Here is a 121896-nt window from a genome sequence, read left to right on the forward strand (position 1 = left end):
GACCCTATCAAGAAAGAAAGGAAAAAAGAAAGAAAAAAGAAAGTTGTGTTGCCTAACTGACCACTTCTGAACTTAGAGATTGTTGTTAGTCTTTTCTTGAAGAGGATCATGATATCTGGGAGATGATGCCATGACATGCAGGCGAGTTGGATTTAAGTGAGGGAGGGTTGTGTAAAATCACCAGCCTTACTTTCTCCTCCAGAGACATCTGAGCCCAGTGGCAAGATATGTACATCAATATTGTATAACAGTGGGCAACTAAATGGCTCACTAGGCTTACCCTCAAGAAGACCTGCATTAATGCAGTCACTGCATTAATCATAGTGTTTTTTTCTCTTTCTTTACAATGTTGTTTTTATTTAAATTCATCTAGTTCTATTCATTTCACTCTGCTTCAATTCATACAGATCTTTCCCACATCTCTAGCAAAATAGTTTTCCGTTATACTTTTACACCATAATTTGTTCAGTCATTCCCTAATGGATGGATAACCTCTTAGTTTCTATTTCTTTGACTCTATAAGAAGAGATGCTATTAATATGGGGTCCTTCACTTCTTAGGTCTTTTTAAAGTTTAGGTCTAAGAGTGGGTCAAAGCATAAGTACAATTTCTAAGTGGTTAGATTGATTCACAGCTTGACTAGTAGAAGTAGAATGTGCCTGATTCCATGCAACCCCCTCAACTTTTGTTTTCTTTTTTTTCTTTATCATCTTTGCCAATCTGATGGATGTAAGGGAGAACCTTAAAGCTACTTTAATTTATGTTTCTCTGATTATCAATGATTTAGAAGAATTTTTCATATGTCTGTTAAAGAATTTCTTTCTTTACAAACTATGTCCTTTAATTATACATTAATTATTCATAAATTTGAATCAGTTCCTCATATATATATATATATATATATATATATATATATATATATATATATATATATATATATATATTGGAAATGAGATGTTCATTAGAGGAACTTGCTACAAAATTTTTTCTCACTTAACTTTCCTTGCTAATTTTAACTGTATTGTTTTTGTTTTCTTTTTACTTTTAAAAACTCAAAATGGAAAACTGCATTGATCTATTAATACAAAATACAATTTATCAGCATCCATTTGTATTTGCTACAGTGGAAAGGCACCTAGCTTGAGAGTCAGAAAAAAGACATGGCTTTACATCCTGAATTTGCTAGTTCCTGATAATGTGACCTTGAACAAATGACTTAACTGTTTTACACCTCAGTTTTCATCATTAGAAAGGGGGATAAGAAGAAATAAAATAGTAATAAAAACTTTAAAAAAATTTTAGGTAATCAAAATGGCCATTTTATCTTCTGCATTTTTTTTTTTTTTGGCATCTCTCTTATCTGGTCATAAACTCATCTCTTATTCATTGCTCTGAAAGGTTTTTTTCCTTGTTCCCTTTGTTTATGATGTGATCATTTCTGTCTTGGTGTATGGTACGAATATTGATATAACCTAATCTCTGCCAGACTGGCAATACTTTTCAGTTTTTGACAAATAGTGAATCCTTACCATTCTAGGTGGGTACTTTAGGTTTACCAAACACTGTAGGCTATATGGTTTATTTGATTTTGTATGTTCTAATTTGTTTCAGTGGTCAGACTTTATTTTAAAATTTAAACCAAATCATTTAGATGATTACTGCTTTGTATTATAGTTTAAGATTTTGTACTACTAGACCCCCTAACTTCCTTTTTTTTTTCATTATTTCCTTTGAGATTCTTAATCTTTTGTTTCTCCAGTTAAATTTATTTTTTTTTTCATTTAGTTCTATAAAATATTCTTTTGGTAGTGTCATTGGTATTATATTGAATTGAGTAATTTAGGTAGTATTGTTATTTTTGTCATATTAGCTATATCAGATATAGATTTATATTTTTGTAAAGAGTGTTTGCAGCCTACTAGACAACTACTAGAGTTTATCTTCCTTTTGCTTCCTTCCTTTTTTCCCCTTCGGTCTATAACTTCCTCATCATTCTTCCTCTGCCAGCAAAGACACCAGGAGTTGTCTCCTAGCCATCCACTGTGCTCCCTTCTTTAGGTAGCTGTAGAACCCCTCCTAGCTGCATGACTGTTCACCTCTCCCAGTTTCTTAGATGAAATGGGAACCTCCAATTCTTTTCCTTCTTAAAGAGGAAGGAGGAAGATGAGGAGCATCAGCAAGCCTTACCATCTATTCAACCAGTGTCTTCTATAGTTCTCCAGGCCTTGGCATATGCTCTACATATCCCCAAGTAGATGCTTGCTGATAAAACCTCAGTAACCCTAGGCTTTGCCATTTGACTTAACACTACACTTTTAGGACAGCCATTGTTTTTCTGTTCTCTTTATTACTGAACTATCTTTTGTATGTTGTCTCTCTCTCTTCAAGTGAGGTCTTTGGGATCAGAGATTGTCTAGCTTTTTTTTTTTTTTTTAAACTCCATCATTTAGCACAATGATTGGCACATAGTAAGTTATGATAAATGCTTTTCTTATTCATAATCCCACCAATGAGTTAATTATGTACTGACCAGAGTGCTTGCCAAAAATTTCTTTAGTCTACAGTTGGTTGATTCAGAAGCTATAACTCATTTACCTCTAAATCAGCTGCTAAATTCATGTTCTCATTTCCTGGCAATAAACAAACACTCAGCAGCAGCATCTTTTTCTAGAAATGATTATAAGACAGAGAATATTAAAAATAGTTCTTTATCAAGTTTGAGTTCCCCATAAATGTTCACAAGATGGTCAGAAAAAGCGATACAAGACACTTTCAAGGTTTCTCTTAAGAACTTTAGAACTGATTGTATGGCACTGGCACAGGATTGCCCAGCATGGCATGCTCTCATCAGAGAAAGTGTCATGGTCCGTAAAAAAAAATGCAGAATTGAATTAACTCAGAAGAAATACAAGATGCACAGTTAGACATATGTAAAATGTATGGGATTGCTTGTCATTGGGAGGAGGGTATGGAGGGAGGGGGGGATAATTTGGAAAAATGAATACAAGGGATAATATAAAAAAAATTACTCATGAATATATACTGTGGAAAAAAATTCTAAATAAAATTAAAAAAAAAAAAAAAGATGCACAGTTAGAGAATCAACCCCAAATGTTCATAGGGACTATTTGTGTCTGACCTGTGACAGAGTGTTCCAAGCTCATATTGTCCTGATCAGCCACAGTTGGATGTACTGACTTGACTTTAACATAGTGATGTCATTTTGATTCTCTATGAGAATGAAAGACAATAACCAACCAACCAACCAACAGTTTGAGTAACCTTGGGCAAAGTCTTTGATAGCTTAGAGCCTCAGGACAATTTATAATGTGGCAAATAACCATGAAGTGGATAATTTGTCTTGGTAGAAGGAATTTCCGGAATACTTTGCTAGATAAAATCACACTGATACATATCAAAAACAAAACAATAAACCTGTACAACCCAGAGGTATATATAAAGATTTTTTGTTTCTTATACTGTTTTTCAGGTTTCAATCTTTGGAAATCTAGTAATTCATGGAATTGGAATTCTGTTGATAGAGGGCCAAGAAGGGACATTGTAAAAGAAATGGAAGTAGCCATTAAAAATAAGACCAAGTTGCACTTTGGCCTGTACTACTCCCTGTTTGAATGGTTCAATCCCCTTTTCCTTAAGGATCAAGCTAATGTCTTTCAAACAAGATATTACCCATCCTCTAAGTGTCTGCCTGATCTCTATGACTTAGTGAACACATACAAACCTGAAATTCTCTGGGCAGATGGTGATGGAAATGCACCAGATACCTACTGGAACAGCACTGGCTTCCTGGCCTGGTTATATAATGACAGGTATTCTATGAACTCTTTATCATTATCTTTATTTTTAAATTGGTGACATTTTAAGTCCTAAATTCCTGTTTTATTGGTTTGTTGGTGTCAAGAGTCACTGTATATAATGTTTCCACACGATTCCTGTGTCAAAATAACTTTGTCTTTTTCTGGATCTTTTGTCCATTACCTTTAGCAGAAGGTTATTAACATGCTTCATTACAGGTCCACTGAATACATAGATGGATTAATCACAGTTTTTAAATCTCTCAGAATTATATTCCTTTACAATGCTATTGTGAAATGTTCTTGTGGTATTGCTCATTTGTCTGCATCGGTTCACATTGCCCAGAGCCCCTTGAAATTGTCTCCTTTGTCATTTCTTAAATATTTCTTTTCTTCTTTTAGGATCAGAGTTTATTTTGCTTGCAATGTAAGGTTAAATTCTCTGTATTGTCCACTGCCTTATCACCATCTTCCCTCCCCAAATCCATCTCTATTTCTGACTTTGGTATTTCTATACCAAATGTGTGTGTAGCATACTCCCTCCTTTAAGTCTCATGTATCTCACTTATAAGTAATAACAAGTTCTACTTCCTTCTTCTGCTGTATGCCTTTTACTTTCCCTTCTCATTTTCTTGAACCATTTTATCCTTTGGTAGAAAGAATTATTGTTTTAAGAGTCAGGAGAACTCTGAGCTTGATACTTCTACCACTGTAGCTATGGCATGCTATTTATATCTCTGATTATGTTTGCTTATGTGTAAAATGAGGACAAAAATAATACTGCCCTCATAAAGCTATTTTGAATGTTAATAGAATTGATGTATGTAAAATACTTTGCAAATCTTTAAATTATATATAGATGCCACTTATTATTGGGGGGTTGAGTTTTGGGGAGCATTAAAAAACAAATACTCCAAATCACTTGCTCAGGGTAGATTACAACTAGAAAATTCTTTTTATATTTATTAAAATCTTTTTATTTTTAAATTCTTGTTCTCTCCATGTGGTATTTAATCTTTTTATTTTTTTATTAATTTTATAATTATTCATTTTTTTGACAGTGTATATCCATGAGTAATTTTTTTTTTTTTTTTTTTTTTTTTTTTTTTTGAGGCTAGGGTTAAGTGACTTGCCCAGGGTCACACAGCTAGGAAGTGTTAAGTGTCTGAGACCAGATTTGAACTCAGGTCCTCCTGAATTCGAGGCTGGTGCTCTATCTACTGCGCCACCTAGCTGCCCCTATGAGTAATTTTTTTATAACATTATCCCTTGTATTCATTTTTCCAGATTTTCCCCTCCCTCCCTCTACTCCCTCCCCTAGATGACAGGCAATCTCATACATTTTACATGTGTTACAGTATAACCTAGATATAATATATGTGTGTAAATCCAATTTTCTTGTTGCACTTTAAGTATTGGATTCCGAAGGTATAAGTAACCTGGGTAGATAGACAGTAGTGCTAATATTTTACATTCAATTCCCAGTGTTCCTTCTCTGGGTGTAGTTGTTTCTGTCCATCATTGATCAGCTGGAAGTGAACAACTAGAAAAAAATAAGAGCATTGGATAATTCAGACTTACAGAAATGAATTTCTAAACTAAAATTCCCCATGATCTTTGTTGTTAAAGCATGAGTTTCTAAATCAAAATTTCTTGTGATTTTTCTTGGTATCAAAAGATATTGTAATTTTCCTTTTTAGCCCAGTTCGGGATACTGTTGTAACCAATGATCGCTGGGGCCTCAATAACATCTGCAAGCATGGTGGCTTCTATACCTGCACTGACCGTTTTAACCCTGGATATCTCTTGCCTCACAAGTGGGAAAATTGTTTGACAATAGACAAGCAATCTTGGAGTTACAGAAGGAATGCTCTACTATCTGATTATCTCACAATTGAAGAAATAGTGGAGGTATAGTATACATACTAACTACTGCTATGATAACTGTGCAGGACAGTAGCCCGAGGAATTAGGAGGTCTGGATTGTGGTATTGGCTTTTTAACTGAGGAATGTGGGGCCATGGCCAAGTCACCACCTATTCAGAGTCAGTGTGTTACACTAGATGACCACGAAGGATTCTCCAAACTTTACAATACAGCTCAAAATAGAAAACTGCATTGATCCATTAATACAAAGTAAAATTTAATTATTAGCATCTATTTTTATTTGCTGTAGTGGAAGGGCACCTTAATGTGAGAGTCAGAAGAAAAATGGGGGTTCACATCCTGATTTTGCTATTTGCTAGTAAAGTAAGGTGACAAATGATAACTGTTTTGAGCCTCAATTTTTTCATTAAAAAAGGGAGATAATAATATTTGCATTACCTACCTCAATGGATTATTGTGAAGATTAAGGAACTTATGTATGTAAAGCATTGTATAAACCTTAAATTGCACTACAAATGGCAATTAGTTGATGGATTAATACATACATGTGTGTATTATGCAAGGAATTAAAAAAACAAGAAGGAACCAAGTACAAAATTATTTTAAAGTCAAATGAGGTAATATTTGGAAGGCACTTAGCGTGGTTTCTAGAACATGATATGCATTTAAATGCTTGTTCCCATTCTATCCCTTCTCATAACAACAATAACAATAATATTACAATTGTATCCTTTAATTCTTTAGCAACTTATGCAAACAGTTTCATGTGGAGGAAACTTTTTGATGAATATTAGTCCCACAAAAGATGGCATTATTTCTCCAATATATGAAGAACGTTTGAGGCAAATAGGAAGCTGGATGCAAGTCAATGGGGAATCCATTTATGGAAGCAAACCTTGGCGAGCACAGAATGACACTATCACACCTAGAGTCTGGTAATTAAAAAAAAACATACTATGCCTTCCTTTACTGGGCCATCTCCTGGTGAGGGACTTTCTTTACTAATGCAGATGGACATCTTCTCTGCAACTTATAAGCTTAGGGGGTTGCCTGTAATCCCAGGAGTTTAAGTCACTTGCCTGCCATTGGAGGCAGAATTTGAACTCAAGTTTTCCTGATTAGTAAGACCCTTTCTCTAGCTATTATTCTATGGGTTAACTAATATAAAATACTGGGTGGAAAGGACTGCTTGATTCCTTACGTCTGTGAGGTAAGAGGAAAGGGAGAATTCTTGATTCTATGTATGTAAGAGGGTAGAAGTTTTTCTTCAGAACAGATGTACTTTTAAAATCACACAATAAACTATTGCTCTTTATTTTGGAAGAAAAATAGTCTTAAATACTCAAGAAATCTAGTTGGATGAAGGCTGACAGAAGAATTTTCATGATGAAACACACCCACACCCACACCCACACCCACATTTACATCTGGTTGTCATTACATTCCATGACTTCCCTGATTATCAGAATTCTGAAATTTTTCAGATTTTTTTATACAATAAGTGTGTGTGTGTGTGTGTATGTGTGTAAAAGAGAGACAGAGACAGAGAGAATAGGGTGGGAAAGGAGGGAGAGAAGTCTGGATTTGTGTGTATCTGTGTATGTCTTTGTTGGGAACAGGGAGATGTAAAGTCCAGATAGTATCTTCTTGGCCTTAAGATACTGTCAAGTATTTATTTGAAGGGCTTCCTGTAAATGAGATTAACTTATTTTTCTTGACTACATAGGGAGAAATGGATAGAAATTGCAGAGAGACAGACTGCAAACTGGAAGACTAGAATTTGTCGCATATAGAGAAAATGTGTTTTGAGAGAGATTAAAATGAAAAAAATAACACTTTTGAGTTAAAATATGATTTTCAGAGAATTAAAAACATTTAAAAATTGCTGGTTTCTCTTTATTATCTTTTTTAAAAAATTCAAAATCACTTATGTCTGCACTAGGCAGTTGCCAATCTGTAATGAAATCTGCCCACATCTTAAAATGCCATTAAAATAGATTGGATTTCTGTATATAAGCCTGTATTAAAAAAAGATAAAGAAGCACAATAGTTATATAGAATATGGTAAATTCAGCATGCCTAATCTCAACAGGAATAACTGGAACATAAAGTGGAGTGTGAGTCATTACATTAGCCTAATGTTTAATCTCTGTTCTTATTTATTGTGTGCCTAATACATAATTATCCATACTAATGGAGAGAAGCCAAAAGAAGGAGAGCATACAATTAAAGATAATTTAAAAATAATTTGGAATATTTTTTATTTGCATTTGAACACAGCAAATAAGATGTTCTGAAAATTAATCTTTGAATAAGGATCAAGATTTACCATGAAGATTTATCTTAGGAGACAGTGGCAAGCTTTCAGTGTACTATATTCAGCTACCCTTTTTCCTGCTATCCACTTAAAGTTTATGAAAAATATAAATTTAGGCAAAGACAAATTATATAAGGATAATTATTTTTAAATTTAAAAAATTTTTTAAATTTCAAAGAGAAGTAAAAGTGCAGATCTACCCTACTATTACATACCTAATGTAATTGATATGGTATTCTATAATTAATATAGCCAATTCTATGAAAAACATTCAGGAAAAAGCAGTATTATAGGGAATAGTGAGTGACATAGGAACAAGCTGGGATGTGAAGGATGTAGATATGTAGCTATTTTGTATGTGCATGTGTGTGTGCACGTGCATGCGCGCGTGCATGCTAAAGCAGTTGGGATTAAGTGACTTGCCCAGGGTCACACAGCTAGGGAATGTTAAGTGTCTGAGGTCAGATTTGAACTCAGGTCTTTTTGACTTCAGGACTGATGCTCTATCTAGTGTGCCACCTAGCTGCCCTTAATGTAGCTAATTCTTAAGACTGCAGTAAACTATTCATGTCTTTAAAAAGTGTTTTGATAAAATATGTCTAGACTCAATTCATAACTAGGATGAAGGAATTATTTTTAGATGTTTAAACTTTTAATGGTTTCTTCTTCCTGTTTGTTTGTTTATTTTTTTTATTTTAAAATAGGTATACATCGAAACCTAAAGAAAATCTGGTCTATGCTATGTTCCTTCAGTGGCCATCGTCAAGGATACTGGTACTTGGCCAGCCCACAGCAACTTTTAGGGCAATAGAAGTAAGAAAGAATTTCATTAACCTTTCTATTTCTGGAAATTTACTGTCTGGCATTTTCTGACATATACATATATATATGTATATGTATATATATATATATATATATACATGTATATATGTATATGTATATATGTATATATATATGTATATGTATGTATATATATATATATATATACACACACACAATTTCTGGTTTTAATTTAATTTTATACAAAAGAAATATCTAATAATTTTATAGTGACTATGTATTAGCATTTATTAAATACTCTATGCCAGACATTTTTCTAAGTGTTGTGGAGATATGAAAAAAGGCAGAAACACAGTTCTCAATTCTAAAGAAAGAGAAAAATATGCACAAAATTGTACATAAAAATTTATACAATCTAAATGGAAATTATTCTCAGGAAAAAGAAACTAGCAAATAAGGATTGGGGAAAGATGGGAATGTGAGAATATGTAATTGCCTCTTAGTGGAAGAATCTAAGTCTGGAAAACTGTGAAGCCCAGAGACAGAGGCTGGGGAGTGGTATTGTAGGCTTGGGGAACTGGGAAAAGGCACAACATCAGAAGATGGAGTATAATATTCAAGGAAAAGCAAAGCTAAGGGTAGCTGAACTGCTGAACAAGTTAGAGGGTAGTAAAGTGTAAGAAGACAGGAAAGGTTGGAAGAAGTCAGATTGTAAATAGCAAACAGAAGATTTTTATATGTCATCTTGATAAAGAAGAATGATATGATAAGACTTGTTTTTTGGAAGAATACTTTGGCAGTTGAGCGCAATGGAACAGGGAGAGACCTGAGGTAGGAAGATGGACCAGAAGACTACAGAAGTTAAGTAATGAGGGCCTGCATTAAGAGTGACAGCTGTATGAATAGTGAAATAAGGATGTGTATAACAAGATAAAAACAATAAGACTTAGCAACAGATTGCCTTTGTTAACTAAGTCTATGTAAGGATTTAGCAACTAAGTAATCATACAAGTAAGAAGCCTTTAAAAATTTGAGCTAAAAAATTGAGTTCAATTTCAAAAAAAAGCTAAAATTTTAAAAACAACCATATTCCCATGAATACAAAATGTCTAGATGCTGCTTTTGCTTTGCAATATAATTAACCATTAAGATTCCTTTAGATCTTTTCTCATTTTTTCTAATTTTGTGGGTATGTGGTGACTACCTAAATTCATTTTAATTTTCATTTCTTCTTTTGAAAACTTTTACCTCATATCCTTTTGACCATTTATTTATGAGAAATTGTTCTTGGACATACATGTGTGGAGGAATTCCCTAGATATCTTTGATGTATTTTTATTATATGCTTGTTAGAAATTATTTTTTGGACTGTTCATCTTTTAGCTATATACTAACAAGCTGGGGGTTGAAGCTATTATTCAAACCAAGACAGGCGAATTATTATTTAAAAAGGATTAATGATTCCCCTGTCCTGCTTAATACTGACATAAAAGATTGCTCTTTTTTGTTTTCTCTGATTAGTACACACCTCATTTAATGAATTTAGGATGCCATAAAAAGCCACTAATATGAATTCACCAGATGCTATCACCAGATACATAATGCTTACCTCAGGTGGATGGGAGAATTGTCATTCTTTTGTCAGTAACTGTGATTTTTTTTTTTTTTTAAGAAAAAAGTAAAATAAAGATAACAAAACAGAAAATGGATGAATTAAAGGGATGCATTTTGGTGATTTTTTTTTTCAAATTTAATTGCAGGTGAAATTACTGGGTTATGAACATCCACTTAAATGGACTTCTTTGCCGAATCATGGAATAGTGGTGGAACTTCCACAGCTAACTCTTGATGAACTGCCATGTAAATGGGGTTGGTCTCTAGAAATGAAAAATGTAAACTGAAGGATGCAAATTCATTCTCAAGTTACAGATTTACCTGTATTCTGCTATTTTGCAGAAGCAAAACATGCTACAAAGGAATCTTAGACAGAATCCTTTCTCATTCAATACATAAACAAAACCAAAGAGTAGAAGTAATTATTTGGTTGATAAAAGTTTGTTTTGAGCCTGAATTGCCCAGCTAATTGCTTCAGTTTTCTAATATGCTGGTCATAAGAGATTAGTATGTGTGTTTGTGTGTGTATAATCACTTTAGATGTGACATTTGTTTTCTCATGATCAGGCAGATGATATTCTATAATTAGGTGATTGTAATTATATAGATGTAATTTATTTTGCTTTTCACCATTTTTTCTCTGCTTTAATCTAAGGTTAATTTAAAGACCATTTTCTGACCTAAGCAGAAAGGCTATTTTTTTCTGATCCTGTGATCGGGGAAAAAATGTACTTAATTCTAACATAGATTCATATTGAGTCAAGAAAAAAGTTAAGGATTTTACTGTCCACTGGAGTAAAAACAGATACAACTTCTATTTTGAATATTAGATATTTTCACTTTGCTCCTATCAATCAAATCAGCTACTGGCAACTTTACAATTTATTATAATAATAATAATAATAAAAACCCACCTCATTGTTGTGTACCATTGTTTTTTGGAATTTCTTTTCCTTAAATTAATTTATGCTTTAGGCATAATTAAAACATTCTAGTATAACATGCTGCTTTTTAGTTTAAGAATGAAAATATTTTCAGGGTTTTACAAACAACCAGTAATTATAAGACCATATCAAAAAAAAAAAAAAAAAAAAGCAGCCAAGAATTAGAAGTACATTTTGTCATATACTTTAAAAATACTTGTAAGGGTTAAAAAGCCTCTAGAAACAAGGAATGCAGTTCAAGGCATGTGGGAGGACCTGAGAGATGAGAGGTTCAGAGGCACAGGTGAGTCCTACGTGGAGGTGGGACATAGCCTCAAGAGGCGGTGTCTGATTCCAGGTACCCGCTTCTCTCCTTAGTGCTCTCAAAGCCTAGCATGCCTCCCTCCTTCTTCTCGAGCCAATCCCATTATGCCAGGTTCCTAGGTGACTCCTCCTTCCCCCATATCATCAGGAGGGTATAAATATGTGCAATCTAAGAATAAAAGTTCTCTTTCACTTCACCCCCTACCTCCTGGTGGTCTGTCTCTATGGGATCCAGGTTGGTGCCCTAAGACAGGTAAGTGTGGCCTAGCCATGCCATTGATGGACGGGCATTAAGAGTAGCTCTCAGGGGATCTACCAGGTTGGAGTAGTCCATAGGGGTGTAACAAGTGGAGCCCAATGTGGGGCGATTTTGGCTAGGACCTCACCTTGTAGCAGGCCTACCGGTGGGAAGAGAGACAGAACTTGCTCTCAAGTGAGTAGAAAGTTAGGAAAATGGGACAGGTTATTGTGAGGGTCCCAGACAAGAAGGTACCAGGGAAAGAAGCTTCTAGAATAGTAAAGCAAGTAGAATTAGAAATGGATTTTAAAAAGTGGGAAGTAGTAGGTAATCAGATGGCTTCCTATGATAAGGAAACTCCGGGAGCCATCCCAGAATGGCATCAAGTGATTGGGGGCATTTTAAGAGGTACAAGCCGCAATCCATTAAAAGTAGATAATGAAATGCAAACGGAAAGTCATAAAACAAATGAGGGTCGTAAACCGGCACTCACCGGGACCAGCCGTGCCCATAAAATGGAGCCAGCGGAAGTTAGCTGTGGAGAAGAAACAGGAAATAAACAGGAAGATGAAGGAGGTGGATGTGATGTGAAAGAAGGAAGAGGTAGTAAGGAAGAAGCAGGAAGTGGATATGACGGAACAGGAGGGGGCAGGGATAAGATGAGTAATGAGAAAATGAACAGACATATGACCTTGAAGTAAAGGACGGTGATAAGGGAGGAGAAAGGGAACAGAGGGAAGGTCACCTCCATCTCGGAGGCATGGCCATCCCCCTCGTCCCCTGCCCTCCCTGAGGAGATACGTCTCCCGTCCGCTCCCTCTGAGCCCGCTTGTGAAGGCTTTGCAGATTCCCAGACAAGTTCAGGACAAATAATACAGAAAGCTGGAAAATATAAAAGAAATGAGGATCAAATCCAATATGATGCAGAGAGTCTATGCAGCTGTGTCTCAATGTGCCGAGCATTTAGCAAAATTCAAGCTTCTGGACAGCAGAAGCCCTCAATGACTAGGATTAAACAGGGCCCAGATGAAACTTTTCCTGATTTTGTGGCCCACTTACAGGTGGCTATTCAGAGGTCTGTGGGTAGAGGAGAAGCCTCCAGCCTTTTTATGCAGAAATTGGCAATGAAGAATGCTAATACTAACTGCCAGAGGGCCATGCCTACTATAGATGGGGAGGCTGGCCTGGAAGAGATGATAAAGAGATGTGAGAATGTTGGCTCCAGTGCCTTTCAAATGGATGCCCTCGCAACTGCTATATCTAAAGAGATTGCAGCAGAAGACCTGCCCTGGCAGTTTGCAGGGGATAGTCAACCCTGGTGGTTGCAAGTTTCAGATACAATCTATGGGGCAGGGACATATTGAAGGCTTGTGGGGCCTTAATCTATATACTACCCCCACAGGATTTTTAATTGGGGTCATTGGGTATTTGGTGTTTCATATCATGCCCACACCATTAACATGGAAATTTAGCACCCTGGTTTGGGCACCCCAATGGCCTTTCTCAGTTTATAAAACCCAAACCTTATGTGAAATTATAAAACAACAGTTGGAGGCTGGACATACAGGATCAATGTCCAGCCCATGGAATAGCCTTGTATTTATTAAAAAGAGAAAATCTGGAAAATTCAGAATGCTAGTGGACCTTAGGGCCTTTAATGCTACTATTGAACCTAAGGGAGCCCTACAGACTGGAATGCCATCTCCTAATCTAGTACCCACTGGCTGGCTAGTTACAGTAATAGACAAACAAGATAGTTTCTTCTCCATTCCTCTGAACACAGAGGATAAGAAAAGATTTGCTTTTACCATTGCCTCTATGAACAATATAGGACTTGATTTGCACTACCAATGGAAAGTTCACCCCCAAGGGATTTGTTATAGTCCCACCTTATGTCAGGTGTACGTAGTACAAGTACTAGAGCCAATTTGGAAGGCATGGCTTCATGCCATGATACTGCCTTATATGGATAATATACTGTTATCAATGAGCAGTGGGAAAGATCTGTCTGCCCTGCTTAAAGAGACCATGAGCATTCTTGTTCCACACGGACTGGTGGTAGCCCCAGAAAGATCCCACATAAGTATCCTATCATTTACCTGAGACTCTGCATGGGGACTTCTGCAGTTACTAATCAGGTACCTAACTTACAATTAGACAAGGTGAATACTCTGAACCTATTTCAGAAACTAGCTGGACAAATTCAATGGTTAAGGGCTCATGTCCTTATTCCTATGTCTTTGAAGAAGCCTTTATATGACATCTTGAAAGGATGTAAGAGATACCCAGAGCCCATTAACATCATATCAGACAGCTTATATGCTGTCCAAGTGCTCAAAAGCATTGACGATACAGTCCTACAGCCTCAGAATTCTTCAATTGCTAACCTTGATGAATTGCAGCTGATTTTACAGACTAGGAAACATCCCATTTACATCCTGCATGTATATTCTCACCAATGCTGTGCAGGAGACATATTTGTTGGCAATGAAGTGGTGGACCATGCTTTACAATGCTTCCTTCTCATGGTCACCACATCCCCTAAATGTGCCCATGATTTTCTCCACTTACCCGCTAATTCTCTACATAGCCTTTATGGCCTCATCTGGGAACAAGCCCAACAGATAGGGAAGCAGTGTGCTCAGTTTCTCCCTCCTCCACCTAGTAAAGGAGTTAATCCCAGGAGTTTATTCCCCAATGATTTGTGGCAAATGGATGTGACACATGTAGGCCGTGTGGCGATCCACGTCTGTATTGACACTTATTCTAGATTCCTTTGGGCCACAGTGGCTTCCTGTGAGAACACTCCTTCAGTCATTAAACATTTGTATAGTTGCTTCTCCTCTCACAGAGTTCCTAATACCATAAAGACCAACAATGGACCAGATTATACCTCTAAGCAGATGGCCATCTTCTTTGCCACATTCGCCATTAAGCATGCTACAGGGATTTCCTATAATCCACAGGGTCAGGCCCTGGTGGAACAGGGCCATCATACACTGAAGGCCATCCTTGTTAAACAGAAAAGGGGAGTAAATAGACAGAATCCACGATGGTCCACACAGGTAGACATGGATAAAACTTTATATACTTACAATTTTTTGTGCCTGGATAGGGATATCAGCCTCTTTCCAGAAATGATACATTTGGCACAATCTTATAGACAGGATAGAAAACTAAGCTCCATAAAAACTGCGCTTCAAGTGCTAGAGAACATTCAAAATGTCCTTTGGAAGGACAAAGAAGGATGTTGGCAAGGTCCATCCTTAGTTCTTTGGAGAGGGCTGGGATATTTATGTCTTACAGATCCTTATGGGGAAGGCCATTGGATTCCAGAAAGAAGGACAAGGAGAGTTGCCCCTATTAAAACAGGGGCTGAAGAAGAAGAGGATGACTCAAGAAACACCTGTAACAGCGCCATAGCAGAGAGATGACCACCCTTGCTGCAGTGGTTTAGTGATTAGATCCAACATATTTCCCATTCCCATCCCCTTATATTGTATACCATGGGCTCTATGTAGCCATTTTTGTATTGTTGCTTCTTTTGCTTTTGCCTACTTTGCTAGAATGCTTTATATGTATTCTTAAAAAAAATTCTTTAGAAGTGCTTATGGAAGAGCTTCTCATTTGTCAACATGAGAACATTTGGTCTTATTAATAAAAAAGGGGGAGATGTAAGGGTTAAAAAGCCTGTAGAAGCAAGGAATGCAGTTCAAGGAATGTGGGAGGACCTGAGGGATGAAAGGTTCTGAGGCACAGGCGAGTCCTATGTGGAAGTGGGGCATATCTTCAAGAGGCGGTGTCTGATTCCAGGTATCACGCCTCCCTCCTTAGTGCTCTCAAAGCCTCGCATGCCTCCCTCCTTCTTCTTGGGCCAATCCCATTATGCCAGGTTCCTAGAGGACCCCCCTTCCCTCATATCATCAGGGGGTATAAATATGTGCTATCTAAGAATAAAGTTCTCTTTTGCTTCACCCCTACCTCCTGCTGGTCTGTCTCTATGGGATCCGGGTTGGTGCTGGAAGACGGGTAAGTGTGGCCTAGCCGTGCCGTTGACGGACGGGCATTAAGAGTAGCTCTAAGGGGAACTATCAGATTAGAGTAGTCCATAGGAGTGTAACAAATACTAATTTGTTTTCCCTCAAATTCTTATAACAGTATTTTCCTTATAGTAAATACCATACAAATATAGGAGATAATACAAATGCTTTGCCAGGGAAGAAACTAGTGCTGACAGGGGGTCCACTTATAAAAAAGTTGCTGATTTTTTATTTGACAGGGAATCTTCTAGACAAAAAGAGAAATGATGATGTTTATTCTTAGTTTTCTTTTTGAGGTGTATAAGACAATAAGAAGCTTAAAATTTTTTAGATATTTACAAATGCTTGTCTTTTGGCCAGACATTCTTTTTGGTGAATAACCCAGAGAAAACAATAAAATTAACTGTTCATTTAAATACCTGAAAGATAAATCCTCCTGAAAAACAATTTTTTATTGTAATAACTTAACTATATATAGCACTTTTATTCAGAAAAGTTACATGAAACTTTTATACTAAGTTATTGCCTCATTTCCCCTCAACTAGTCCTTAGTTTCTTGTTGTGAAGTTAGGAGAGACAGCCATGTTGAAGGAAATAGTCAATTAATATTTATTAAGCACTGACTAATATGCCAGACACTGTGCTAAGCACTGGAGATATAAAAGGAGGACAAAAGACCCTATTCTTAAGAAGCTCAGAATTTAATGGAGATAATATACACACAATTTTATATTAACATATCATATACAGGATAAGTAAGTCAGAGTAATCAATAGAGAGAAGACCCTAGAATTGAAGGGAAGTCTTTTATATTTGATCCTAGACGGAGTAGGACGCTCTTGGAGTTACTCGGAGCATAGTCAGACTTGTACTTCAGGAAGCAGCTGAGTGGATGATGGAGAGAATGAGGGTGAGGAGATTTGGTGGGAGGAGGGTTAGGAGCTGAAGATAACACCTAAACTGTAAGCCTGAGTGGGAAGAATGGTCACATCCTCAGCAGTAACAGGGAAGTTAGGAAGGAAGGGAAGCTTTAGAGGCAAGCAAGTTCCATTCTGGACTTGTTGACTTGAAGGTGACTACAGGAAATTCCAGTTTGAGATGTCCAATAAATAGGCAGCTAGAGATGTGAATCTGGAGTTCAGCAGAGGTAGGAGCTGGGTAAGTAAATTTGTAAGTTATAGAAGGTCACAGACAGTGAGGGAATTCTGGGTGAGGTATAAGACTCTTCAGCCCAGAGATGTCTGGCTTGGCTCCCTGTATCCCCTAAAGGTTCTAGTTCTTCCTGAGAAGTCAGGGGGCAGTGACAACCTGTATTGTGATTGAAGCAGCATGATACTGATGAGAGTTAGGTAAGGGTTTGGCGTAAGGATACATAGTTAAATGCAGTCTAGTGACGGTGTAGAGTCCCCTGTAAAGGAGTTTACAAGCCTGAAAACCTAGATTGATAAAAAAGGTTTATTGTAGGGGTTTGGAAGTAAGAGTAAAGGTAGAAAGATGCCAGGGCCAGAGCTGGTTGCCAGGTGGACAGGAAACCTTGGCATGGCTGATATCAGAATGACATGTTTGGGCTCCTGGAAAGAATGGGCTCCAGGGTTCCCCCTTTTATAATGGGGTTGTGGGGATTGGGGAAACCTCAGATCTGGTGGGGGCTGGGAAAGCCCAAGTTAACTCAGTTCTGGTGGGGGCTGGGAAAGCCCGGGTATCATTGGAATTCAAAAGGGTGGTTTTGGTGATCTTGAAGGTGGGTAGAGTCCCAGATTGGCCTCTGGCTCCAGCTTCAGCCAGGGTTAGAATTGAATAAAATTCAATTCGTTTTTAGATAAGGAGGAAGCTGTTTGTGGGGGTTAAGAATCAGAAAGGAATCTTAAAGGGACCTCAACCCACATCAATATCAAGTGGCAAACCACATATAAGAGCAAGTTGTTTATGTTTATTATATACTTGGCTCCTGCCCAGTGTTTTGGTTACATAAGGGTAATAGGTTATAAAAAGGGGAAAGAACTGGGAATAAATGGACTCCATTTTTCCACCATCATCCCGAGTCCTGCCTCTCACTTCTCCACTAAGACGGTATATTTTAATCACCCTAGCATGGGGGCTCTAGAAAGCACAGTACGTTTTGCCACCCTAACTTGGGGATTCTAGGTGCCTAACTGTGGGGCTTTAGGTGAGCCCCACATCAGCTGGACTGATCCAATTGGCTGAGTTCAGTGTTGAAGTGCCTGTGACCCAGTATAGGGTAAGTATAAAAATAGGCAAGCTGGAAGAATTGGTAAGGGATAATTAGTCACTTTTGTTTTTCAGCTGAAATGAGGCAAATACAAAGAAAAAAGCCTCCCCCAGGGAAGTATGAAACATTCTTATTTAGGTTAACAGAGAAGCAAGGTTTGTTTGTTGGTAACTCAGAAGCAGATCACTGGGTTCTCAGAGGCTCTGGAGTGCATTTCTCCCCTAGATTTGTAAGAAGTTTGGAGCTAGAGATGTGGAAGTTAGTGGGAGAACAACTAACTCAATACAATGGAGTAAAATATTTTAAGGAATCCTACAAGTTTTAAAACAAGGAAAGATTTTAACTTGGGTGGTCAAACCAGGAAGTATGAGGAGAAAAACAAGCAGAGGTTTGGTGTCCATAGCCCCAGAGGGTACAGCTTATTGGACAGAGTTAAAGAAATATTTTTTAGTATTTTACTGCTTTATATAGCTTGTTTTTGCTCTAGGAGGTTTGCAGGGTATGGCCAGTTAGTACAGAAAAGAGTTTAAGTATCTTAGTATCTTAAGTATCAAGGCCAGTTGGGCAGGAAAGGAATTAAGTACCTTAAGTACCTTGCTGATGAGCTTGTTTTAAATCTTCAAAGTTCATTTGCAATCATGGGTGTGTCGCAAGCAATAAAAAACAGATAATGGACCTGCATATGCTTCTAAACATTTTGCACACTTTTGTACACAGTATCAGATTTTACACACCATTGGCATACCTTTTAATCTTCAAGGACAGGCAATAGTAAGGAGGAGAAAGAGACATCACAATGCTCCTCCAAAAACAAAAGAAAGGGGGAGCCACAGGTAACCCTAGAAAACTTTTAAACTTAACTCTATATATTAAAATTTTGAATTTTGCTGGAGATTCACTGCCTTTAGCAGACAGATTTCATAACCCATTGGAAGGTCAGTGGCCAATGTGAGCAACTCCAATATCTTTAAATAATTGTCAGGTGATGTGAAGAGATCCAGAAAGTGGTGAATGGAAGGGACCTATAGATAAGTTAACTGCTTGGAGGAGAGGGTTTGCTTGTATCTCAACAGATGGAGAAGGAACCCAATGGGTGCCAATGAACCGTATCTGCCTTATCCATCAGAGAGAGATGGAAAAGGAGAAGACCCTCAAAATGAGGGAGATTCAAAAAACATCAGGTGGTTCTATCGCTGATTGTGCTGACCACTGAAAGAGCCTAGCGGTTCACCCTATGTATATGGCAACTAACTGATGAACATCAAAATAGTTCTCAATGAGACTGATGTAGGACTTCAAAACCTGCAGGAATCATTGGATTCCGTAACATATGAAGTGATGGACAATAGATTGGTTTTGACTATCTCTTGGCTGCTGAAGGAAGTATATGTGTGGTTGTGAATTTATAGTTATTTTCTACACTTTCCTTTTGGGACTCATGGAAATCTTTTATGGTATTTTATTTATTCATATTGTTTGTTGTATTACTACTTGCTTGTATGATATAAAACTTGCCTGTGTGATTCCTCCCGTGGTGATGGATTTAACTGATATATACCTACTTCAATTAAAACAAAAGAAAGAGCATGATGTGCAGAGTCACAGAGAGTGGGGGAACTCTGGGTGAGATATAAGACCCTTCAGCCCAGAGGGAACCTGCTAACAATGTCTGGTTCAGCTCCCCTTCTCCCCTAAGGGCTTACTTAGCCTTCCTGAGAAGTCAGAGAGTGGTGACAACCTGTGTTGTAATTGAAGCAGAGTGTTACCAGGTGGCAAACTACGTACAATAGCAAGTTGTTTATGTGGTCCCACATGTGCAGTATATACTTGGCACATGCCCAGTGTTGTTTTGATTACATAAGGGTATTAGGGCATATAAAGGGGAAAGAACTGGGAATAAACGGACTCCATTTTTCCACCATCCTCAGGAGTTCCACCTCATCACTTCTCCACTAAGACAGTATATTTTAATCACCCCAGCATGAGGGCTCTAGAAAGTACTGTACATTTTGTCACCCCAATTTGGGGGCTCTAGAAAGCACACAACACCCTGGTGTGGGGGCTCTAAAAAGCATGGTATACTTTGTCACCCCAATTGGGGTTCTAGAAAGCAGGACACAATAGGGAATCATTAGCATGAGGATGGTAATTGAATTTATGGGAGCTGATAAGATCACCAAATGAGAAATTATATAGGTAGAAGAGAGCACTCTAAGAAAGGTGTTTTATTTTTTTTAATGAAAACAAAACCAAAAAGGCTAGATGCTGATAACATGGAGATAATTAGTGATTTTATATCAGTTCAATTTTTTTACACCTTTAAAAAATTTTTAGTTTTTGTTTAATTTATTTTTGTAAGTGAAGATACTGTTTGTCACAAGTTAGAAATTTACCAGACTTCCAGTTTCCTTGTATTTTCAGTCTCTTCATATTTAAGTGGATCCTTTTGTAACATAGGTAGCATATTAGTATGATGGAATTTTAAATTGAGCTAGTGGAATCACTGTACAAGAATCAATGATCTTGGAAGTCAGGGAGGCTTGAGTCAACTATACACTCACATGTATTAAATGTATATCCTTAATAGTTATTTATTTTCTTAGAGTCATAATTTCCTCATCTGTAAAAGGTAATAATAAAATTATTTTCTATTTCACAGAATGGTGAGGATAGACCCAAGAATTCTGGAGTCAGTAATACTTCTCTTTCTGAGTTTAAATTTCATCTCAGACATTTAGTAGCTGTGTGACCCTTGACTAGTCACTTTACTCTGTTTCCCTTATTTCCTCATCTGTAAAATACACTGGAGAGGAGAATGGCAAACAACTCCAGTACCTTTGCTAAGAAAATCCCAAATGGGGTCACGAAGAATCAGACACAAATGAAAAATGACTGAGCAAAATACTTAGAAAACATAGTGGCATGTATATAGCCTCTGCTATTGAGTCTGTGGATGGGCGATTACTTGAATTTGGGATCTGAGTTCCAGGAGTAAAGCCAAGAGGATCTCTACACTAAGTCTGATACTTACATAGTGAGTTCCCAGGACTGGAGGGCCACTGATTGAGGGGCAAACTAGCATAGATCAGACAAATAAAGGTTAAAGATTCTACACTGAATAATATTGAGAATGATCCCATGAGTGGTTGCTACACTTAACAACCTAGATGAGATAGGAAGATTTGCTTCCACACACCTTTTTTAAAAAACATATTTTAAAGCTAAAGTTAGTTAATCTCAAGCTTATCCCTTTTAAACTAGTTGGCTTCTCTATAGATGGCACTATTCCAGATGATTTTTGATCCAGTTATCAGTCCTATATTCTTATTGATCGACATCTCTATTTAGTGTTTCATACGATCTCCAGATGCTAAATCATATATGTACTACTTAGTTGTCCACAAAATATAGGGATTCATAGCCATTATTTTATATGTATATATATATATATACACACACATATATATGTATATATATATATATATATATATATATATATATATATATATATATATATATATATATATATATATATATATATATATATATATATATACTTGGCTCTACTCTAAAATAATTCTGCCTTCACTCTCAGAAACCTCTGAAGTCAAAGAGAACTGAGTTTAAATACCACTTCAGAAAAGTCATATAATCTCTTCAATTCCTCAGCCATTTTTCTAAAAATCTAAATTGCAGAGCAGTTGCAAATCTGTTGATAGAGGAAACTTTCTCATGGAGAGTAAGCTCTATGCATGAAATTAAAGTTCAAGACACATACTGGTAGAGTTGTATAGGTCTTTGACAGCTGATAGAAGGTTATCTTTATCTTTGATGGTTCCTAGTTATTTTAAATATAATTTTATATTCTTCAATTATCAAGCATTTTTTCCTTCCTAACATCTACCCCCCTTCAGAAAAATAAAACCTTTGTAAAAAATAAATATAGTCAAACAAAACAACTTCCCACATTGACTAGGACCATAATCACCCCTGTCAGAAAATAGGTAACATTTTTCATCATCAGGGCATAACCTCTTAAATTTTTTTTTTCAATAAACAAAAAGTTCTACTTCCCACCTTACCCCTCTACTTTCCCCAATGGGGGAAAAACCCATAACAAAATCCTTGCAACAAAGATGTATAGACCAGCCATGATTAAAAAAAATTTCACTTTATATTGAGTCCATTACCTCTGTCAGGAGATCAGAAGCATGTTTCTTTGTGAATCCTCTGGTTATTTAATTTAAGAGATTATGCCCTGAGTTTTTTCACTACTGCCCAAGATAACATATCCCACTTTTAGATCCCTCTAATTAAAAAGTGTTTTCCTAACAAAAAGCCTAGATTTATTTATGTTTCATATTTCACCTGTTACCCTTCAAACACCTGTAGACAGTTATGATGCTTCCCACCTTGAGTCTTCTACAAGCTAAAAATCTACATTTATTTCACCCAGTTCTCATTTGGTATGAACTTAAGTCTCTTCACTGTTCTGGATGCCCTCTTTGGATACTTTTCAGTTTATCATTGTTTGTTCTAAAAGGGTGGCACCCAAAACGGGACAGAAGGAAACAAGAATTTATTAAGTACCTGCTATGTGACAGGCAAAAATGAAACAGCTCCTGCTCTCAAGAAGCTTACATTTTTATTATATAGGAATGATGCCTACACACGTGAACAAAATATGTAATAATTTTATTCAAAGTAATTTTGTGGAAGGGCACTGGCAGTTGGGTGAATAAGGGTAGGTCTCATAAAGGAGATGACATTCAAGCCAAGATCGGCAATGTGGATTCTCTCGAGGTGGGGGGGGGGGGGGCAGTGGACTAGAAGAAAGGAGTGACTGGGTGTAATGACAGAAATACAACACTTATATGGGGAATATTGATGATTTTTACCCAAATTATTTATAAACATTTTAAATAACACAAGGCCAAACACAGACTTCTGAGGCACTCCACAGTATTAAAGTGATTTGAAATGATTTATTTATGACTTCAAAGTCCAACTTTTCAAGCATACCAGAATTGAATTTCTACCTATGGTTAATCATCTATACTTCCTTAAAGAGATGGAAGGACATACTAATGACACCTCACAATTATATATTACTTGAAGGTTTGCAGAGCTCTTCCATCACAATAATCCTGTGAGATAAGTAGTCCAAATAACAGAATCCCTTTTTAATGGATAAGGAAGCTAAGACTTTGAAAAGTTAAGTTTTGTAGCTTTAAAAACAAAGCTAGTAAGCTTTGGAAAAAAGATATTCTTCTAGTTTCAAGTTCATAGCTCCTTTCATGAGGCTGCCATCAACCAGAATAAGAATAATGAATGTTATTAAGAGACTTCAGTTTGCATCATGTCATATAAAACCCAGCTCATTTATTATTACTTTATCTCTAAATAAAGAACTATAAACATGCTTGCACAATGCATTTATTGAAAAATTTGTTCTTTGAGCAATAGCTAAAATTGTCTAGCATTTACACTACTTCAGCTGGCTATTTAAAGTATTAAAGCTTAAAGCTGTACTAACACTTTTGGAAGACAATATGTATTACACTTAAAAATTTGTAAAGCATTATACATGTTATCTCATTTATCCTCTCAACAAATTTGTGAGATAAGTTCTATTATCACCCCCGATTTACAGATGAGGAAATAGGCTGAGACGGGTTAAGTCATTTGTCCAAGGTCATGCCCAATTAATAAGTATTTGAAAGTGGTATTTGAACTCAGATCTTTCTGATTCAAAATCCAATACTTTCTCATTATGCCACCTAGGAAAGAAAAGGTAGTAATCAGATTGCCAGTCAAAAGGAAGCTAAATTGAATTTATAAAATCTAGTCTCCAAAAGCAACTTTGCTCGTAATACTATGAAATAAACAGAACAAGAATGGAAAAGATTAACTCAAAACAAAACACATTTTACATTAAAATACTTTATTGCAATACAGACATTCACAGGGTTCAAAAATCAATACAAAGTAAATTAATAAGAATGTTTACAAATAAGTTTACAACAATTGTGTAAAACAAGAGCTGTTAGTAAACAGCATCAACACAATTTTAACCTCTAATAATTCAATATAATTTTCTAAGGCTTGATAGACAGAGAAAACCTAACATTTTAGTCAGGTATATCTGATAAATAGCTAAAATTCACTGATTTTCATATAAAGGAGAAAAGTCCTCTACCAGTGCATTTTTTGAGGCTGAGTAGTTTACCTTTTTTCAATGTTAACTTGGGGGAAAAAGGTTGACCCATTCCTGTTTATTATAGCTTGCACAATTCTTTAAAAAAAATTAAATAGCAAATGTTTCTAGACTCTACTATTTCCAACCCCACTGTTTATTTTCCAAACAAAAATTCCTTGGTATTAACATTAAAGTATACTGTATTTCACATATTATAAAAATAACTAAACTAATTGTTTAGTAGATTTGAGACTAATAACCATGGTATATTCAACTCTTAATAAGAGCAATTTTAAAAGGATATCAATGGTGAAAGGATAAAAATGATATTTCCACTGTGTGTACAGTAAGCACACAGAAATGTCAACAACTGGTGCAGTTGGATGTTTTTTCCAAATGAACACTTTTAACCAGCCAAATATTCTATTATGAAATAATATTTTGATTAATAATTTTAATGGGAATTTCAGTAACAAATCATTGCACCGTAAATACTTGATCTGTATGCAGTGTACTATGTGTTTTCCACTCAAGTGGACATCATTGGAATTTATCTGGAAGAAGAGAATTACTTCTCTAGTTGCTGAGGAGTACTAAAAGCTTCATACACATTAGCAGCAAAGTCTTTCACTTGTTCCATCATCAATAGGTCCTAATAGAGATGACAATGCAGTGTTAAAATCTTACTCAATTTATATATAGCACTTAACAAATTCTTAAGAAAACAAACCCACAAAATTTAAATGGATTTTCAGTAAACTGATTTTAAAATCACATCATGGGGTTTTGAGCTATCTGTAAAATTTGACTTCTTAAAATATATAAAATGATTTGAGAACAATGTTTTTTTTGAAATTAAGTTATTGATACAAAGAAATGGGGTTCTCCCTTATTTCAATGTACTTGCAATTTTTAATGTTGATTTTTCCATGTTACTTTTTGCATCATAATAGCACAAAATACATTTCCTATCTTGTAATTTTTCTATATCTCTTTGATGTTGGATTAGCTGCTGTAATTCATAAGGCTTGATTTTTCAGTAAATGAATAAAGTTTTCTGAGTTAAAAAATCCCACAAAAACTATTCCATATTAACAAAGATTATAAGTTATAAATACTAAACCTCTGAATTTATTTATAGTAATTTCTAATAACATTTTAAAATAAATGATTTAGTATATTCATTTATAGAAATCACAACTGAAAAAAAAAAGATGGATTAACAAACACATTAGAGATTACTTGGTTGCTCTGGATTTAGATTTCTTAACCTTTTTTTGGGGGGGAGGGTTAATCAGGGATTCCTTTTCAGAATGTTTTTATATGCATAAAATACAATACACAATCATAAAGGAAACCAATTATGTTGAAATAAAAAGTATCAAAAACTTAAAAAAAAATACACTATTTGTAGATTCAAAGTAAAGGAGTCCTTTACAGGAATTTAATGTAAATATAGGCAGTCAGAATTTTCCTTTAAAATGAACACTAATATTAATTTTGTTAGCTAGGGTGTTGTGAGAAAAGACCTCTGAAAACAGTAAAAGTTACACATAAGTTATTAATGATCTCTTCCAATGATGATATTCCACTGACCATTGTTATGATACAATGAATTCAATCTGTATTCCAATAGGATATTCTAGAGAAACATGATAAGACTCATTTCTAAATTTCACAAGTTAGCTAGAATAATACCAACAGTTTATCTCTCAAGTGCTATTTATAGCTTTTCAAAAACATAAAAGAGAAATACAGTTCATATATATGAATCCAGTATTAACAATCCCAAGTTACTTGTACTCTCTTATTTCATGGTGTCAAGAAAATGTGCCTCTTACCTGAACAAAGTGACTAGGGGTCTCACTGCAAACTGAATGGATCTGTCCATTTATTATTGGAATTATCTTAGCTAATGGCAGGCTGACACTGGAGAGACTGTGGAAAACCACAAGGAGAATTATTTGGTGTGGTCATCTTTCAAGACAGGAAAAAACAGAATATAGTGTCCTCCTCATTAAAAACATTGTGCTAGGTGCTGAGAATATAAAAAAAGTTATGATAGGTGCATTACTTTCAAGAGATTCATAATGTCACTGGAGAAAAGACGTGGATATAAAAGAATGAACAAGGTAACATACACTAAATTCCCAATAGGCAATAATTATTAAGTCCCTGCTCTAGGCAAGCTCTGGAGATACAAGAACAAAGAATGGCATATATTGAGTGCACAGGAGTTTAGACCCTAAATGGGAGTGATAATATGTGATAAATAGAAGTGATATAAAAATATACCATGCTGCAATACTACTACTTAAATACAAACACAGATCAAATGATTAAATACAAAATTGTTTGGGAAAGAAGGCACTAGCAACTGGGGCCATTAAGAAAGGCTTCATGTGGAAGATGGTGCCTGAGCTGCATTTTAAAGGGAAATTTGTAAAGATAGTGAATTTTAGGCACAGGGAAAAGCCAGTGCAAAGGCCAGGAGATGGGAGAAAGTGAATTTGTAAGAAACAGAGAGAAGGTCAGTTTTGTTTTTTTTTGTTTTTTTGTTTTTTTGAGGCTGGGGTTAAGTGACTTGCCCAGGGTCACACAGCTAGGAAGTGTTAAGTGTCTTTGACCACATTTGAACTCGGGTCCTCCTGAATTCAAGGCTGGTGCTCTATCCACTGCGCCACCTAGCTGCCCTGAGAAGGTCAGTTTTGTCAGATTTCAGAGTGCAAGAGGAAAAGGAATGTTTACTGAAACTGCAACAAATTATGGAAATACTATCTATCCCTGTAGTAGAGGAATAAAGTATACATTCAAAGAAAAATATAATTTTAAAAAGCACAAAAGAAGAGAGAGGATGTTTAAAAAAAAAAAGAAGAAGCCGCCTGTTAGGAGCATTTGCATAATACACAGAAGAACTTGGCTAAAACAAAATACAAGTTTGAATATGGGAGTAGTGTGTGATAAAGTAAAAGAGGGAGTTAGTAGGAGACTTGATTACATATAAACAAGCTTGGAACCAGTTTATGAATTGGAACTTTATATATAATTTCATTTTATCTGAATTTTCATAAAGGTAGTCAATTTGCATTTAAGCAACAAAATCCCATAGTGAAATGGCATCATTATCATCATATTGAGATTTGGATTTTCTAAAATTATAAGTAACAAAAGAGTTTCATTCATATATTAGTTTTAAAAACTTTTCTGATGCTACGTCTGATAATGAAAGATATAAGATATTTCTCAGATAGCATTTATTCCTCTTGAAATCAATACTTATTTAGAGTCTACTACGTGCAGATTATTATTCTAGGTACTATGGAGAATACAAAAGTGTAAAACAGTTCTTACTTTAAAGAATATAACTTAATGGCAAAAACCCCAGTTTTTCTGGAAAGAATACAACTAGATGATCTATAGACAAATAAATGATATAGGTAAGTTCATTTAATTGTCATGCCTACAATGTGCTTCTCAAAGAGATAATTGGAAAATAACTCATAGAAAGTAAATATACTTATAGAAAGTAAATTATACTTACATAAAGTAGATATAGTAAATAACTGTACTTCCTAACCATTTATTATCTTACAGAAAAACTTCTTTGGGCGAAATACAAATATTATCCTTAATCCATATAGAAATTTTTGCAAATGAACTCTAGAATTTGGCTTAGCAGAATTAAATCTTACTGAAGGAATACTTCTCTAATTTTATATATGATATTTATATATTATTTATATATGATATATTCCTTAGTACCTTAAGATGGAATAAAACTTTTACATAATAAATTTATGTTCAAAGCATTTATCTTACTGTGATTATTAAACTCTTTTTAAAATATATGATCTTACCTATTCATGGAATCACTGTGATTTAGATCTTGTTCAGTAGGTCTAAAAAATTCAGCCATATTGTCCAGAAGTCGACTGAAACCTCTGTTTAAGCAGGTATTCAAAACCGTACTAAAGTCTGGACTGTAAAATTAAAAAAAAAAAAAAAAAAAAAAAAAAAAGGGCAATATTTATTTATTTTATAGAAGAAAATTTTAAAAAATTGGCCCCCAAATGGTCATAATCAAAGTTAACATTAACAATTTCAAATATATAGTGACTTCAGTTAAAACTGTATATTAATACCCATAGAAATCAAATGTTATTTTAATAAATGCAAAATAAAAAATTTTAAAAAATGTATTAGGCACAGAAAAGAAACTTGCATATCTTTTTTTATGCTATACACTGATTTACAGAATTTAGTTTGCCATTACAGTGTCAATGTTGTTTACTTCAGAAAATTCTTCTGCTTTATTAGATTTATTGTTTGATTAATGCTGAATAAAGACATTTATATTACATAAACTTTAACTAGTAATGTGTACTAAAATCTCAAGAAAAACAATGGTTAAATAGGCCATTATAACCAGTAAAAGATGCCTACTTACTTTGCTTTTATTTCTGATATCTCCATTTAAAAGAGGGAGAAATAAATTGAAACTAGAAAAGTTTAAAAAAGCAGAGTAATTTAAAAAAATGATAATTGGGACCTAGGGACAATAGTTAATGAAGTGGGTTTAAGTCTAGAGAATGACTGGTAGTTAACTCTCTATTATGGCATCATCATTCAACTTCTCTCTCATGTATGGAAACTGAGTATTTTATCTGACTCTTCTTTCTCTAACCAAGTTTTCATAGCCAATCAATTACCAAGTCCTGTCTTCTATCATAATCTTAGGTATCTTTGCTTTATGATCTTTAAGATTATAATCTTAGAAAGCACAGTACATATATGGAAAATAGTTTAGTTACAGCAAAGAGTACATGGAGTACAGAAGGATTGCAAGACAAAGCCTTTGAATGCTAGGTGAACTTTATTCAATTGACAGTAAAGAGATACTGGAAAAGTCTGAGTAGAAATAAATAATGACTAAATCTATGTATAAGGAGTTGAATTTGGTTGTGAAAAAAAATGACAGACAGATAAGCAAGTGAAAGCAAGATGATATTTTGGGTGGCTGTTCAGATTTTTAAGAATCAAGAAGACTTAAGTTTAGATTCCATCTCAAATACTAGCTATATAATCCTGAGCAAATTATTTAAGCTTCTTCAGTTTTAGTTTCTATGTACAAAAAAGGTATAATATTATAGACTAATTCATCTCACAAAGTTTCTATGAAGATAAAAAGAGCTATTTAGTCAGACACGTAACTGCACAGGCACCATAAGGCTCACAATACTCCTAAATGTGGTCTAAACTAGATTAAGATATAATTGAGAAATATTTAACAAAATAAAAACAAAACAAAAAAAATTAAATAATAGAATAGAGATAATGTTAATATGTTAATAAGAGGAGGCTCTCAAGCATCTTTACATATGGCTTAATGGCCCTATTTCCATTTGAATTTAATACATCAGGCCTAAGTACTATATATAGATGTCAGTAGAGATAATTATTACTTTGCTAAATATGGAAATATTTATGATAAATGAAATCAGAAGATAAGAAGATTATGTGGGGGAAGAGCCTACAGATTGCCCTAGACAGCTAAAAAAAGAATCTGGCCTTTTATACCAAGTAATACCACTACTGGTTCTGTATCCTAAAGAGATTAAAAAACAAAAAAAGGAAAAGGACTTATATGTACAGAAATATTTATAACAGGTCTTTCTATTGTGGCAAAGAATCAGAAATTTAGGGGATGCCCAACAACTGGGAAATGGCTGATCAAGTTATGGTACATGACTTTGATGGAATATTATTGTGCTACCATAAGAAATGATGAGCAGGATGATCTCAGAGAAACTTGAAAAGACTTATTTGAACTAATACAAAGTGAACAGTGTACAGAATAGAACAGTATACAAATAACAGCAATACTTTATTATTATCAGGGATGAATGACTTAGCTATTCTCAGCCATACAATGATCCAAGACAATTTTGAAGAACTTATGACAAAAAATACTATCCATCTCCAAAGAAATAACTGATGAAATCTGAATGCAAACTGATGCACACTTTTTGTTTTAACTTTCTTTGATTTAAAAAATTTTAAATCTGTGTTTTCTTTTACAATACAACTAATATGGAAGTATGTTTTACATGACTGCACATATATAACTCATAACAAATTGTTCGCTTTCTCAATGAATCAGGGGGATAAGGAGACAGGGAGAGAGAATTTGGAACTCAAAATTTTAAAAAGTATTAAAAACTTTTTACATGTAACTGGGGAAATACACACACACATACATATGTATGTATGTGTATAAAGTAAGAAGCTGGCACAATTGGTTTCATTATGTGTCCAAAGGCAATAAGAATGATCATTTCATGGAATTCTTGATCACTTCAAACTGCAGGGTTGATAATGAATGCAACTTAAGTTTAATATCCACTGAAAAGGATATAGAGATCATGAACTTGGCATAAACTTTCAAAACAAGCCAGTACAAAATTGTTGCTTAGTAACTTCAGTGCAAAGGTGGGAACAGATCAAAGTACAGACTATTCATAAGCCTCACATTTCTCTATTATGAATGTTTTCTTAGAGAAGAGTCAGAAGCTTCTAGATATGACAAGCAATGGACAGACAACATTACAAAAAGTAAATTTGACCATATGCATCTTATGAGACAGGAAATAACTAGTTACTTACGTGGGAGTCAGAATTAGCTGTTGGTGTATAACCATATCAGCCACAAGTTAAAACAAAGATCAAAATAAAAATCACACTTGAAAAAAAGACAAAATATAAGATGACACTATGACAATTACAATAGCTTCAACCAATGTAAATGAGCCATCAATGTATTTAAAAAAGAGACAGAAAAGTCCAACATTTTGAGTTTGATGATCACCATTTCTTGTACAAGTTTAATTGATGAAGTCTGAAAATTGTCTTGACTGGATCTCCCATGCCCTGAAGATAGATATGGCACCTAAGGCTGATTTAAAATATAAATGAATATATAAAATACTATGGAGTAGTACAGAGGATACTAATATCACAAAACATTAATACTAATACTATCCTAGAGCTCACATTGAACATTGAAGAGCAATGAAAGGAAAAGTCTTTAGAAAGTACCAAGTGAAGGACATTCCAAGGACATTATCAGATTATGGACATATCTAGAGACACACATACATATATACATACATCCTCACATTCACATTAAGGAGGCAACTTTTTGGGTGGGCTATTTGTGTTCTTTGCTCTTTAGCATGGAGCTCTGGAAGTCTCTTTCTGCTTTGTTCCTTATGCTCTCTTATATATCTTTCACTTGTTCTTTGGACCAAGATTCAGAAATTCTTTTGCTTTTTCTGCCTTCGCAAGGGCTTCACTACATGTTAACAAGAAGAGTCTAATGGGGTCCTGAGAAAGGTATGAATCATTTATTCCCTCTTTCCTAAGATATTTTCATTGTTTATATTTTAATTCTCAAATTCTACTTTTATGTATGTCTTCTCTTCTCAATAACCCTGGCCTTGTGTATTCTTAGGCAGTTATATAAAACTCACTTCAAGAAATTAAAGTTAAATTCAAAATGCAAAATAATCAACTGAATGAACTAATTATGATGTTGATGAGCAATTATTTATGTTCTTGTTTCTGTGCCAAAGTTTTCCCAATATTATCAAAATATGTAATATTTTAACATCCTTATGGTATGATATTTTTTTCCAATTTTATTTTCAGTTCCAAATTCTTCCCTTCCTTCCCCTTTGAGAAGGCAAGAAAAACAAATCTCATTACAAACATGTTTAGTCATATGTAAGAAATAGTCATACTACCTATATAAAAAAGAAAGGAAAGAAGAACATATGCTTCAATCTGTACTTATCCTGAGTTCTTTGAAATTAGGATTAATCACTGGGTTGCTTAGAACCTTTAATTCTTTCAGAGTTGAGTGACTTTATGATATTGTTGCTGTTGTATAAATTGTTCTCCTGATTCTGCTCATTTTATTCTGCAACAGTTCATAGTGCCTTTTCCAGGTTTTTCTAAAATTAGCTGCTTTCATAATTTCATATATATATATGAATATATATGAGTTTTCAATCCCAATTATAATTTGTTCAGCTATTCCCCAATTGATGAACATTCTCTGTTTCTAATTCTTTGCAACCACAAAGAGACTGCTACAAATATTTTTGTACATATGGATCCTTTTCTTCTTTGATCCCTTTAGAACATAATTCTAGTAGTGAAATGTATGGATCAATAGTTTAAAAGCTTTTTAGGCATAGTTCTTGTTCCCAACTTCATAAATAGTGCTTAGAGAACACAATCCCTCTAACATTTGTCATTTTCCTCCCCCCCCCCAATTTAGTAAATCTTATGGGTATGAAGAAGAACCTCAGAGTTGCTTTAATATGTATTTCTCTAATTATTAGGGATTTAAAATATTTTTTCATATGGCTATTACTGATAGCTTGATTTTCTCTTCTGAAAACTGCCAAGTCATATCCTTTGACCATTTATCAATTAGGGAATGACCTTTATTCTTAGAAATTTGACTCAAGTCCTTATATATCTTAGAAATGAAACCACTGTCAGAGAAACCTACTGCAAATATTTTTCCCCAATTTCCTGCTTTTCTTCTAATTTTAGCTTTATTGGTTTGGTTTGAACAATCCCTTTTTAATTTTATGTAATTCAAAGTTTCCATTTTATTTGCTGCAGATCATTCTATTTATTTGATGATGGACTCTTCTCCAAAGATTTCACTGATAATTTCTTTCATATTCCTCTTGCATATAATGTCCAAGTCATGTGCCCTTTTGGCATTTATCTTGGTTTAAGATGTAAGATATTATAAAGGCTTACTTCTGCACATTTTGAACTTAAATCTTTTCCACTGACCAACCTTCATTTCTTATTGTGTCAAGTTATTTTGACACAGACATTTTAAGTATAGTTTGAAATTGGGTACTGATAGGCCACTTTTTACACTTTCCAAAAACTGATTTCCCTGACATTTTTGACATTTTATGCCTTCAGTTAATTTTGTTTCCATTTTGCTAGATCTGTAAAGTAGTCCTTTGATAGTTTGATTAGCATAGCATTGAATAAATGAATCAATCTAAGTAGTAGTATTGTCATTTTCATTATATTGGCTAAGTGTATCCATATGTAATTATTAAACTTCTAATTTTATATATTTGCCTTTATGTAAAGAATGTTTTATGATTATGTTAATAAAATTTTATGTATGTCTTTGCAAGTAGACCTCCAAGTATTTTATACTATCTGTGATTATTTTAAAGAGAATCTCTCTATATCTTCCTGCTACATTTTATTGGTAATATACAGAAAAGTGGAAGATTTCTGTGGATATCATTGCTGAAGTTGTTTCAGTTAAGTTATTTAGTTGACATTCTCTAAGTAAACAATCACATTAGCTATAAAAAAGTGTTAGTTAAATTTCCTTTATTCCTATATTTGCTTATGTTTAGTCCTTTAGTTTCTTTTTCTCATTGCTATGCTTAGCATTTCTAATATATTATTGAATAGTAAATGGTAACGAACATCCTTGATTCACCCTGATCATACTGGACACGCTGCTAGATTGTTTCCATTACAGATAATGCTATGGATTTTAAGTTTATTGATTTTAAATATACTTATTAAAGGAAAGATTCATTTATTCCTATGCTTTCTTGTGTTCTCAACAAGAATTAGTATTTAATTTTATCAAAAGCTTTTTTTTTGCCTCTAAAATAATAATAATTGTTGTGGGATTTAAAAAATTCTTTTTACTAATATGGGCAATTAGTCTTACAATTTTCCTAATATTGCACTAGATTTGCATTCTTGGTATAAATTCAGCCTAGTTATAGTATATGATTTTTTGTGATATATTGCAACAATGTTCATGAGAGAAACAGGTCTAAAGTTTTCTTTCTTTTTTTCCCCTGTTTTGACTCTCCCTTGTTTAGATATCAAGACCATATTTATGTCAAAGAAAGAATGTAGTAAGACTTCTTTGTCTAGTTTTCAAATAGTTTGTATAATATTATAATTAATTGTTCTTTAAATGTTTCATTTTAAATGTTTATTATCAATGTGTTGGAAGAAAACAAGCTTATAACTCTAGATGACTATAATGAAAGAGTAGCTACAGACTACCAGACATGGCAGGGAGTTCTTGGGAGGAAGGGCATTGGAAAAAAAGCAATGGGTACTTATTACTGAAGAATTGTGTATCTTATGATCTCATTACCAACAATTATCTTCTGTTTTCCTAAACACAATAAAATTTAACAAATGCACCCTTGTAGCAAATGCTGGCATTTAATAGACCATGTCATTATAAGGAGAAGAAGCAGACTAGAAGAGTGACAAAGGCTATATGTGACAAGAGGCTATATGTGACAAGATCCTGGAATGATCACAGACATGCTCTCTAAGCTAAATATTTGCATTCAACAAAAGTGGTGGCCCATACCAGAAGACTTAAAGCCAACAGATTAGAATGCTTGCTTACTCGGAGGGAAAGCTGATCCAATATAAGGCTGACAATAATGGAATAGAAAAGGCAGTTTTCAGAGATTTGCTATACAGCACTACATTTATTTAATTGGGTTAAAACATTCATAAAGTATTTAGACTAATTTGACAAAAATTATGGGAAAATTAAGAAACTGCTTTAATAAAAACCGCGAACTACATTGGATTTACCAGCAGGATAGTTCATCTATCCTTTAAGAAGGCAGAATTTAACTCCATCAAAGGTAAAGGGGAAATAAAGTTTAGAGACACATAGAATTCTTGGCTCAGTAAAAAAAAGGCAGAGGAAATTCGATTTCATACTAACAGTAACAATTCAAAGAGTTTTTATGATGCCCTGAAGGTTATTTATTAAGCCTAAGACCTATCATGCCTTTTAGCTAGTCAGTGCTAATAGAGCCTCATTGATCAGTGATAAGAATATAATCTTGAAGAGATGAGCTGAATACTTTCATAGTGTTTTGAACACAGAGTTATCAAATAATATTAAGGACATTGACTATTTACTCCAGGCTGAAGTCAATCACTCTTTAGCCAAATTTCCAATTGAAGAAGAGGATTTACATGCTATTAGATTCTTCTCATTTGGCAAAGTGCCTAGTGCTGATTCTATTTAGCTGAGATGTATAAGCTAGGGGACCACTGCTCATATAAAGCTGACTGAATTTGAGTTATATCACAAGAGGAGGCAATCCCCTTGGAGATAAAGGATGCCTCCACTGTCCATTTTCTATAAAGGTAAAGGAAATATATTACCCTGTGACAATCACAGAGAGTTCTGTGGACACTCTGTGGAAACTATGCTAGTACATGGACATGTACTAGTGTAAGATGAGAAGGTAGATTGTGATTTGGTACTGATGGAGAAAATGCCCACAATGAAATATGAAGAGTCCACTGTTTGTAGACTTAAATAAGTGATTTAGATGAAAGAAGAATTTTCAGACGAAGAATGACTAAGTATGAAACAAATTAGTTAAGTATGGCATAGAATCTCTATGGCTGAAAACATTAAAGAATACGTCCATCTCCAATGTTTAAGTGATATTATGCCTGTAGTTAGTAAACAGAGAATTTATATCTTTATACTTTTTGGATCCTATGATTCAATCTTGGAAGTCAACATGAAAATCCAATTCAATTTATACTATTTTTTGGACCTTTAAAGTATATAAAAATTCAATAATTTATTTTTTAATATGCACATATTAAATAACACATACCTTTCCAACATATCTCTTGTTTCATTAAGTAGTTTAATAGTAGTAATATCTCCTGCTGTGAGACCACAAGCCTAAAAAATAAAAGGCCATATTTTAGGTTTTAAAAAGCTAATCAAATTATCAGATTTTAGAATTTAGAACTGTCAAAGAAAATTTGTCAATGGCAAACCAATGTTTAGAGAAGAAATTATTTACATACACATTCAAGTCTAATGTATGTAGATTTACAAACCATAACTAAAAGATACAGAATCAAAGCTTTTAAAATGTGGCTCATACCTTACAGATCTCCAATTTATTCTCTTATTCAAGGTGGTTATACAAAAAAACAAAAAACAAAAAACTTTATTAGCCCATAACTTGAAGTATTCTTCATATTGCCTAGCAGCTTAGTTAACAATAAAAACATTAGATCTTTTCAGTAAGTACAGTTTTTTCATCACCTATATTTTTGGACATAACAATCTTTGAGAAAGCTATATGGTAATAAAATCCAGAATCTGGCATCATATGGATGGACTTATCAGCCTGGCGGATTTTTCTACATAATATAAACTTTACAACCACATTTTTTTTCTTTTTATTAATTCTAAGAAGGACAACAAGAAGCAGAAGATAGAAAAGTATATTCAAAACAAAGAAAACATGGATATAAGATGTGATATAATGGCAGTGTGTGATCCTGGGCCAGTCACTTAATTTCTCAGAGTTCTAGGCAATTCTCTTATAAGTTGAAAGGGAGCTGAATTGTTAGATGTTTCCTCACCTGAGAGTTACCTAAACCTATGAAATCATAGGTCAAATTCCTACCCTTAGTCATCTTGCAAAACACAGACTCTGAAGCATAGGAATGTAGCAGCAAATTACCAGGTTAAACCCTATGAGAATCAAAGGCTGTCATAATATTTACACAAAGAAACTTATACAGAAAATTGGCTGAATGGGTGGTAGGATTTTCTCTATTAAGAATTAAATTTGATGTCCCGACATCTGGAAGCACATTCTTTACTGTACATCTATCCCAACTTCTACCAGTCCTTGGGGCAAGTTTTAGGTACATTACTAGGTATGAAAGGTTAAGGCAGTAGGGCTCCTGCAAGGACTATTTGAATCATTAGCGCCATCTGGAGGCAGGGATTAAAAGCCTCCAGAATAACAAGACCAGTTTGGGGGGAAGTAATTTCAGGTTAGGAAAAAAAATTAACCCCTTGACTTCTTGCATTTTTGGTTCTCAAGCTTTGGCAGAGCTCTTGGCCATGGAATCAGACTGGCATAAGTTTCTTATTAGTCTCAGACCAGAAAAAAGCACATCTTTATTCTTTTGATTTTGCTTAATCTGAGGCTATCTTTGTTTTCTTCTCATCTAAATAAATACTTTGCCAATTCTGCCCTAGATTTAAGCCAATTCTCCCATTCCTCCTGAGATTTTTTTAATTAACACTGTTTGGGACAAAAAGACCTACCCAAATTGACTACTACAGAGATCACTCATAGAAAGCAGAATTATTTATTAGAATCTTGAGAAGTGGACCCCATCTTGGTCTGTGAGTCAAATTCACAGCAGGAGAGAGCAAACATTGAAAATGTTCACAGTTTTTATACATTTCAGACAAAAAACTCCAAAATCCCACCCTCTATATGTTGTGATTGGTTACATAAGTCTGTATTCCCCTACTTGGTCAGTAGAATGTAGTAGACAAGGTGATATACAGTTTCTTTGGTCACATATATGTTTTTAATCCCTTCTTTGGACAATGTAATGTAGTCCAGGCCTTATCTAAAATCACATGACTCCAGAGAAGCTGAAACTGAGGCCTACAGGCTTGATCTACTTTAGCTAACAGTCTCTGATCAATATGTGCTTAACCTGCAATTTTTTCACCTTTCCAACACTAATCTTGCCAATAGCAGAATCTAGGAATACCTCTTAAGATTATACCACTAGGAAGTTATATATTGTTCTATTTCTATACTCAGTCTTTTGATTGTATAGATTTGGTCTCTTGAGCAGATTTTCATAACTGGAAGGAATACCTTCTGCAAATAGTGCTTACTATACTCTAGACATTATGCTAATCACTTTACAATTATTATCTCATTTGATCCTTACAACAATCCTGTGAGGTAAGTACTATTATTATTATTATTCCTATTTTACAGTTAAGGAAAATTGAGCCACAGAAGTTAAATGACTTGCTGAGACAATGACTTGCATACCACTAGTGTATAAGATCAGATGTGAATACAAATTTTTACTCTAGGTCCAGTATTCTATCAAGCTTCCCTTGACAATCCATGTACTCAAGAAGCTTACAATCTAATGAAGAAGTTTATAGTTTAATGGATATTATATCATTTTATTCTCATAATAGCCCTGCAAAGTAAATGCTTTTATCGCTATTTTGCAGTCTAAAGTCATAGAGCCAGTGTCTGAGGCTGGATTGAATTCAGGTCTTCCTAACTTTACAGTGAGTGCTTTAAGCTACACCACCACCTAGTTGTCTAACTAATATTGGTTAGCATATAAGTAATAGCATCTGCACCTTCCTAATGAATTAGGTCTCTGAGTGGGCTTATATCTATAGGTATCAATTCTTGTGCTAAGCACATCATTAACATTTTGATTTATGAAGTATTTTATTGCAAATTTGCATGAATTTTTTTTCCCCAGAGCTTGATCACTTCTAAAAAAGTCCATAGATATGGCTACTCTGAGGTTCTGCCATTTCCTATGTCATAGAATTATAGATCTAGAACTAGAAGTGACCATGTGGTACATAGCTCTCATACACCAAGTCAGAAAAATAAGCCCTGAGAGTTAAATCAGAAATAATAAACAAAAGACAGGATTTGAACTCATGCCCTGAATTTCTATTTTTAATTTTTTTCCCCACTATTATCATGTTGCTTTCATTTATTCTCCACTTTTAATGGAAGGAAGATTTATTTCATTTTCTTCTTTGTCACAACACAATTCTTTTATTCCATTCAAAATACTTATAAAAGTTTTGTTTCAAGGCGGGGAGGGGAGAATATTTTTAAGACTAGTGACACATTCCTAAAATGCATATAAAGATGTTTTTGAAGAATCTCTACCTAGAATTGTCTTTTGGATATTTTCCCAGCAAAAACACTAAGAAAGGCAGTATATGATTACCATCAATCAATCATCAACTAGATAGCTAGATACTACAGTGGATAAAATGCTGGACTTCAAGTTAGGAAGACTTGAAGCCAAATTCCTGCCTTAGATAAGTATCTTAGCTGTGTGAACCTGGGCAAGTCACAATCTCTCTAAAGCCTCAGTTACTTTAACTATATAACATGTAATTAGTAATAACTTCAAAGGATTATTCAAAGGATTGAGATAATATATATAGCAAGATAAGATCAAGATAAATAAGGAATCTCCTGTCACATTACTCTTATTAAATAAAGTTCTAGAAATGCTAGCTATTGCAATAAGACATGATAACAAAACTGAGGCAATAAGCACAGGTAAAGAAGAAAAACAAAATTATTATGATTTGCATACAAATTACTTATAGAATATTATAAATTCAGCTAAAAAGAAACTGAAACAATTAATCTACATTAATATTAAATATAAATGGAATATATGTTATGTTGTAATATATTTATAATAAAAAATAAACCCAAAGAAATAACCAGTTTTTCTGTATATATTTAACAATTTTGTTGTTGTTTAATCTTTCAGTTGTGTGTTACTTTACATGATCTCATGGACAGCAAAGATATTGGAGTGGTTTGCCATTTCCTTCTCCAAACAAAACAATAGCTGATAAGTTCCATTAAAATAATTAAAAATATATAAAATACCTGAGAGTCAATATACCAAAATGTACTTAGAATTTACATAAATAAAACTATAAAATACTCTTCAGGGAAATGAAAATATAAACAGTTAAAGAGATTAGGTAAAGCCATGCTAATATAAGAAAAATGCTATTTAAATTAATTTACAGATTAAGTACCATACCAAACTATCAAAGATACCAAACAAAATTTTTTCAGCATTGATTTTTGTAAAATTTTGTATTCTAAATTTCTCTCTCTCCCTCACTTACCTCCCTCCTCCCCAAGACACCAAGCAATCTGATATAGATTAAACATGGGCAATTCTTTTAAATATATTTGCATACTTTTCATGTTGAACAAGAAAAATAGGATCAAAAGGGACAAAACCATGAGAAAGAAAGAAAAAAAAACACAAGTAAACAATAGCAACAAAGAAAAAAATATAATGCTTTTGATCCACATTCAGTTTCCCTAGTTCTCTCTCTCTCTGAATATACAAGGCCTTTTTTATCCCAAATCTATTGGATTTGCCTTGAATCAGCACAATGTTGAAAAGGGCCAAGTTCGTCACAGTTGATCATCACATAATCTTGTTGTCACTGTGTACAATGTTCTCTTGGTTCTGCTCACTTCACTGAGTATCAATTTATGTAAGTCTTTCTAGGCCTTTATGAAATATGCCTGCTCACCATTTCTTAAAGAATAATAATATTCTATGACATTCTATGTCATAACTTATTCAGTCATTTCCCAACTAATGGGCATCCAGTCAATTTCCAGTTCCTTGTCATCACAAAAAGGGCTAGTACTAACACTTTTGTGAACATGTGGATCCCTTTCCCTTTTTTATGATCTCTTTGGGATACAGACTCAATAGAGATACTGCTGGATCAAAGAGTATGCACAGTTTTAGTTTTATAGCTTGTTGGGTACAGTTCAACACTGCTTTCCAGAATGGTTGGATCATTTCACAACTATGCCAACAATGTATTAGTATGCCAGTTTTCCCAAATCCCCTCCAATATTTATCATTATCCCTTCCTTTCATCTTAGTCAGTCTGAGAGGTGTGAAGTGGTAACTCAGAGTTGAAACAAAATTAAAAAAAAAATTCATCTGAAGGAATAAAATTCAAGAATTTCAAGATAAATAATGGGAAAAAAACATAGAAAAGAAGGAGGCCTGGTAGTATCAGATCTCACACTACATTACAAAATAATAATTATCAAAATTATTTGGTACTGACTGACAAACATAAAAGAAAGAACATATTAGACAGAAAAATTCCAGAAGTAATGACCATAGTAGTATAATATTTAATAAGCCCAAGGATACACACTATTATAGTAAGGGCAAAACCTACTGAACAATCTCTAAAGCTGTTCCCCAGAAATTAGGTTTAGACCAATATATCATATTATATAGAACATAGACTCCAAATAGAATATGACTTAGATATACAAGAGAGAGAAGAAAAAGAGATACCTTTCCTTTGTCCAGAAGGAGAGTACTTAAGTATATATAGATATGATCATAGGTAATAAAGTAGATAATTTCAGTCACATAACATTCAAAAAAAAGCTTTTGCACAAATTCATATCAGAATTAGCAGGAAAGTAATTACCTGAGGGGAAATCTTAGTGGCAAATTTCTTTGCTAAGACATATATGAAACTGATGCAAATATATAAGACTAAAAGCCTTCTCCAATTAATAAGTGGTCAAAGGATATGAACAATTTCTAAATGAACTAATACAAACCCTCAATAGCCATATGAAAAATACATCAAAATACTAAGAATAACAAAAATACATATTTAAACTACTCTTGAGGTTTCACTTCACTTCATTGTGATTAGCAAAAATGATGAAAGATAAATGTGGAAGTTTGGGGATGGGATTTGGGAAGATAAGCACATTAATTCACTAGAATGAAACTGTGAAATGGTCCAACCATTCTGAGAAAAATGTGCAAATATATCCTCTAAGTTATTAAAAATTCTCCCTCAGTTAGTTTACATGTCAGATCTCTGGAGAAGGGAAGAACTTATGACAAGCAGAAATAGAGAAAATATTGAAATACAAAATCAATATTTTAGATTACATTAAATTAAAAAGGTTTTGCACAAACATATTACAGCCAATATTAGAAAGGAAACAGAAAGCTGGGAAATAATTTTATAACTAGGGTTTTTGATAAAGGCCTCATTTCTGAAAAATATAGAGAACTGAGTCAAATTTATAAGAATACAGGTCATTCCTCAGTTGATAAATGGTCAAAGGATATGAACAATTTTCAGATGAAGAAATTAAAGTCATCTATCATCATATAAAAATGTGGTCTAAATCACTATTGATTAGAGAAATGTAAATTAAAACAACTCTGAGATATGCCCTCACATCTATCAGATTGGCTAAGATTGGAAAAAATAATGTTAAATGTTGGAGGGAATATGGGAAAACAGACACTAATGCATTGTTGGTGAAGTTGTAAACTGATCCAGCCATTCTGCAGAGAAATTTGAAACTGTTCAAAAGGCAACCAAATTATGCATATTTTGTGATCTAGCAGTATCATTGTATCCCAAAGAGATCTTTCAAGAGGGAATGGATCCACATATGGAAAAATATCTGTAGAGCTCTTTTTGTGGTGCATGGAAATCAAATTGATGCCTATCAATTGGAAAATGGCTAAATAAATTATGGTATATGAATGTAATGGAATATTACTATTCTATAAATGATGAGCAGGGTGATTTCAAAAAATTCTGAACTTACATGAACTGATGCTGAGTAAAGTAAGCAGAACCAGAATAACATTGCACAGTAACAGCAAGATTATGTGATTATCAACTCTGATAGACTTAGCTCTTCTCAGCAATACAGTGATCCAAAACAATTCCAATAGATTTCAGATGGAAAATGCTTTTAGAGAGAGAAAGAACTATGAGACTGAATGCAGATTGAAGCATAATAGTTTCACTTTTTGTTGGTTGTTTCTTCTTCCTCATGGTTTTTCCCTTGTGTTCTGATTTTTCTTCCACAACATGACTAATATGGTAATATATTTAAAATGATTATACATGTATAACCTTTATCAAATAGCTTGCTACTTTGGAGTGGGAGGACATAAAAAAGAAAGGGGAAAAATTTGGAACTCAAAATCTTACAAAAATGAATGTTAAAAATTATCTTTACATGTCACTGGAAAAATAAAATACCAATAAAAAAGAAATAATTATTTTTCTAGTTATAAAAGATTTATGATTCTTCTTAGGTCATGTATTCATTTGGAATTTATTGTGGTTATATGATGTAAGATATATGGGGTTACTCCTAATTTGAATAAGTCCCTAATTCCCAGTTGTCCCACAAAATTACGTGAAATAAGAGTCCTTATTTCATTAAAAAATAAAAATTCCCCCTCAAAACAATTTGTAACTATACTTTACATCTTACTAATTATGTTCCATGTTGTACTTAAATATTTATAACAGTACTTTTTTTGTTTTAACAAATTACCAGAAACAAACTTATGTTCATCAACTAAAGAAAGACTAAAAAATGGCATATGAATATAGTGGAATATCATTCCACCACATAAAATTATGAGTAAGATGAATTCAGAGGAAGCTGGAAAAATTTGTATGAATTTATACAGATTGAAATGAAGAAAACTGGGAGAATAGTTTACATGATGACAATAAGGATGTGAAGAAAGAATTTTGGATCAATGTAGTAGCCAATCATAACTTGAGAAAACAAGAAATGTGGCAGCTATCATTTGGCAGAAAGATGCATGAGAAATGCAGAATGAGACATATTTTTGGACTTGGCCAATGTTTTGAGTTATTTTTCTTGACAAAGGAAGGCTTCTGTTTATGTGCTAAGAGGAGTCAGTGGACAATGATATAGATATTAAAAAAAAAAAAAGAAAGAAAAAGAACATCAACAAAACATTTAATAAGAACACAGAGAGGGGAAGCTAGGTGGCACAGTGCATAGAACACTGGCTCTGAAGTCAGGAAGGCCCGAGTTCAAATCTGGGCTTAGATGCTTGACATTTCCTAGCTATATTATACTCAGGCAAGTCACTTAACCCTGATTGCCTCAAAAATAAATAAATAAATAAAAAAAGACAACACTGAAGGCAACAGAAAAATCTTTAAGGGAACCCAAATGGCCAATTTTAGTAGTAAATTAAATTTAACATAGTCTTAAAAGCAAAAGTAGCATGTACACAAAAATAGCACGTACAATCTCATAAACAATCTTATTTATTTAGCTTTGTAAACTGAAATGTTCATGTTTAATAACTATGTTCAAAATTAAATAATGTAAAACAAAAAATTAAGTGTGAAGACATAAATAAACCAACATGAATATGCAGAAACCTTTTAAAGACTCATTGTTATTTAATAAATATTCTCCATGGATATATATATATATATGTATATATACACATATACAATGCATAAAATAGGATGGCATGCTCTCTATAAAGAAACATTTAAAGAGATAGATAAAATAAAATATTATTTTCTGATACTCATTTTTTTCCTCAAAAGATGAAATATGCCATAATTAATATTTATTAACCAATTTGATACCTTATTCTCAAATGAGAACATAAAACGATTTCAATGTTAAGATCCTATATTTCAATTTTTGAAGGATCAGTGTTCTCATTTTTTCCTTCCATTGATGCATAGTATAAGTTATCTAAATTTTTAGTTTCCAAAGCTGAAAAAAAATTCATCACCTTGAAGCCAACCTATATTAAAGTATCTCTCCAAATATGAGGTTATCTAAATTTTAAGTTTCCAAAGCTGAAAAAAAATTCATCACCTTGAAGCCAACCTATATTAAAGTATCTCTCCAAATATGAGGGTGGTGGCTCGATAACGAATACAGTCTGTTGTTGGGTTCATAATCAAAATGTTCCCAGCTTGATGGGCAGTCAGAATTTGTATTCCCTGGTATAGCTTTTGAAAACCCAAGATTATTTACATTCTATAATCAAGCATTAAAGTATTATTTTGTAGACAACAATTACAGTAATTATCAATCTACAATATTTTAAATGAGTCTGCTTTCATTCCCTTCAGAGTTTTGATTTCCAAATTAATGAACTCTAATAGTACCATCTTTAGATGATTAAAAAATCCATACATTTGAATTTTAAGAGGTTGAAAAAGAAAACAAATTTGAATCAACATTTTATTTGAAAAAAAAAATCAGGGCAAAAATCAGTACAGTTAAAAGGGCAATGAAACAAGTACCTGAATTGCTAATGGAGTTTCTTCATCTGGCATCATATACTGACATAGTAAAGATTTGGATCCAGTCTTATCAGTCCATGATGAAGATGCATGCTGTTCAGTTATTTTTCTGATTTCTTTTAGTTTCTGCTCCAACTCCAAAAGGGACAAAGAATGTTTAAGGGAAACACTGGGAATAAAGAAAAGGTAAGTGGGGTAAAGCAAACTAAATACATTTACATACTTTTCTTCAACCTACTTGCTAGCTGGAGGGGTGGGAAACAAAACTAAACAAAACACTTTAAAAGATGGGATTCAAGCAGTCAGGCCATGAATAGAGCAGAGATTTTAATAAAGTAGTGCTCTTAGGGATTTCACAATAAAAGTTCTGTGGTAATTACAGATATTATTGGTATGTGAAATAATTCTGTCTGCTGGGCTTATATAAAAAAGCCCTAGTGACACATTACCCTAAAAATGAAAAAGTTTTGAATATAATAAAACATTTGCCTTAATAAGAAAGAGCTATAAGGAATAGGAAGGATTCACCTAAATATTATAGGTAATAGTTACCTGAATTACTATTTGTTAAGTTGACTCTCTCACCAAATTGATTTTCATTAATTTTTTTTAATCTCTCAGTATTCTAGAAATACAAAGGGAAAAAAAAAGTATAAGTTCACCAAGCTAAGTCTTACCTTCCCAAAATTTTTTGTACAGCTTGTTTAACAACAGTGATCAATTCAGTCAGACCTATGGATAAAAAACAAAAACAAAAACTCAAGGAATTTCTTTAGTAATTTGTCATTACTACAAATTGAAATTAGTTACTTCTCAGATAAGCATCTTAGCATCTTACCATCTCCTAGCAGGTGCTGAATACTTGATAAATACTGCTGTTGGACTTCAGGAGGAGCAAGAAGTGTCTACAAAAGTGAAAAATAGAGTTGAGTCAAAATGATTCACAAAGATCTTAATTTTCTTACTATATTTCATTATATTTAGTAACATTTCTTATTATAATTTCCCTGGTCTAGATGCTACAGACCCAATTCTCCAAAATGGGCAAAGAACAATATCATTTAATATATAATAAAACTGGAAATGCAAATATTAAAGATCATAATCTTCTACCTAAGTTCATCATCTGAAATACAGACACAGAGACATGCTATAAGAATATTTTTATGCAACATATGCATTTACAGAGCTTCTTGAAAGAAAGGGAGATAGATATATAGTTAATGTGATAAACTTACTGTGCCATTTTTGCCAACTGCTGCATTATCCAGATATATGTATCCGCCAATAATATTTAATTGGACCCGCAAAAGGACAACAAGCATGCAAGTACTATATACAGCAACAATACTTCTTGTGAAACCTTCAAAGGGAAAAGAAAATAATTTAAACTAAAATACATGCATGTACAACAAAACTACATTATCCCAGGATTTTACCCATTCACAGGATTAATTACTTTTAAAAATATACATAATACTGTCTTGCAATTATAATAAGTATAGAAATTTGTAGTCCAAAAAATTTTAAACTGAATAACAAAGGAACAAAAAGTAGCAAAATTAGCAAAGAAAAAAAATGGTGATATTCACTATATCAAGTGATTAATTTTTCAGTTACCTACTATTAAAGAAATCTAGTTTCTTAATTAAAATAACAACAAAAATAGTTTTAGTAATAGTTTTACAATAATATCTAATTGAATAAAACCTCTATCTAACTTGAATAAAATGAAATTTCTATTCACTTTAATATGAGATATATAGAAGCCAAACACCTATTGTGGGCTACTTTAAATGTTATGGGACCATATTTTATAAGAATTAACACAAAACAATGTACTAAAACTGACAGTAAAAATATTAGCAACAAACATTTATGTTTTAGAATTTTAAATCATGTTAGTTACAATTTAGCATACACACACAAAATATGCAAGCTTACTTATTATCTTTAGATCTTCCCATATTTCTAACTTGTTTGAAGGCCTAAGAGGAAAAAAATTACAATACTTAAATTCAAAAAATGATTAATTTATAGAATCTAAAATAAAAAAATGGCTTTTATAGAACATGCTATTAAAACCAACATATTAATTATTAAGAAACAGATTGTCTATCTTCATCATATAGTTACTATATGTTTGTCATGTGCAAGAATAACAAAAGCATAATGCAACATAGTATGTTTCTGAAATGGATCTTTCAAATAAATGGAAAGGAAAACCTAAATCTATTGTTTGATTTTCTTGTTATAAAGAAAACCAGAAGAAGGAAATGCAGTTAAATGGAAAGATGGGTCATATTTTGCCTTTAAGAGGCAAAGAAAAGAATGTGTGATATTGATTTTATTGTATATCCAAAGACAAAAAAGAAGCATTATTTTATGGTATAGTTGGTCATCTTGTCATAGTAATAATGATAAGTATTTGCAAAAAGACCATCATGAAAATAATTGCACCAATTTTAGCTATTAAGGAAAGAGATAACCTCTATACAGGGTTTAATAAAATCTTCCATTTTAAATCAACATGCTCACTGATGACTTAAATTCAACGGTGGGAAAAGATGAGGATAAGGAGAAATATATGAAAAAATAGCTTGGGTGGGGGAAATAAGAGAGACTAAGAACAGATTATACAGAAGCGTCATTTTGTTACATTGTGAACATTTTCTCAAGAAAGGATTTTGTAGGATTTGGACATAGTAAGCACCTGTTATGTTACCAAAAATTAAAATAAATTATATTTTAACAAACATGAAAAGATATTATTAATGTGGAAATTATATTATAATACTATAGATTTAGAATTAGTAGAAGGAATATGAGATATCATATAGTATAATTTTCTCTTTTTCTAGATGAGGAAAAAGAATTACAGAGATGTAAAGAGACTTGTCCAACATCCCACAAGTAATAAATGTCAGAAATGGAATCTGAAACCAAGTGACTACAAATATCCTGATTTTCCCACTCTCTTATCCCTATAAAGTTGCTTATGTAAATATGGACTACTGATTTGTTAAGGCAATAATCAAAACTCGTTAAAAGTACATGAGAAAAATATGGGTAGTAATTTTATCCTGAGTTTTTAACAATTAATTAATAATGTAAAATAAGAAAGTCAATAGATAACACCAATATAATAACCACACAAAAATCTAAGCATTGTAAATCTATTGCCTCAACAAGAAGACCAAAAGATCCAAGAACTTGGCATCATGATAAAAATGGAATGCTTTACTTAGATGACTTGTTTTCTAGTTTTAAGTTTCTAGTATTTATACTTTGTAGTTTCTATTACCTCTGGGATAAAATACAAAATTCTTAGTCTATCATGTAAGGCATTTCATACTGTATTTTCAATCCACATCATCCTCTTTTATACACTCTATATTTCAGTCAAACTGGATAAAAGATATTTCCCCATATTTTATATGTCATATGGCACATTTCCATACATCATCTCTAGTTGCTCATGGTTACTCTGTTTTCTTTTCTAGCCTCTTGGAATTCTCATTTTCCTTCTTTTCTATCTATATCTTCTTCTAATTTCCTCAGATAAAAAATGTTTGTTTGGTTTTTTTTCTCCTTTTGTAAATACTCTAGAGTATTTTACCTTGATTCTTATTTCACTGTCTTACTCCCAACTTTGAATTTTCTTATCTGTTATGTATATCTTATTAGTTGCAATAGGAGACAGGTTCTTTGAGGGCAAGGGTTTTTATCTCTAGTACATAAAACAATACTTTTCACTTAAATATTCAGCAAAATGGATTTAATAAGCTCCTACTATGTTCCAGAAATTTGCAAAACAAGAAATATAAAGAAGCAAAAGATAAGAGTTTGCTTTTAAGGAGTTTACAATCTAATGGGGTTTAGAGTCTAAATATTTGCTGAACTTAATTTGTTTTATTATTTTAAAATAACATTTATTTTATATTGGTGAATTTTTACTTTATCTTAAATTGTTATATATCTCAGATGTTTACCTTATTCCAAAAACAAGTTAGCAGACAAACTATGGGCACATTCAATAGTAATCAAATAATATATTTGATCTTGGATGTTCTTTCTTCAGCTACAAGAAATTGGAATATTTATATATCTAATTACTCTAGCATTCTAATGGAGGAGACCACACTTATAGAAGGTTTCAGCTTTAAGTCAGAGAAAAGCTTCATGGTCCTTAGGGTGCAATGGCAAAGCAAATAATAATATCTTTTCTTTAATGTCATTTTCACTAATAAATTATACCACTTTTAATTACTGAACTATTGGATAATTCTAAGAACTTCAGTGGTAAGAATTTTATTTTTTTGTCTTCAGTAGCTGTTAACTGTAGAACCTACAGGAGCAGTTGATAGATTGCATCTTTGCAGGGAGTTGCTTCCAAGGATGATGGTTGAAGATATTTGGGATCCTCTTTGGAGGCTCTTGAGATTAGGATTATAGCCTGTCTCTATGGGGGCTTAAGGGAAAATGGTGGACAAGGTGATAGTGGTGATGATGATGGTGGTCAAGTCTGACCTGGCACATATTATATCTTATCTCTCCCTTAGGAGGCCCCTGCTGCTTCAGTTAAGCTAGATAGCCTGCTTTGTAAGTGATAGATGACTGAGTTAATTATATAATATATGGTTATATATATTACCACAGAATTCTGAAAGCTCAACATTGTAGTATTACAGCATCATAAATTTGAAGCTGAAAGGACCAGAGTGGTCATTTAGGCCATAGTTTGATAATGAATAAAATTGAAGCCAAGAAAGGTTAATGTGTCTTCTTTAAGGTCACTCAGATAATAAATGGCAGAGCCAGTATTTGAACTTTACTCAATACACTGACTTCAAACCTATTGTTCCTTCTATTGTATCATGTAAATAATTTGTCTGTCACGGAAAATCCAAAGTCAGTAATACTCCATCTAACTCCCATCTTTTAGAAAAAATTGACTACTTTTTAAACATTCTTTTCTTTTCAAATTTTGAGTTCCACATTATGAAATATAAAATGAGTAATTTTGAATACATTAATTTTTTGCACAAAGTCAATGCAATGAGATTGATATTAGAAACAATTTTTATAGATAGTATTTCTGATTAAGGCCTGATTTCAAACTTATAAGAATACAAATCATTCCCCAACTGATAAATGGTCAAAGGATATGAACAGGCAATTTTCAGACCAAAAAAAAACATTTATAGCCATATAAAATACTCTATATCACAATTGATTATAGAGAATTATAAATTAAAACAATTCTGAGATACATTTCACACTTATCAGATTGGCTAAGATGACAGGAAAAGATAAAGATAAATGTTGGCTGTGGGAAACTGGAGACCCTAATGCACTGTTGGTAGAGTTGTGAATGGATAAAGCCATTCTGGAGAGAAATTTGGAACTATATGCAAAGCCAATCAAACTGTACATACTCTTTGATCCAGCAGTATCACTACTGGGTCTGGATCCCAAAAAAATCATAGAAGAGGAAAAAAGGATCCATCTGTGCAAAAATGTTTGTAGCAGCCCTTTTTGTGGTGGCATGGAATTGGAAATCAAGTCGATGCCCTTCAACTAAACAAGTCATGGTATGTAAATGTAATAGAATACTATTGTTCTGTGAGAAATGATGAATAGAGAAGCCTCAGAAAAACCTAGAAAGATTTGTATGAACTGATGCTGAGTAAAGTGAGCAGAACTTGGAGAACATTGTACCCAGTAACGACAACATTCTACAATGATCAAATTTTGATAGATTTAGCTCTTCTCAGAAATACAATGATCTAAAACAATTCCAAAAGATTTATGATGGAAAGTGCTATCCACATCCAGAGAAAGAACTATGGAGTCTGAATGCAGACTGAAATATATTATTTTCCTATCGATTATATATGTAAAATCATGCAAAAATGCATATTAGCCATACTGCAAAAAAGTTTGAAAATTATATTTCTTATACTCAAGAGTTCATCAATTCTCTCTGGAGGTAGATAGCAATTTTTCCTCCTAGGTCCTTCGGAATTGTCTCAGATTATCATATTGATTAGTGTACTTAAGTCTTTCAGAGATGACCATCTAACATTGCTATCACTGTGCACAATGATTTCCCTATTTTTCTCACTTCACTTTGTATCAATTCATATAAGTACCAAAGACAATGTTTATTATTTTATTAAAAACTCTTTTTAAAACAAAACAAGAACTAGATCAATGTAACTAAAAATAGAAAGAACTAGAGAGCTGCAAGAGGGGGAAAGATGAGGCAAATACATAATTACAATCTCACTCAAATGCAATAACATAGTTTACATTTATATAACACTTTATAATTTATAAATATATGTATGTATACACATACACATATACATGTACTTACAATTGATCCTTATGACAATCTTGTAAGCTGGGAAGGATAAATGGTATTATTCCCATACAAATGGCTAAACAAATTGAGTATAGGGTTAAGTGAAAAAGCTGGGACTAACACCTATGACTGTGTTCTTTCCAGACAATATGCTTCTGTCCTCAGAAGAAGGATTAGTAGATTGGCAGCCAAAGAATTTGGGGTTTGGAGCAATTAAGTTTAATGTTCATATAGAGGGACTGGGAAAAGTGAAAGGACAGGATATGACTAGTGATCAAGAACATTTAAGCTATATTAATTAAAATAACCTCTGCGAAACTATTTACCAATCCTAACTAAAACTCTTAACCTCATAAATTTTCCCATATTAATAAATAAAACTCTTATGAAACTTCATAATCCTAACTTAAAGTATTCCCGTGTACTAGAAAGATAATGTCTATCAATCTGTAAATTTGGGAGTATGTAGATTTATTAAATACATTTTTCTTGTATTTACCTGTTCTTCAGGAGAGCTGTGAGGTTCTCAGAATTTAACTGCTGCATTAAGGCATCTCTCAATGTGGGAAGCATTGATAGCACTGTAATTCAAACAAAAAATATCTGTAAAAATACTAGAAGTTATCTAAGTATCTTAAGTGAACAATATGAAAGTCTTAAACTATTTCGTAATACAACAAATTTGACTGGTTGGCAAAGAAAGTGAAGAATGGAAATTCAAATTAGTGTTTCTTTTTACTTACAGCTTCTGTGCTAATTTAATGGGAAAGGACATATTAAAATACAAAAAGAGAAAAATAGTTATACATTTTGGTAAAAAGAACACTTGACTAGTCAGAGAATCAGAGTCCTAGTTTTATTTCATTGAGTGAATTATTGTACATCTCTGTATGACTGAATTATTTTCATCCTTACCTCACAGGAATGCTATAAAAATGTAATGCAATTCTATGTGAAAAAATGCTTTGGAAACAATGCAGTAGGTACTAGCAATGTACAGATTATTAACTCACTTACTAACACTAACAATAACCTAAGAAACTCCAAATAAATATACAAATATAAATAAAAATTAATTTCTGATATTTGTTTATAGCTTAAAATTACAAAATTAGAAAAAGTAAATACAAAACAAAGTTATTAAGCATAAATCACTAATTCTACAATGTAAATATGAAAAATAAGTGTGTATTCATTTTTTTGAATAAATATTTCTCTATTGTCTTTTAGATCAAGGCCTCTTAAACTTTTCCTACTAGCAATCTTTTTTCACGTGAGAAAATTTTACATGACTCTAGGCATATAGGTATACAAAATAGGTATGCAAATATTGATTCTTCAAAGAGTATGGTCATTTCCATTAATTACAGCTTGCCGTTGTCACTGGTAAAACTACTGATGTTAAAAAAAATGAAACTTGGAATCACTGTCAAGGTCTACTAAGACCAAAAAGACTTTATATTAGAAACAGAAAGTACAGTCAATGAGGAGAGCAAAATAACCTTTGATTTAGATTATTTAAAAGAGGTCACCTAAAAGAATATGGTGGGATGGATAGTAGCCTGGGACAATCCACCAATTCCTTCACGTAAGATTAACCCTTAGTATCTACAAAGTTGCACAAGTAAGATGATCTGCCTACATTCAAATACTTTATCAATTACTTTTCTCTTTTAAGAGTCTCCTATTTTTTCCAATTACATATAAAGAAAATATTTGACATTTTTTTTTCCTGAGACAATTGAGGTTAAGTGACTTGCCCTGGGTCACACAAATTGTGTCTGAGACCAGATTTAAACTCAGGTCCTCCTGACTTCAGGGCTGATGCTCTATTCACTACACCTTTGAGTTCCAAATTTTTGCCTCCTTCCCCTCACCCTCTTCCTAAGATGGTAAGCAATTTTGATATGTTTATACACACACACACACACACACACACACACACACACACACACACTCTCATGTAAAACACATTTCTTTGTTAGTCCTGTTATGAAAGAATAAAGAGGAAAAAAAAGGTGTGCCTAAGTTCTTTTTCATCAATAGATTCCAAAATATTTTATACTATTAACAGTTATTTTAAATGGAATTTCTCTTTGTATCTCTTACTATTGGATTTTGTCAGTGTTGTATAAAAATGTTGATAATTTATGTGGATTTATTTTGTATCCTGCAACTTTGCTAAAGTTGTGGATTATTTCTAATAATTTCTAAGTCTTTTGGAATTGTCTTGGATCACTGTTTTGTTTGTTTTTTGGAAAAAATAAATTTATTTTCTTTTTTTCAATTATAGCTTTTTATTGACAAAACACATGCATGGCACGGCATTGACCCTTACAAAAACTTCTGTTCCAACTTTTCCCCTTCTTCCCTCCACTTCCTTCCCTAGATGGCAGGCAGTCCCATACATATTAAATATGTTAATGTATATGTTAAATTCAATATATGTATACATATTTATACAGTTGTCTTTCTATACAAGAAAAATCAGATTTAGAAAGAAGGTAAAAATAACCTGAGGAAAAAAACAAAAATGTAAGCAAACAATAACAGAAAGTGTAAATGCTACATTGTGCTCCACACTCATTTCCCAGTGTTCTTTCACTGGATGTAGCTAGTTCTGTTCATTACTGATCAAATGGAACTGATTTAGATCCTCTCATTGTTGAAGATAGCCACTTCCATCAGAACTGATTCTCATATAGTATTATTGTTGAAGTGTATAATGATCTCCTGGTTCTGCTCATTTCACTTAGCATCAGTTCATATAAGTCTCTCCAAGCCTCTCTGTATTCATCCTGCTAGTTATTTCTTACAGAATAAGAATGTAACATAACATTCATACAACATAATTTACTCAGTCATTCTCCAATTGATGGTTATCCATTCAATTTCAAGTTTCTAGCCACTATGAAAAGGTCTGCCACAAACATTTTTACATATACAGGTCCCTTTCCCTTCTTTAATATCTCTTTGGGATATAAGCCCAGTAGTAACACTTCTGGATGAAAGGGTATGCACAATTTGATAACTGTTTTGAGTATAGTTCCAAATTGCTCTCCAGAATGGTTGGATCTATTCACAATTCCACCAACAATGCATCAGTGTCCCAGTTTCCCCACAGACCCTACAGCATTTATCATTGTCTTTTCCTGTTATCTTAGCCAAGCTGAGAGGTGTGTAGTGGTATCTCAGAGTTGTCTTATTTTGCATTTCTCTGATCAACAATGATTTGGAACACCTTTTCATATGGATAGAAATAGCTTTAATTTTATCATCTAAAAACTCTCTCTTCATATATATCCTTTGACTATTTATCAATTGGAGAATGGCTTGATTTCTTATAAATTTGAATCAATTCTCTATATATTTTGGAAATGAGGCCTTTATCAGAACCTTTAATTGTAAAGATGTTTTCCCAGTTTATGGCTTCCCTTCTAATATTGTCTGCATTAGTTTTGTTTGTACAAAACCTTTTTAATTTGATATAATCAAAATTTTCTATTTTTTGATCAATAATGATCTCTAGTTCTTCTTTGGTCACAAATTCCTTCCTCCTCTATAGGTCTGAGAAAGAAACTATCCTATGTTCTTCTAATTTATTTATAATCTCATTCTTTATCCCTAGATCATGAACCCATTTTGATCTTATCTTGGTATATGGGTCAATACCTAGTTTCTGCCATACTAATTTCCATTTTTCCCAGCAGTTTTTGTCTAATAGTGCATTCTTATCCCAAAAGTTGGGGTCTTTGGGTTTGTCAAACACTATATTGCTATAGTTATTGACTATTTTGTCCTATGAACCTAACCTATTCCATTGATCAACTAGTCTATTTCCTAGCCAATACCAAATGATTTTGGTGACCGCTGCTTTATAATATAGTTTTAGATCAGTACTTCTAGGCCACCTTCATTTGATTTTTTTTTTCCATTAGTTCCCTTGAATTCTTGACCTTTTGTTCATCCAGATGAATTTTGTTATTTTTTCTAGGTCATTAAAATAGTTTCTTGGGAATCTGGTTGGTTTAGCACTAAATAAATAGATTAGTTTAGGTATTGTCATCTTTATTATATTCGCGCAGCCTATCCAAGAGCACTTAATATTTTTCCAGTTGTTTAGATCTGACTTTATTTGTGTGGAAAGTGTTTTTAGTTTTGCTCATATAGTTCCTGACTTTCCCTTGGCATTTAGATTCCAAAATATTTTATAGTATCGAAAGTTATTTTAAATAAAATTTCTCTTTGTATCGCTTGCTGTTGGATTTTGTTAGTGATGTATAAAAATGCTGATGATTAATGTGGATTTATTTTGTATCCTGCAACTTTGCTAAAGTTGTGGATTATTTTTAATAGCTTTTTAGTAAAATCTCTGGGGTTCTCTAAGTATACCATCATTTCATCTGCAAAGAGTGATAATTTGGTTTCCTTATTACCTACTCTACTTCCTTTGATCTCTTTTTCATCTCTTATTGCCAAAGTTAGCATTTCTAATACAATATTGGATAGTAATGGTGATAATGGGCAACCTTGTTTCACTCCTGATTTTATTGGGAATGGTTCCAGTTTATCAACATTACATATGCTGCTTTCTGATGGTTTTAAATAGATGCTACAGACTATTTTAAGGAAAAGTCCATTTATTCCTATACTCTCTGGTGTTTTTAATAGAAATAGGTGTTGGATTTTATCAAATGCTTTTTCTGCATCTATTGAGATGATCATATGGTTTTTGCTAATTTGGTTATTGATATAGTCAATTATGTTAATAGTTTTCTTAATATTGAACCAGCCCTGCATTCCTGGTATAAATTCTACTTGGTCATCCTACTGGGTATTAACCCAGGTATGATTTTCTGTAATCTTTTTGCTAATATTTTATTTAAGATTTTTGCATCAATGTTCATTAGGGAGATTGGCCTACTGTTTTTGTTCTACCTGGTTTAGGTATCAGTACCAAACTTTAAATAATGTAAATCCAGCTGGTCCTGAGGATTTTTTCTTAGGGAGTTGATTAATAGCTTGTCCTATTTCTTTTTTTAAAAATGGGACTATTTAACCAATTTACTTCTTCCTCTGTTAATGTGGGCAACTTGTATTTTTGAAGTTATTCATCCATTTCATTTCAGTTATTAAATTTATTGGCATAAAGTTGGGTAAAGGAACTACTAATTATTGCTCTAATTTCTTCTTCATTAGTGGCAAGTTCTCCCTTTTCATTTTTAAGACTAACAATTTGATTTTCCTCTTTCCTTTTTCTAATCAAATTTACCAAGGGTTTATCTATTTTTTCAAAGAACCAACTCTCAGTTTTATTTATTAATTCAATAGTTTTTGGTTTTTTTTTTTTTTTTACTTTCAATTTTATTAATCTCTCCTTTTATTTTTAGAATGTCTAGTGTTCGATTGGGGGCTTTTAATTTGCTCTTTTTCTAGCTTTTTTAGTTGCAAGACTAATTCATTGATTTTCTCTTTCTCTATTTTATGCAAGTAGACCTCTAAAGATATAAAATTTTCCTTATTAGCGCTTTGGCTACATCCCACACATCTCATTATTGTCATTCTCTTGGGAGAAATTATTAATTGTGTCTATGATTTGCTATTTCACCCAATCATTCTTTAGGATGAGATTATTTAGTTTCCAATTACTTTTTTTCTATTTTCCCCTGTTTTTTTTAATTGAATGTAATTTTTATTGCATCATGATCTGAAAAAGGATGTATTTACTATTTCTGCCTTTTTGCATTTGAATTTGAGGTCTTTATGTCCTAACATATGGTCAGTTTTTGTATAAGTTCCATGAACTGCCAAGAAGAAAGTGTACTCCTTTTTGTCTCCATTTATTTTTCTCCAAAAATCTATCATACTTAACTTTTCTAGTGTTTATTTACCTCTTTAACTTTCTTATTTATTTTGTGGTTTGATTTATTTAGTTTTGAGAGTGCAAGGTTGAGATCTCCCACTATTATAGTTTTACTATCTATTTCTTCTTGCAGCTCTCTTTTAACTTCTCCTTTAGGAATTTAGATGCTACCTTGGTGCATATATGTTTAGTATTGATATTGCTTTATTATCTATGCTGCCCGTTAGCAAGATATAGTGCCTTTCCTTATCTCTTTTAATCAGATCAATTTTTGCTTTTGCCTTATCTGAGATCAGCATCCTATCCCTGCTTTTTTTACTTCACCTAAAGTATAGTAGGTTCTGCTCCAGCTACCTGTACTCTGTATGTATTACCCTGCTTCAAATGTGTTTCCTGTAAACAACATATTGTAGGATTTTTTTTTTTAATCTAGTCTGCTATCTGCTTCCGCTTTATGGGGGAATTTGCCCCATTCACATTTATGGTTAAAATTACTAATTCTGTATTTCTTGCCATCTTGTTAACTCTAGATTATGCTTTTTTCTTTCCTTTTCCCCTTAACTTCCTCCCCCATATTAAATTTATGAGCACCATTTGCCTCCCATAGTCCTCCCTCTTTAGGTTCCCTTCCTTCCCCTTAAGAGTCCCTCCCCTTTTATTAATCTTTCCCTTTCAATTTCTATATTCCCTTTTATTTATCCTAACCCTTCCCTTTTTCACTTTTCCCTTCCCACTTTTCAATGAGGTGGGAGAAGTTTCTCTGTAAACCAAATATGTCTAATATTTTCTCTTTGAGCCAATTCTGATGCGAGTAAGATTCACACTATGATCATCCCCCTCCCTTCTTTCCCTCAGATATAAGAGGTTTCCTTTGCCTCTTTGTGAGATGCAGTACCTTCACTTTTCCCCTTTCCATCTCTAGATGCTTTGTTATATTATAACAGTAAACCAAATTATACATGTATTCCTTATGTATACCCATAACAGAAATATAGTTCTCGAGAGTACTTTTTTACCTTTTTATGCTTCTCTGGAGTTCTATATTTGGAGGTCAAACTTTTTGTTTAGCTCTTTTTTTTTCATCAGAAATATGTTAAATTCACCAATTTCATTGAATGTCCATTTTCTTTCATGAAAGAAAATGCTTACTTTGGCTGGATAAGTTATTCTTGGCTGCATACCAAGTTCCTTTGCTTTTCGGAATATCAGATTCCAGGCCCTTCGATCCTTTAATGTGGAAGCTGCTAGATCCTGAGTGATCCTTAGTGTAGCTCCTCAGTATTTGAATTGGTTGTTTTTTTTTTTTTTTTTTCCTGGCTGCTTGTAGTATTTAACTTAGTCTGATAGTTCTGGAATTTAGCCACAATATTTCTTGGAGTTTTAATTTTGGGATCTTTTTCTGTAGGTGATCGGTGAATTCTTTCAATGTCTATTTTACCTTCTAATTCTATGATTTTACCTATGATTCTATCTGGGAAGTTCTCTTTGATGATTTCTTGAAAAATAGTGTCTAGGTTCTTTTTTTCATCATGTATTTCAGGGAGTCCATTGAATCCTTAGATTATCTCTCCTAGATTTATTTGCCAGGTTATTTGTTTTCCCCATTAGGTATTTTACATTGTTTTCTATTTTTTCATGTTTCTTTTTTTTTAGTTTTGCTTGACTATTTCTTGTTGCCTTATTGAGTCATTCATTTCTATTTGTTCAATTCTGAATTTTAGTGTTATTTTCTTCATTTACTTTTTTTTTTTTTTAACTTCTTTTTGTATTTGTCCAATTGAATTTTTGAATGAGTTGTTTTTTTTCTATGGAATTTTTTTCCATTTCACAAATTCTGTTTTTTAAGGAATTATTTTCTTTTTCCTTTTCACAAATTTTGTTTTTTAAGAAGTTATTTTCTTTTTCTGATTCACAAGTTTTGTTTTTCTGGGAGTTGCTTTCTTTTTTCCAGTTTATCTAATCTATCTTTTAATGAGTTATATGCTTTTTCCATTTCACTATGTCTATTTTATGTTGCCTTTTCCAAACTCTCTTGCAAAGCTTTCATTTCCTTTTCTCATTTTTCTTCTAGCTCTCTTTTAAGATCCTTTTAAAATTCTTCTAGGACAGCCTTGTGTAATGGAGACCAGGTTATTTAAACTTTTGGAGTTTCATCTGGAGACAATTTACCTTTAGTCTCCTCAGGGTATGAAAACTATTCTCTGCCATGTGGAGTCATCAGCAATGCCCTGGGGCTCTGTGCATCTGCTTTGGTGTTTGTGATTGGAGTCTTCTCAGTCACCCTGAGACTGCACTGCTCTGGGATTCTGAGCTACCTGCTCTGGCATTTGTGGCCAGCTGCCCAGACCCTGCTGTCTCTCTCCTTCCAATTGAAACAGATCTTCCTGGTCCACTTCCTCCCACAAACTCTCTGCCCCACAGAACCCCCACACTCACACTGTTCTACCCCTCTGCTTTGTCTGGCTGGCATTTGTAGACAGCTGTTTGTGCTTTGCTGCCTCTCTCTCCCATTTCTAATTGAAACAGATCTTTTCTGGTCTGTTTCCTCCTATAAATTCTTTGCCCCGGGACTCTGAGCTGTCTGCACTGGCATTTGTACTGGTTGCCCTGGCTGCCTCTCTTCCATTTCCAATTGAAATAGACCTTTTTTTGATGATCTTTGAAATTATCTTCTGCTAATAATTGGTTGCATTCCCAATATTTGTGGATTCTGCCCCTCCAGAGCTAATTCAGAGGCTGGATTTTGTAATTATTGTGAGGGTTGTAAAGAAGTCAGAGAGAAACCCATTGTCTCCATCATCTGGACTCTGCCCCTGGAAGTCTTAGATCATTATTTTGCTGACAAGAGCTAAATCAATCTGAGTTAATCATTGAACAATGTTGCTCTTACTGTACTGTACAATGCTTTCCTGGTTCTGCTCACTTCACTTTGTATCAGTTAATGTAAGTCTTTCCAGGCTTTTCTGAAATATCCCTGCTTGTCATATTAATTCCTTTTCTACAAGTTTACTAACTACCTCTGAATGTTAAGCTCTAGAATATTTTCTTATTAGCTAGTTTGACAAACTTATCAAAATATATAAGATTAAGTCCTGAATGATCTTTTGAAAAATGATATTTGAAATACTTTATTATGATCTAAGTAAAAAAAGAAGTCTTAATTTGAAACTCAGGGGGAAATAACTGTGGTCTAAAATGTCTAAATATGAAGGTTAAAAATAACAATACATATATTTTTTAAAACTTCCACATTCACTCTGAATTCCCTTTATATCCTTCAGTATCCCAAACATTAAGCACATGTTCTGCTTAACTATATAACATTCACAAACATACTATACTCTTGACATCATAGGACAGTTGTCTACAAAACTTTGATGTTGGGCTCTTAGTTTTATCCCCTTCCAAGTTATCCACACCATCAAGGTCTGAGCAATCTATAAGTTCTTTTTATACTGTGTTGCCAGTGCTGGGTCTATAACAACCTTTGGAGGTGCAAGAGCAGGTTTTGCAAAAATTCCAAATTAGGGTCTCCTACAATTTTTTAGCAAGTCAAAGGAAGTTACTTTTGGCATAGTGTCATAATATTGGGAACCAATTTTTGTCTTGACTTTTTTTGTCCTTAATATTCACTTTATTGCCATTTGATACTATAGGGTTATTTCCACATAGCAATACCAGATCTCTATGCCAGTTAGGTACTTTCTTGAAAGTTAACTTGATGCTACATCAAACAACATAATGGCATGTTAAGCTTGGATACAATAATTATCTCAAGAACACCAAATTTCTCTTGGTCAGTTTTATTCCATATGTTGATTTAATAGCAACTCTGTTTAATATGGAACATGAGATGATAGACCTGAACACCCAAAGCAGCTATATCTCAAATTCGCCAGTCAAATGAGTGTTTTTCCATAACCTGCATCACCAACTAATACAAAACTGAAATACACTTGAAGTTGGTTTTACTAGGATGTGATCATGGCGGTTCTTTCATAGGACTGAACGATGGAAAGATAGCAAAAAAGTAATTCCAGGATTTTCTTGGGTATTGTTGTTTTCTATGGTCTTTTTTAAGCTATTAATTTATAGCATATTTAAACACAAAAATTCAAATTTTGTTTTTCTGTGTTTTTTTTAAGCTGTTAATTTACAGCATATAAACACAAAAATTCAAATTCAATTCAATTCAACAAATATTTAGTTAACCTACATTATGTGTAAGTCACTAGAGATATAAAAATGAGAAATAACAGTTACAATTTTTAAGGGCTTCCAATGTAATTAAGGTGGGAATGGAGTAGGAAGGAGGCACTGCACTGCACATATACAAAATAAAGTAAAACATGATATATCAATATATGAGCATTTATTAAATATCCATTATTGTGTCCAACATTGTGCTATATGTTAGGGAGATCCAAAGACAAAAATGAAACAATTCTTTTTTGTTGTTGTTATTGTTGTTTTATTTTTTAAAATTCTTCACAAATTTTTTATTTTTCTTTTGTTTTTGTTTTTTAAATTTTCTATCTATCTATCTATCTATCTATCTATCTATCTATCTATCTATCTACCTACCTACCTATTTATTTATTTAACAATTCTTTTCCTTAAAGAGCTTACATTTCAAAGGGGGAACACTACATACACTTATAAGTTTATATAAAACAAATGTAGTTTAAGGAATATGAAGGTCAAACAATAGTAATCTGATTGGGGGGGGTAGGTAGAGGGCAGGAAATAAACATTTATAAAGCACTATCATGTGCCAGGCACAATTTACAAATATTGTCTTATTTGATACTTACAGAAGCTAGTATCTGAGTTCAGATCTGAATTTAAGTTTTCCTCACTTTCAGCCCAGTACTTAATCCCCTATACTATCAGTTGTCTGTGAAAACAGGCTCTCACAATGTATGAGTTAAAGGATGAAATTTAAGATCTATATTAAAGCAACACTGTGAAACATTTACTCTACCTGAAACCAACTTTTTGCACACTACATGGCCTGTTGGTATGACTTTTCCTGAATGGAGCTATATAGATTTCTGTGACTGTAACTTTCTTTTTTAATATACATTATACAATTTTGCCAGGAACTGAAGTCAACTCACTGATCTATAGTTTGCAAAATCCATTCTCTTTTTTCATGCCCTCTTTGGGGAGGAGAGAGAAGTCTGAACATTTCCTCTTCTACAATCATACTGCAACTTTCTTATTCTCCATTCTCTTTCAAAGATCACAATTGATTGAGTAATCATATTTTAAAATTCTTTAAGTACCTAAGGATACACACACATACGTGTGTGCCTAATATGTATATATCCGTCCCATCTTGATTGGATCATTATAGTTTGAAGAGGCAGCTGGTGTTCTCCTCTCTTGAATCCCTAGACTACTTTTCACTCACAGATTATGCCCAGGTAAACCTCAATTGTAGACCACTCCTACCATTCATAACACTTTCAAGCTTGCTCCAATGTTGTTGAATGAAGGTGGAAAAAATCATGCAACTGTTCTGACTGGCTCCACTACTAATTTAAGTTATATAAGTTCAACTAGGTCCTCACTGCTCCTAGACAGTGCTACCATACCTCCGTTATTGACTCACTATCCCATTCTCTGCAGCAGTTCTTCTAAATCTTTTTCATTTCCCTTTAATCCCTATTATGATTCTCCCACCACCAATACTCTTGGCTGAAAACCTTGCCTCATACTTTATGGAAAAAATTGAGGCCATTCACCATAATAACACTCTTTTCCCCTCTTCTTTATCTCCTATCACTCAGATGTCTTCTGTCATTTTCTCTTCCTTTATCCATTTTACACAATAAAATGGTCTTACTAAGGCAAACACTTCTATTTATTCAAGTGATTCTATTCTATCCTGTCTCCTTCAACACTGTTCTCTCTATCATCCCCACTCTCTTATTTTTAATCTCTCCTTCTCTACTGGCTCATTTCCTACTGCCTACAAGCATGCCCATCTCTCTCCTATCCTGAAAAAAATTTTGACTTCATTCTTCCATCCCTGCTATCTTATGTCTTTTTTACTCTTTGTAGCTAAACTCCTCAAAAAGATCATTTATAAAAGGTGTCTCTACTTTCTTTTTCTCTCACTTTATACATCTTACTATCTGATTTTTTAAAAAAAGATACACCATTAACAACTTTCATTTTGTTTGTGTGTAAGGTCATCTTTCACTAAAAAAGTAGATGTTAATGCTATTCTAAGGTGGGGGAAAAATGTAGAAATTATGGGAAGGGAAAAATCAAGCAGAATAATATTCTAAAAGTAGGGTTCTTAAATGCTAAGTATCCTTTCTCAGCCTCAAACATTCATTTTGAAAATGACCTATCAAAAAAGGCTTAGAGGGAGCAGTTTGATTATTGGTCCTTTGACATATGTAATATATTTTCAGTAGGAAGCTCATACATTTAAAACCAAATGTTGTATAACAAAAATGTCTTCTGAGGTATTTCTTCCATTTCTTTTCTTTCTCAGAGTGGCCTATACAGCCATCATCCCCCCTCCCCCAATAACAATGCCATTTCTGGAGATATTTCAAAAATGAACCTTAAATCATATTTTTCTGGAACACATACATCTTCTAAAGGGGAAATAGGAGAAACAAGAGTTTAGGTTTCTTAAATATTTTAATAAAAATCAACACTTATATAGTGCTTTAAAATTTGAAAAATGATTTACCTATGTTACCTCATTTGATCTTGAGAATAGCCATGTGAAGTAGCTGCTCTAATTATTCCCCTTTTTTTAATTAAAAAAAAAAAAAACAGATTTCTATAGCTATCCTGCTGCACTATAAAAATCAGATCAAAAGGAAAAAAATAAAAACAAAAAACAAGCAAGCAAACAACAAAGGTTAAAATATTATATTGTAATTCATATTCAGTCCCCATAATCCTTTTTTTAGAGTTCTCTCCATCACAAGCCTATTTGGAATTGACCTTAATTACCTCATTACTGAAAGGTACCAATTACAGTCAGATTTTCAAATTTACCATTCTATTGAAATCACTTTCTCCAAAGTTACTAATGGATCTTTTAGTTGACAAATTCAATGACCTTTTTCTCAATTCTTACTCTCCTTCACCTTTTCTTTAGCCTTTTGACACTTGATCATGCTCTTCTCCTTGGTATTCTCTTCTTTTTAGGTTTTCTTGATATCATTCTCTTCTGTTTTTCCTTCCATCAGACTGTTTCTTCTTTGTCTTCTTTGCTACATCCTCCTCTTGATCATGTCCTTTAACAATAAGTATCCCTCAGAATACTATCTACAACTCTCTTATATTCTCCCTCAATACTACTTCATTTCATGATTTCTTCAGCTTTTATAGATTTAATAACTATTTCTAAGCTGATGATTCTTAAATTTACCTTTTCTGCTTCAATCTCTTAGTTGACCTCTAACCTCACATCTCCAATTACCTTTGAAACATCTCCAACTGGGTATTCAATAAACATGTCAAACTTAACATGTACAAAACAGAAGCCATATTATCTCTCCCTTTAAACTCCCTCCCCCCTCCCATTACTGTAAAGGACACCACCATCCTTTCAATCTCTTAGGTTCACAACCTCGATTCCTAACTATTTGTAGCTCAAACTGTTGCCTGGGTCTGTAGAATTTGCTGTTGTAGCATCTCTCAAATCTATCCCTTTTCTTCTCTGACACTATCACCACTCTAGTGCAGATCCTCTTAACTTCATACTTTGATTAATACAATAGCCAAAAGGTGGGTCTCTCTGCCTCAACGCTTCCCACTCAGATACATTCTACATTCAGCCATATGATTCCTCTCCTAAAAAAGATCTAATCCTTCACACTTTACCCCATCCTTCCCTCAGAGCCATTAAATTTTAGTGGCTTTTTAATTGCTTCCAGGAGTAAATACAAAATGTGGTTTCACATTCAAAGCCCTTCATAACCTAGTCCCCTCCTAACTTTTCAGTCTTCTTATATCTTTCTCTCCACCAATTAGTCTTTGATCTAGCGATATTGGTCTCCCAGTGATTGTGTGAACAAGATACCCCATGTCTCGGGTTCTGGCATTTCCCCAAGCTATTTCCCATGCCTAAGAATTCTATCCCATTTCCTCTTTGACTACTGACTCTCTGGCTTCCTTTAGGTCCAAATTAAAAATCTCACTTTGTAAAGTATGTCTTCCCTAACCCACTCCTTGAAGCTCCTTGAGATAGACATGGTCTCTTGCCTTTTTTTTTTTTTTTTTTTAATCCCCACTGTTTAGTCAGTGCCTGGCATATGGTAGGCACTTAATAAATATTTATTAACTGATTGATTATTTTGGGCATCAACTGAAAGATTATTTAGTATAGTGTTTAGAGATCAGAATTTAGATTCAAGAAAATCTGGGCTCAAATACTGATGGTTGTGTGACCCCATGGGAATTCCATAACTTTTTTCAGTACCCTAGACAATTCTCTACACCAGTGGTTCTCAAAGAGTGGTCCAGAGATTCCTGTGGGGGGTGGTGGTTCTGAAACCCTTTCAGAGGGTCTAAAAATTCAAAACTGGTTTTTATTTCTAATGTGCCAAAGATCTATAAACATAACCCATGTAAACAAAAACTCTTTGGAAAGATCTGCAATGATTTTAATAGTGTTGAGGTTCAAAAGGAGACCCCAAAAGATTGGGGTTTCAAAATAGTATCACAAGGTATCTCAAAAGAATTTGCAGGCCTGAACCCATCTCCAAGTCAAGGGGCAAAGTTTATTATAACTAACACCAAATGAAGGTTAAGTTTCAAAAGAATTTAATAAAGAACTAGAAGCAAGGAGATAATATTTATAGGAAAAAGTTAGAGAGACCCAGGAGCTTCATGTTACTTATTTGCTAATATTAAGAGATTTAAGTAGGTTTGAGGAGTAGTCTGCTGGAACTCTATCTTCCCAGAAATCAACAGGAGTCAGGATCACTAAACGTCTTTATTCTAGATCTTTACCGTCGCCTCCAATGCCAGGTCACGAGTTCAAGTGAGCGTGAGTTCCACCACCCAAGTTTTTCTTACTCCTCCCACACAAGTCACTTCCCCCTCTTTGTCCCACCAATCAACTCAGCACAGAACAGCTGGGGAGGGTCAACCTTCAAACAAGTTAATAGGGAACCGTCCAATTGGCAATTAGTCTCACGTGCTTCATTATCCAAGTGCATTGCTCAGTTCTAGCCCTTTACAGTAGTGTATTCACAATTGTCTCAAGAATTTTGTTATCACTGAACAACTGATTGTTTATCTGACGGTCAGCTACGTTTGTAGGATTGCAGTACTCCTAAAGTTAGGGGACTTCAGAATTGTCTATTCCACAGCCAGGAGACCTTAGGGTTATTGACAAATAGATTGTTAAAACAATAGCACTCACAAGGTCAGGGGGCCTCAAGATTACTGCTATCTTTCCCCTAGAAGCTGTACCCAATCAATAGCATAAAAATACTGAGAATAAAAATTTGAGAACCACTACTCTATACTAAGACGATACAAAGCAGACAAGTTGTCAATCTGTATGTAGTAAAGGAAGTTTCTTCACTGCAGAAATTTGAATACTCATGTAATCGAGATCCAAACAAAAACCAAATTATTTCCCCATTAGCCATTTTTGCTCTGTTCTTTCTAGTCTAAAGGTCATTCTCCACAGAAGAGAAATGGGAACAATATACAATATAAACTTCATTTTCTATCTTTTCTAATAGTGCTGAGCAGTCAGCTTCCCTATTCCTTATTGAATCTTCCAATCTAGATAAAAACCTGACAGCCTTAGTTCATTCTGAGCTTTAGCACTACTAACATAATTTTTATAGGTACCCTCTTTCTACCATGCCATGCTGCCTCTTCTATTTGCAGATCATAATTAAATAAACTTCTCTATTGAGTAGTGACCTCAATTGGGGTTTTCTTGGGAAAGAGAGTTTGCCATTTTTTTTCCTCCAGCTCATTTTACAGATGAAGAAATTGAGATACATAAGGTTGTCACTTTTCCAGGGTCACACAGACAGTAAATGTCTGAGACTGGATTTGAACTCAGATCTTCCTGATTCCAGACCAGGTGTTCTTTCTAATGTGCTTAAATAAAATGATAATTAACAGACTTAAATGATGTCTAATTGCCTCAAATACTAAATCATAGAAACCAATAATAATTATGTTAAAGATAATGGCAATGAAAAAAGCATACTCTGACATTTTACAGTCAACTAAAAGCAGGTCTCAGAAAACTTATCTCTGAAATATTTATTTTTTAAAAAGGGTAAGTGAACTGAGCATGAATTTAAAAATACTAGAAAGTAGACAATTTAAAAATGAGTCAAAAGGAGAAAATTTGAAAATTAGGGAAGGAAGATCTCAGAAAAGTTTATATAGAAGTGATTGAATTCAATGCTATTTTTTTTTCAAAAGACTAATAGAATCAATAAATCATTAACTCTATGATCAGAAAAGAAGAAATTTTGAAAATTAGGAAAGAAAATCTCAAAAAAATCTATGGAACTGATTGAATTCAATGCTATTTTTTTCAAATAAATCGTTAATTATGATCAGGAAAATCAAATTGCCAGGATTAAAAATTAACAAGATGAATATACATATAGAGAAAGTGAAAAAAAAACTCACTATAAACATTTATATGCCAGGAAAACTCAGAATCCAAAGGATTCAGCCCCTATGAAAGAAAAAAAAAATTCAAGCCAAAAAAAAATGAGAAACAGAACTTTTAAAGAACCCAAACTTTGAAAAAAAAAAAAAAAACAAAAAAACAGACCTGTCTTTTTATTTTCCAATATACTACAAAGCTATCTCTAGATATGCCAGCTGTAGCAATAAGAGAACAAGAATCACTGGCATAAACATTCAGAGTCAAGAAAATTAATCCTATCTGTGGATGACAGGATGGTAGATTTGGAAAACTCCAGAAAATCAGCAAAGAAACTGAGACAATAATTAGTTATAATTCAAGTCCTCTACTTCTTTAACATGGAAGCCTCTAAATCTTGTTTGATCATGACTGTGGTGACTCGTATGTGCCTGATGCTGTGCTAAGAGCAGGGGATAAAAAGACCAAAGATAAACAATCCCAGTCATTAAGGTATTTATATTCTATCAGGAAAAAACATAAAAGCATACACAAAAATAAATAAATAAACAAACATACAAAATATATATTTTTTTTTTTGGGGGGGGGAGTATTAACACCTGGAGAATCAGGAAAAGCCTAAACTATAATGTAACACTTGAGATGCTAGAGATTCTAAGTGGCAGAGCTAAAAAGTGCATTTCAGGAATGGACGTATGTCTATACAAAGACACAGAAAGACGGGAAATGAAGTGTTATGTTAGTGCAAGGTTATTTTTATTGAATTATTGAGAGCATGAAGAGGAATAAAGTGTAATAAGGATTGAAAGATATGTTTAAGTCTGTGAACGGTTTAAATGTCAAGGCAAAGAATTTATATTGTACCCTAGAAGTAAGAGAGTGATAAGCACAGACTTGTACTTTAGGAAAATGAGACTGGTAATTTAGGAGAATGGGTTGAAGAATTGAGAAATTTGAGATAAGGAGAAAATAAAGTCCTAAGTGAAAGGGATTAGGCCTTGAACTAAATAATTTAACGAGTAAAGAGAAAGGAACAAGTGTAAGAAATATTGTAGAGAGGAGCAACTAGTTAGTGTAGTGGATAGAGTACCAGCCCCAAAGTCAAGAGGACCCAAGTTCAAATCTGGCCTCAGACACTTAACACTTGGGGGGGGGTGACTATAGGCAAATCACTTAATTTCAATTGCCTCAGCAAAAAAAGAAAAAGAAAAGAGAGAGAGAGAGAGAGAGAGAGAGAGAGAGAGAGAGAGAGAGAGAGAGAGAGAGAGAGAGAGAGAGAGAGAGAGAGAGAGAGAGAGAGAGAGAAGAGAAAAATATTGTAGAGGTAGATTTGGTGGATGTGAGAGAAAATCAAATATAATACAGTGAATTTGGTATGTTCATGGGATATATCCAAACAGGCAACTGATAATGTGAGACCAGAATTCTGTAAAGATATTAAGACTAGGTATATATTATATTTTCATATAAATGCTATTTAAACATATGAGAACTGACGAGGTCACTATGAATAAAGAAGGATAACAAGCAGAAACAGTAGTACAGCCTTGGATTACCCTCAGTTAGGAAGTGTGATATGTATATAATGAGGGTCAAGCAAAAGAAAACTGAAAAAGAAAGGTCAGATGGCGAAGAGGAGAACTAAGAAAAAGAATCATGAAAATCTAGACAGAAAGGATGATATAGGAAGGGAGGGGGGCCAATAGTTTTAAGTGATTCAAAAAGTTCAAGGATAAGGAATAACAAAAGGACAAAAAGTTTGGCAATTATAGTGATAATAACATTGAAGAATGCATTTTCATTTAAGGATGAGATTGGAAGCTAGATTGCAATAGACTGACAATGAATAAATGGGTGGGAAATAGAGGCAACAAGTGTATAGGGCTTTTAAAAAAATAGGGTTTTGGTGGATAAAGGAAGGGAGGATGTGAGAATATTTTAAGGATGTGGTAAGGGGTGTGTTTTCATTTTACTTTTTTTTGCATTTATAAAGTTTTTTTTTTATTTTCAAAACATATGCATGGATAATTTTTCAACATTGATTCTTTCATAGCCTTGTGTTTCAGATTTTCCCCTCCTTCCTCTCACCCCCTGCCCTAGATGACAAACAATTTAATATATGTTATACAGGTTAAAATATATGTTAAATCCAGTATGTGTAAACACATTTATACAATTCTTTTGCTGAACAAGAAAAATCAGATCAAAAAGGAAAGTAAATGAATAAGAAAACAAAATGCAAGAACAACAAAAAAGTGACAATGTTATGATTTGATGCACATTCGGTTTGATAGATATGTTTTTAAAGAGAAAAGAACCAAAGTCTACTGAAAGAGATGAGACCCATGCCTTGGCAAAAAAGGGCTTACTTTTTTAATGGGAGACTGGAAAAAAAAAAAAAAAGATAAGAATGAGTGAATATTACAGCGCTTTGGGAAGACTTATGGTAAAACGTGAATGGTCAGGCATTTGATCTCTTGTGCAAGCCAATTTAATGCAGCCAAGATTAGAAGGGAAAGTTAACTGAGGAGAAAAAATATTTTTAGAAGGTTTATTTGATATAGGCTTCATTTCCAAAATATATAAATAACTGGCTAAAATTCTGAAAATCTGAGCCATTCTCCAGTGGATAAATGACAAAAAGAAAAGAAAAAAGATATGAGTACAAGAAAAACCACCACAACTATTAACAACCTTATGAAATAATGAATAGTAAAAGTAAATCAAAACAATCCTGAGATTTCATTTCTCACTCAGTACCTATCTCATGACAAAAAATGACAATAGTTGATGTTTGAGGGAATTAGAAAGATAGTTATGAAAGAGAAAAACATTTTGGAAAGCAATATGAAATTATACAAATAAAGTGACTAAAATATCTGCACTTTTTAATTTATTCCACGATAAGACATACTTCAAATCACAATAATAAGAAAGTCCTCATATATACATATGTATTTGCTACTATAAAAAGTACTGATAGACACTGAACCCTGCCTAGGTGTGTGACTCTGGACAAGTCACTTAATCCTAATTGCCTCAGCAAAAAAAAAAAAAAAAAACCAACAACAAAAAACAAAAAACAAAAGTACTAATAAACAATGATACACACACATATTGTGACAACAAATAACTAGGAACCAAGTAGATAGATGTACATTGATTGGAGAATGAGTAAACAAATTGTAGTTTATGAATGTCATAAGATATTTTGCTTTGCTATAATAGATGATGAATATAGGTCCATGAAAAGCCTTTATATGAATTGATGCAGAGTTATGTAAGTAGTCATAAAAACAGTATATACAATGATTACAACAATGTAACTGAAAAGTACCACCACTTTAAAACAACTGAAAGTAAATGTTGCAAATGTTGCAAAATCACAAACATGGCTTCAAAAAACCATTATGAGACTATCTTCATCTCACTTCTTTGCAAGGAAGAGAAATTGATTAGTGCTATACATTTCGATGTAGATTTTTTTTTTGGGGGGAATTGTATTCATCAGTTTTGCTTATTTTTTCTTTCCTTTTTTCTTGAAAAATATTTATTACAGGGGATGGCTTTTTATGAGTGGGAAGAGAAGAGATCTCTAAAGGAGTTTGATAAAAGATGTCACTAAAGTTTAATTGTTTATAAAGTGAACATTGCAAAATTATAAACAAGAATGACCCTAAAGAAAATATATAAGAAGATACCTGACCCAAAACATTTGTAAAGGTGGGGGGGAGGGTCAATGAGTGTAAAACACTGCCTATATTTTCAGATCTAATTTTTTTTCTTGGATGTACTCATCGGTTTTGCTGAATTTTACTCTTCTTTTTCTTTAAAAAAAATTCTGTGAGATTATAAATAAATTAGAAGAACATAGGATAGTTTACCTCTCAGACCTGTGGAAGAGGAAGGAATTTATGACTAAAGAAGAATTAGAGATTCTTATTGATCACAAAGTAGAAAACTTTGATTATATCAAATTGAAAAGTTTTTGTACAAACAAAACTAATGCAGATAAGATTAGAAGGGAAGCAATAAACTGGGAAAACATTTTTACAGTCAAAGGTTCTGATAAAGGCCTCATTTCCAAAATATACAGAGAATTGTCTCTAATTTATAAGAAATCAAACCATTCTCCATTTGATAAATGGTCAAAGCATATGAACAGACAATTCTCAGACGAAGAAATTGAAACTATTTCTAGCCATATGAAAAGATGCTCCAAGTCATTATTAATCAGAGAAATGCAAATTAAGACAACTCTGAGATACCACTACACATCTGTCAGATTGGCTAGAATGACAGGGAAAGGTAATGATGAATGTTGTAGGATCTGTGGGAAAACTGGGACACTGATACATTGTTGGTGGAATTGTGAATACATCCAGCCATTCTGGAGAAAGATTTGGAACTATGCTCAAAAAGTTATCAAACTGTGCATACCCTTTGACCCAGCAGTGTTACTACTGGGCTTATATCCTAAAGAGATTTTAAAGAAGGGAAAGGGATCTGTATGTGCAAGAATGTTTGTGGCAGCCCTCTTTGTAGTGGCCAGAAACTGGAAACAGAGTGGATACCCATCAATTGGAAAATGGCTGAATAAATTGTAGTATATAAATATTATGGAATATTATTGTTCTGTAAAAAATGACCAACAGGATGATTTCAGGAAGGCTTGGAGAGACTTACATGAACTGATCTGAGTGAAATGAGCAGGACCAGGAGACTATTATATACTTCAACAACAATACTATATAATGATCAATTCTGATGGATGTGGCCCTCTTCAACAATGAGATGAATCAAATCAGCTCTAATAGAGCAGTAATGAACTGAACCAGTTATACCCAGCAAAAGAACTCTGGAAAATGAGTATGAACCACTACATAGAATTCCCAATCCCTCTATTTTTATCTGCCTGCTTTTTTGATTTCCTTCCCAGGTTAATTGTACAGTATTTCAAAGTCTGATTCTTTTTGCACAGCAAAATAACTGTATGGACATGTATACATATATTGTATTTAACATATACTTTAACATATATAACATGTATTGGTCAACCTGCCATCTGGGGGAGGGGAGGAAAGGAGGAGAAAAATTGTAACAAAAGGTTTTTCAATTGTCAATGCTGAAAAATTACCCATGCATATATCTTGTAAATAAAAAGCTATATAAAAATTCTGTTATGTGGAATGGTTCTCTAGTAGAGATAGGAATAAAGGGATAAATTATAGTGAATAAAAATATATAGAAGAAAGGTTACTGTGAAAGACAATACTAAGGTCTCTCAGTAAATTTTAAAAATCTAGGATTAAGATCTTTGGATCAGGGAATCCTTTGAATTACTGACTAATCTTAGATCAGGTTTTGTGAGGTTCTTACTACCAAGAAATCACAGCTGCCAATAAGATCTTCCCAAGGTTTTGTCCACATTACAAACTACTACTTATAATAAAGGTATCTCTAATAAACTTTTAGTTAATCACAAAGCTACATTAATAGAATCCTTCTTAGGTTACTAAGATATAGATCTGAAAAATCTCAATTTCTAGTCAATTAAGCAAATAAATGCATTAGAAATAATATGGCAAGGGCACCTATCTGTAAAATAAAGTAGTATACTATATGGTTTCTGAGATAGCCTGTAGCTATTGATCTGTGGCTTTATTTTTTGGCTCCTAATAAGATAATTTTGGCAGAACTTGTTCTTCATAAAGCTAGGCTTACAATAACCCATTGTAAGCGTCTCTATCAAGATGTTGACAAACTGATTTTGTAATAACATTTTTTTAGTACTGATAGTCTTATATTGTGAACAGGTTATGTTCTTAAAGTTCATGTTACAATTGGTTCTTCAGATCTCAATATGCAATTCCCTAAATTTAATATTATGTAATCAGTGGGGCCATTTGTAAGAAGTCCAAAAAACCAATTTCACACACATATGGAGTACAGTACTGTATACAATTCTTCAACAGAACTTAACCACTGTGTGGAAAGTGTTTCCATGAGAAAATACATTCAAAATTCCATCTTGTGATACAAAGAATCTTTTCCACCAGCTTTTTTTCATCTGCCTGCATAAGAAGGGCTTCATTTCGCCCAAAAAATGGGAACTTGTCCAACTTCCATTTTGCATGATGTTTGTTTGTATGGCTCTCAAAATCTGGTGAAAATAGTAATATGTTAAGAAGAAGAGGGACAGACATTTGTAGGAGGTGGTAGATTGGAATTTTGAGATTAACATCATGGAAATGGGTCAAGGAAGAAAAATGGAAGGAATGAGTCAAACAGGTCCTTGAGGATAAGAAAAATCAAACTCTGAGGGATAGGAAGAGAGGGGCTCCTGTCAATATTTGAGTCCCAAAACAAATACTCAGGAACATGTCTTATTCCCATTTCTGAGTCACCTTTTTTTTTCTTCCATTCTCATTGTTACCACCTCTGGTTTCCAATTAGGAATGCTCTATCACATCCATATCGTGAATATTTCAGTCTCTCCTGACTCCCAGATCAAAAGCAAGAATAAGAGAGGATTCTAGGAACTGGTAGTAAGAAATGGAACTAAGGGTAAGGACACCTCTAGGCAGAAAGTAATCTTATTGAAATTCTATACCTTCCCCATAGCCAATGGTAGTATTGCACAAATAGGTGCTTAATAAATGTTTCACTGAATCAATGTAGCTCTCTAGACCATTCATCTTGTTATTAGGAATCTATTCTAGATTTAGAAGAGGTGATAAATATGAGAGCTATCTAAAAAAGCAAGGAGGTCAAAACAACTTAAAGAAATTAATTCAGGCTATACACTGAAGGGTTAAATGCAGAAGCTGGAGCTTAAATACTTTGCTCACATAATAAGAAAATGCAACTTATTGGAAAAGATCCTGATGATGGCAAAGATTGAAGGCAAAAGGAAAAGGGGTTAGTAAAGAATGAGATGGTTATATGTTATTGTGGAAACAATAAAAATGAACTTGGACAGACTTCAAAAGATAGGGGAGAGGGCAGCTAGGTGGCCCAGTGGATAGAGCACCAGCTTTCAAGTCAGGAGGACCTGAATACAAATCTGGCCTCAGACACTTAACACTTTCTAGCTGTGTGACCCTGGCAAGTCACTTAAACCCAATTGCCTCAGCCAAAAAAAAAAAAAAAATAGAAAAGGGAGGACAGAAAGGTCTGTTCCATGGGGTAACAAAGTCAGATATGACTTAATGAATAAACAACAAAAAAGCATATTTCACTAAAACACTGATCTCTGAAATTATTTAAAAGTACCATAATTTCATCAATTATAGGTAGAATACTACTCCTCTATGCCTTAGGAGAGGATCTCTATGAGATGCCCTGACCAAAATAACTGATCAATTGATAGATAGCAAGTCATTTCAAATCAAAAGACATGTATGTCAAGCATTAAGTGAAAAGTACAGTGTGCTAGGTAACCTTAGGGACAAGAATAAAGTCTAGACCTTTGATTTCATTGGTTTAAGAAACTCCCTACCCCAGTGTAAGTCCAGCACTTTGTGTAAACTTTTGATCTCAGAAAACAGTGTAGTGTAAGTCAACTCAAAGCTAATAATCCTTCCCTAAGCAGATTAAAACATAATTTGTAAACATCTAACAAAATAAATAAAAATAAACAACACAACAAAAATGTTAATTTATGGCTTTTAAATCCATAAGTGACTTGTAGGGATTCATTTCTATTTGAGTTTGACATCCCAAGAGCACAGAGATTAGGTGACTTGCTCAGGATCAGATAGCTAATATGTGTCAAAAGTTGTAGACTTCAGAAGTTTTGGCTTCTGTTCTACTTCTTTATTCTATACCCCCCAAAAAAATCCAAGGGGGAAAAAACACACGTATCTTCAGCCTCAAAGTTTGTTTTTTACACATACATATATACACAAAGTTATGTACGTACACATATACATATATATACTTATATACATATATAAGAGTTATATACATCTGCACACACATATAAATAATTATATACATGGAGAAATATTCTTTTGTCTTACCTGTCATATTGCAAGTTCTCTGGTTACTTTCAAAATGATACTGTCGCCTTGCTTGGGCAATATATTCAGCAGCCTCCCTCTCTTGTATTTCTCTGATCTTTTTTTGTCCATATTTCCCAAGGATATATACTCCTAAAAGTTATAAAAATGAACTAATTATATCAAAAAATTTTTTAGCATTATGAAAACACTCAGATTTATCTATTTATGTATGTATCTGTTTAGAAAGATGAAATTAAATACTCTGGGGGGGGAGATAATTGGGGATAAGTGACAGAGTCACACAGGTAGTAAGTAAAAGTTCTTTTTATACAAGAGACAAAACCACTGTCTTGAATTTTAGAAAAATAAATAAAAAAAAGAACATATGAAATAAATTTACTTGCAAATATTAATACTACTATGTAGTAGTATGTACCTACATATATAGGTGCCTGGCACTGTAACAGGCACTAGAGATACAAAGATGAAAAAAAATAACACTATTTGTCCTTAAGGAGGTTACTTTCCCAATTGGAGGGGAAAGCAAAGGAATCAGAAAAGGACTCATTAGTAGGTAGTGGGCTAGTGCTGATCATGGAAAGAAAGTTGCTGATTCTGAGAAACAGGAGAGCTCATTCCAGGCAAGAAAGAGTACAGTCTTTGCAAAAATGAGACAGAATGTGATATACAAGGAACAAACAAGCCAGTTTGGCTAAATGCCATAGGTTTTGAAAGGGAACAATGTGGATATCAATTTGTATTAATTGGGAAAGAGGAAGAAACCAGGTTGAGAAGAGTTTTAAGTATTCACAGAGAAAGTCTGTATTTGATTCTAGAAATACCTGAAACTTTATAAGCAAGAAACTACCTTGGAGTCTGTGGGGAAAATGGGATTTGTAGAAGGATATCATAATAATTAAAGTTAAAGTGTTGAAAGCTTAAGATAGAGTGGTAAACATCTGAATAGAGAGAAAGGAAAGATGGAATATAAATTATAGAGGTGGTATCAACAAAACCTGGAGACAACATGAATTTGAGGGAAAGGATGAGTAGAGGACTAAGTTTTTGAACTCAGGTGAATAGAAGGATGGTTAACACTATAAGCAGAAATTAAGAACAGTGTAGAGGCTAGGAGAAATGATAATGAGATGTTAATGAATAGCTGATGTAGAATCAGTGCTCAAAAAAAACTAGGATGACAAAATCCTGGTAATGATTTGCAAAGAACTTATAATAGAACCAAGAGAAGTTGATGACATCACAGACTACTGCACAGAATGAAGAGGGCACAGGACACAGTGGTAGAGGTATATTTACAATTAGAGGGCATCATGTGAATGGCATTATAGCCCAGGTGATCAGACAAATGATCAGAAAGGTAGGAAGAGAAGCAAGAATGGATAGTTCAGGAAAACCTAGGTAGAAAAATATTTAGGAGGAGAGAGTGGTCAAATGTTGCAAAGAGTCAAATGGGGACTAATAAAAGGATGATTTAATAATTAAGAATAATATAACTTTGACAAACAGTTTAATTTGAGTGATCTTGGAAGCAAAAGATTACAAAGAGTGGGAAAAGTAATTGAGAGAAGTAGATGCAATCCAGATGACTTTTTCCCCCCTCTCTCAGGAATTTGGCTATATGGACATTTTGAAGGTTTTTAAGGATGGAAAAGAATCTAGGCAAGAAGGAAGACAGTACACAAGAAACTGAAGATACCGGTTGAGAAGATTATTGCGGAATTTACTAATGGAAAGAAAAAGGATGGGAGCATGAATATAGTTAGAAGGGGTGGTCTTGGCAAGGAGAAGGACCCACAACCTCATCTGAGGCTGGAACAAAGGAAAAAAGGATGGGTTTTGAGATAAAGAATAGGGAATAAGAGTTCTGAATAGTTTGCTTGTTTAGATTTTCTGTAAAAGTTTTGTTTATTGTAAATATAAACAGTACAGAATCTAGTAATTTCTGGTTGCTCATAAAAGGAATATAGAATCACAAATTAAATCTTATATTTTCTAAATAGCCAATGAGCAAATAAGATATAAGCAGTAACCCACTTTTTTGTAACATTTACTTATTTTGGGCTCACTAGAAGAAAGCCAGATTTCTCGTTCAAACATGTCAAACATATGGTCATCTAATCAACCAACAGAAGTGATGGTTCCTATAGTAGGAAGAACTTTTTTTTTTTTTTTTTTTATAGAATTGTAATTTTTATTATATTACTTCAGCCTACCCATGGGCAATAGATATTTTTCAAGTTATTTAGATTTGACTTTATTTGTGTGAAAAGTGTTTTGTAATTATGTTCACATAGTTTCTGAGTTTCTCTTGGCAGGCAGATACCCAAATGTTTTATTTTGTCTACAATTATTTTATTTATTTTTAAGAAATATGTTAATATATGATCAATACTATATATATATATATTTATATATATATATATATATACACATACACAGTTATTTTGCTGCACAAGAAGAACTGGACTTTGAAATAATGTACAATTAACTTGTGAAGGAAATAAAAAATGCAAGTGGACAAAAACAGAGGGATTGGAAATGCTATGTAGTGGTTCACATTCATTTCCCAGAGTTTTTTTGCTGGGTATAGCTGGTTCTATTCATTATTGAACAAATGGAACTGATTTGATTCATCTTATTGTTAAAGAGGGCCATGTCCATCAGAATTGATCATCATATAGTATTGTTGAAGTATATAAAGATCTCCTGGTCCTGCTCATTTCATTCAGCATCAGTTCATGTAAGTCCCTCCAGGCCTTTCTGAAATCCTCCTGCTGGTCATTTCTTACAGCACAGTAATATTCCATAATATTCATATACCACAATTTATTCAGCCATTCTCCAATGGATGGGCATCCATTCAGTTTCCAGTTTTTGGCCACTACAAAGAGAGGCTGCCACCAACATTTTGGCACACATGGGTCCCTTTCCCTTCTTTAAGATCTCTTTGAGATATAAGTCCAGTAATAACATTGCTGGATCAAAGGGTATGCACAGTTTGATAGTTTTTTGAGCATATAGGAAGAACTATAGTTTTAGTGATTTCTTTCTCTATTATTTTTTTTAACAAAATACTTGGTTGCAACATCTAAATTCTGTATGCTTTAATTGAGCAGTTTGGTGTTTTTTAGGTAAATGTTTATTGTGATCCTCCCTGGTTTTTCTTTCCTTGACCAACTATAATTTGGATGGGGGAAGAGTTTTTTTTCTTAATAGTTTGTAAGAGCATAAAATCAATTCCTCTTTCATTTCTAAATATTTCTTTTGTATTCCATTTATATGCATCTGTATCTGCAACATATGGCACAAAGTTCTTGCTCCTCGAACTACAAATCATCCAGAAAAAAAAAAAAAGCCTAAGAAATAATGTCTTCTAAATTTTCTTTCCATCTTCCCTTTATTCTTTCTTGAAAGACAGCATGCCTATTCCTTCATGGATTCTTATAGTATGTTTTCAACATCATTACAAATTAATAAAAATTAATAAAATGATATATTGATACTTTGCCATCATGTAAAAAATTCTTGGTTTCTACAGAGTAAATGTAATCTGTAACTCTAAGTCAAAAGAAATAGTTTTAACTCACCCTCTCACGTTTCTTAGCTATGAGAAAACAGCCAAATCACTTGATTCTTTGAGTCACAATGTCCTTACCATTAAAGGAAAGATAAAACATGTACTACCAAGCATAGGAATCTTTTGTAAACTTTAAAGCATTATACAAACACAGGCTATTAGTTATTAATAATAATCGAATCTATATAAAGTTTAAAGCTTGCAAAGCACTTTAATTATTATCTCATTTTATCTTCACAATACCTCTTGAAAGAGGTGAATAATATTATTCCCATTTTTACAGATGAGAAAACTGATAAAAGTCAGGGGTTAAAAAGACTTGCCTGGAATCACACAGCTAGTAAGCATCTGGGGCCTGATATGAATTTTGATCTTCTTGACTCCAGGGCCAATGCTCTATTACTAAGCCACATATTTACTTGCTTTGTTGTCTTCTTCCTTTCTTTCTTTCTTTCTTTTTTTTTTTTTTTTTTTAACTGAGGCTGGGGTTAAATGACTTGCCCAGGGTCACACAGCTAGGAAGTGTTAAATGTCTGAGACCAGATTTGGACTCGGGTCCTCCTGAATTCAAGGCTGGTGCTCTATCCACTGCGCCACCTAGCTGCCCCTGTCTTCTTTCTTTCAAAGGCACAGTTTGAATTTTCAGTAAGTTTTCCTTTATATTTTAGCTAAAATCTGTATCTCACTAACCTTTACCCACTGTTCCTAGTTGTGTCCTCTGAGACAAAGCAAAAATCAGCTTACCTCCTCTTTCCAAAAGACAATCCTTTGAATAACTGAAAACTTTTATCTACTTCTCACTAACACTTCCTCAGTTAAACATTCAATGTAAACAATGGAATAAAGAGTGGCACCGGTGCATTTGAGATAAGTGTAGAAAGAATGCAGACTTCAAAGCAGCCAAAAAAAAAAAAAGAAAAAGAAAAAACCCAAAACCTATTCACAGCCTCAATCAAAATCATACTTCCACAACAATAATAAGAATTTGGTTTCAGGCTTTTATGATTAAAAGAAATTATTAGCCACAAATCTGAATTTGTGATGACTTGAATGTTATCATTTATCTGTGGCTTTGCATGGAAAACCATAATCAAAATGAAAAATAGATGCATCAAGCTCTTTGGGAAATTCTTGTCCTTGATTTATAAGCAGTTTTGAATCTAGTGCACTTATTTAGTGATAAGAACATCAAAACCCCGTGCTTATAAAATTCCAACTCCTCCTTATGTTTCCAGGTATGCCAACATTTCCTCTCTTCGGCCTCCTACCAATTTTATTCATTATGGCTACAGGATAATTGGAAGGGCCCCTAAGAATTTCTTTTACCTGTCCTTATGATTCCAATGCAGATTTCAAACAGAATAGAGCTGGATACCTTAAGCTTAAGGAAGATCGATGTCAGTTGTCTTTATGTATCATACTTTAGAATGTGGTCCTTACTATGTAGAGACTAAATGATAAATTAATGTAACTACTTGGATCCTTCAGTACATCTAGCTGTGCCTCCCAATCGTACAATATAGTTTAAAAAAAGAGGGACGGGGTGGGGGAGACGACCAACAAAGTAACTAATCATACCTAATAAGAATACTTCAAAAAGAGGAGAAAAGTCGTAACATGGTAAGTGTACTGGAAGGTGAACTTGGAATATCAAAATGTAGCTTAACTAAAGCATTAGCCCGCACCTAAAAGATTTCGGCTAACCCTGACCATTTTGAGCGAGATCTAGTCCGGGGAAGGGAAAGGAGAGGGGAAAGGAAGAGGGGTAGATGGAAAAGGAAAAGTGAAAGAGAAAAGAAGGAGAGATGGGAAGAGAAAGACACATATACAGACTTTGGGCAATCTCTCTTTAAGGTTTGGGAAAGTAAAGAGAAATCAACTCAAAGTTCTGGGTGTTGCAATTAGATTGCTTGCAATAGTTCACTCCAGTAGGTCAACAGCATAAGGGATCCAGAGGCAATCTGCCTAACCGAGGTAGGTGACAAGGCGGCTGGGGAAGACCAGCGCTGTCTAGTTAATTTCATCTCCCAGGGCCTCTTGTTCCTCATCTGTCAAATGAGGGAGGAGAACCTCGGACAGACAGCCAGACTATCGCTTTAATTCTATGAAGCCACACGGGAGAAAATCGTTCCCCCGATCTCCCGCCCCCACCTCCTCCAGCCCAGGAGAGAAAGGATGAGCAAGCAGAGGAGCCGGAGGGTGGGGCACAGGGTGCGAGAGCGCGGGTCCCAGACGTCCCCCCAGCGCCTGCACCCACCTCCGAGGACAGTGCCCAGGAAAAGGCATTTCTTCTTGTGACGTTTCAGAAAATTCCACACAGACTTCAGCATCTTCCGGTCCCGGAGGCGGGAGATAGGGGCTGTAGGGGGTTGCAGACCGCGAGCCCCGGGAGTGGCGGGGAGCTGGCAGGAGTGGGGAGAAAGGGGAACGGTTTCTCGGGTGAACGTGGCTGGTCGGTCTGATCCTGGGGACAAGGCACCCGGTCACCCTTGCCCCTTCCCCGGGTCCTCCCGGGGAAATCACAGCCGCCAGTTTCCAGCTCGACAGTCACTGGAGAGGGAAGGGGGCGTGGAGACCCGACTGAGCCGTCCTGGCCGCCGTCCCCACCGCCGCCGCCGCTAATGCGGCTGCCTCGGGCCGGAAAGCCGCGTCCGTCGCGAATTCGGTCCCCAGTGTGCCCGCTATCCGGCGGTTCCCCGGAAACAGCAGCCGCGGGCCTCCTACGTTCCGCCGGCCGCTCTCTTCTGCCTAGCTGCCAGTTCTCGCGCTCTCTACCCGGTAGATTCGTCGCGCTGCCTAAGTGAGATGGAGGAGCCTACTGAGGCAGCGCTCGCATCCCAGGGAGTGATCGTGTCGGCGGAGGAAAGGGAGGCGTGGATGGAGAGGGCAATGCTCATGGTGAGCGAGTTGGGGGTGGGGCGCCCCGCAGGGGTATGGGAGAGGACGCGCCGGGTGACGCCGCCTGGGGGGCAGGCCGCGAGTTCTTGTTTGTGGAGCGAGACCTTCCCGCGGAGCGGGGCGGAACTTCTTCTTACGCCGGGAAAGAGAACACCGTCCCCATCCCCCTCCGCCTTCGTACTTTAACCTAGTTAGAATCTGGGGCTGAGCGTGACCCTGACGCCGGGTGCCAGGACCTGGTGCATAGCGGCAGCCTTCGGACCGCGGGGTTCGTTCTCTGTGCTGTCGGAGGTGGGGGAGGGGAGGGCACGGGAGGAGTTTTTCTCCTGCGTGACTGAAGCTGGGCGTCTTAAACTTTTTCCTCTCCCGACTGCCTTATGGAGGTCTCAAACCACAACTTAAGAATGAGTTCTAACGTCCCACAGCCACCTTCTGAGAGAGGGGAGCCTAGAAACTTGTTTCCTTACCCCTTCCCCCCCCCAAAAAATGTAATTTCCTATTTTGAGGGCCTGTTTGAGTGGTTTTCACCTAGAAGCCGCTTGAACCTTTCAAAGCCTGAGCTTCTCAGACTCTCAAAGACAAATAACAGTATTTACCTCAAAGGAGTGAGATAATATTTATATGTAATACTGTAGAATTAACAGTAATCGTAATATAGCGAGTTTATAAAGTGCTTAATTTATTCTAGATCTAGAGCTCTAAATGAAAGGCCATCCTCCTAGTCATTCAGATCCTGAACGCTGTTATCCTCATTCTTATGTTTTTACTATTATCCCAGTTTGCTAAATCGCGTCATTTACATTGTTTTTACATCTTTTGTCCTTTCCCCTCATAAGCCTTTATCATACTTTAGGCCCTTATCACTTTTCCCTTCATCTATTACATTCAATAGCTTTTTGTTTGGACTTTATGCCTCAGGTCACACCCTACTTAAATTAATTCTAGATATAATTTGCCAAAGTGATTTTCCTCACTTCCTATTCAACAAACTCAAGTGATTCCCTATTATCTGAAGGATGAAATATAACCCCTTCATTTGTCATTTAAAGGAATTTACAATCTGAATCCTTACCTTTTCATTTGGAACTACCCAAAGATTATAATACTGTGTATACCCGTTGACCCAGCAATTCCAATCCCAAAGAGATTCCCCAACTTCTCACCTCCCAGGAAAAGAAAAGGATCAAATGTATGAAAATATTTATAGTAGCTCTTTTTTTGTCATGGCAAAAACTTAGAAATTGAAGGGATGCTCATCAATTGGAAAATGGCTGAACAAGGCATGGTATATGATTATGATGGAATACTATTAAGAAATGTACTTTAATAAACTGGACCCTTTCCCAGTAAGATCAGGAGTGAAACAAGGTTGCCAACTATCACTATTGTTATTCAATATTGTATTAGAAACTCTAGCCTTGGCAATAAGAGTTGAGAAAGAGATTAAAGGAATTAGAATAAGTAATGAGGAACCTGAACTATGACTCTTTGCAGATGACATGATGGTATACTTAGAGAACCCCAGAGATTCTACAAAAAAGCTATTAGAAATAATTCAGAACTTTAGCAAAGTTGCAGGATACAAAATAAATCCACATAAATCCTCAGCATTTTTATACATCACCAACAAAATCCAACAGCAAGAGATACAAAGAGAAATTCCATTCAAAATAACTGTCAATAGTATAAAATATTTGGGAATATATCTACCAAAGAAAAGTCAGGAATTATATGAGCAAAATTAACAAAACACTTTCTACACAAATAAAGTCAGATTTAAATAATTGGAAAGACATTAAGTGCTCTTGGATAGGTTAAGCAAATATAATAAAGATGACAATACCACCAAAACTCATCTATTTATTTAATGCTATGTTAGGATTACTAAGTGAGAACTCGGGTTGTCCTGGACAGTGACAAGGTAGGAGAATTCAGGTTTTCTGGGGACAATTACAAGGTGAGAACTCAGGTTGGTGGAGTTGTGAACGAATCCAACCATTCTGGAGAGCAATCTGGAAATTATGCCCCAAAAGTTATCAAACTGTGCATACCCTTTGATCCAGCCAGTGTTATTACTGGGCTTATATCCCATAAGAGATCTTAAAGAAGGGAAAGGGACCTGTATGTGCAAAAATGTTTGTGGCAACTCTTTTTGTAGTGGCTAGAAACTGGAAAATGAATGGGTGTCTATCAATTGGAGAATGGTTGGGTAAATTATGGTATATGAATGTTATGGAATATTATTGTTCTGTAAGAAATGACCAACAGGATAATTTCAGAGAGGCCTAGAGAGACTTACATGACCTATACTGAGTGAAATGAGCAGAATCAGGAGATCATTATACACTTCAACAATACTATATGAGGATGTATTCTGATGGAAGTGGATATTCTTCAACAAAGAGAAGATCTAATTCAGTTCCAATTGATCAATGATGGACAGAATCAGATACACCCAAAGAAGGAATACTGGGAAATGAGTGTAAACTGTTTGCATTTTTGCTTTTCCTCCCAGGTTATTTTTTACCTTCTGAATCCAATTCTTCCTGTGCAACAAGAAATTGATTTCTATAAACATATATTGTATCTAGGATATATGATAACATATTTAACATGTATGGGACTGTCTGCCATCTAGGGGAGGGGGTGGAGGGAAGGAGGGGAAAATTCGACAGAAGGGAGTGCAAGGGATAATGTTGTAAAAAAATTACCCATGCATATGTACTGTCAAAAAAAAAAGTTATAATTATAAAATTATTTTTAAAAATACAAAAAAAAATTTCATCATCATCAAAAAAAAAAAAAAAAGAAAAAAAGAAAAAGAAATGTAGGCAGATTTCAGAAAAACCTGAGAAGACTTATAGGAACTCATACAAAGTGAAGTGAGAAGAACACTAAAAACAATGCATATGATGATCAACTGTGAATGACTTACCTGTTCTCAGTAATACAAGGATCCAAGATATTTTTGAAGAACATATGATGAAAAATGCTATCTACCTCCAGAAAAAGTGATGAAGTCCAAATGCAGATCCAAGTGTCAACCAGACTAAACTGGTCAGAGACAGGAGAATCAAGAATCAAATAAAAGTTTAATTTCAAAGTGAAGGAAACAGCTTGTAAATAAGGAAGGAGATTAGACACATGAACCAGGGCCCTGCCCTTAGTAGGAGGATCATTTTAGCGTGGCTGGATCTTGATTTATTGTGGCTAGACAAAGAGTCAAATAGTGTAGTATATATAGCAAGAGTATTGAGGTACAACAGCATAGTTGTCTAGTGACAAAAAGTCCTTTCAAATCAGGACTTCTTATTTGGGCCTGCTGGTTATTGCCCAAGCTCTAAGAAATCATGAATTGTAGAATGTGAGCACAAAGGATTGTTATGCCAATCTCAGGGCATAACTTGCTTCCTGGATCTTAGATTTGGAAAACAGGGGTCTCCTAATATAGTGTCTTGACATGTATACTTAAAAAAAAAACTATTTGGGGGGGGCTTGGTGTTTTAGGGGTATTTTTTAGTCTGTTTTCTTTTGATACATGGCTAATATGAAAATATGTTTTTCATTTCTGCAATGTATAATCTATATCAAATTTCTTGTCTTCTCAAGGAGGCAGAAGAGGACACAAAAATAAAATATAAAAATTAAAACTTGCTTCTGATATATTGGCTGGCTAACTCTAGCCAAGTTACTACTCTAAAATAGTTTCTCATTAGGAGTTCCCTATATCAGTGAAATCATACAGTTTTTATCCTGTGTCCCCAATTAGAATATGCTCTCCTTGCGGCCAAGAACTATTTTTGACTTCCTTTGAATTTGCAGTATTTAGCACAACTTTGCTTGGCAAAGTGTTTAATCAATAATTATTGATTACTAAAAAGAACTCAAAGGCCATCTAGAACAATACTGTCATTTTAAATTTTGAAAACTAAGATGTAGGGATGTTAACTGATTATGCTAAGGTCACTCAATTAGTATAAGAGGTAGGATTTGAACCCAGATCTTCTGATTCCAGAGCCAAAATTCTTTCTATTGTACTCTATAGACCTTGTTTTATTGTAATTTTTGTGTTGTTTTGTTTTCTAGCCACTTCTGTTTGCTGATTTTTAGTTTTAAGTAGCAGATATCAATTGGCAAATTTCATATGAGAGCTTGTCTAAAATCATTATAACTTTCAATTGCATAGTAGAAAGAGTTCTGAATTTTGAAATGAAAGTCCTGGGTTCAATACCTTCATTTTCTAATGTGGTTGTTTATCTTTCATTCTGGAGAAAGATCATGATATCAGGGAGGTGATGCTGTGACATGTAAGTGAATTGGATTTGAGGTAGAGAGGGCTTTGCAAAGTCACCAGCCTCATTTTATCCCCTGGAATCATCTGGGTCTAGTAACTAGTTATAGATGAGTTATAGTTAGAGGTGGTCCTGAATCAGTGGGAGACCTTGGTTTTTAACCAGTTCCAGTTTTCCCATTTAGTGATTAAGAAAGAAATGAGGTAAAGAATGGTCTTTTCTAGTATAGTAATTATTATGTCCTTAGCCTGTATTTTCCTTAGCCTATATATTCCTATGCAGCTTTGTTTTCCTCACTTGTAAATAGGAATACTAACATCTGACTATTCAATATACAAGTTTATAAAGAAAAGGCTTTATAACCTTTCAAGCATTACATACATGAAAGGTATTCATTCATCTTCCTTTCCTCCTTTAACTCCCCTGCAGTCCCAAAGTAATGTTTTCAATGTTGGCTGTCTACTACTACTAACTAACTAACTCTACTACTAATATTTTTCTTAATTATATCTTCCAAAACATCAATCTTCTTTACTAGCTTCTAATTTCCATACTCACATCTTTTTGGCTTTCGTATGTATCTTACCAATTGGTTTCACAATGTCTAAGAACTTTCATCTTTTCTCTAGTTCCCTTTGCCTACTCTCTTTTCTATATAAAACTTTAAAAAAAATTCCCCATTTGAGACTGTTCCTCTGTTGTTTTTAGTGCCTATAGCACTCTCTGCAAACAAATAATTTCTTATGTACAATTCAAAATTTACTTTTCTCCATAGAGAAACTGTACAATACTATATAAAGGTATAAATTTCATCATCTTCATGCTTTTATTGATACATAATTAACTTATACTCAATAAACATAAATTACGTATCTTTGTGAATAAGTTTACATATACGTGATTGTAACATTTGTTGATATACTTTATTTTATTTTTTTGTAGCATAGGCTTTAGAGGCAAAAACAAAGCTTTACTATCTGTAATTCCTTGTAGCTATTTTTGTAGTATCATGTGCTTAGTTTCTAACACATACTAGTCATTAGCAGTTTTTTAAAAGTAAAGCATTGCTACAGTAGATCTCTTACTTGTTTTTTCATCAATATTATAATTCTCCCAAGTTTATTCAGACTTAAAGATTTGAAGTCAGTTTTAATTCCTTTCTTTTGCCTCCTTTAAGAATATCCTTTTATTTTCATTCCACAGTCTTTCTAATGTATGCCCTTATTAACGTCCTATACCTAGACTATTTATTTCAGTCTTACCTTCTCCTTTGCATCCTGCTCATCATTCCCAGTTTGATTCCTAAGAGATTACTTTTGACATGTCAGACATAGAAATAGAATTAAAAGTTACAGCATCATAGAGTTTTACTGCTGGACAAGACCCTATAGATTATTTAATTCAATTTGATTTCTTTTTAGAAATATGGGAACTGAGGGCCTAGAGAAGTAAAGAGTCTAAGTCATACAACTCAAATCCCACTTGAGCTTTTAAATCTACTTCTATTTTCAATGAACCCACTTGAGTTTTTAAAACTACTTCTATTTTCAATGAACTATGACCACTTAGTACTATATATATATATATAACTACTCCTACAACATTCCCAACAAATGATCTCCAATAAGTGAATACTTTATGCATTATTACTTAGTGAAAAACAAAACAAAACAAAAACAAAAACTTTATTCCTGTAAATTTCTATTGACCCTAGTTTTTCCCTTTCATATCCAAGCAGAAAAACTAATCCCTTGTCCATATGACCACTCTTCACATATTTAAAGCAAGCTTTTAAGCTATCATCATCATCATCATCATCATCATCATCATCATCATCATCACTATCATCACTGAGTCTAGTTTCTTCCAAACTTAACATTTCACTTTCCTTCAAGTGACACTTTAGATAGAGTTTTAAGTGTATTCATCATCTTGAATGCCCACTTCTCAATTTGGCTTGATGATATAGTTGATTTCTTTTGAAATATATTATATCTTACATAATAAATAGTTAATACTTAGTAAATGATAGGTATTCAGCAAATGTTTATTTAGTTGAATTAAGAGGCTGTGTTGTAGAGGAAAGAGGTTTAGACCTGGAATCAGAGGACCTAGGTTCAAATTTTAGCACTGACATTTTTTCTAGTGTCTGGCAAAGATGACAATACCAATAGGGAATAGATTCCCACAACGAACAATAAGACTAGGAACACCATTTTGAAAAGTGTAATAATCACTCAAGAACATTAATGTCACTGCAGTGTCAGAGTTTTGCTTCTTTCCTACATTGCCCTTTCATTAAATACCTTTGCTTTGAGCAATTTTTGTGGTCTTGCTGATTACATGTATATACACATCACTAGGGGATGATGAGCTATAGTTTTAAGGGATGCTGGCTCATCAAATACCTCGAACTTGGGGTAGACTGCCTTGCAGATGTGGGGGGGGGAGGGAGTCACTTTAGTTATTTCCCACTATTCTCTTATATAAAACTTACTCTAGGGGTACTGACATACTATTTGCTGTCCCTTCATCATGTCTCATGCATTCCCATTTCTTTACTTTTACCTCTCCAAAGAGAATTTAAACTTTTCTGCCTCTCTAAATTCTATTAGTTCTTCAACTCTACCTGTATTATGAATTCTTCACTGGACTGTCCAACAGTGATCAAGGTCTCTTATCAAAATTTTAAACCAATTTTAAACCAATACATTTAACATATATATATATATATATATATATATATATATATATATATATATATATTATACACATGTATATATTTACATACATAAACAATTTTTAAAAATCAACCAACATTTGTCTAATTCCTGCTAAATTAAATATTGTGGAAATAAAAGAAGCATCTCTATTCCCTTTCCCCTTTTAAAAGAGGGATGGAGATCTGAATCAGTGACTTTATTGGTGAAGGAAAACTGCCAATGCAGATTAGCAGCTGTTCTCCAATTAATAATTTTAGAGAATTGCTTGGACCTGTGAGAGTCAGTCAGCATGCAGTTATTAAGTGCCTACTAGATGCCGGGAATGTACTGGTTAAGTGAGAGGTTAAGTTACTGACTGAAGCCAGTATCTATCACAGAAGTACTTGAATTCATATCCTCCTAACTTCAGAGCCAGCTTTCTATCCATGATACCATGCTGCCTCTTAATCTCTGTTTTAAAGATATTAAAATTTAGTTGGGGACTCAAGATGTGCATAAAATATAGTAATACAAGATAGGATTTGTGCTGTATGATTTACAGGTAATAGATTTTAAGATTCCATAATAGAAAGAGTTTTGCTAATGTGTTCAAGGAAAGATTCACAATAACTGTGGATTTGAAGGATCAATAGTATGCAGAGAGACATGTGGATGTCAAGTGAAAAAGTAAAAATAAATTGGGAGTATATGAGACGTGCTTAGAAAACAGTGTTAAATAAAGTGACCTTGAAGCAGATTTACTCTAAAAGAACAGTGAGAAAGAATATTGGAAACCAGAGTGATAAGACTTTGACTGCCAGTGATAAATAAGTGCAATAGGATGTTAATAAAGGTGGCAAAAGGAGAGAGATGCCAGGAACAAAGGTAGAATGAGGGAAAAGCCAAAATATAATGGCAGCAGGCTTTCCTTGCCAAGGCTTGTTCCTTGCCATGTCTACTCCCTACCCAGACAGTTGAGTTTAACTGGAATTGAGGCTCTAGTGTCAAACTCAAATAGAATTCTGTAAGGCTTTCTGTAAGCCACATATTGATTAACTTAGAAAACCATAACTTAACTCTTCCATGTTTTATTGTATTTTTCTTTCCCAAGTATATTTTGATTCAGTTCCATTTGTATTTGGGAGTGCTCTAATAGAGTACCAAATAATTTATATAGATGAAAAAGTTGAAGTAATAAGCCCTAAATGCTTGTTTTCAGAACTTAGATTTTTTTTTTTTTTTGGCAAAGTGAGCTATCCTTGATGTTCCAAGGCAGTGGATTCAAACTGAAATAGAAACAGGACCATTGAATTATACTCCTATAGGCCACATATTGACTTAGAGAACCACATATTAACATTATATTCTATGTATTTTTATTTATCTTATTAAATATTTTTCATTTGCAGTAAATTGCATTTAATCTGATTCAAGTGTAACTGGAATGTTGTAAGTAGCATGCTGCCTGCAAACTGTTTGACAATTCTTTTCCCCCTATTTTATATTAGTGATTCTTTTGCCTCTCAATCCTCATGCATAACTTGGTTACTTAGTATTGTTGAAGATGTCTTTGTCTCCTTCTTTGCACAAGTTATAACATGCTACTTATATTCACTATGCATCGTTTTGTTGCTCTTCTGCATACTTGGAATTTTGATTCTTCTGAGATTTTGATGTTCCATGATTTGTACTAATACAGCATTCCCAGAACTTTATTGGTTTTTAAAAAGTGGGCTTTCGTGGCACTGAACAAATTAGAATTATTAAAGACATTTGTCTAACTTCCTATATAAAATACAGTTCAGTCTCCTTTAATCAATGAATCAACATTTATTGAGTAACTACTATGTGTCAGCTACTGTGCCCTAGCACATTGGGAATACAAATACATAAATACATTTGAGGATACAAATACATAAATTGAGTCAGTCACCTCTGGAAATCTTATTTTATTCACTTTACTAGTCTAAGAGAGTCATATTAACAGGCTGACTCAAAAGCTCTAAGTTCTTGCATAGGCAATAAGAATTTTTTCTACCACCATTAAAAAAAAATGTGAATGGCTAAGACAATCTCTTGTACCTTTTATGCTTTCACTAATAGGAAAGTCATGATATGAAATGCTTATTGAATCTGTGTTAAGACAAAAAAATGTGAAATTCCAATCTTTTTGCATACATTCTATTATGCCTTTAAATTTTTTAAAATGTATTTTTAATTTGTGAAATAAAACTATCATTTCCATGACATAATGTAATAATATTAAAAAATAGATGATTGTAGGTACTACTGACTGTTGACTAAGCTCTTCTGCTACCTTTACAAAAATGATTAGATTCAGCCATTGGAAAAAACTGCTGAAAAAAAATTGGAAGTGGGTTAGAACAGTTTCAGGCAGCTAGGTGGCTCAGAGGATAGAGTGGTGGTCAAGGAATCAGGAAGACCTGAGTTCAAATTTAACCTCAGATACTTACTAGTTGTGAAACCCTAGACAAGTCAGTTAACTCTGTCAAAGTTTCTTCATCTGTAAGATGAGTTAGCGGAGGAAATGGCAAACCACTCTAGCATCTTTGCAAAGAAAACCCCAAGTAGTGTCATGAAAAATCATATGCAACTAAAACGAATGAGAATATTTCCAGGATTAAAAAAAATGATTAGCAAAACTAATATAGTTTTATTAGATTTAGAGCTGGAAGGGAACTAAAGATCATCGAATCCAACTCTCTCATTTTATCAACAAAGAACTAGAGACCCTTAGAGATTAAACCAATGTCTTATAGGTAGCAAGTAGTAGAACCAGAATTAGAATCCTGAAATTCAACCCCTCCTCACCAGTACCTCTTGGCTTTTTTCGTGATTTGGACCCCAATTTCACCTTCTGTTAGAGGCTCCACCTACCCATTCTAACCACCAATAGCACTTTTCCTCTGAGATTACTTTCTGGTTATTGTCAATCTTTCGTATTTATGTACATACATAACTGTTTGCATTTTGTCTCCTCCATTAGAATATGAGCTTCTTTAGGAAAGGGACAGTATTTCCTTTGTTTTTATATATCTAGAGTTTAGCATAATACCTGGCACAAAGTAACCACTTAATAAATGGTTGTTGACTTTGACTTCAAATATAGTACTCCAATATGCCATATATATTTACTTATATATATACATATACACTGCTTCTCTGAAGTATTATAGCTTCTATTCTTATAGGATCTGTGTATTATATTTTTGATACTTAACGAATCTATAATTTTGTTCATGTGAGTGTGCTTTCCACTGATAACAGTTTGAATAAATAGGTAGATAATTTTTAGAATTCGTGTAACCAAAAGATGTATCCTCCTGGGCAGAGCCCAGCTTTATTGTAAGCTTTTCAATTTATCTAGGGCGATGCTTGGACAATACTAGATCTATACATGTAGAATTTCCAGCTTGGTAGGATTTGCCAGAACTTGTACTTTATTGGCTTAGCCTTTGAGAACTCAAGATCATCCCAATATCATGGCATGGCATTAGCCCACACACCTGCCTACAAACTTATTTGCATGTGCTTTGTTTAATGTCTTTTATTTATTTTTTAAAACAAAATAAGTAGAATATGGTAGTGGTGCCAGGTATTCTTCATGGACTTTGTGCTTTTTACCCACATCTCTGTCAACATCTCTGTCTAGGTAAAATATTTAGACACTTAAGCTGGGAAACCACTGAAGTCATCTAAATTATTATATTCTTCTTGTATTTTTATATACATATACACCATTTTTTCTTTATAGTTCTAACAACAGTCTCTGTCATCACAAAAAGAATATAATTGATTCACTGTATAAACATGAGTGAGAGATAAGATAGGAGGTAGAAAGATAGAAGAGTAGGGGAAAAATGGAATAAAAGTAAAGAAGTAAGAACAACATAAAAGTAAGAAGGTAAAGCACATCCCCTATTGCCAAAACTGTAGGTGTATAAAGTAGTAGTATTCCATAACATGCAATGTGATCCTGGCAGTTCTTCATTAGAACAAGCCTAAACAAATTATATGAATTTGTCTTGAACTGTGTTCCTACTTACCCCCATACCTTTGCTCCAAATTCCTGACTTTCCTTTTCATCATGTTTGAAATAGCTCACACAGTTGCATATGTATCTCCTTAGGAGATTGTTTTACAAAATAATCTTCATCATTTTGTCAGATTTCATTTATTTGTTTCTAGTCGCCTTCTCAATTAGAACACAGTCCAGTCTCTTTTTTCTTCCTGTTCATTATTTCTAATTTTCCAGTCCATCTGTTCCCTTTTCCTTTGTTCCTTAAACTAGATGGAACTATTCAACAGTTCTTCTGGGTCTGCTTCATAAAGTCACTATATTTACTATGGTGAAAATCCTGACAAAGTCTCACCATGTAAGTATTTGAATTGTGGAACAATAGTCTTCTCTGATAAGAGAGTCTTGTTATATAAGAAAGGAACTAGTTAGAAGTAACAAATTGTACCTGCAACTTAGCTTTTTCATGTTCTTGCATGTAACTGGTCACATGTATTCCTAGACTAATTTTGCATAGTGTTATGAAATATTAAGATCATTTGGAACAAAAAACATTCCTATTGTCATCAGTATTCCCTTTTTCTTTAGATTGTTCCATTTATCTACTAGCCTATAATGTTTATAGATGTAAATATACACATATATGTATACATATACACATGTATACATAATGTGAATTCAACATTCTTTTTTAATCTTTAGTACTTTCTTGGTTTTCTTCCTAGTTTATTTTCATTTATCTACAGATGATTTTTAAATCTATATATCTAGCCTAAATCTTTCTCTTTAGCTATATTGCTATTAGCTAATTCTACCCTGTTTTCTCACTGTTTTCAAATTCAGCATATTCAAAACAAAATTCATTTCCTCTCTTCTTTTTGTTGAAGGTATCAATTCAATTTCAATCAATGTTCACTGAGTCTTTCTATCTTGACATTTAAAGATCCTAATAGACCTGCTTTTGTCTCTCTCTCCAGATTTGCTTCACATTAATTCTTTTCTATATTCTGTATTTACTTTTTCCTAAATTTGACATTTTGTTTCTTTCATAACTTTACTTACGCTTAGAATGTTCTTCCACTTTACATTTACATCTTAGCAAGTTGTCTCCTTAATTTAGTTAAATAATATACTTCAAAATATTTGTGTTCATAATTTGTTCATCACCAAGATGAACCAAGAGCTGCTATGAATATTTTGGGGCTTAATGTCCTTTTCCTCTTTAATCATCTTGGGATGTAAGTGCCATAGAGGTAAAGGGTAGTATAAACAGTTTAGTGACTTTTTGAGTATACAGTCCATTCTCTTAGTATGACAATACCACTACCAACAAAGCATTAATGTACTTTCCCATAGCCTCTCCACAATGTCATTTTCCTATTTTGTGTGTTTGCATAACTTCTTTTGACTACTATTATTGATCTAGAACAAGGTAGATACTTTAGATGGTCCTTAAATCTACAGATTACTTCCTTTGTATACAGCCTCTGCCACCTCTGGGACAAAGGAAGCTCAGTTTATTATCATTAGCCACATCTCCTTTTAGTCCCATTTGCTCAAAGAAGGATAGGTATATGATCCCACACAGTCTCTTGGGAGCAGGATGTGGGGAGAACATCAAACATATTAATATTTCATTCCAGTATGATATTTTTTTAACATTAAAATCCCTTTTGTAAGCATGATTGTATGTATGTCCAAATTTAGTTGCTATGTCACCTAGTTTTTGAAAGGTTTATTGTGATTTAGATGGTCAAAAACATTTATAGCTAGCATTTATGTAGATAATATTTTCAAGTTTATGAAGTACTTTACAAATATTATCTTATTTGATCTTCACAATCATCCTAGAAGGTAAATTCTATTATTATCCCCATTTTACAAATGAGGAAACCAACTGTGACAAAGGTTAAGTGATTCAATTGTTATAAGCTAGCAAGTATTTGAGACAGGATTTAAACTCACGTCCTCTTGATTCCAGGTGCCACACTATATTTACTATTCCATCTAGTGCCACATGAATATACAAAAAAGACAATTCAGTACTTCAGAGGGAAAATGGATCCTAGATTATTAATTTTTCAAGGTTGGTACCAAACACTGCTGATAGAAAGAGATTTTGGAAAGATGAATATAGTAGTGTTATAAAAGATTCCAGAAGCCTTATATATTCCATATAAGTATTTTATTCCAGAAAAATACTTTCTCAATCTCAGTTACTTGTAAAATGGAAATGATAATAACTCCTATCTTACAGCATTGTTGTAAGATTCAAATATGATATGTAAAGCACTTTGTAAACCTTAAAGTTCTTATTATTATTCCAACTTTGACTATTTCATTACAATTTTCCTTAGTATTATTATTTATTTTTTACAGGCTAAAGAAGCCCTAGAAAATGGAGAAGTTCCTGTTGGATGCCTCATGGTGTATAACAATGAAATTCTGGCAAAAGGGAGGAATGAAGTTAATCAAACGAAAAATGTATGTTGCCTTACAGATATAATAATAATAAAGGGAGTGAAGGAAAATGTGGGAGAAGGTAGGAGTATATAAAATCAGTTGTTTTTTTTTTTTAATGTCCATATATAAGTTCCTATACTTTAATGATATTTTCATCTTGTCAGCCCTTTTTTTTAATGATAATTCCCAACTAACACAAATAGTAAAGCTTATAAAGTGGTCCCATCTATTCAAATTTGCATTATTCAAAGTTATAATTATATGAAAATATATTAATGGTTCCAATCCCATGGAAAATGTGCAGTACAAAATTCTACTTTATGGGATTCATTTATGACTTATTTATATCATTTACGTATGAATAGCTCCTAGCTGGGTCAGAACAGAAGCTCATCTTCCCTTCTGTATCTGTTTATTGCTGTAAATTCTACAGCCGCTTAGCACTCTCAGCTTCTAATCCCAGTTCCTGCATCTTAGTGTTCAGCTCTATGGTGACATCTGCAATGGCACAATTAGCACTGGCAACAGGGAAAGGAAAAGAAAAAAAAAGAAAAGGGAGGGAAAACCTTCATAATCTTTAACTGAACCTACATTTTCCAGAGTGTTTCACCTTTCTTGCTTTCATAGTACATAGTAGAATGTGACTCATCTTATAGTGTCTATTCTACCCCATCCTACCTGAAACAAGCACCTTTTTTTAGGTAAGATCTACAGCCTCACTTCATGTTTCCAGTTCTGTTAGGTGGCCAGCATATTCTATTTTCACTTTCTAGTTCTTCTTAGACTCTTCAGTTCTAAAAGATGTGGGCAGTTTTCTTTTATGATTTCTTGAAACATGATCTTATTCTCTGAATCTGTCTCTGTCTCTCTTCATAATGCCTTTCAGGAAATCCAATAAGTCTTATATTTCTTTCTCCTTTTTCTGTTTTCTATGTTAGTTGTTTTTGCTGTGATGTATCTTATATATTTGTTCAGTCTTTTGATTTCATTTTAATATTTCCTGTTGTCCCAAGAAATCATTGACTTCAGTTTGGTTCATTCATCAAAACCAAGTTTGTTAGTTGGACTTATTTTTATATCTCTTGTACCAGTCTTTTATTTTCCTTTCTAATTCTCGTTTTGAGAGTTCTCATTTCCCCCACTCTATTTTTTTCCTGTAATGCTCCCATTTTACTCATTTTAAACTTTTATTAAAACTCTTGTTTCATCTCTTCTAGGAGTTTTAGTTAATTTTGTATCCAAGTTATGTTTTTCTTTAAGGCTTTACTTTGCCGAAGGTGGGGAATCACTTTCTTTTTGTAAATTTGTGTCTTGAGCATCTCTGTTATTATGATATCTTTTGATGGTGGTATTTACTTATATAAAATTACTTATTCTTCAAGCCTTGCTTTTTGACTTTGAATTTGATGTTAGAGCCAGATCCTGTATTCTTCTGGAGGGAAGGGCTGGGCTTGTCCTATTGCTACTTTTTTTGGTATTGCATGTTATATTATTCTAGGTTCTCAGATATAGTTCAGATTGAGGATCTACTAACTTTCAGTGCTCCAATATTATCTGATCCAAGACAAAATCTGATTATTGTCCCTCTGGTCTGAGGTCTGCAAATTGCTGAACTAGGTTTGAGTCTGAATACCAGTTAGACTGCCGCTATCCAGGCCTTATCATCCTATTCTGATTATTTCTCTTCAGATTTCAGACTGGACTCAAAATTGTAAATGAAATCCTGCTCAGCCCAAGCCATACTTCTTCTTTCTTCTGAATTTGTTCCTTGCTTGGTACACAGGATGGGCTCCTATCCCTTTTCCTCCTCCTTTAGCCAGCATACCATTCTTAGGTATAGATCCCCGAATCTATGTCTGTCCTGAATCTATGATCTAGAACTGGGTTGTGAGTCAGTCAGCACATGTATCTATGCCCTGGGTTAAGGACATGGTGCCCCAGCATGGGTACCTCCTCTTGCCGCAGTGTATATCCTTTCCCAGAATTTGATCACTCTCCACTATGATCTACTCCTGTCCCTAGGGTCCACAAACCTTTGTCAGCTTTCCTGTTCTGACCTGGGTTAGAAAAGTGACTCAACATGATTTTTAAAAAAATTGTATTCCCTATCATGATTTGGCTTGGTGTATTTTTTAGATATATTTAAGGGAGGTTGGTTTTGTTTTCTAGGTTTTTTTTGTTGTTGTTTGTTTGAAATAGAGGGGAGGAGAGAGTTCAATTATACTCCTTTTTGTGACTTTGCTTTCTTGTCTGTTTTCTTAGACCAATAAGGGAGAGTTATCTTCCTTTAGACTGTCTTGCAGCTCGATTAACACCAAAGCTACAGGCCATTATTTGTCTGTAGTTCAAGTTCAGACTACTTGTACTCCTGGACATCACAGTCGCAGGCAGATGCAATCATCACAAAAACAAACAATGCCCCCCCCCCAAAAAAAAAAAACACAAAATGATTTGCATTTTGACAGCTCTTCTACAGATTGTAAACTTTGCAGCCACTACACCTTAACCAAATTTGTTAGTGTCAATCTACCAGCAACAGACAAAGGGTGCATGTATTAGGTCCAGTTATCTATCATCCACATCAAAAAACACCAAAAGAAAGAGTGACTCTCAGATAGGCTTATGCTCCTCTGCTTATGACTCTGTGTCCCACATTTATCATGGCAAGTCACTGGTGGACCATAGGGATCTTTTCTAGACCTCATACACAGTTGTCTGAGACTTTTGATGGCTATCATCATCATAATGATAATAGCTAGCTGGCATTTATGTAGCACTTAAAGATTTGCAAAATGCTTTAAACATTGTTTCATCTGATCCTCCTACCTGTGATATTATTATTCCCATTTTACAGATGAAAAAATTGAGGTCAAATGACTTGCCCAAGATCACATGGCTCTAAATTTGAACTCAGAACTTCCTGACTCTGAGTCTCACACTGTACCCATTGTGAATCACCATTTACCCAGCGGGAATATGTATGGTGATGCCTGACATATCCAGTGAAATAGACTAAGGGTTTGAGAATCAATGGGGCCAACCAACAGGTTGTTTCTTATAATCTCTATCCATCAGTTCTTTTCTCTTCCTATTTTGCCATAATTCTGCTTCTGATTCTAGAGATATGATGCCATTTTAATCAGGGTAGAAATCCTAACTTCCTTCTTTGGGTTGAACTCCCACTGTGTGGGAGTTGCCTATATATTTGTAAGGGGAAATTTCTTACTTCATTGTCACATCATCTCTGATCAGGGTCCCCATTTTATTTTCCATTTTCGGACTATACTATTAAGGACTTCCAGATAAAGACACCTTTATGTACAGATCACCCTCAGTACAATGAGAAGATAAATTACACAAATTCAGCCCTCTAGCAATACCTTTGAAGCTCTACCTTTTGTCTGGTACCATCTTATATTGCTGCCTATCCAGAATATGTTTCTGTATATGAACTAAGATTTCTATCTTCAGTTTTTTTCTTTTCCTAGTTTATACATAAGCAATCCTCTGAGATTTTATTTTGTATAACAGATGGCAATCTGTATTGGTAGAGGGAATTTCCTCATCAGTAGTTCCCTATACCAATGAAATCATAAATCTGATCCCCAAAAATCATATGCCAGATTTCTTATATTCATTCATTATTAGAGAAAGTTGGAGTCAGCATTCTATAAATAGGCAAAGTATTTTTAAGACAAGGTACAGATCATTATTATATACAACATTTCATTACCACTATTATGACATTCTTGATCATAGGGTATTAGGCTGTTTATCTTTCTGAAATATTCATATTCACAGAATTTTCTGAAAAAACCCATAAAGGCTCTTAATCACTAGTCATAAGTCTTGTGACCTACCAATGTGGATTTTCATCTTCACACTTATGTCCCACATACATAGGCTGATAAACTGACTTTTAATAGACATTATTCCTTCTGAGCCTTCATTTTTACCACTACTAGTTTTAGATGGATAAAAAGAATATGTCATTCAAGATATCACAAAGTCCAAGATCTAGAATGAACCTGTGAAACCAGCTATTCCAACTTTATACCTGATCAAAAATCCCTTTTAAAACATCCCCAACAAATCATCATTTTATCTTATCATGATGAATTTCAAAGAGGAATTCATTATCTCTTGATGGAACTCATTCTTTTTACTTTCAGATAGTTCTAATTTTTAAGAATTTTTTCTTCTTTAGAACAAAAATCTTTGTCCAACTTCTCAATGCTACTTGATCTTCCATATGCTTAGAGAACACTCCCTTATCACCTACAAGACTGTTCCTTCATAACAGCTTAAAGCTCATTTTCTGCAAGAGACCTTTCATAGGTATTCACTCATCAACCTGTACCTTTCCTCTGAGATTATATCCTGTTTATACTGTATGTAACTTGTATATATATATATATATATAATTATATGCATGTTGTCTCCTCTCTTAGAATATGAGCTCTCTGAAGGCTGGGACCAAGTGTTTACCTTTCTTTTTAATAACTTTTCTTAAGAAAATATAGGTGCTTACTAAAAGCTTGTTGACTGGCTGACCAGTTTGGCAAGAAAAACAGTTCTCTTTTTTCCCTCCATTTGGCAATTCTTCAGATATTTGAAGACAGCCTTCATGCCCCATAGAAACTTTTTCTTCTCCAGATTAAATGTCTCCTCCTCTCCCAGTTTCTATAGCATTCTGATGGCCTTCTTTTGGACATATTCCAGGATAAAAATGTAATTCCAGGAACCAAACACAATATCTTAGCTATTACCTAACTTGTATTTGTTTGGGAAACCATGACTCTCAAAGAACCCTAAAATTGCATCTTTTTGATAACTCATTTTGAGTTTGCATTTCACTAAAAATCGTTTCCATATGAACTGTTGGTTTTTCAAGTTGATCTTTTGAACCTAAATGTAAAATTTTTCTTTATCCATATTATAACTTATTCAGTTTGTCCCCCCCCTTTTTTTTTACCCTATCAAGATCTTTTTTAATCTGAATTTTATCATTTATTGTATTAAGTATCCCAACAAGCTTTGTGTCATTTGTAAATTACTTGATATATGATTTCATTTAAATCTGATAGAACAGTGCAGAGGATATTGGCTCTTCATTAAATTCTTCCTTCCAAGTTGACACAGATTCACTAATCTTTGGGTCCAACTAGTTCCTATTCCTCTTATCTGTATTATCATCTAACACATGTCTACCTTATCCACAAACAGAGAGACTTTGACAAATGTTTTGCTGAAATCTAATCTTTTATACTGTCTTGAACTCTCATTGCTTCAAATTCTTCATCTATCAGTGAAGGAAATTGGACTAAGCAATCACTAAGTTTCTTTTAATTATAAATTCTGTTATTCTGCAATAGTAAAACAAAACACTTTTCTCATTTATATGATATAAAATGTTGCTGACAAATATGTTAAATAATTGTTATTATATTCATAACTCATATTTAAATCATGTTCTCAAGATATTTATTCTACTAAATTTTTGCTTTCATTTAGGGAAATTTGTATTTTATATAAAATCTTATCCTAAACATAGGTTAAATAATAAAACTATATTAAATTAAGTATAGATTTGCCTAGAGTGAGAGATCATGAAAATCTAAGAACATATTTGAAACTGGGGCATAAACTCATGAAAATTTCAGAGTCCCCCTGAAATATTCAGAACCATTATTTTCAAATCCTTTATTTTGAATTATATCTTTTTTATATATGAGTTTAATCGAATTTTTTCCCCTTGAGTCCTTGGCTAAAAGAAAGGTCTAAATCAAATGGAATTTTGTGGAATTGCAGATTTTCTTTTCTTTCTTTCTTTCTTTTTTTTTTTTATTAGGTAATGATTATAGATATTTGGTAAATGAATTTACTATCAGTTGGTCTGAAAGATTTGGGTACCTTTGTTAACAATTTTGAAAAAGGCAAAGTATATTCATAGAGTAGGGAATATACATCAAGAAATGATTATAATGTATTATATTTTTGTTAACTTGAATATAAATAAGTAACAATTTAGTGAATGTAAGTATCAAATAAAAAGAAAATTTTTTTTTCTATTCTCAGGCTACTCGACATGCAGAGATGGTTGCAATTGATCAGGTCTTAGAGTGGTGTCATCATTATGGTAAAAGTCCTACAGAAGTATTTGAACACACTGTATTATATGTCACCGTGGAACCATGTATAATGTGTGCAGCTGCCCTTCGTCTGATGAGTATCCTTTTACTTTGTGAGACTGTGCTCTTGACCCTTTCATGTTATCACAAAAGATCTGGATGCATGCCCCTTCACTATATATAAACATTTAAAATATCATGAAACACTTAATTACTAAAAGCCATATTTTTTTTACAAAAAAATTTGGAGAGTTTTTACAAATAAAATTTGACTATTTGCTTATGTAAAACCAATTAACTGCTTAAAGAAACTGGAAGCAGAAAAACTTTAAAGTTACCCTATGGGGAGTCAGTGCCATCTAATGGTAAATCATAAATGAAAATAAAGCATCAATGAAATTAAAATTTAAGTCAATATGAAAACATAAGATTTTAAAATAATATGCCACAAACTTAGTTATTCCATATTCTTATTCAATGAACTTTCTAAAAAAAATAGTGAGCATGAAAGCTGATTAGAAAGACACTAACAACCTTTTAATATAAAACATTCAAAATTTCTTAGTTTTATGTATTTTTGTTTGTCCATTTTGCCATATGCACATAATTACAGCATTTTATTTTAATTACCTACACAGGTGTGTGAGAAAAACACATAGTTTCCAATTTATAAGTAATGAACAAGTTAGAATTATAAAAATTTCACAGGTGGGAGGAACTTTAAATATCATCTATTTTAATAGTATTTTATTATTTCCCCAGTGTCAAGAAAATTTTTAGCATTCTTTTTTTCATTTAATAGTATTTTATTTTTCCAATTACATGTAGTGGTAGTTTTCAACATTTATTTTTATACGATTTTGCATTCCAAATATTTTTCTCCCTTTCTTCCTTAATTCCCCTTTCCCCAAGAGAGCAGGCAATCTTATATAGGTAATACATTTATAATCATTTTTGACAAATTTCCATATTAGGTCATATAGAAAAAAAAATCAGAACAAAAACAAAAAATCACAAGGAAAAAAATAAAACAAAAAGCTGAAGATAGGATGCTTTGATTTGTATTCAAGCTCCATAGTTCTTTCTCTGGTTGTAAATGACATTTTCCATCCCAAGTCTCGGAATTGTCTTGGATCAATCACTATATTGCTGAGAAGAACTAAATCTATCATAGTTGACCATCATACAATATTGTATGCTTTTATTATATACAATGTTCTCCTGGCTTTGCTTACTTCTTCAGTAATCAATTCATGTAAATCTTTATAGGATTTTCTGAAATCTGCCTGCTCATTATTTCATATAGAACAATAGTATTCTATTATATTCACATACCACAGTTTGTCTAGCCATTCCCTAACTGACGAGTATCCCGTCAATTTCCAATTCTTTGCCACAACAAAAAGAGCTACTATAAGTATTTTTATATATATGGATCCTTTTCCATTTTCCATGATCTCTTTGGCATACAGATCCAATAGTGGTATTGCTAGATCCATTAGTATGCACAATTTGATTGCTCTTTGGGCATAGTTCCAAATTACTGTCCAGAATGGTTGGATCAGTTTTCAACTCCAACAACAGTATATATTAGAGTCCCAATTTTTTCATGTCCTCTCCAACATTTATCAATTTCCTTTTTTTTTTTTTTTTTTTTTTAACATAATGGCTACTCTTATAGGTATGAGGTAGTAAGTTTTAATTGTTTTAATTTGCAATTCTCTAGTTAAGAGTGATTTAAAGTACTTTATATGCTTATACATAGCTTTGAATATCATCTCTTTTAGAGAGAATAAAACAAAAATCCAGGTTTTTGAATAATTTTTCTAAGGGTCATTATAGCCTCTTGGAAATAAATCTTTGATTAGAATCCAGATTTCTTTGATGGAATGATTAAATATTATAGTAAATTGATTTAATGTATCATAAATTATCCTACTTAGAACCTGTATCCATATCTTTGACTTCAAATTCTATATTTGAATAACTTTTAGTTATATTTATTTTTAATGTCAAGTGTTATTTTAAACACTCTGAAGGAAAGGAATATTTCATTACTCTCTGTATCTCTGTTTAGCCTTTGGCCTATGATTTTTAAAGATTCACAGACGCTCTGAGTTGGAAGAGACTTCAAAGACAGTTTATTCTAGTACATAACTAAATGGTATTCTCCTGTACAAGATGACTGACAAACTATAATCCAACTTTATTTAATGATTTCAGTTGAGGTTGATCCCATTATCTCCTGAGAACCTACTACCTTCCATCCTGTTAGGAAAATTCTCCTTAAATCAAGCTCAAATCTGTCTCTCTTCAATTTCTACAGATAGTACTACTTCTGTGCTCAGGAATATAATAGAATAAATCTAATCCTTTTCCCCCCATGATAATCCTTAAAATGATTATTCAGCAATTCAGTTAACCTGAATTTTCTCCCAGTAAAAATAGCATGATCAACTTTGAAAAAAAGCTTTGTTGAAATCTAGCTATAGTCTGACTATGGAATTCTGATCTATAGTAACTATTAAAAGAAAGAGGAAAAGTTAGTCTAACATGACCTATTATTTTATGAAGCCATATTGTCTCTTGGGGATTACTTTCTTTTCCTGATGAACAAGGGTCATTCCATTAGCAATATATTCTAGAAATTTTCCAGGAATAGGTCACATTTGCAAGTCTGTTGTTTTTAGACTTTCCCTCATTTCTTTCTGAAAATCATATCAACATTTGCTTTTCTCTAATCCTAGGTATCTCTTCTGTTCTTAAAATCTTTAAGAAATGAGTGAACATGGTTTGACAATCATGTGTACTAGATCTTTTAAGCATTTGGGGATGTAGTTAATCCAAGCTTATACCCTTGTCACTTATCTTTTGTTCTATTTTCTAGTCTCAGGATTATTCTACATGAAAGGGAAAACAAACAGAATTATATTTTCTCTATTGTCTATTATCATTGTTCCATTCTCCAAGGACAATGGAGCAATGTCTTAATTGATCTTGTTCTTGAAATAGCAAAAAAAAAAAAAAAAAAGCCTTTCATAGCTCAATTAGTCTTCAGCTCTTCTAACACTACTCTTATTTTGTGTTCCTTTTCCAGCACTTGATCTTGCTTTCATCTTCTGTATTTGTCTTTTACATGAATTTCTTATTCACTCACATTGGCTACATTAGGTTTTGGCTGCTTTTCTTCCTCATTGCAATTTTTTCTTTTTGAGTCTTCAGAATTTCATTCTTAAGAAATTCTGAGTGTTCTTAGGCATACTTTCCCTGTATAATTTAGGACCATGAGATTCTTCATCACCTTTCTTTGAATCCTTTAAATCTGTTCTCACAAAATATGTTTTAGATTACACATGACTCCTCTTATATCTGAACTCTAAGATAGACTGCTTATTTTCTCAAAGTTTACATCATTCTTACTTCAACAGTTGTCTTTTTCTTGATGGCTAGCATCAGGTCTCTAACTGTCTTCCAGACTTATGATTTGTTTGGTGAATTCTTTAACTCCTTTACCCTCTCCTAGTAGTCTATGATATACTCCCATAGTAATATTGCTTCCTGGTTTTCCCCTGTTGATCTTAATCTGGTTCCTATATTTCCTCATTTGAGCATATTTTTTAAATCTAAAATGTTATTTTTTTCTTTTTCTTTTTATCTATTTTCTTCCTTCTCAATGAGGCATATCCTTATATACCTAAGATCTAGGGATGGGTTTCATGTCTTTTAAGTCCCAGTGATTTTTCTGAATTCAGTTATACCTCCTTTATGTGGGATCTCATCTACTTTTTGAAATTTACCCATACTTTCTGCATTTGTATATAATTATTTGAAGTCACAGGTTTTTATTACTGACTCCCTTCCTTAATATCGATTCCTGTAATCTACTGGACCTCTCTACTACTATTTTTTTCTATGTATTTTCTGAGATACCTGCTCTGATGGATATATGTAAGCAATTTTCTTTCTCCTTCTTTTTAAATTTAAAGTCCTCTTGATTTAATCTGCAAGATCCAGGTAACTGTATATGTTGTTACACCTTTTAAAATGCATTCTATTTCAGAACAAAAGCCGATTATTCCTCTTTTTAAAGGTGTGATCCACAATTTTAGATTCCATCTTCAGATACCATATTTTTTAGTCAGCTGTTTACTTTGAAAAGCTACTTTTCTCTTTTGAAGTCTCTTATATTCAAATGATAGCAGTTATAGACATTCCCCCTATTTTCCTATGGTCTTTGCTTTTTTTTTTTTATATAGTATTTCATAATCCTTAGCTATGTTTTTGAGTTTTCTTCTTATGGAATTATTTGATTCCACATGAATTATCAGAAATTTTTATTGATTATTAGCTTTCATTAATCTGGGTATATTTTCCATCCCATCCTGGATTCACATCCTGGAACAACAGTAGAGATCACTGTTATTAATTTCAAGAAGACAGATAACTGTCTCAGTACTCCTCATCAGAGAGTCACAAACCATCACTTGTTCCTCTGATTCATATTAGATGATCCCTTTCCACATGCCACCTGTAAGTTCATGTCTTAATTACCTGGAATACAAAAAGCTTCCATCTTGATGGAGTACATTAAAATTTCATGTTATCTGATTTCAACTGGGCCTTCACTGTAGCAAGGCAGTCCTTTTATTCCTCCTTAATTGATTTCTTATTTCAGTCCATATAGAACTATTTCAAATTTTCTCTTTCCTTCTCTAGTTTCTCACATGTACCCATAACTTTGCCTCCTACATTACTGGGAAAATTAAAGTTATTTGCATGAGTTTTTTTCTGCTCTGTTCTCAACATCTCAAAACCTCTTGATACCATTTCCTACTCTCTCCTCCTTTTCTCAATCTCTGAGAAGAGGTAGACTTTTTCCTTTGCAAGTCTACTTCTATCTTTATGTTTGATTTTATTCCTTTCCATCATCTCCAGCATCCTTGATCGCCCCTTCATTCTCTCAAATCTTTAACTTTCCCCTATCTATTGGTTTCTTCCCTGCTGCCTTCAAACATACCCTTAAAAATCACTAGACTCTACTACCTCTTTAAGCTAGCATCCTATATCTCTTCTCCCTTTCTCAGCCAAATTCTTTGAAAAAGATATATTTCCAAATCCCTTCCTTCCTTCCTTCCTTCCTTCCTTCCTTCCTTCCTTCCTTCCTTCCTTCCTTCCTTCCTTCCTTCCTTCCTTCCTTCCTTCCTTCCTTCCTTCCTTCCTTCCTTCCTTCCTTCCTTTCTTCCTTCCTTCCTTTCTTCCTTTCTTCCTTTCTTTCTTTTAAATCACTACTTGAATATATCAGAGTAGCAGCATGGAGTACTGAGAGCTCCCCCTCCTCCCAAAGACCTCCTCCAAACATTAAAAATATGCACCAAACCAAATCCTGGTCAGGAAGTAAAAAAAAAAAAAAAATCACAGTGAATCATTTCTATGAATGTAGTTTTCTTTCCTCTAATACTTAGTTTAAACCATGCTAATTTGTACTTGTTTCTATTTTACTAAGTGTTTTAAAGTCCTTTTTTATTTGTAAATGTTCTATCTATGAGGTGCTTATGTGCAGATTTTCCCCTGTTTCCAAATTGTTGTTATTCTCCCCACAGCTTATAGATATTATATAGGTAGAATAACTCCCAAGTGGCCCCCACTTTACCATTTTCTCCATGAAGTTTTTCCTGATCCTCTTTGCTGGAAAAAAACAAATCTAAAAAACTTTCCTTTGAAGAGCTTGTAACATATTGTTTTGTATCTCTACATAATCATTTATCATAAATTATAATTATCTGTGTATGTGTCTTTTCTTCCTAATAGACCAAATACTTTATGATTGATATGTTTTCTAAACTTTGTCTCTATCCCAAAGTCCTAAAGAGTTCTCTACATATAGGTATTTAGTAAATATTAGAGTTAATTTAATTAAGTTGAATTGACTTACTGGAGGTGGAGACATATTTTGACTCATTTTATTTAAGACCTTAATTCTTTCACACAAATCCCTCTTGTTGTGTATGGCTGCCAGAATGAACGATTTGGAGGTTGCGGCTCTGTTCTTGATATTGCCTCTGCAGACTTACCAAATACAGGGATACCCTTTAAGGTAAAATCAAAAAAGATGGTCTCTTCCTCTTACTGAAGTGTTACTTTTCTTTTAGCTTGACAGTTGTGAATAGTTATTTTTGGTGGTTGGTGTATTCCAAACAGTCATGAACTTCATAGAAAAAGAAGCTCTTACCCTTGCCTCTGGTTGGAACTACAAAGAAACTATTTCTGTTAAACAGGGATATAACTTATTCTTCCCAGTGAAGGAGATTTTACAACCTTCCTTCATAATCCAACATAGTTTCTGTCCCTTGTGTGTTTAGGAGTCCTTCATTTTTGTGAAGACTGAGGTTTACAGAGTCTATGTTAGTAAATATTGTCATGTCTGCAATTTATAGTTCTTAACACATCAAATACATATGTGGCTTAATCTGTATTAGTGATAACTTATGGTGGATATAGTATATCTTCATTCAATTTAAACTATGTGTGTTCTATTTCCACATACTGATGATATTTCACAGAAATCAATCACTGTACTTCCAAGTTAGGTTTCATGTTTTTCAGTTCTTTTCTAATCGAAGTTTCCTCCTTCCATACCAATTTCTTTCTTTCTTTTTTTTTCTTTTTTTTTTTGGGGGGGGGAGAGGCTGGAGTTAAGTGACTTGCCCAGGGTCACACAGCTAGGAAGTGTTAAGTGTCTGAGACCAGATTTGAACTCGGGTCCTCCTGAATTCAAGGCTAGTGCTCCATCCACTGCGCCACCTAGCTGCACCATACCAATTTCTTTAACTTTAATCTTTTCTCCACCATTCCAATTTCTAATTGTTTGATCTGTCTTCATGAGTAAGTTAAAAAACAAAACAAAATTAGTAACAAATCATGGTCTTCTAATTCTTATTAAACTTCCTATATGAATCTTATGACAATATAGATTAGGAGCTTAATGCAATGCAGTAAAATTCTGTAGATCAAAAATTAAATTTCAATTGAAATTCTTATCTGTTAAACTGCATTTCTTTTAGAATTTGGCCCAACCATGCTAATTTTCTTGATTTTATTGACCAGGTTGTTTTCTTCCTCATGTTTTATAAAATGTGTTTAGACCTAGTTATATTACATTTAATAAAGGCCTAATTTATGATGGGCATTATGATAGGTTTACTTCAAAGTTCTCTAAAGTTGTACTTCTTAAAAAATCTATAGTTATGATATGAAGGATTAAATCTTGGATAAATCCTGGAGAGGAAAAATGTGTGAGAGAAAAAAATTTGAGTGTAGGACTGTGGGTTTTCCTAATAACCTGTGATTATGTATATAAAAGAATAAAATACATGATTCTTTGTGTAAGTTCTTCTGAAGCTAAATTGTTATGGAAGGAAGAAGAACAAATCATACAACTTTATTTAAACTTTATTTAAAACATTCCTAATGGTTTGGGTTTTTTTCCATTTCTTCCCTTTCACTTCTATTTGCATTAGTCTTTAAGAACATTATAAAATTTCTTGATAGAATTTTGTGCAATTGGCTTATTCTCCCTCTTATTTCTGAGAGGCTTCTGAAAAGATAAAGGAAGAATTCTTGGATGTTGAATATGGGTAGAACTTCACTTGAACATGTATATGTAGCCATATGTCTGTGTGCTTATATGCTTGCATTGTATTTGTATTTTTTTAGTCTGTCTGGAAAACAGTTCTGTTGTAGCATAGGATTTATGACCATATTGGATTAAAAACAAGAGTTGGAGTTCAGATATCTAAAATCCAGGAAATTCTGATAGTACACTTTTACCTAGGAAATTCTGCCAGCACATTTTTACCCCTGGCCTTTCTACAGTATGAGACCACCAAGACACCTGGGGATTTTGGCTATGCTTCTTTTTTCTGAATTGTTAGGCATATTCCTGGCCTTGGTGTGATAACTATGTTATAGGTTCCTAAAATTAAAAAAAAAAAATGTGAGAAATAACCTGTTAAATTTTTAAGTGACTTGTTGATCCACCTTTTGAAAAAGAATGTAGTTAATTTTAATATTGTACAGCTGGCACAATTGTCATCATTAATGTTGCTTTGTTTAAAATACATGTTTTACAACTTAATAGGACTATCCTGTACCTATAATGCCTATATGAAAGAAGCCCTTTTATGCTTTATACATAGAAATCATTCACAAGATGAGGATATAGCGCTTAATTCCCTTAATAGCAAAAGCACATTAGTATTACAGCCCCTGGGTATATCTCTATTGTCCTTTGTTATTGTCATATAGGAAATGTGCATAAAATTCCTTGTTATTTGAGAAGTGCCAAATGTTGTACAACTTGAATTTGTCCCTTTATCATTTGAATATGACATGGCCTTGTGTACAATGATTTAACTGTGTTGTGATGGCCATGGTTTTGAAAGGAAAAGTTTTCTTCTTTGCTCCTGATCTCTCCTGAGTAATAGTACTTTGAGTATGAACTATCAGCTACTGCTCTCTTATTTTTAAGTGTGTTTGTGCATATGCATGGGCACCAAAAATGATCTAGAGAGATTGGATAAGGAAAGGAGGGGAGGTGCTCATCATTTCTTCTTGGTTTAGCTTAACTGGAAAGAGATGTTGATTAAGTTCTATGCAACATTTAGCTTTAATTTGAGAAGAAAAGAATAAAAGTAGTATAATGTGGGGAGGAGGAGAAGAAATAAATAAGAAGGAATAAAACCAAGTTCCTCCTGCCTACCTTTAAAAAAACAAAACAAAACAAACAATGGCACAATTATTCTCCAGGTCACCCAGGTCAAAAAAATCTTAAGAGTCATTTTTGCCTCTCTGTCTTTAATAATATCACAGATTTCTCACATCTAGTTATTTATCAAGGTTTGCCAGTTTTTTCCTCAGAAATGTCTATCACCTATGACCTCTTTCTACAGTTTTAACTCTAGTACAGGGCCTAATTAGCTCCCACTTGGATTACTTACTGGCTCTCCTAACCAAGTTTTACTCTTTCATTCCATTTTGTATAATACTGCCAGGTTGGTTTTCCTTAAAATACATTTTCATCATGTTACTTTTCTGCTAAAAAAACAAAAACAGAAACAAACCCAAAAACCTCTGCAGTGGCTTCTTATTGCCCTCCACTTTTTACATTTGGAGGCATTATTTCTCATCACAGTGAGTACAGTTCCATTAAGCAATTGCCATTTCCAGCCCTTTCGGAATAGCCCAGCTCAATCCATGAAACTCTCTTTAGTTCTCCATATCAAATTCAAACACCTATCTGACATTCAATATTCTATTTACACAGTTATTTTATTTCCTACTGCTTTCTAACACATTCCCTTTGCTTATAGGCAGGCTGGTCTCCTCACTGCCCTCCCCCACCAAAAAAAAACCTCCCAAAATAAAAACATCCAACCCCAAGCATTTTTTGTTCCTTGCTTTTGCTAATATTGTTATTCTTAACTGAAGTGGCCTCTTATATCTTTTCAATCATATCCATTTTTTCAGGCCGTCCTCAAGTTTCATCTCTTTTACAAAGTTTTCTCAACTATTCCAAACAGCATTTATTTTCCAAGATTATGTGTTCTTTTTGTACTTATAACTAATTGAATGCCACACAATATGGGATTTAATTATTAATTGTTTGCTTCATATATGTTAGTGTCTTTCCAGCTAAATTGTGTGGACACATAGTAGTCAGTACATCATTAATTAATTGATATATTAAATTGAGGCAACCATGATACAATTTGTGAAAATAAGGAAAAAATAGAGAAGAGTTTTACCTCTATTTTTTTGTTTGTTTGTTTGTTTATATTTCCAGTGATCTTAGATGCTAAATGTACTGTTATATTTAAAATGGCTGCCAGAATTCTTTGGTATACATATTTTCTTCTACTCCAATGAGATATATTTTCATATTTCTTTCTCATTTTTCTCATTTCAACAGTGCATTCCTGGCTATCAAGCGGAGGAAGCTGTGGAAATGCTAAAGACCTTTTATAAACAAGAAAATCCAAATGGTTAGTTTTCCCAGAGCATACATTGAAGCAAGTCAACATAAAAAATTCTGTCATCAATATACTTAACTGATTTTTCTCTTTCTTCTCTAATATTTTTGTAGCACCAAAATCAAAAGTCCGGAAAAAGGAAGGTCACAAATGTTGAACTTCATCTGATAGAAGACCAATAGAAGACCAATCCTTAATAGTTACCTCAACAAAAGTCTTGGAATGGAAGCATTTAACATGATTGAATCACATAATAATGGTCCATTCATACAAGCCAATCTAATGTTTCACAAATTCAACTCCTTGTTAATTTACTGTCTTTCATTTTTGGAATGATCTTCCTTCTTATATCTACCTCTCAAAATACTTAGTTTTTTCAAGATTCAGTTCAAGTCCCATCCTCTGCAGGAAGTCTTTCTTGGTTCTCCCACAAAGGACACTTTGTACTTACCTTGTATGTGTCTTATTTCTAAATATATATATGTACATATTATACATTAGAATTTAAGCTTCTTGGGAGAGACTGTTTTGCTTTTCTTTTATATCTCTAGCATATACCATAGTACTTGGCACAGAGTAGCTGGTAAATAAATAATGATTTGTTTTAATCAGTTGAAATGGCCTTTGACAATATGCTACTCCTAGTTTCCACAAGAGAGTTATAAGACAAGAAACAAAAGAAGGTTTTTCCAAATAAGAAGAAAAAAAATATGTACCTGATTTGAAAGGGTTTGGCCTAATAATGTCCAAAGGTTAAGTTTTAGGAGCATAATTTTGGAAAAAATTGGGAAAAATTGAGAATTGGAAGAACAGATTTGAAGTTTTAGTTATCCTGATTCTCCTTTAGGTTGTAAGAGAAACAGAATCAAGAATAATTAAGGAGAATATAAAAAGATTAAGAAGGATTAAGGAATAGAAACAAATAGATTTAAAGTTAACAACACAAAGCAGGGTAAATAACAAAAGATTAGTTGTTTGAATAAATTAATAGAGTGGTAAGGGAGCAAATTGGTGAAACTGACATGAGATTTGGACAACACTAAAGGGAAGGTGGGATGTGGTCATGGCTATGGAGTTGTTGAAATGTATTGAATAAGGTTATCCAAAAGTTTTTAATCAGGTGCTTATGGTTGAGGTGTAAATACTAATAAGTATTTTTAAGAAACAAGGCTGAAAATCTCAACAATTAAGGAGTGTAGGGGAAATTATGTAGTAACTAGAAATGAATGTGAAATGTTTTTATTTCTGCCACAAGTGAATGACTATTATTTATCAAGTGAGGCTTTGAAAGGACTTAAAGAACACCTCTTTGTACTCTGAGTTCTTAGGGAGAGTGAAGGATTCCGGAAAGAAAGGTTTTAGTGGTAAAGGCCGGAATTTCTTGTCAAGATGATAAAGAATGGGAAAATGTTATGCAGAAGAGAAGAGAAATTTGACATATGTGCAGGGAGAGCTCAGTACAGATGTGATGCTCTTTCTGAAGAGGAAGAAGCTTCTTCTTCCAAGCTGCTCCTTCCTTCAAAGAGTAATAAAGTAGAGCCACAAAAGATAATTGGGAATGGGATTATCTAGTTAAAAAAAAAAAAAAAGAAAAGTAGTGGAAGATTTAATCTGGAAGTAAATAGCTGGCTAAAAAATGGCTTATGAAACTGGGATTTGGGTTTATGAATCATGGTTAACAATATGGTGTTGACAGATTTCTAATGAGAGGCAGAGTACATTTATCAAAGACTGGTAAAAAAGTATTTACCAGTTGTTTTGCAAATCTAATCAAAAGTGCTTTAAACTAATAAAGATGGGGAAGAGATAAGGCAGTTTATCCCATCATTATTGTTTTTGCCCTTCTTCCTTGAAGAGGACTAAGACATTAGGGAGGTGATGCCATCACCTACAAGTGAATTGGATTTAAGTGAAAGGAGGGTTTTGTAAGGTCAAGAATGACAACTGAAACACTAGTATTCATAGGATACAAAATCTAAGAAAAGTACTACTAACAAAGCCCAGGATCTCAAATATCTATACACATATGCCCAAAGATTGAATGACAAACTAAAAGAACTAGATGTCTTAAAACAAAGGAGGCATACCTATTCAAAATAAATATAATAGGTTAAAGGGGAATGAAAGTTGCATTGTATATAAGAATATATACTTGTGAGGAAATCTAGGAACCACAAAGATGAGGCATGTCACTATTTGACATAGCCAAAGAAGGGATGAAAAATGATTTTTGTCATTAGAGTATACTATCAGCCACTTGGACAAAAAGAGGAAATAGTTGAAGAGTTTGGGAAACAAATTACAAGCTTAGCACAAAAACATGATGTAATAGCGATGAGAGAATTTAAATTATTCACACTTTTGCTAAAGCATTCTGCCAAAAGCAAGGTAGTTAATAACTTCTTGAATTTTTTTGCTCATAATTTCAGTCGTTCAAAAGGTAGAATATTAAGGAAGGGCAAGTTCTCTTATAGGGAAGAATTTGTTGCTGGGATGAAAATTATGTAAACTTTGAGGATAATTTATCAATATCATAGAATTTGTGTTGGAGGAGATGAAACCTAAGCATTCTGCATTCTGGAAAAGCAGTTTTCAAATGGTTTAGAGGAAGGATAGGGAGGATTTTTGGATTCTAAAATGCTTAAGAGAAATTCGCCTGGGAAGATTAAGAAAACCAAACATGAAATTTTTAAGAAAAAAAGGGAAAGAATCCCATTGAAGAGAGAAAATTAGGTATAGACCACTGTGTTTACACAGGGAACTTATCATTAGATTTTAAAAAGGAATATTCCAAACAATATAAGCAAGAACCAGATAACAAAATGAAGATAAATAAAAGTATATAGCCTATTAAAATTTCAGGAATGCTATGAGAAACAAAAAGGATTTTTTAAAGCTATGTTGGTGAAAAAATAGGATCAAAGATAGGAGGGAAATCTTCCTCAGACTAAATGAGACAATGATAATTGTCAACAGGGAGAAGGCATGACTGCTTAACTCTTAATTTGTTTCTATTTTCTCTACAAAGAAAATTTTTTTTGTACTGAAAATTACCAAAAAGATTAGAAAAATACTGGAAATTACTTAAAGAGTTGATATCCAAGATAAATAACAAGGCAGTTAAGAGAACACCTAATTGATTTTCTTGAATTCAAGTCATGCAGATTAACTACTTCCCTAAATCGTAAAGAAACTGGCAGATTACTGAGCCACTCTTGGTGATTTTTGAAAGATTATGAAAAATGGATGCCACAAGACTGAAGAAGGGCAAATGTAAAAATTATCAAAAGAGGAAAGAGAATGAGATTTTAAAACTAGGCCTATGAGTTTGACTTCAATTCCTGAGGAAATTCTAGATAATATTTTTAAAAAGATGATTGTCAAACACCTTGATTAGAAGTGATGATTATAAAGATGATTATGGCTTCATCAATAATAGATCATGCCAGAATGACCATTTCCTTTTTTTGACAGATTTCTGAAATCAGTAGGTGAGAAGAATGTTGTGAGTATAGTTTACCTATATTTTATCAAAGCTTTTGGTAAAGTGTTTCATATGATTCTTATGGAGAAGATCTAGGTTACACAATAATACAATGAAATGGAATCACAACTGGTTGGATGGATAAACTCAAAGAATAATTGTTAACAATTCCATTTCAGCATATCAGCAAGTCTCCAATGTAGTATCCCAGGCATTTGTACTTAGCATTTTAACATTTTTAACATTTTTATCAGTCACTTAGATAAATAGAAGTTATGCTCATAAAATTTACTGAGAAATAGTTAATACAGTGGATGACAGATTCAGGATCCAAAGTAATGTGGAACAGCTAGGGTAGTGGACAGAATTAAATTTAAAAAAAAAAAAAGAATTTCAATAAGGATAAAAGTAAAGTTCTCTGTTTAAGTAGACAAAAATCATCTCCACAAATATGAGATGAGTGAGGTATGATTAGATAGGAGTTGTTCTGAAAACAATCTGGAAGTTTTTGGATTGCATGCTCAATATGAGTTAGTAGTATGGTATGGTAGCCAGAAATGCTAATGAAATCTTGGACTACATTAAGAGATAGAGCTTCCAGTATAGGACAAATGATAGTCCTATTGTACTCTTAAGACTTTAGTAGACTTCCATCTACATCTATAGTACTCTGTTCAGTTCTAGGCACCATTATTTAAGAAGGCTGTGGATAAAGTGGAGACCATAATTTAACATTATTTTTACCATGTTAACATATATTGAATTACATGCCATCTAGGGACAGGAGTGGAGGAATGGGGTGGGAGGGGGGGGTGTTTCAAGGTCTTTCAAGAGTCAATTTTGAAAAAATTTCAAAACAAAATATTTTGAAAATAAAAAATTTTAATAAAAATAACTAAATTGGAGGCCATAAAAAGGCTGGCATTCAGGATGGCAAAGAACTTTTAAATCATGACAGATGAACATCATTTGAAAGAACTGCATGTTTATTCTAGAGAAAAGAAGACTTCTCAGAGAAGCCTAACACATTAGAAGAACTGAAAGTGGTAAGTAACAAAGTTGTGTGGAAGTGAAGGAGGTACATGTTAAGAAGACCGGTTACCAAGTTCATCTCAACTTCTACTCTGTCTACTTTTATCAGGCTCTGCTAATGAGAAAAAACTTCAGAGGTGTTTATTTTTCAAACATAGTTGGAAATCTACATTTCTAAAAGAACCCATTTTACTGAAGAAAGAAAATCAGTGAAAATCGGGAGAAGCAGCTGCAATGGAGAACCCCCAACTTGCTGGAAATTGTTGAACAGCTGGTCATTGAGCCTGATTAGCCACTTTTCTGAAAGTCGCTGAATTGTAATCATTTGATACATTTGTTCAAAATTGTTGTTAAATATAATGGCCTTCTGTTTAGTACTTGGATAATCTGTACCTCTATGCACTTTTTAAAAAGAGTACTCAGCAAGACTCAGTGATATGGTAGAACCTCTTCTGTTAATGTCTGAGATGATCTCAAGTTTTATAACAATTGGCAAATAGACAAGAATATTTTCTCATTACTATGACACATTTGTATTTTTTCAGATGCCCATTCTAAAGCAACTTTTAACTTGGAGGTCAATTATCCATTATACACAGAAAAATCAGGTTTTAGCCATTATTTGCTAAAATATAACTAAAATAGAATTATAACAATAAAAAAGAAAACTTGTGGATAAATATGATATGGCAGTTATATTCAATATTTGAAGAACTGTCATTTGGAGGAGGGATTGGATTTGCTTTATTTGGGTCCCAGAGGGTAATAGACAGAAATGGCCAAGAGGCAGATTTGCACTTGATGTCAGGAAAAACATCCTACTAGTTAATACCACTATCCCAAAGGGTAAAGAGCTGATGGTAAATTTGCCCTCCTTGGAGATCTTCAAGCAGAATCTGAATTAGCTAATCCCTTGTTCAGTATATGAATATGTACTTTGTATATGGGTTGAATTAGATGAATGCTGAGATTTCTTCAAACTTGTAAATTTGGTGATTCTGTAATATGCTGTATCAAATGAACCAATGAACACTTTCCCAAAACCTGATATTCTGTAAATACCATTTCCCTCAAGTTAAAATAATATTGCAAATGGAAAAAAAAACCTAAGGTTTAAGGTTTCAGAAATTAGCAACTAGTGAATGTTTAAAAGCCAAAAACAATACTCTAAAAATATTGGTTTGTGCTGACAAATCAAAGTATGTACTGTAAGACACAATTACCTGATATGTGTGTAGATTATTATATGCCACAGTTGTAAGTGAATGCTTATGAATATGTTATGTCAGCATTTGATCCCTAATTATTTGCAGCCATAAGGATTCCTGACTACATTTAACCCTGAATCTTATGAGTAGCATTATGGGTGGAATGCATATGCTAATTATGTGGTTTTTAGAAGAGATCTCTAGGGGGGTAGGTAGTATAGTGGATAGAGCACTGGCTTTGAAGTCAGGAGTACCTAAGTTCAACTTAACTTCAGACACCTGACATCTGTGTGACTTTGGGCAAGTCCATGGGGGTATAAAGATTTCTGTTTACTGAAAGCATTTATAAAGAGATTAGATGTGTCATTTCATTTCATTTTATTTTATTTTTTGAGGCTGGGGTTAAGTGACTTGCCTGGGGTCACATAGCTAGGAAGTGTTAAGTGTCTGAGAACAGATTTGAACTCAGGTCCTCCTGAATTCAAGGCTGGTGCTCTATCCACTGCGCCACCTAGTTGCTCCTAGATGTGTCATTTCAAACTCAATATACTCCTCAATGAAGATTTTAGAATATCTGCTTCATAGAAAAAACAAAACAAGTATTATTAAAAATAGAAATCTCTCATGCTATAATTCTTCAGTGATTTCTAATATATATGATTCTTCTATCTGAAATTCATATTAATACTAAAAGCAGGTTTAATTTCATTGTTTCAGTAATTATTCTTAGGACAGATAAATTGGGTATTAAAATAAGACACCCAGAGAAACAGATTCAGTGGATTCAGTGGGTTTACTTTTTAGACTTATTGATTGAAATTTTGAGACAAATAGGATTAGACAAAGGAGGATTAGTTCAGAAACAATCATTTCATTAACATCATTTCAGGAATTTTTTCTTTTGGTCATCCAAACCATTTTTATAAGGGACATTTGTAACTCTCATTCATAAGCAGTAGCAGCAACAAACAATTGCAAAGACTTGCAGTCGGAGACTGCAAAGGTTGCTCTTTGTTGGTTGGCCTTCTATTTCTGCTTGGCAGTGCTGTGATATGTGTGCTGTGTTGTACAGCCTCGCCCAGAAGAGGGCCTTCATGTTCCACTAATAAAGCAGAACTCCAGGTAGAAAGGAAAATTTGGTCCCTCAGTTGTTACTTCTTGGAGATTAATTTCCTTAGTGCAAAGGTATTTGCTTTTGTGAATTTTATGGTTTTAAGAAATATCTGAGTTGCTTGTTTTTAATTACATTGCAGCTGATAAAGGTATTTTTTAATACTGCTAAGAATAGTAACTAGTCATAATTACTGGGCTTCATGATTGAGATTTATTCTTTTTGCTTTTTATTTTTGCCACATATGACAAGTTTCATGGGGAAGAGCATATTTGATTTTAAGCATTCAATAATGCCCTATATGTAGCTTCTGCTTGATATTATCTATTTTTAAAAGTGAGAATCTCTTTAAATTTTACTTCTTTAAATATTTCACTTCTCTTCACACCTCAAATAATGTTAGGAATGATCTTAGATGTACCCTAGTAAATTCCCATTCATTTTATAGATGAGGAAACTAAAGCCCAGAAAGGGAATGGATTTGCCTAAATTCTTAATTTTAATGAAGTTATTTGCATAAGTTCTTTAATGAACATCATTCATTGCTAGCCTTATCAATTTCCTATGAGTAGAAAGTTTCATCAATTATTGTTCCAATGATTTTTAGGGCAGATGAATGTAGTGCTTCCGTAATAGCAAGCTATCTGTGGAAATAGGTTTAATGTGTCTTCATATCTAGTATTTGGGTTTATTGATTGAAGTTTTGAAAAAGAAATAGAATTATAGGAAGAATAATCTAAGAAGCATGAAGTCAAAATAGAATTTAAGTATTAATCCAGAAATAATTGTTCCTTAAACTATCCTCCTTCAAAGCAAAATAAAATAAAACAAAACAACAAAAACCCCATTGCCAAAACTGTCAATAGCTACATGATAGAAAAAAAAATATTACATATCCTTTCTGAGTAAAATTTGACCTATCTTTGCTGCATTTTTGAGAAATGAGAAAGTGACTCCTGATTTCTAGTGCATGATCATATTCTTTTTAGTTTGTCTTTTTTCTTATCTATAATGATTAGGATGTTAAAATTCTGCTCTAAAAAGAATTAAACTTAATGTTGGGAAGCACCAGAATTTCTCTTTATCTTTTATTTAAGGAGAGCAGTGTTTTTCAAAATAGGTATTCAGGACTCTCCCAGGTGTCACAAGAGAATTCTAAGAAGGTCATAGAAATCAGGCCGCAGAGCGTAGTTTTCTGTTTATGGCAGTGAACTGTAGAATATCTGATTAATGGAGTGATTCACTCTTTTGTACTTCCTGATCATTTTCATTCTCTCAGATTTTAAAATATTCCTTTCTTAGACCTTCCAAAAGATTTTTGTACTTCTCCATGAACTTATCTTGTTCTCTTTTTTGTATTGTAATTATAAATTATTATAGCTTCCCTAACAGATTGTAATAGATTCCATGAGGGAAGGGATCATATTTAATTTATGTTTGTGTCTCTTCTGCTAACACCTAGCATACTATTTAATTCTATTCAATTCAACAAATAGTTTTCACTAGTGTGAGACAGCTAAGTTACTCAGAGAATAGAACACTGGGCCTCAAATCAGGAAAACCTGAGTTCAAATGTGGGCAGGTCATTTAACTTCTGATTGCCTTACTCTATTGGAGAAGGAAATGACTAACTATTCCCATATCTTTGCCAAGAAAACCATGGACAACATGGGCATGCTACGGTCCATGGGATCACAGAGTCAGACACAATTGAATAACAACAATGTGCAAGTTCCATAATAATCACTGGAAATTCAAAGATTAAAAGTCCTAAGCAATCCAAGTCACAGAATTGGATTGGACCAGAATCAGAAAGAGCAGAGATCAATGAGAATGATAATAATAGTGCCTACTTCCCATGATTGTTGTAAGGATAAGTTGAAATAATATTTGTAAGATGATTTGCAAACCTTAAAGCACCATAATTTAAACCATAATAAAGCATTATTATTATTATTTAGCTCTTCAATTCCACTGGGGAGACACTAAGATGTTACTGCTACTATAGTATCTGTATTACCAAAGGAAATCTTGACTTTAAAGTCTGCCATTTCAGAGAGGACATTATGGGGGGGAGGAGGAGGGGGGGGGGAGAGAGAGAGAGAGAGAGAGAGAGAGAGAGAGAGAGAGAGAGAGAGAGAGAGAGAGAGAGAGAGAGAGAGAGAGACAGAGAGAGACAGAGAGAGACAGAGAGAGAGAGACAGAGAGAGAGAGAGAGACAGAGAGACAGAGAGAGAGAGGAGAGAGAGAAGAAAACAAAACAAAAAAAAAATTGAGAGAGAGAGAGAGAGAGAGAGAGAAGAGAGAGAAGAAAATAAAACAAAAAAAAAATTGATCCAAAGTAGAAATCTGTGAGTTTTCTAGTTCTTTACAGCACTGTATATTAAGTATGACATGAAATGATTTGGCAAGCTTCAATCACTGATAAAAGATCATATTAGAATATCTCTGCATTTTCTTGCTATTTGGAACAAAAAAATCTTTTCCTGTGTTGTATTTGAAGTATGTTGGTGAAGGAATTGGTGGCCAAAAAACTCCAGTGTAGGCAGTAACTGTTAGAAATTTTAAGAGAAAATGTGTTTGACACTGATGGAAAGGAGGGGAGGACAATTAGTGATAAAGCCCTGGAAACAGCTGTTGGTTTAAATTTAATTTTTTCTCCTTCTATGACTGCCAAAATGAAGTTCTTTTATTAAGAAATATTTAAAATTGGGGTATTTTCATTGAAATTAACAAAATAATTCTTTAGCTTAAAAGATAGCCACATTAACAGTTTGGTTTCTTTCCCTCCTGTACCCCTCTTTATCAAAGCCAAGAATTATATTAATTTTA

The 121896-nt window shown here is 33.7% G+C and overlaps 3 protein-coding genes and 1 pseudogene across 4 annotated transcripts in view; 2 read left to right on the top strand and 2 right to left on the bottom strand.

Moving 5' to 3' along the window:
- FUCA2 (alpha-L-fucosidase 2) overlaps positions 1 to 11339 on the top strand; it is a 15663-nt gene extending 4324 nt beyond the window's left edge. The window contains exons 3-7 of the mRNA XM_074309651.1: positions 3491 to 3830; positions 5516 to 5726; positions 6447 to 6637; positions 8724 to 8832; positions 10560 to 11339. Of these exons, the coding sequence (XP_074165752.1) occupies positions 3491 to 3830; positions 5516 to 5726; positions 6447 to 6637; positions 8724 to 8832; positions 10560 to 10700 (992 nt within the window). The 3' untranslated portion in view covers positions 10701 to 11339. The remainder of the gene's footprint in view (positions 1 to 3490; positions 3831 to 5515; positions 5727 to 6446; positions 6638 to 8723; positions 8833 to 10559) is intronic.
- A 12756-nt stretch (positions 11340 to 24095) lies between these two features.
- On the bottom strand, positions 24096 to 82545 carry PEX3 (peroxisomal biogenesis factor 3). The gene is made up of 12 exons (XM_074309652.1): positions 81934 to 82545; positions 76097 to 76228; positions 52079 to 52160; positions 47154 to 47197; positions 46448 to 46572; positions 46048 to 46114; positions 45887 to 45941; positions 45210 to 45378; positions 36112 to 36182; positions 28225 to 28347; positions 26209 to 26305; positions 24096 to 25019 (listed from the first exon to the last, which is right to left on the bottom strand). The coding sequence occupies exons 1-12, from the start codon at positions 82004 to 82006 to the stop codon at positions 24936 to 24938; spliced, it is 1122 nt and encodes a 373-aa protein (XP_074165753.1). The 5' UTR covers positions 82007 to 82545; the 3' UTR covers positions 24096 to 24935.
- Positions 52811 to 64934, bottom strand: LOC141566781 (GTP-binding nuclear protein Ran-like; annotated as a pseudogene).
- Positions 82456 to 112837, top strand: ADAT2 (adenosine deaminase tRNA specific 2). Of its 2 annotated transcripts, none has more exons than XM_074309653.1 (6): positions 82456 to 82574; positions 95987 to 96091; positions 102149 to 102299; positions 108189 to 108295; positions 112169 to 112241; positions 112343 to 112837. In XM_074309653.1, the coding sequence occupies exons 1-6, from the start codon at positions 82482 to 82484 to the stop codon at positions 112384 to 112386; spliced, it is 573 nt and encodes a 190-aa protein (XP_074165754.1). In that variant the 5' UTR covers positions 82456 to 82481; the 3' UTR covers positions 112387 to 112837. The 2 variants fall into 2 exon arrangements, with proteins under 2 accessions (XP_074165754.1, XP_074165755.1); XM_074309654.1 differs by lacking the exon at positions 82456 to 82574 and adding an exon at positions 82653 to 82842.
- Positions 112838 to 121896: the final 9059 nt, after the last annotated feature.

Source organism: Sminthopsis crassicaudata, chromosome 4 (assembly GCF_048593235.1).
Source record: "Sminthopsis crassicaudata isolate SCR6 chromosome 4, ASM4859323v1, whole genome shotgun sequence".
NCBI lineage: Eukaryota > Metazoa > Chordata > Mammalia > Dasyuromorphia > Dasyuridae > Sminthopsis > Sminthopsis crassicaudata.

Excerpts from the sequence above, each read along its gene's own strand:
- PEX3 (XM_074309652.1), bottom strand. The coding sequence starts at position 82,006 with ATGCTGAAGTCTGTGTGGAATTTTCTGAAACGTCACAAGAAGAAATGC. Across the intron at positions 45,942-46,047 it reads TCAGCACCTGCTAGGAGATG|GTCTGACTGAATTGATCACT; the intron begins GTAAGATGCTAA and ends TTTTATCCATAG. Across the intron at positions 36,183-45,209 it reads AAACTCCATTAGCAATTCAG|GCTTGTGGTCTCACAGCAGG; the intron begins GTACTTGTTTCA and ends TTTATTTTTTAG.
- ADAT2 (XM_074309653.1), top strand. The coding sequence starts at position 82,482 with ATGGAGGAGCCTACTGAGGCAGCGCTCGCATCCCAGGGAGTGATCGTG. Across the intron at positions 82,575-95,986 it reads TGGAGAGGGCAATGCTCATG|GCTAAAGAAGCCCTAGAAAA; the intron begins GTGAGCGAGTTG and ends TATTTTTTACAG. Across the intron at positions 112,242-112,342 it reads TAAACAAGAAAATCCAAATG|CACCAAAATCAAAAGTCCGG; the intron begins GTTAGTTTTCCC and ends ATATTTTTGTAG.